Source organism: Dermacentor variabilis, chromosome 2 (assembly GCF_050947875.1).
Source record: "Dermacentor variabilis isolate Ectoservices chromosome 2, ASM5094787v1, whole genome shotgun sequence".
Classification (NCBI taxonomy): domain Eukaryota; kingdom Metazoa; phylum Arthropoda; class Arachnida; order Ixodida; family Ixodidae; genus Dermacentor; species Dermacentor variabilis.
This window is the reverse complement of record NC_134569.1, coordinates 100,676,678-100,820,856: the sequence shown is the minus strand read 5'-3', so window position 1 is coordinate 100,820,856 and position 144,179 is coordinate 100,676,678. Positions and strand designations below refer to the sequence as shown.

The window sequence follows — 144,179 nt, the reverse complement described above, 5'->3', positions numbered from 1 at the left end:
TAGAAATATTGGATAATCACGGTGATTGTTATGATCAAGTCGTCAGTGCATGCAGAGACTCAGTGGTCACTCGTATTCCGGCCTATTCGATGAAAGCTGCCAGATAACTCTTTGGCGGTGAATGTGGCCTGAGTCAGCGATGCAGCAGAGGGGGTAGGCTGAGTTCTGCTTTGGGTGGAGGTCGGGCTAGACATTACTAAAGAATGTTTGTTACATGAAATTTACTTTGTCAACGCAGCCCTGTTCGTAACACTGGAACATCTTAGATGTCCTTTTTTCATTATAGAAACCTTTCAGCGTGAATAAGCAACATAACGACGAACATTTAGTCAAGTTCTAGCAACATAGTGCAGGATTGCTGTAGACCTAAGGCCATCAAGACAGGCAGTGTAATACCCCTGTCAAGCGGGCAAGTTAAGTTTACTTACGGAGAGTGTCACTCCGTTTAAGTGCACTTCGCTAAATCTAAACATCGCAAGTGGAGTGTACTTGGCCACTCCGGTCGAAGTGAGTTCACGGAATGCACTTTGCTGGCAGAGTGGGTAGCCTCGCCGCCAGCGGTTTGAATGGTACAAAATGTAGTGAATAAAAAAAGACACATAAGTTCATTTTAGTTCATGAACAGCTTCTGAGAAAATAATCAGAACAGAACTCGCTCATATTCTGTTTTAGCCCAATCAAATGCAATGTCGTCGCACGCCACCATGTTGTTCTGGATTGGCTAGGCATTCGTCTTGGCCGGCATTGACTTGCAACACTTATAATAATAATATTTCGGTTTTTTTAGAAAGTTTTCATTATTGTTGTTTTTATCTATAATACAACGTAAAACAATACCGTTTTAAATGTTCTTTTTAATATGCATTTTCAAAAAATGTGCTCTTAGGCTTTTTTTTACGGTGAGTGCGCACTGTTTTCACGAATACCACCGCGTAGCCGAAAGTGTCACTAAAGGTCCCAGAGTGCACTCCCCTTAAGTGTGCTTAACTTGCCCGCTTGACTGGGTTATAAATGACACTTTTCCTAAATCCACACCATAACTCACTCGCCACCAAAGTGCTAATATTTCAACGGGTTTGATAAATAGAAATTATGGTTTTCAACTACTCTTTTTGATGATCATAGGACTATCGCAGTGCACATGACGTTACTGGCTCCCGACAACGTTTTGTCGCTATTTTGTCGTATCACGCTTACATCCTTTCATTCTGAAAAAATGGCCAATGCGAAGAGCCAGCGTATGGCTTAGCTTTGTATTCACAAGACGGATTTCATTACAGGCATTTATTTTTTGTGGGTGCGCAGAGCACATTACCTGCAACGGTAATACAAGTGATACTTACACGACGACTTCCACGGTTACAAATCGGTGACAGAGTGTTTACCAAATGGCTTCACTAATAAGGCCCAGTGTAGGATGAGCTTCGAAGTATCCGCTAACGGGTATGCCGTACAGCTGTAAAGCGTCTTTTGTGTGCATGTGTGTCGTGCAACGCTAGATGTCACGTAGGCAATGGTTTGTGTCATGCGACCCTAGATGAGTTTGTTTAGAGCCCTATTTACCCACCTCACGTTTTTGCCTTCGACCTTAGAGAGCTCTTCCACTGAATCAAATGTCATAAAGGTGACTTTATGTTTCAGAGCGAATTCAATATCCCTCGGGTCCTTTACTGTGCTGGCAAGGACTATGCGATCTGGAGAAACGCCCATGTTCAGAACAGCAGTCAGTTCAAGCTGAAATAGATTCAAATGGAGATAGACAAAGATAAAGTTACTTCGGCCAACTGCCTCAGGGCAAGCAATGAAGCTTCCTAGACAACATGAAGAGACATATATCGATTGCACCAGTACATAAAAATGATATTGCCCCACCCAATAAACATCAGGAGATTTTCACGTTTAATGATATTCACATAAAATTTTGACAGGAAGCACACCGTTTCTGAACTCATAAACGTCATGACCACTTGAGAATTTAAAGGCACTATTCACCGAGTCATTCCGGGTTGTATCCAAGTTGTTAAGATTTTCAATGAAATTAATAATTCTAGGTGAAACATCACTGTCTCAAAGCTTTCTCGATAGCCTAAAACTTCTACACTAATGGAACAATTACCGTTATCTGCCCAGATACTGTGGTAGTGTCGTGTAAAACTAGATAGAGTACATATTGTTTATGCGAAGCTTCCTTTACCTGCCCTACCGGGTTGAAGGTGGCTGCTTCTGTTGCCTACTACTTAGCCACTTTGTATATCTATGGATGTATTAGTAGATGTGTATACGAAAGCTATTTTGTGCTCTGAATGCGCTGAAATCAAAGTCAGTTATATATTAGTGCTAAAGCACTAATTTATAACTACTGTGTACTGACCGACGATGTAGTGACAGTAAGCGCACATCTATTGTGCATATTAAAAAATTTCTGCCTAAAGGCTGAACATATGTTGTCAACTCAAGGTGTCTCTAAAGCACACCGGTCTAATAGGAAATTATATTCAATGTATTCTATTATTCAGTTGATTTTTATATTTAGCCATTCTTGAGCAATCTTCCGGTGTGGGCCATTGTGAGATAAGAGAGACAGAATACTTAAATGTGGCTAGATATGTGTTCTACATATCTGCACATATACCTGTCATCGTAATTCTGCCCTTGACAAGCATCATACATTCCCTTCGTTTAGGTGGCACACTGTGATGCGTCACACTGTGAATTTACCTGATTTGCTGTTCATGCATTTCGGCTCAGATCAAGAGCAAAGTAGTGCCTAAACATAAAAAATGCATGAGGTTAAAGTTCAGATCTTTGTGGTGTATAATCTTTATCATTGTAGGAGGTTGCGTGCTTCATAGAATGAAAGCAAACAATTTTATGGATCACGGTTAGTTAATGTACACTGCAGGAGTAAAACTTCACATCGCATAGGTTCAAACAGGCCCTTCTGACCTGGTGAATTTTTGTTCTGTAGAGCTTGTATGGTAAAAATGAAAGTAAAGCAGATAACAAATGCAATAATGGTGAACAAAGCAAAAAAAATATTATTATCAGTCTATCTTATGTCCACTGCAGGACGAAGGCGACATCCAATTACCCTGTCCTGCGCCAACCAATTCCAACAAGCGCCGGCGAATTACTTAAATTCCTCACCCCACCTAGTCTTCAGTTCTCCTCGACTGCACTTCCCTTCTCTTGGCACCCATTGCCTAATACCAATAGTCCACCGGTTATCTAACCTACGCTATACATGACCTGTTCAACTCCATTTGTCTCTCATAATGTCAATTAGAATATCGGCTATCCCCGTTTGCTCTCTGATCCACACTGCTCACTTCTTGTCTCTTAGCGTCACGCCTAACATTCTTCGTTCCAGTGCTCTTGTTCTCGAGCTTCTTTGCCAGTCCCTGTTGTACATGTTGCCATCTAGTGAAAGCGGGGAGACATAGTTCCCCGTGACTGCGCGTGGTCGGTTATCTGGCAGCGCGTGCTCTTCTTCTTCTTGATATAGAACATGTCTGAGAGACCATTAACCGTATGCGTATGTGACTCCTCGTCTGGCCGTCTCGCTCTTTCTTCCTGGCTACAACATGGCGTCAGAAGAACAGGTTCTACCAGCGGACATCGGCTCCTAGTCCTCCTCCGTGTGAAGGACGATGCCAGCAACGAAACGCTGGTGAGCTGCTCCCTATACGCACATCTCGGTACTCAAGCAACGCGACCCCTTAACGTTCGAGGCATTGGCGTCATTTGTGATTCAACCGCCGGACGCCTTCAACTTTTCGTCGCCGAACGAGTGGCCTAAGTGGAAACAAAGATTCGAACGTTTCCGAACCTCTTTAGGGTTGTGCGTTAAGCCCGAGAAGCATCAAGTAAACGCGCTACTCTACATCATGGGCGAGCGAGCCGAGGAAATCTACTACACTTTTGCTCTCTGGGAAGAGAACTGCAAGAAATTCGACGCAGTCGTGAAGCAGTTCGACAAATCCTTTATCCGCGACACAACGTAATCATTAAACGAGCCAGATTCAACACCAGAGTGCAACTAGATGGTGAGTCGGCCGAAGATTTCGTTACTGTGCCTCACACACTTTCAAAAGACTGCGAGTTCGGCGCTCTTCGAGAAGAGTTCGTGCGCGACCGCCCGTAGTTGAGATAAAATATAAGCAACTATCCGCCAGGAATACAGCTCGACGCAGACCTCCCTCTTCAGAAGGATCTCGAGTCCGTCCGCCAGATCGAGAGCGTCTGTCAGCAACAAGTCGAGCTCCGCCAGGAAGTGCCATGTGTGAAGAAAGTTGCATCCGCTCCTCAATCCACTTGGGGTAGTTCGAAATAGGTCAAAAAGGCAGCTATTCACGTGGGGCAAACAAGCTATCTTCATCCTCCGGTAAGAACAGCGTGCAGAAACCATGCCACTGGTGCGGTAAAGAGCGTCACCCTCACACTCTGTGCCCAGCATGCTCGGAAGTCTGCAGGAATTGCCGGAAAAAGGGTCATTACGCCTCTGTATGCACGTTGCGGCGTCACGATTGTGTCGAAACGCAACAAGTCAATTTAGAAGCAGGATTCCTCTGAGTAATCAAGACGTCGGATGCTGGAACCTAGGAGGCAACAGTCTTGGTTCAAGGTCAGCCAGTAGATTTCAAAATTGACACTGGCGCTGATGAAACAGTCCTCCCGAAGCAAATGTTCCAGACGCTCAAGGGCAGGCCTTTTCTCTGAGGTCCTCCTCACCAGTTACATGGCCCAGACGGAAAGCTTCTTCCAGCCGCAGAAGGGGCACATCTGAAGCTCATCTACCGCGACCGTATGACTACTCACGATGTCTTCATCTTAGATGAGGCCCGCACTCCGTTCCTTGGCAAGCCAGCGATCAAATAAATATGTATTTTGGCAAATTCCACTTTGCGAAGGTTCTAAAAAGCTCACCACATTCATTTCACCTTTTGGGCGCTTCTATTTCAAGTGGTTACCGTTTGGAATTGCGTCTGCTCCTCAACCCTTCCAGAAACAGAAGTCATGCATTTTAGAAGGCGTCAGTAGGCTTGTCTGTCACATGGACGACATCCTTATCTGGGGTTCGAATGAGCGTGAGCGAAATGAGACACGCATAAATGTGCTGCAGCTACTCGTCAAGGCTGAATTGACATTGACTGAAACCCAATGCTTGTTTAATGTCCAGTGCATCACTGTCCTTGGTCACTGGCTAGACCAAGACGAAATACGACCCGACGAAAAGAAAGTTGAAGCCATTATGAAACTTAAGATCCCAGAAACATGAACGAGCTGCAGAGAATTCTCCGAATGGCAACATACCTCGCCAGATTCGTTCCCAATCTTTCTAAAGTCCTGCAACCACTTAATCTTTTTGCTTGGCATGCTCCACAACAGCAGGCGTTCAACAGATGGAAGTCGGTGCTCTCGTATTGCTCTGTCCTTGAAGTTTATCATCCATGAAAAGAAATCATCGTCAGTGCAGATGCATCGTCCTTAGGACTTGGTGCATTAATCCGGCATAAGCAAACGAATGACAAGTTTTCTGTCACCCTTTATGCTTGAAGATTACTCTCAGAGACCGAGAAGCGTTACGCTTAAGTCGAGAAAGGGGCTCTTGCGTTAGTCTGGGCATGTGACAAGTTCGGCGGTTATCTTGTCGGCAAGCTGTTCAAGCTGGAGACAGACCATAAGCAGTAGGTTCCCATATTCACTTCGAAGAGCCTTGATGACCTGACACCCATATTACAGAGGCTAAAGATGAGAATGATACGATACCAGTACGAGATTGCATACATTCTAGGCAAAGACCTTCTAGCCTCAGACACTCTTTCCAGAGCGCCTCTAAAAAAATAGTAGACACAGAGCTTGAAGGAGACATCGAAGCTTTCGTATGCTTTTTGAAAATTTCTTTTCCCATAAACGGGCACTGCCTTCAATGGTTAAAGGCATCCCAAGAAACAAACCCTGTTTCTGCACAACTTCACCGGTGGAGCAAGAAAAAAAGTGGCCCTCCAGGCGAGCTTTACCTGTGGACCTAAAACCCTTCTACGAGTATCCACAACAGCTCACTCTGGAGAAGGATTTACTACTCTACGCTACTCGAGTTGCCGTCCCTGCCTCTTGTCAAAATGAAGTCCTAGAACTGTTACATGAAGGACACTTCAGCGTAACAAAGACACTTGCTCGAGCCAGAGATTGTATCTGGTGGCCTACTATAGGAGCTGATGTCAAGTCCCTGATGAAGCAAGGTCAGCAATGCGTCGAAACAACAAGTAACAGGAAAGTGCCACTAAAGACTTCCGAATTTCCAGAAAGACCCTGACAACGCATTGCAAAGGACTTGTTTCACTATAAAAGCCAGTGGTGGTTGATAGCAACAGATTATTATTCAAGATACCCTGAACCGGCTCCGCTCGAGAAGCTTACGTCCGCAGCTGTAGTCAACCACTGCAAGTAATTTTTTTGCACGCCACAAGATTCCTCCGGAAGTGGTTTCCGACAACGGCCCGCAGTTATCGCCGACTGAGTTTTCACTCTTCGCTCAGGACTACGCCTTCAAGCACATTACCTCTAGCCATCACTATGCTCAGAGCAATGAACTTCCTGAGGCTGAGGCAAAAATCATCAACACTTCCATGACAAAGATGAAATACAATTACTTGACGCTTCTAGCTTACAGGTCGACTTCTTTGAACAATGGGTATAGCCCTGCGGAATCACTGATGGGTTGTCGGCTAAGAGCCAAGCTTCCTCTTAGTTCCACCAAGCTGACGCCCCAACTGCCGGATCAAGAGAGCCTTCGGAAGTCCGAGGAACAATACCATAAACATCAAAGGAAAGACTTCGACAGGCGTCTAGGAGTCCGCGACCAGCGGGAGCTCTTCTAAGGAGACGAGGTCTGGTTAACAAACCTCAAGTACAAGGCGCCAGTACAAGCCCCAGCCGATGAGCCTTGGTCTTACTGGGTTAAAACCGACACTGGGGCTATACGCAGGAATAAGACCCAGCTAGTTCGCTATTCCCCTGCTAAAACCAACGCAGCAAGTGTTTCTATCAGTGACGGTGTAGCAGACGTACGTACATGTTGCCAACACACTTCCCACATGCCTATTAGAAGTGGGAGGTGCGTTAAGCCGCCTGCTGCAGCGAACTTCGCTTGCTCTGTTGTGGAGATGATGTACGTGCTGCCATCTACTGAAAGCGCAGAAACATAGTTCCCCATGACTGCGCGTGGTCGGTGACCTGGCAGCGCGTGCCGTTCTTCTTGAGATAGAACACGTTTGAAAGACTATTAAATGTGTGCGTATGGGGCTCCTCGTCTGGCCGTCTCGCTTTTCCTTCCTGGCTACAACAGCCTCCAAGTTAGCGCATGTTAGCATCGGTATAATGCACTGATTATGGTATGGTATGATGAACTTTATTTAATGTCCTGAAGATCAACCCTTAGGTTGACGCAGGCGGCTCCCACGTCGGGACAGTAAGGTTTAACTTTACCGCCGTATCATGGGCCTTCTGGACGGCCTGTACTTGATCGAAAAGACCTCCACTGTGTAGGACTCGCTGCCACCAGTCTCTCTCCTTGTCACAGTCTGTGAAAGTCACAGGACACTGCCAAAGCATGTGATCCAGAGTAATGATGCCATTACACTTCTCGCAATTGATTGGTATCTCTCTTTCAGGATATATCTTGTTAATAAAGTTTGGACTTGGATAAGTTCCTGTTTGCAACAATCTCAGAGTCACCGCTTGAGCTCTATTGAGCTTAGCGTGTGGCACTGGGAATTCCCTTCTGTTGATGTAATAATGCCTCGTGATTTCATTATATGTTAGTAATTGGTCCCTGTTCTCCTCCTGTATATTATTAAGGTTCTGGTCGCGTAGTGCACGGATAGTAAGTCCTCGTGCAGCTGCGTTAGCCATCTCGTTTAAATTCTTCCGAGATGGATCGACAGACCCCATGTGCGCAGGAAACCAGCGGATTTCGATCTCTTGGCTGTCCAACTCACCGATCAGCTGGGCAGCCCTTTTGGTTACAAAGCCATTGGTAAAGTGTCTAATAGCCATCTTAGAGTCACTGTAAATCTTCGTCCACTTATTATTCCTTAAAGCCAATGCTATCGCTACTTGTTCCGCGACTGTCGTGTCTTTAGTCATGATTGTAATAGCATCCCGAGTGAGACCATCTGCATCTACTACTACTGCCGTAAAGGCTTTCTTTCCTCTGACCCACGCAGCATCTACAAATGCCGCATGTTCTCTGTCGTGTTCTATCTCTTGCAGGAGAGCTTTGGCCCTTGCCTTTCGTCTTTCCAGGTTGTGCACCGGGTGCATATTTCTGGGGAAAGGAGTCGTCTTGATTACCTTTCTTATGCTATCTTTTAGTTCTACTGTGCCTTCACCTGAAATTTTGGATTCGGTTGGGCACCATCCTACCTCTTCTAGTATTGCTCTACCTGGCCTTGTTCCAGAGAGCCTCTCTCTGTGGGCAATTTGCTGAGCTTCAATTATCTCGGCTATTGTGTTGTGGAGCCCGAGTTTCATTAATTTGTTATCCGGAGTGTTAATCGGTAACCCCACTGTTGTTTTGACTAGCCTTTTAATTAATCTGTTCAACTTGTATATCTCTGTCTGTGTCCAAGTGAGCATCCCAGCTACATATGAGAAGTGACACAAGGCGAAAGCGTGGACCAGTCTCATGGCGCTCTCCTCTCCCAGCCCTCTGTGTCTGTTAGTGATTCTCCTTAGCAGTCTTATTACCTCCACAGTCTTGCTTGTGATGTGTCGTATTGTTCTTCCATTTGCCCCGTTTGCCTCCAGGAATAACCCTAAGACTCTAATAGATTCTACTTGCTTAATAGATTCGCCTGCCTTCGTGGTCAGTACTAACCTGGGTTCCAGTCAGGATCTTTCAATGTGGGCTGTATGCACGCCAACCCATTTTTATTCATCTGTAAATTTCCTTCTCATGATCAGGGTCCCCTGCGAGTACTAGACCTACGTATATTATATTGACCACAAATAAAGACGGGGACAGCGGAAGAGAACACATAAACAATACGGGCAGTAGCTTTCCGCTGGTTTATTCACTGCAGCCTGTGGGCATATATAGACAAATAGAACACGCGCAGAACGCAACAAACAAGAACACTCACCAGCCTAGCGCGGCAACTAATTATCAAAAAAATCTATTTCCGATTAAAACAACCTAATAGAAGTGTCACTAACAGTCTTGGCCTTTCTTTATTATGTGATAGGCCTCTATCAGTTCGCGTGTAGTCTGGTCCTGGATTCTTCCAAGAATCTTTATCTCCTTTAAAAGAGGGGCACAGTGACAACCATTGCAAGGCGCATGCAAATGCGCCAATTCATCGCTCGTTAACTTTTGTTCGTCTTCCCTGGCTCGATCATTCAGGCACCGTCCTGCCTGCCCTATGTAGGACTTGCCACACGCCAGGGGGTTTTCGTACACAACTCCTATATAGCATTTTGCATATGGCTTGGTGTGGTTCTTGCCACAGCCTTGCCTTCCTTTAGGATCACGGGAGGTGCGGAGGCAGAGCCGCGCCAGCTTAAAAGGGGCTGAAAAGACAAGGGGGACTCCAAACGTAACGTGCCTGCCACCTTCCTTAGGTTGTGAGTGACACTGTGAATATACGGTACCACTTTAGGTCTTATGGCCATAGCAGTCGTACTTAGCCTACCTTTGCTCCTAGATCCTTTTACATTCTGCAAGACGGTTTCCACCACTGGCGTTACCATCGAGTCAGAGAATCCTGCCGTCTTAAGACGGGAAATCTGATTGTCAAAGGCAAGCTGCATCTTGTGCACATACGACTTGCTGAGAGCCGATTCTAAGCAGGGCTCTTGAAGTCGTGAGACATTTCGTATAAAAGTCCGCAAGCTTTTCAAGCATGGTGTCTCCTCCATCTTTGATTAAATCGACTGTTATTCCCCCTCCTGCCACTTTTTCTTGTTTGACGTCCTGCAAGGCACCACTACCTTTATCGCCAGTTACAGAAGGATACTCTGTAAGCTGGTAATTGCTTCTTCGAATACAGGTATCGTGGCTACTTAGAGAATTCTTCCGCTACTTTTACTATATCTTCGTAATTGCTGATGATATTACTCTGCTTATCTTTGCATGTATTCATCTTTGGCTTGTCCTATGCCGAGTTTTCTTCTCAGTGATTTCATGCTGCTTCCACTTTTTACTGCTTCCTCAGTCTTTCTTACGTTATAATTTCATATATCCCTTTCTTCCTCCTTGTTGAACAGTTTTTACAATTCCGCGAATTCTGTCTGATTTCATGAGCTAGACACTTTCATTCTTTGTCGTTCCGTTATTAGCCCCTTCGTTGCTTGCGAGTGCTTAACTATTGGTTGCTTTGGGGCGTTACGTCCCACTTCAGTTGCTGCTTCGGATGCCAGCCTAATTAAGGTTTCGTTCATTACATCTATGTCATCTTCATCTCGCTGTTCTAAGGTTGCATATTTCTTAGCAAGTACTAGCTTGAATTGGTCTGCTTTTACCCTTACTGCGTCTAGGTTGGCCTGTTTCTTCTTCACCAATTTTAGTGCTTATCTCTTCAAATTGACGTGAATGCTAGAAATCACTAACCTATGATTATTTTACTTTACCCTACCTAACACTTCAACATCCTTCCCTGTGCTGGGATCGGTGGAAAGTATGAAATCTTTTTTCATTTCATGTGTCACCATTAGGGCTTTTCAAGGTGCAATTTCTGTTGCTGCGCTTCCTGAAGAAGGTGTTGTTTATTCGCAGCTTATTCTTTTCCGCAAATTCTACCAGCATCTCTCCTCTAGCCTTCCTAGAATCAACGCCATACGTGCCAATTGCTTGTTCACCAGCCTACTTTCTCCCTACTTTTGCATTGGATTCTCCATTACTACAGTACACTGAGTTGGCACTTTTGTCATCCCTACTTCAACATATCCATTGAACTGATCTACTTCGTCATCGTCATCACTGGATGTTGAAGCGTAGACTTGTACTACCTTTAGACTATACCTCTTATTAGGTTGTTTATGACTACTGCTACCCTCTCATTGAGGCTGTAGAATTAGTCAATGTTGCCCGCCATGCGCCGATTGATTAGCAATATGGCGTGGCCAATATAGGGAATAGACGAACATTTAAATTGTAAAACTGTCATCGTGTTTGATTGGCAAGCAAAGCTTGACGTTGTACACACACACATACATATATATATATATATATATCTACAATTTATCATGTTGCTGTCTTTTCTTCTTCTGGGGTGGTGTTTTGCTTTAAGACAAGGCACCATGACACACCTATTGTTACCGGTTTGGTTTCTGGAACCATTTGTTCCAGCTTGTGCCTCATAGTATACAACAGGTGTGCCTTTTAGATATTTCTATGTGCTCCTTGAGGAAGATGATATCGACCCTTGGATTTAGTGGAACGTGCCCATAAGTGGTGACTGCCTGAACTGATGACGACGATGTGCTTTGCTTGATGGTGGCTGACTTCCAGGTTGACCAGTTTTTGCTACCCTCGTAAATGTACCCTGTAAATAGTTTTCCTACTGTGCTTTCAGGTAACAATTATAATTAAAATTAAGTTGTACTTCTTCAGCCATATACGAAAAAAAAGGTCATAGCACATGCAGTGCCGCTTGTTATGCCCCGACTGTTTCGTCCCAACGCTCATGAATTTCATTGTTTAGCAGTCCACAGTAAAGCAGAAGCGAAAGAACTAAAACCAACGGCACCTAAGCTGCTCTTTCCAATCACATTTTACCATTCCAATGCAGTATGCAGTATCTTTCGCATTTCAAAATCTATATACTTATTCTAATACACGAATAGAAGTTTTACCCGGTAAGAACCTCGAAAAGTTAGTGAGTAGAGTGTAGCACCTATTCAAATATAATATTTTTGAGGGCATCTCTTCTCTGTCCTAGTGAGGTAACTAATAGTTTAAGAGTTAATAATCGATGCATTGAAAAAGCAAATATCAGTAAAAAAAGATAATACAATATAAATATAAGACACTCTTAGCAATATAATACAACACAAATATAAAAGACACCCTTAGCATACTGTCACTCTAAATTTAAACGAAGTTTGTCAACAATTAAATGCAATAATTATTTCCGGCACTAGTGCTTTCTGCCATTTCAAACAGTTATACTTGCTTTTATAAACGAATGCGAGAGACGCCATTGTTAATTTCGCATACCTTGTTGCTGCAGTCGAAGCTGACGCCTAGATTGTTGAGGATGTTTAATACCACTGGGTCTCGACAGGACTTGATAGCTGCAAATGAGTTTGAATGAGAAAACATAGGTACACTGCGTTTTTAGACAAAAAATAACTCTACCCCTTACTCCTCCAGCCTTCTTCCACATTGGATCAAAGAACTATGTCACACCTACACCAGACGCCACGCTCCCACTTTCGGTTTTCTGCCTCGATAAAAAATTCGCCCCAGCTTTCCCATGCTGCCTGCATAGTCTTCTTTTCACTGAAATGCTGTCGTTCGTTTGGTTGCTTCTGGACTTTTATGCCCTGAAAGGGACTTGTGGAACGGTATGAGAGAACTACGACGTCGTATTTGCTGGCCTGGAGACTGGCAGCTTTGAGGATGAGAGAGAACGGACTTTTACTTGAAATTTCGGCCTTACGCTTTTCTCAGAAAATGTGGAATCCCGCTGATAATTGCATGTTTCTAAATTTCAAGCGATAAACAAGTAGGGCTTGACGTAACGGCACAATTCTGAGAAAGCTGCAAGTAAGGAGAGCTGGAAGGCTCTGTTTCTAGGCAGATCGCCGAAAGTATAAAGGTCACAGATAGCGCCATACTTGGTGCTTTCACTCGGTGGTTAGCCCTCCACAGTTAGCAAAAAAAAAGATAATTTACTATCTTTGAACAGTTCATGGGGCCGCATGTTAGCGTATCAAATACTTCCAGAGTGAAAAGAAATGTCGTAGATTTGCGCGAAAGGTGCTGCATTCATATTTTTAGCAATCACTACACGAAATGACCAACTAACTAAATACTACACAAAATAAACTACAATAAACAAACACGAGATAAACAACTACGCTAAATAAGGCGGATATTTCTCCTACACTCTAAGAACAGTTTACACCCTCTGGCTTGCCCCTTCTGCCACACAAAAATAATCGTCATCTGCCTTGATGCGTTTCCTTTCTTTATCGCTGCGAGCCCAGAACTTTCCAGTAACGAATGGCACGCGCGTTATCAGCATAGAACAGTTTACACCCTTTGGAGTGCCCCTTCTGAAAACGCGCGTGCCATTCGTTACTGGAAAGTTCTGGGCTCGCAGCGAAAAAGAAAGGAAACGCATCAAGGCAGATGACGATTATTTTTGTGTGGCAGAAGGGGCAGGCCAAAGGGTGTAAACTGTTCTTAGAGTGCAGGCCATATCAATTTCATTGAACGTCCTTTTCTTTTCCTTTTCTTACCTGTGCTACCCTCGGACAACATGAGGTTCCTCAACAGGCAAGTTGCATCGGTTGAACTCGAGAGAGTGTTGCCAAATGGCATTCAGGACGTATGAGTCAACCGTCGGAAGAGTGTTGTCGCGGTAGACGTCGCCCAAGCGTCGGCGTTAGATTCTCTGCGAGCTGTCACTGTTCTCGGTGGTATGAACATCCGTGCCATCATCCCGATGGGAAAAGAGGCTACTAGAGGCGTCATATATGACATTGATGCGGCCATCTCAGGCGAGCATTTACCACTTTTCATAAAGCCTGCCAATCATGGGACCAACATACCGCAGGTGGCCCGTCTCGGAACTTCCAGATGCTTGAAAATTGTCTTTAAAGGTGACTGCCTTCCATCGCATTTGCAGGTAGGCAATTTCCTACATGCTGTCCCACCCTTTGTTCCCAAGCCGCTTCAGTGCAGAAACTTCCAGAAATTCGGTCACGTGAGCGCCGCCTGTGGAAAGTCTGCTATATGTTCCCGCTGTGCAGTACAACACTCTGCCGGCAACTGCCAGGCAAAAACTTATAAGTGTCCGAACAGTCAAGGGCCTCACGATGCCTCATCAAAAGAATGTCCTAGAGTTAAGCGAGAACTCTACATCTTGAAGAAAATGGGGAGGGACCGGTCGACTCATTGTGAAGCAGCTGCTGACGTCAGGCGACGTCGTTCTCGTCGCAGACGCTCATCAAGGAATTCTTCTCTCCGCACAAAGAATACGCGTGCCGCAAAGCCTCTTGCAGTTGAATCTGCTCCAACCCCAGTGCAGAATGTGTCCAATCCGCGTATAGCTGACAGAGCAGCTGAAAAGAATGCCGTGGATGAAGAATGGCCACCACTGCCAAGGATAAGCACTGTGGAAAAACCCCTACAAGGAGAGGCACCGCAATGCTCCCCCCTCAACCAGATGATCTGACAGAGCATGACCGCCAATTGTAACAATGCTCAAGTCTTTGATAAATGCGATTCGCACGTTTGTGGGCAACTCGAATACGCCAACAGCACGAAGCGCAGTGCAAGTGTTGGATGCCCTGAGCCCAGTGCTTGCAAATCTCGCGTAAGCACAATGGCTCTTCCACTGCCTTCACTCCGTGATGAAATGCGGAGCGCGACGATTTTCCAGTGGAATGCCAGAGGACTTAAATCACCGATTTCATGTTTCCGCCAATACGTTTTTACGAACCGATTTCCTGCAGTGGTATATGCGAACCGAACGTGTCAAAAGCGCTAAGAGTCTCTGGATACGAATGCTTTATGGCGTCGACGTGCGGGCAATCCAGCAAAGTAATTGCTTACATCCATACAGAACTGACTTACATTCCCCACTCGGTGCAGCCTCATGATGGAAACCAATATGTGTGTCTCCGCATTACAAAGAATAAAATGGCCTTTACCCTTATCGGCGCCTACATCTCGCCATATAGTCGGTTCGACGGCGACCGACTGCGAGACATCCTGACGGCGACTTCTGGACCTTGGATTATCACGGGAGACTTTAATACTCATCACTTGGCTTGGGGAAGCACCAGAATATATTCCAGGGGCCGGAAACTTACAAAATTTGCTTCCGACCATGAACTCAGCATTATGAACGATGGCAGTCCGACGTACTTGCGTGGTTCGAGCTATAGCAGTTGCTTAGATTTGACCTTGGTGTCACGGCAACTTGGTCAATATGTTCGATGGTTCGCTGACATCGAGACTCATGGCAGTGACCATATTCCCACCTATCTAAGTATCACTGGATTTGGAAGCTTCTCCTTTTCTACTTCCCGACGAGTATATATGATGAGGTGGTCAACGTATAAGACATAGGTGGAAGAGGCATGCAAAGAAGGATTTACCGGCACCATTGAGAACCTTATTACAAGTGTACTGGAACCGTCTAAGTACACATTTACATCAGCTACAAAACGTGCGGATTTTGACATGAGACTTGAGCGACTTCGAACGATTCGCAGAAGGGTCGAAAGGCGATACAGGAGCACGAAGTCAATTCATAACCTTAGAGTCGCTCGACGTATACAGAAGAAAATTCGACGTCGTATGGACAGGCTGGAGGAACAACGTTGGAAGATGTTCTGCGAATCACTTGACACCCGCAAGCCACTGTCTATCATATGGAGGACGGTGCGCGGCCTTGGCTCGTCTCCACAGCAACGACACCCATTCTCAGCCCTAGCCCTCCATCAAGGCCGCTCACAGGTCGATATAGCCGAAGATTTCTGTGTGAAGATTGCAGGCAGTGTAGTCACCATCAATATCGAAATTCTGGGTGAGGTTCCTGCGACACACTCCCCAGATTTGAATGTGTCCTTCACACTTGAGGAATTGGACGCTACTTTGGCCACGTGCAGGCGCTCATCGTCGCCAGGACCAGACGGCGTCACCTACGCTGCTTTATGCCACCTAGGTGAAGATGGCCGAAGCAGACTTCTGGAATGTTATAACCAGTCATGGAATGATGGCGTCGTTCCTGAGCGGTGGAAGTCCAGCCGCTTGATACCACTCCTGAAGCCTGGAAAGTCGCCACTTGACCTAGCGTCTTACCGACCCATTGCGCTGCCCAGCTGTGTTGGGAAGTTCATGGAAAGAATGATCCTCACCCGCCTAGAGTGGTATCTTGAGCGCTACAACATATACCCCGAAGCCATGGCTGGTTTTAGAAGAGGCCGTTCCTCTATTGACAACGTCATCGACCTCGTCACGTCGGTACAACAATAAAAACACCACAAGCGTATATCGGTTGCACTATACCTCGACGTGAAAAGCGCCTTTGATAAAGTAACGCATGAAGCTATCCTTGATGCCCTGGAAAATAATGGAATTGGTGCACGCATGTTTCGGTGGATTCGGAGCTATCTATTCAAAAGATCCTTCTTTGTGCACAGTGGAGATGGCCGAACCACTGACCATTACACTTGCCGTGGCGTCCCTTAGGGTGGGGTTCTTAGCCCCACTTTGTTCAACCTTGCAATCCTTCGACTTGCCGACGTTCTACCACATACAGTAAACCTTTCCATTTATGCTGACGACATATGCATATGGGCCTCGGCAGTTACACGTCTCTAGGTGCGTGCACGGCTCCAAAAAGCAGTTACCCTAACATCATCGTCCCTGCGTGCTCAAGGCGTCAGCATTTCGACCGAAAAGTGCGCCTTAGTTGTTTTTGCCCACAAGCCTATGACCTGGTACCGCATTTCTATTGACAACCAACCAATTTCCTACACAAAAACTCACCGATTCCTAGGCGTTATTATAGACAGAAACCTTTCATGGAGCCCCCACATCTCATACTTGAAGAATAGGCTTACTTTTATCTCCCATATACTAAGGTTTCTTGCCGGTAAAAAGTGGGGCATATCCGTGGCATGTATGCTTCAACTATACAGGACGCTGATCCTAGGATACTTGCGATACAGCACACCAGTGCTGTCCAATGTCCTACAATGTCCTACAGAGCATTCAAGGTCAAGCCCTTCGAACATGTCTGGGGCTGGGGCTACCTCGAAATGCTTCACCCGTGGCAACAATTGCCACCGCGAGGGACCACCCAATAATGACCTATATAGCTATTGACGCACTCCTGGCGCATGTTCGCCATATATCCAGTCCCTGACCACCATCTCGCTCGCTTGCCTGAGAAAAGACCCAAGGCAGCGTTCTCCAGATCAATTGCGGCTGACCGGCACTCTTTGTCTTTGAGGCACTCACCCACAACAAGAACGCCGTCCCCTATGTGGTCCTTGAAAAAGCCTCCTGTGTACCTTGCTGTTCCAGGAATAGTGAAGAAAGCTAGCCTGACCACCGCGGCTCTTAAGCAGATCACATAGGAACTTTTGCATTGTTCACACGCTAACGAAATCCATGTTTACACGGTTGGTTCCGTCTCGGAAAATTCTACGGGCGCCGTTGTTCCACCATCTCAATCGGTCATCATCAAGTTTAAGACTTCACACGTAACGACATCTACAGGTTCCGAACTGGCCGCTGTTCGCGCTGCTGTAGAATACATTGAAAAAGAACCACCCAACAAGTGGACAATATTTTGTGACTCGAAAGCAGCCCTCCAGAGCTTGCAAAGTTTACGACGTGGCAATTATGAACAGGTGGTGTCACAAATCAACGAAACCTGCCATTGCGCTTCTGAACGAGGACATGATATCATATTTCAGTGGCTGCCGGGGCATTGTGGCATCGTTGGTAATCACCTCGCCGATGACCCTGCCCGACGAGCCCAGGCTGGCTCACTGGCACTCCTTTTACCTTTATCGAGAGTCCACGCTGCAAGAGAGCTTCGCAGTCTCGCTCGTACCATCACGTTAGGTTACTGGCATACACCACAGAACTCCAACTGTCGTTTTTACAGCCTCGACCCATCACTGAAACTTAAATTACCAGCGAACCTTCCACGACCTGACGCAACACTGCTGTGTCACTGTGGGTAGGAGTAGCATTCAGACCATCAGTCACCTTCTGTGCCACTGTTCTCGCTTCAATAATCAACGTGAGACTCTCCAGTGTGCCTTAAATAGACTGGATGACGGGCCATTTACGGAAGCGAAGATCTTGGGAGCCTGGCCTCGCAGTTCATTAGCCCAGAAAGCAGTTCGAGCGCTTTTTCGCTACTTAAGGGCAACAGACTTGAGTGCACGACTCCTGCACCTACGTTCTCTCTCTCTTTCACTCCCCATTCCCCTCCCCATGTGTAGGGTAGCAAACTGGATTCAGCCTGGTTAACCTCCCTGCGTTTCCTTCTTCCCTTCCCTTCTCTCTCTCTCTCCACTTACTAACTGAACCGGCATGGTGGCACTCGCACACCGAGAAACATAAGGACGTCTCAGTCGATGACGTGAGCACTTACTATCACAATGCTAGTATCATGAGTAGCACAGACTGTGAGCTGGCAGCGTATGTGCTTGTCCCAAACCAAAAATTTCCTGCTACTGCGTGCTTCACAATCTAAATTGTGCATCGTCTTCGCAAATTTGATAATCACCTTCAGCTAACCATCTATAGGCGTAGAAAGGGAGTGGGCATGAACCCACCAAACATTTTTCCTTGCACTAAGCCCTTGCACTCGTGGTGGATAATCTCCCATGAACGGCGCGGACCGCGTATGCGCTTGACCACGCGGCTGCCACGGGAAGCCACGGCCGGGCAGGTGGGATGCGAGAGGAGACGCCCCCCGCGACGGGGCAACACAGGAGGCGGAGCCGTCGATAAGTCCGACTCCATGGGAAGGATCTGACAACCGATTCGACGATTGTGATTGGCCGAGGTACAGTCATAAGATTCCCTATTCTAGTCTCCTCGGAAAACGATGGATTTAAAAGCGGAGCCCTTTGGTGCAGCGGGAGTGTGCTGACGTATCCTGACGTGAGATCAGACGTATAATATGCTCCAACATGGAATGGGCTTCCGTTTCTGGAGCCTGTGAAGTAATGTAAAATGAGCCACTTTTCCTTCATTCCTACTACCGGCCGTACTCATCCGTGTGCCACGTCGATTCGGGGCCTAAATGCTACCCCTAGCGGCAATATCGCACCTGGGGCACAACAGCTAGTTAGGCTCATTGCCCTCGCAATTGGACTTTATATGGGAACACAGGGCGATGGCGACCGCAATGGCGAAAATGTACTTCGAACTGTCTCTATCAACACTATGGCAATATCAAAGATATCACGGTCTCAAAGATCGAAAAAGGAAACAGTAGCTCACCGTAATAGGGCACAACCCTTGGCAGACATTCTCTCCAGAGGTCGACCTTGTTGGCTATGTCCCGCAGGTCGCAGAGAAAGAAGGCATCGGGCTCTGTATGCTTGGGAACACGAATATCATGAAGTAGGTCACTGAAAAAACCTTAATTTTTTTGCTGGTTATCAATGGTAGAAAAATGCAAAATATTTTTTTCGAAGAAATTGGGGAATGATATTTTTTCAAGATTGTAAGTGGACTCCCAGTCACCATTGTCTGCAAAATAACACCGTCCTGTATGATGAACCATGCTATATAGTGCAGAATTTAACCAGTCAATCATACTAGCAAACGCGTTAGGCATTAAAATTCCGAACAAAAAGTGAAGCTTAACAACACGTTTGATAGAAATGCCGTGAAGTTCTCAACAAGCACAAAAATATCAGGTTTGAGTCAATATTGACAATTATACGGATCAGTAAATATGAGTGCATTTAGCAAACAATTGTGATCAAGTAACAGAGTCCTAATACCGAAGGAATCTGGTAATCTTTTAACATTTCTATAGATATAGCGTACTTGTCCATTAGACGATAGCTTAAATGCTCTACTTTAATACCTGATCGGGATTCACTGCTCTTTTGAAGGGTTATGACATAAAGCAATAAAAACTGAACTTGTACTTGTTGCCAGTTCGATTGGTCCAACACTTGCAACATAACTGCCGCCGGAAAAAGAAGGACCAATATGTAGAGAAACTTACAACCTAAAGAGTTTGTAATGCGTGACCATACATGGCGTTGTTTCTCAATCATCTGGAAACGGTTGGACGGAGACAAAATATTTTAGCCGTTCTCTTCGGAATTCCTCTTGTTGCACTGACGGGCAGTGACAAATACATAATTGCCGTAATCACTAGGGTAAAAGAGCGAGATACATGGTGTAACATTTAAAAATCACATATGAAATGTTTGCCCGAAGTGAAAACACTCAGGGCTTCCCGAGCACGTTCCTAATATGCTTTTACAGCTTCAAGATTATGATGCTACTAGGTTGTTCCACACGATGAATCTGGGACATTTAACAGACCTATAAGAAAGACCGAAAAATGATGGATTTGACAGCTGCAGATAATCTGCATACAGCTAAAAGCAATGCAAACTGTCTCTGTAAATGACAGAGGCTATATTTTGCGCGTGTGAGGATAGCTAACATACCTTCGCAATTTCCGAGCCAAGGTCACGCCTGAAGAGAAAAGTGCAACACGTTCACGCCGACAATGGACACAAAAGGGCGGAACCTGTTCTCTGGGAATGCACGTAGTATGCGTTATCTGCGAGCTCGATTTTGGTATCGACTCTTCCAATCATTCATAGTTAAGTGAAATGGGAGTTTTCATCATCAGCCTGCAGCGTTTTGAAAACTTTGTATACACTCCTGAGGAGCAGACTAGAGGTCGGAAATTTCAAGTTAAGTTGCACTTCGTAAATGCAACCTGCTGAATCTGTAATGGTAAGAAATGTCTTTAATTATTATTTTGTAAAATTCAATGCCTGCGGATGTGGTAAAGGGGCCCTATTAAGGATGCCGATGTATTCGAATGCATCAATTAGAGGGAGTAAGAGATACGTGTGCTGTACCACCCTCTAAGTTTCCAATGAGCACGCACATATTTCCAGTAAACATCTACGGCCTTTCTTTAATGCGAACTAAAATATTTGTCGCGCACATTTACTATTCGACGTCATGGGCTTACCCGCTTCGAAATAATGTTCCGAGACACATCATGCATGGAACCTTGAGTGTACATGCAGGTTCCATCATCTGTTTGGCATGGGGAGGAAGACTGGAAACACATAAAAATATCATCGGTTTGTCATGTCTTATTAATTATTTAGGTGCTTGGACATGCGATAGTCTACGTAAGATATCAGTCTTTCTCGCGCAGCTTATGAAGGGAGTTTCTAAGTGCCAATAAGCTGACAGTCTCATTCTTAGCAAACAACTCAGAGTCCTTCCACTTTGTGAAGAAGGATGACCAGCGAAGCTGTGTATGTGGGCCCCTCAATGGCGAACTGCACCACCGCCGCGGGTCGGCCCGGCATAGCACTCTCTTCGGTATAGGCCCACATATGGTGAGTGCTTAACGCCTGCTTCACTTCCGCCGCGCATCGGCCCGGCATTGTACTATCTTCGGGATCGGCCCACGTATGGGGAGTGCTTAACGCCTGCTTCACCTCCGCCGCGGTTCTACCCGGCATTGCATTATCTTCGGGATCGGCCCACGTACGGGGAGTGCTTAACGCCTGCTTCACCTTCGCCGCGGGTCGGCTCGGCATTGCACTGTCTTCGGGATTGGCCCACGTATGGGGTGTGCTCAACGGCTTCCTCATCTCCGCTGCGGCTCGGCCCGGCATTGCACTATCTTCGGGATCGGCCCACGTATGAGGAGTTCTTAACGCTTGCTTCACCTCCGCCGTGGGTCGCCCCGGCATTGCCCTATCTTCGGGATCGGTCCACGTACGGGGAGTGCTTGACGCCTGCTTCACTACCGCCGCGGGTCGGCCCGGGATTGCCCAATCTTCGGGATCGGCCCACGCATAAGGAGTGCTTAACGCCTGCTTCAGCTCCGCCGCGGTTTGGTCTGGCATTGCACTATCCTCAGGATTGACCCACGTATGGGGAGTTTTTTGCTTATACAATGACACGAAAACTTCCTCGGACGCTGTAGAAAGGTCGCGTCTGTTACTAACCAAAAGCTAATAGTGGTATTTGCTACCTAGTCAATTAGGAGGGCTTTTTTTGTTTACAATAGTCACTTCCGTTGCCAAGAAATAATTAGCTCGCTATTGCATCTAACTGTGCTTTATGTACACAAATGCGAAAAAAGAAGAAAGGGAAAGGAACGCGGGAACAAGTTTATCAAGTAGTTTAGTGATATCTATAACTGCATCAAACAATAACAAGTAAGAGCCATGACAGGAAATTAGGTTGCGTTTAATGAATGACACTGCACAGGAAGTAAAGGAAAACAAAGGGGCACAACTCACCGCACTATACAATGATCGGGATAATATACGCAACATGTGTCTATGAACAACCATATGAGTACATATGTATCCAAAACATTTAGGCTAGGCAGTTGTAGCGGTGTGTTCCTATATAGTTGACTAAATAAGGAACCTTGTAAATATCTATTTTAGAACATTCAATCCACGTACAAGTCTATCACAATGTAACACATAACTATTAATCAAACATAACGACAGAAATGATATTACAGCCAAGCTGCAAATGGCTAGCCCCTTCGTCCGTCAGTCCGTCTGTCCACTGTATGCTGAAAACTCCTCCGGCGCAAAGCCATGTGCATGCGCAAAAAGAACAAGAGATAAAGAGAGGCGTGCGATTGGCTGCACCAATAGTGACGTCGTTTCTCTCTCTTCCTGTTGAACGCGCGCGCTGCAGTTTCCCTCCGGCTGTTAAATGGGTAGGTCACGCGACATACGTACTGCTGAGGAGCAGGTAGCTTTCGATCAATGTGCACATCGCAACTAGATAAATCACTGCAATTGCCATTACATACCGCTTATTCCCAGCAATGTCTGCAAGATGACTTACCTCTGCGCACGAGAGTAAGCAATTGCTGTGGAACATTACTGATGTGGCCCTCTTCGTAAGTGTCAATGAGCAGAATTTGAATTCTCTTCACCACCAGAGGCGAGCACAATTCTGTTCGAAAAAACACATTATTGGCTGTGGCAAGAGAGTAACTCATCATCAGCCTATTTTATGTCCATTTCAGGTCGAAGGCAATATGCGATCTCCAATGACCCCTTTCCTGCGCCAACCTATTCTAACTAGCGCCAGCAAATTCACTAATTACATCACCCCACCTAATATTGTGCCGTCCTCGACTGTGCTTCCCTTCTCTTGGTACCCATTCTGTAAACGTAATGGTCCGTAATGCTATGCATTACATGACCTGCCCAGCTCCATTTTTTTCTCTTGATGTCAATTAGAATATAAGCTGTACCCGTTCGCTCTCTGATCCAAGGCAATCTCTTCCTGTCTCTTTACATTATGCTTAACATTCCTCGTTTCATCGCTCTTTGCGAGATCCTTGTTCTCCAGCTTCTTTGTCAGTCTCCATGTCTCTGCCCCATATGTCAGTACCGGTAAAATGCACTCATTGTTCACTTCAATGATAATGGTACGCTTCCAATCTGGAGCTGACAGTGTCGATTGTATACGCTCTAACCCATTTTTATTCTTCCGTGAATTCCCTTTTCATCATCAGGGTTTCCTGTGAATTATTCACCTAGGCAAACGTACTTCTTCATAGACTCTAGAGGCTGACAGGAGATCCTGAATTCTTGTATCCTTGCCCGGCTATTCATCATTACCTTTGTCTTCGGTATATTAATCTTCAATACCATCTGACACTCTGTCTGTTAAGGTCCTCACTCATTTGTTGTAACTCATTTCCAGTGTTGCTGAACAGGGCAACGTCATCTGCAAAGCGAAGGTTGCTGAGATATTCGCCGTTGACCCTCACTCTTAAGCCTTCGCAGTTTAATAGCTTGAATAGTTCTTCCAAGCACACGGTGAATAACACAGGGGAGATTGTGTCTCCTTGTCTTACCCCTGGTATTTGACTACTTTTCTTTTGTGGAATTAAGGTAGTTGTGGAATCTCTGTAGATCTCTTCCAAGATATTTGCATAAGCGGGTTGTACTTCTTGATAACGTAATGTTTCTATGTCTGCTGGTATCTCTTGAATGAAATGCCTTTTCGTAATCTATGAAAGCCATATAGAGAGTCAGATTGTATTCAGCGGATTTCTCGATTACCTGATTAATTACATGAATGTAATTCATTGTAGATTATCCCTTCCCGAAGCCAGCCTGTTCCCGTGGTTGACTAAAGTCCAGTGTTGCCCTTATTCTATGGAAAATTATCGTGGCGAATAATTTGTATGTTACTGGAAGTAAGCTAAAGGGCCTATAATTTTAATTCTTTATCGTCTCCTTTTTTTGTGGATTGGTATAATGTTGGCATTCTTCCAGTTCTCTGGGACTCCTGAAGTCGACAGACAGTTCGTATAAAGGGCCGCTAGATTTTCAAGCATTAGCTCTCCACCATCTTTAACTAAATCGACTGTTATTTTATCTTCTCCTGCCGATTCCCCCCGTTTCATGCCTTGCAAGATTTTTCTAACCTCATGGACAGTTACACAAGGAATCTCTGCAACCTGTTCATAACTGCTTCGAATGGAGATATCGTGGCTCCTCTGGGTACTGTACAGGTCAGTACAGAATTCTTCAACTTCTTTTACTACAACTTCGAGATTGATATTACCCAGCTTATCTTTAAATGCATACGTCTTGGTTTGTTCTATGAAAAGTTTCCTTCTCACTAATTTGAAGCTATCTCCATTTCTTACGGCTTTCTCATTTCTCACGTTCTAATTTCAAATAACCTATATTTTCACCTCGTTGATCAGTTTTGACAGTTCCGCAAGTTCTCTCTTATCTCTTCAGTTGGACACTGCCATTCTTTGTCGTTTCTTTAATAGGTCCTTTGTTACTTGGAACAGCTTGCCTACAGGTTGTTTTGGTGCCTTACCTCCCACTTCAATTAGTGCCTTTGAAGCCAGCCTAGATACTGTTTCATCCATTACCTGTCATATTCATCCCTCTGTTCTAAGGCTTGCATATTTGTTTGGAAGTAGCAGCATGAATTGGTCTGCTTTTACGCTTAATGCGTCTAGGTTGGCCTGTTTCTTCCTGACAAATTTTACTCTTTCTCTTTCAAATTGAAGTGAATCCTAGATCTCACCAACCTAGGATCACTGCACTTTACCTAACACTTCGACATCCTTCACTGTGCTGGGTTGAGCACAATCAATGAAACCTTTTTCATTTCATGTGTCACCATTAGGGATTTTCAAGGTCTACTTTCTGTTGCTGCGCTTCCTGAAGAAGGCGTTGATTAATCACAGCTCATTCTTTTACACAAATTCTACCAGCATCTCTCCTCTGGCTTTCCTTGAATCAACGCGGCACTTGCGAATTGCTTTTTCACCAGCCTGCTTTTTCCCTACTTTTGCATTGCATTCGCCAATTACTACAGTGCACCGAGTTTGCACTTTTGACATTGCTAATTAAATATCTTCATAAAACTCATCTAATTCGTCATCATGATAACTGGATGTTGGAGCGTAGACTTGTGCTACATTTAATATATGCCTATTCTTAGGTTTGTTTATGACTACCGCTGCACAGCCCCCGTAGTCCTCCATAATGAAAGCAACAAAATCCCAATAAAGAAAGGCGTCAGGCAGGGAGGTACGTTCTCTCCAATGCTATTCACAGCTTGTTTACAGGAGGTATTCAGAGACCTGGATTGGGAAGAATTGGGGATAAGTGTTGATGGAGAATATCTTAGTAACTTGCGATTCGCTGATGATATTGCCTTGCTTAGTAACTCAGGGGACCAACTGCAATGCATGCTCACTTACCTGGAGAGGCAAAGCAGAAGATTGGGTCTAAAAATTAATCCGCAGAAAACTAAAGTAATGTTTAACAGTCTCGGAAGAGAACAGCAATTTACAATAGGTAGCGAGGCACTGGAAGTCGTAAGGGAATACATCTACTTAGGGCAGGTAGTGACCACGGATCCGGATCATGAGACGGAAATAATCAGAAGAATAAGAATGGGCTGGAGTGCATTTGGCAGGCATTCTCAGATCATGAACAGCAGGTTGCCATTATCCCTCAAGAGGAAAGTGTATAATAGCTCTGTCTTACCAGTACTCACCTACGGGGAAGAAACCTGCAGGCTTACGAGAAGAGTTTTAATTAAATTGAGGACGACGCGACGAGCTATGGAAAGAAGAATGATAGGTGTAACGTTAAGGAATAAGAAAAGAGAAGAGTGGGTGAGGGAACAAACGCGAGTTAATGACATCTTAGTTGAAATCAAGAAAAATAAATGGGCATGGGCAGGACATGTAATGAGGAGGGAAGTTAACCGATAGTCATTAGGTGTTACGAACTAGATTCCAAGGGAAGGGAAGTCAAGCAGGGGGCGGCAGAAAGTTAGGTGGGTGGATGAGATTGAGAAGTTTGCAGGGACGACATGGCCACAATTAGTACATGACCGGGATAGTTGGAGAAGTATGGGAGAGGCCTTTGCCCTGCAGTGGGCGTAACCAGGCTGCTGCTGATGATGATGATGACTACAGCTAACCTCTCATTGATGCTGCAGAATTCGTCAAGGTTACCCGCTATGTAGTCATGGATTAAAATCCTACACCATATTGCTTCTTACATGGGGGACATCTATAGCAGAGGACATGGCCGTTAGTCAGCACTGTGTAAGCCTCACTAATTCTTCTAACCTCGCTAAGGCCAATGATATCCCGAAGAATGCCTGATAGTCGCTTAAAAAGTCCTGCCTCACTCACTCGACCTCACTCCGGCCTCACTCGACAGAGTTGGGACGGTAAAGGTTGTAAGGGTCAGTTTTCACTTTCGGCCTGTCCGGATCGAAAGATTCGAAGCACCCTCTGACTTCTAACAACGAACTGGTTGGAAAAGTAAGACGAGTACTCCATGAAAGCGTTATTTTAATGGGTCTTCTAGCGACAGATAAGGAGGGGCACTTCTACCGAGTACTCTTGTATACTCATGGGCGCGAAACGTAGCAGTTATGTTGTCAGACAGCTGGCTGCACCGGTTTAAAAGAAACTTCCTTTATTTCAACGAAGAAGTAAAACTTGACCTTATTTGGGAAGATACTTTAATTCACGCTATCCGAATCTTGCACGAATTTTCCAGTGACGGCAGTTGTTCAAAATAGTGAGTAAGAAGTTTTACAACTCCGTAGCATTGTAGTAGAAACAGATATCACAGTTCTTTAAAGTGCAAGTCGAAGAATATTAACCAGGAGAAAATCAAAAGTTTTTCCCGGCTACAACGTATGCCAACTATTAAGCAAAAATATTTAACAAATGCTGCATATAACAATGCAATGTTTAATAAATTATACCTTGAGTTTTGTCAGTTAACGTAGCTCATGGAATCTTGATACATCTTTTTATTTCTTCATTACGGTGTCGTATTTGCTTTATTTTTCTTTTAGGGTACACAATTTATAAAAACTGCAGTGAAATATGTCAAAATCTTTTTCGTTGTTTCTTGTATTTCTCCAGTTCATACTTATACACGTCGGTGTAACAGGCAACCAGGATGATAGCAGCATTGCGCGTCCCACGTGGAATTCAGGCCAACGAAGGAGGCTTTTCAGGGCACAAAAATAGTGATACAGGTTGTTTTAGGCAACTTCCTCCATACCGGTCTTGCCTAAGTCACTACACAGAACCAAAGTCACCCTCCTCTATCGCATATGCATTGGGTTAGCGCTAACTCAAACCTGGCTGTGCTTTCAAAATTGGCGAGCGGAGCATGGAAAAAGAAACGTAGCCGATGCTTCCACGTGTGCACTGCTCGGTGCTTCTTCTTCTTCTTCGTGACGTTAATTGTTAATTTGATCAAGAAAAGCCACTTACAAATATTCTTTTTTTAGTTCTGCGTTAATTTTATGTTCCAGTTCGCATAAGTTGTTATCAGTGACTCCGATAGCTGCACCCGCTGTGGTTGCTTGGTGGCTATGATGTTGGGCTGCTAAGCACAGGGTCCCAGCATGGAATAGCGGCCATGGCGGTCGCACTACGATAGGGCCGAAAACACCCGTGGGCCGAAAGCACCCGTATGTTAATGAACGCCAGGTGGTCGAAATTCTCCGGAGTCCCCCTTCCCCCCCCCCCCTACGGCGGGCCTCATGACCACTGCGGGATTTTGGCACGTAAAACCCATAATTTATTGTTTAATAATCGCTGTATCATCAGCATATATTAGCATCTGCGCGGAATTTATTAAGTTTGGCAAACTTTCACGTACAGCTAAAACATTAGGGTCTGAGAACGGATCCCTATGGTCCCCCTGTTTTTATGTTTAGTCGAGAATATGAAAGATTGTTCAATATGGCCATTTGTTGGCGTTCGCTTACGCATCTAGGAAATAAATCCAAAATTTTGCCACGAAAACTGCGGTGCTTTAATTTGATTTGCAAAATACCATGGTCTACTGTATCTAAAGCTTTTTTTACGCCAAGAAAAACTACAGCTGCAAGGAGATATTAGGCAATGCCGTGTCAATCTTGTGGTAGAGTTATCACAGCTGTCGAAGTGATGTGATGTGACCTGAATCAACGTTCTTCAAGGCAAATTGCATAGTATATTTCTAGAAAAATGCGTACATGCATTGCAGGGATTTGTTCAAAAACAGTATCGATAATACTCAAAATAGATAAAGGTCTGTAACTTGAGGGATCAGAGCGATCGCCGGCTTTATATATCGGTACGACCTTGGCTTTTTTTTTCAATAAAGAGGGATGCTTTGATGTACGCAACGAATGGTTAAACGCATGACATAAGGGTGGGGCTAAGGATATCAGCATTGCCTTTCACTAACCACGCCGTAATCCTATCGAACCCTCTACCTTTACTGGTGCTTGTATTAGCAACAGCATAGTGAATTTCCTCTAAAAGTTGTAAACAGCAAACGAACTCCATAAAGATTGTGAAAAGTCTTGGCCTCTGTCAGAAGAGAACTGCAATGCTTATGCGTGAACGTTGCCCGCGAAATGTTGACTGTAGTGATCTACGTTGTACGCATTGATAGCGTCAGGTAACACGCGTTGTGAAGGGGTATTTTCAAAAGCTTCCTTTACGATCTCCAAAGTTCTTTTACAATTACCTTGAGCTTGTTCATTAGGATACGAATAATATTACCTCTTTCGCTCTATCATGTGAGACATGGCCTTTCTTAAAATTTTAAACTGACTTTAATCATAATCATTCACATGAGTTACTCCAAATAAATGCGGCACCTTTTACAAGTATTTCACACAAGGTAACAAATAACTCTGTGGTGCCACTCACCGGGCTGGAAACATCGGTGTTCCCTAGTTTGAAGTCTGCAGCTAGAAAAGCACAACACGTGCAGTCCTATATCTATGGCACGCGGCTGGCAGCTCGAAATTAGATGCTTTGTTTCGACGTGCGAGAAATAGCTCTACGGTTTACGTATGAAATGCTTGCTAGGGTCATGCCACTAGAAAGTTAATAGGGATACAAAAATGTACAAGCGCCACTAATAAAGGTCAGCGGCTTGGTTTTGAACAGCACCTGCCCATGTAAGTTCACCGTGATTTGCACGAGGTCCTTCAACTTCTCGTTGACGTCCTCGGCTCTGCTCTCAATTGTTTCAAGCGCGAGTCGTGTACCCGTACGTAATAAAATCACAAAGAATCAAGGCTGCCACATGACCTGCAAATCCTTCTCTGCTTAACAGCAACTTTACCGGTTGAACATATGGTCGTAGCGTGATAACACCAGAGACAGGATGACGATGCCGCAAAAAAAACAACGCCAAAATAAATGAGCTGACGCATCAACCTCGTATTCCCTTGAGGGCAATGGACGCTGCCCAATGCTTCTCGCTTTGTTGAGCTCAATATTCCTACTTTAGGATGAGGCTAATAAAAAATTTAATTATGGGGCTTTACGTGTCAAAACCACTTTCTGATGATAAGGCACGCCATAGTAGGGCATTAAATTTCGACCTCCTGGGGTTCTTTAACGTCCACCTAAATCTAGACGTGACTGTTCTTCTCACATCAACTGATGTATAATATATTCTAGAATGCTTCGCATATAATCATTAGGCCAGGTGCAGTTTATCATGAGCGACTTGAGTATAGAACCTGAGTATAGGCTGCTGTCATGGGCAGTTTCTGTTCTTTTGTCAACAGCAGCGTGTTTCTCAGTGACAGGCCTAATAAAGTGCACAGAAAACAGCCCAATGTACAAGGTAATATAAACGTCTCGTCTATCTCTCCTTGCAATCATACTTACTCAGCTTGCGAGTTCGAAAAGGACGTGGGCCAAAGACGGTTAGTCAGAGAATAGAATCACGGACGGCTCATGCAGGGCGGGCGTGCTGTGAAAGGAAAGTGCCAACAACGAGGCTATGTTAATATGTTCATTAAATTATTGAATGATTAGCCGCGTATCATCGAAAAATTCACTCTCGTCAGCACCTTTGCGAAGGAGTTTTAATAGGTGACAATAGCTGATACTGAACACGAAAAAAAAATTCACTGGAACAATGAACAATTGGTGAGACTGAACTTGAATATTCCCTATGGAAGTTCACTATTATACAAATCCGTGGTCACAGATATGCCATTTCCACAATATATTTTCACATATGTACACAACGCTCACGCGTACGTCACGCTCAGCCTCAAAATTAATTCGACGAAAACCTTTCGTCAGTTTCACTTTGCCAAATGCAGTGCCGATGTCATTATTTTCTACCGCATGTAATCAGCATGATGTGCTTACTTGATGCCCTCAATATGGGCAAAAGCGCCTCTTTTTTTGAGGTCCTTATAGTGTTCATTCGCTTGTATCCGCAGAGACTTACTTTTTTGCAGTATGAGCCCTTTTGTGCAGTTCCATGAATGTGCGTACGAATTCGAAAAGCGGCTCGTACACAACCAGTTGATAAAAATAATTTCCTGCCAACCACTATTGGGACAAGTTCCGGTCAATCACAACGAAATCTGAAAAGTTTGGGATATCAACCTCTGAATACTATCTTACGAACACGCGAGAAGACCCGTGACAGATGTAGGTCCTCGAGCAATCAATTTAGGTCACGTCACGGTCCCACACATATCATGTGTGTCTAATTCTGGCAAGCATATGTGCTCAAGCATGTACCACAGTCTCTGAAAATAAAAGGAAATAGAAACAGATCACATCAATGTCTGACAGATGAGCGGAATGCAATCAGCAACAATATCGAATAATTTAATACGAATCACACAACGCTGTAAATGTGACAAATGTCTATCACCCAACCACATTCTACAATATTCCAGTCATCTGCAGGCTCACAAGTAGGGAACTCGGGAGTCGGCTCTTACGAGCAGTATGACGAGAAAAAGCTTGGTTTGAAGTCGCCGCTATGTCGCTGCCATTATTGTGCTTTACTGTTAAAGCATATGGACAGAACCACGGACGCCTCATGCCGAGCGGGTGGGCAGCAGGGGCGTAGCCAGGGGGTGGGGAGCTTATTGGGCTTCAGCCGTCCCATGAAATTTTTTCGTGCTATCATGCACCACCGACCAAAACAACCCCCGGCGCCGGAAATCATTCTGGATTTTCTCTAGAATGTCTTTTTCACGCTCGAAAAGATATTTCAGCGGGAACATTGCGAACTCGGGCTGGACTTCGCGGCAACGCCTATGCACAGGGATTCACAAACGCAAGGAGCCCCAACCGAGCACGAAGTTTCAAGGGCATTTTGATGGCAAGTGGGCTCGTCGCGGAATCGCGCGGAGGTCGCGGAATCTACGCAGCGCATGGATTTCAATTTCGAAACTTTATGGGTATAAAGTTCTCATAAACGTTTGATGCGACGATGCCTTGCCATTTCCAAAGTCGTGCTTTAGGTTTTCTATACCGCAACCTTGTGGGTTTAATGTTGTTATAAACATTTCACGCCAAAGGTGCATCAACATTTCTAAAGTCGTACATCGGATCATAGAACGAGACAAGCCGATTCAATACGTTATCAGACAACTTGACAAAGCGCGCAGCGAGGTCAGAAGAGAAGAAGCGTTGTGGTGGCTCATTTGTGCCGTCATGTCACAGAAAATAATATCAACATTCCACCTGCGCCAAATCATCCATGTCAAGGCACTAAAGCCAGCAAAGGCAACTACGTTCTTATTTATTTTGCTACTTTCACTTTTGTTCGCGAGGACACATTGAGGCTCTTCAATTTTCTTGCTCTCGCTACCCGCGGGCTGCAGAGCCAGCCAGAGCGCATGCCTTTTTCTCGTGTTGCCCCGACCACCGCGCGGCGCCTTTCATTGCGCGTTCGGTTTTCTCTGGTCGAGTGGATTTTCGCCTGACAGAGTTTTGGACGCTTTCTGGATAGCAGACGAGTAAAAGAAACAATGGTGGCGGGCCGCTATCACTATGGCGACTCGACGCATTGCAACGCGTTCGCTTGAGCGCAACCTCTCCGAAAAGCCTTTTTTCGCCTCTGTAGGATACTGAGCAGTATGCGTATGCTTTTCTGCGGCGCAAGCGCCTCAGGTTTCTTTGAGATTCCTTTGGCAGCCACATTAGGTGCCAAAAGTAGGCATTTGATTGCAGCCAACATGCTTTCCTTCACGTTTTTTTTTAATTTCGGTGCTCCGGCCCTACAAAAGAAAAAAAGATTGTTGCTGCGCAGCGAATTGCCGCATGGTGAAAGTTCGATTTCATTATTACGTCTTCATTTGCGGAAAGTAATGGGCTACGGGACGCTTCAGTTGACGGATATGCTTATTATAATGTCTGCGATAACAGTTATATGGGCACTCCAGGCGCATTCCTGCCGTCCCCGTCGTTCTCATGTTCTGTATAATGTCCAAGGACCATAACATCGTGTCCGCACACCGCATGCTGCATCTGCGAGTGAAAGCTAGGAAGGTAGCATGGGTAAACCGACGATGGCGGCTCATACCCCTGTCACACGGGAAGATTTAATATAATTCGAGTCTAATGGTATTCAATGCATCGAATGCCCTTCGGTCTCTTGCAGTGCTAGACAGTAAAATATAATGACATTCGCAAATGATAGCAATGACGATCTGGAACAAAATTTGTGAAATGCAAAGAAATTTTGTGTCTATTGAACGCGTTTAAGAACTTTTGCGAGTACTTTTAAACGGACGTAAACATTTTGACGCCAATTATTCACAACTAAAAGCACTTCGATCATCACAAGCCAAGCCACAACTAAAGACGAGCGCAAATTCGGTAAGTGTAAGCAAGCAATATGCCCGACCGCCGCCGCAGACTCCTGATGCAAGGAGTACTAGTGCTTGAGCACAGCCCGTGGTGAAAATATCATCGGGGCAAAAATAATTTTTCCTGTTTATAAGTCTAAAAAATACCTTCGGATTTTGCTGATGCACGCATTATTTTTTCGCGTTGCGTGCCGCTTTTGTCTATCTGGTTAACGTCATTCCATTCGAATGACATTAAGTTTTCCTGTGTAAATCCTGATCAGTGGGATTACATGCGAATGTCATTCGATTCGAATGACATTAAATCTTCCCGTGTGACAGGGGTATTATATTAGTCTTGTGTGAGCAAGGGAGAAAAGTGAGGAGGAAGCGCGCCGCCTTCAGTCACGCGCGATGCATCGAGGGGAGTGCTATGGGGGGGGGGGCAGTCTTTAGGATTCTGTGATCTGTGAATCTGTGATTGCCCACCATGTTTATTCACCTTGTATGACGTATTATATGCAGTGATTTATCTTAGATATGTAGATTTATTGGAGCGTGAGACGTGTATATTAAAATATCTTGTTGCGAGGTTTTTTGTATACGTGCATAGAACTTTGTTTCCATTGACACGTTTTTGCCCTTTATCAAGCTGCATCTTCGCAATTGGTATATTGCATTGTATCTTCACATTTCTACTGTAAGAGGGTGAATCAAATGAATGTGAGCCAACCCACCCTTCACAATGATTGTTCGGTTAATTATCTGCGAGACATGCGCGTATCACGCAGGCATCTCTCATGTACAGAAGTGACACGCAGGTGTGAGGATAATTGGTCTTTATTGCTGTTATATGCTGCATGGGTTGTACATGGTTGTGTGACATAATGGATGCTCCAAAAGTTGAACAGTGTTGTTTCGTGAGGTTTTTGACTGCTGAAGGGGTTTCCGAAAAATAAATTCGTCGCCCTATGGCTGCCGTGTACGTTGAGCATTGCATGTCATTGGCCACGGTGAAGCGTTGGAGCAAACGGTTCAAAGAGAGACGTGAAAGTTCTAACGACGATCCAAAACCGGGCCAAAGTCACTGTGCAACCAGCCCCAGACAATTGCAAAGGTTGATGAGCTCATTAGGCAAGAACGGAGGATAGGCATTGACGAACTGGCAGAGCGTGTGAACATCTGAAACGGTTCGGTTCACACCACAACTTATGAAAATCTCGGTTATCGGCCCTTGTGTGCGCAATGGATGCCCAAGATATTGAAGCACTGCCAGGAGACGGAGATATTTGGCGCTACCTTGACTCATCTGATCCGATATCATAATAAATGTGACGACTTCTTGTCTGCAGTTGTCACCGTGGACGAATCACGGTGCCACTATTACGAGCCTGAAACACGACGACAATGCTTACAGTGGAAACATTCGAATTCACCACCCCCAAAGAAAGCAATGGCCATCATTTCCACGGGGAAGCTGTTGTTACATTTTTTTCTATCGTCATAGGTCATTACTGATCGAATTTGCTAAGCCTGGAGAGACTATCAATCGTTTCCGGTATTGTGAAACGCTGGATCAGCTGCGCGGCGCAATTAAGAACATACGACGTGGACAGTTGACAAATGGGGTCACCTTGCTCAACGACAATGCCTGTCCCCACGTCGTTGATATGGTTAACACAAAACTGGCAAAGATAAAGTGGGAAACGCTGCAACATCTGCCATACAGCCCAGACCTGTTACCCTGTGACTTTCACATTTCGGGGCAATTGAAGAAACAGCTCAAGGGAACCACACTCGTGTCGGACGATGACGGTAAGAATCAGTTACAAACTTTTTGAAGCAGCAATGCAAATATCTTCATAAGACGGGAATCACGCGACTCGTTACTCAGCGGGACAAATGTCTAAATCCTCATGGAGACTACTTTTAAATAAAGTACCCCGTTTGTCATATATTCGCATCGACTGAGTTTCATTTGGCTCACCCTCGTATATTTTGCAGAATTCGTCTTTTTATATATGCTCTCTGCTGCGACTATAATTTCGGTACAATTACTCACAATACCCGACAGGTGACAGCTGCTCCTGCGCAAAACATTGGAACAAAGGACAGCGTAATTGAGATTTTTCCCCGGCCGTTGCATATATACAGAAATGTAAATGAGCTTCTTGAACGAAAAAATTTTATTAAAATATTTATCCTCAACTTGCTGATTTGACGGCCTTTCCATTTTTCATATCAACGGTATGCACTGCTTTGCTGGTTTCGAATTGATATGGTTCTGAAGTTCATGTGATATTTTCTTTATTAATAAATAGACGAAAACATGGAAGCATTGATGTCGGTTATTTCGGGCACAATATTTGGGACATACGTGTGTATTGGTTTATGAAAAGATACATATTTTACTTGTCTTGACAGTGCGTAGCGTTCAAACATTTGTTTGCAGCATCTTTGGCTATGGCAATGCAGTTATTCACGTATTTGATCCCTCGACAAATTTGATGAGGAGGAGACGAGCTGCAACGTAAGACCTCTCCTCCATCCATGCCTGCATATTCCCTGATATGGCGAAAAACGCGAGGCGGACTCATCTACCCTTCAAATGATGTTCTGAACTTCTGCAGACTATGTGAGAAAGAGCTACGTAGGGTTCTGGTGTGCTCGCCACTGCAATCCCAACGGCTTGCAGCAAAAGTTGCAGTGGCTACTTTGAGAACCTTTGTCGGAAATGACTTTTTTAAAGTGTTAGATCAGCACTTGCTAGAAAATCACGCACTTGAATGATCACGCACTAGGGCAATGATAGGCAAGTACCTAGATCTGAGACTGCGCTATGTTGCCAAGATGACCACGGCATGTCTCCATTAGGAAAGAATTAGGCAAAAGCACACAACGCTGACACCCGCCCCCCCCCCCCTCCCCCCCAGTTCAAGGGCCAATAAATCTAGAAAATGTTGCAAAGTTTCTACTTTCATTTGCTTGTTATTCACAGCTCAAATTTTATGTCTAAGAACATGATATACATGTGGGTTTAAGGGCAGGTAATATTTGATTAGAGAAGAGCTGAATTATAAAATATGTTTTACAGGCAAACACCGTGCATCGGGTTATCAACCATGTTGTATTCAAGGCTCTAACTTAAAATAGAACGCCTTGGCTTTTTCAATTGGCAGCCATAGAATAGGCTGTCCTTTTTCAATTTTGCCACAACAATGTGTAGCTCTAACAGATGGGCTCTAAGATGCCATAGTGGTGGGCTGTGGATTATTTTGACTGCCTGGAGGTTCCTCAACATCTAAACTCAAGTACACAACCGCATTTACATTCTGCCCTCGCAGGATTGCAACATCTGAAATCAGACCCACAACTGTGCGCTCGCAAAGCCCTACTGCCACTGAGCGACCATGACTTGTCATCTTATTTAGCTGCTGCGACTGGCAGTACAGGAAAAACTGCGATACAAGTTTCCTCCCGGGTAAATCACGTTCGTGATGGCTCACACATTTAGTCTCTTTATCTATCAGCTTCAGCTTTCCCACAAGATTCGTTGTTAAAGCTTTTGTTTGTTTAATGACTTTGTATGTTAAGGCATTCGTTTTTTAATGAATTTGTAAAGTGCATATATTGTTCCAGAGCCTTGTATGCATACATCAAACTTTTTAGCGAAGAAATGTGATGGCTTATTGTAAATTGTGCAATCACACGTTTTTTGTCTCCCTCAATGCTGTAGCTTGAATCACCTGCATGCAAATTCTGCTAAAACAAATGACCTGTTCAGCACCAAGCAATACAGTTGTGACCATGAAGGTAGTTTAGCTGGCCTACCTTTCAGTAGAGGAAATTGTGCGATGATATGGATATGCTGCGAATTCTCTCAATGCATTTATGTGTGAGCTAAGTATGCTCTTGAGGATGGCAATGTACTTTTCAACGTTTGGTACTGTAAGTCTTACATCACCTTTGTGAAATTTGCCTCTGTCACCTGGATTACTGTTCGTTTTACTACTTCGAAAATAATTTATTGTGCTCGCTTTGTTTACTTGCTTTACAATAGCCTTTTATGATGCCACACTCATAGTAACCATGAGCATTTGGCGTATACAACTTGTTGAGTGTTTAAAATACCGTGAAATATTCATTTATTGGATGTACCCAGCATAATACATTCGTCACCTCTCAATTTTGTTGTGTGTTGGCTGAGCTTGCACAGTGTTAATTTTTTTCGATGCCAGTGATACAACATAAGCTTTCTTGTACATTGTGCTTGCTGCAAAATGCATTGTATGTTAAAAATTGACGCACTTAGTTTGTTGGTCTGCCCTCACATCATTTTTTTTTCAACTTTAACTATTAGCACAGTACCCATGAGCCTTTATATGTTTTCCCTATTTTTCTGACACACACCATCATTGAAGCCGCCGGTTAATTGTGAGTACCGTGCACATACACATATATACAGTTATAGCCCTGCAGCAGAAACGTTGCATAGAACGCATTTGTAAGCAAAACTGCAGCTATATTCAAGGATAGCTGATGCCACTGACCAGTTTTATTAAGGTTGTTAATAGTATGTGTGGTAGATTTTACTTTGTATAACATTATTATAAAAACGTCGTGACCCGCCGCGGTTGCTCAGTGGCTATGGTGTTAGGCTGCTGAGCACGAGGTCGCGAGATCGAATCCCGGCCACGGCGGCCGTATTTCGATGGGGGCGAAATGCGAAAACACCCGTGTACTTAGATTTAGGTGCACGTTAAAGAACCCCAGGTGGTCGAAATTTCCGCAGTCCTCCACTACGGCGTGCCTCATAATCAGAAAGTGGTTTTGGCACGTAAAACCCCATAATTTAACTTTTAAAAACGTCGTGTGGCATACACGTATGGTGATTAATATACTGATACACTGGAGCATTGGCACAATTAAGTTTTCCTACTTGCTGCTTATCATTTTCTTTTATGCTGTACTTTCTGCCACATACTTCATTTATATTATAAATATGGCTTCCTTCTGCATATGTGCGAAATGTACTAGCTTTTATAGGTGCAATGAGCATTGAATAAAGGGCGAAACAATTACTGTTGTCATAAGACTGTGCATTCCATCATACAAGTACACCAGCAACACAGTAGATCCAAAAGCGCAAATCAATGTTGCCATTTTTTTCCTTTGCCGCTATGCACTCAATTTTCATGCCAACGGTTCTTGTAGATCGTACAACTGGCTGCTGCAATGTTGCTAGTTTCACCCTATAGGTGGAAAAAGGATCCTGCGGCAGTGTTTGACCCTAAGACATAATTCTGCTGAGGGGCTATGCTCGCATTCGAATACAGCTGAATAAACTTTACATATTGCATGCTGTCTATTTTACTTACTCTATAACGAAAATGAATGCCCGAAGCACGTCTCGGCAGCGTAATGATACGTCACCACGCAATCTTACAAAATAGTGCACGTAAATCTGAATAAGCTACGAAAACTTCGGTGTTTACAGTGCAAGCTAATGCTATTTATTTCTCTCAAAATAAAAGACGCACAGCAGAGCCTTTCACTAAGCGAAAACGCGACAAAAAAACGCCCCTCAAGACATCTCGTTTCTTCCTAGGTAGAAGACAGCGGCACAAAAAAATAGCAAGAAAATACGCACCGCAGTTTAAGGTACGCAACAGCTGATTTGACAAAACTTAAGGAGTAGGTGAGAAAAGTACACCAGGTTCGAGCATTCTGCACGGGTTTCGAGGCGAGAGCGCTGGCAACTACACTAACCGCGGTGGTAAGCGCAAGCGACGCCTTGAAAATTTCCTGCCGTCATGGGTCAATCGCTCCAGTCTTTGTCCGCGTTTCAAGACATTGCTTTTCAAGCGACCAACAACGCGCCGCGCACAGTAGCAGAAAACCACCCACACGTGCCCCGAGGCTGTGACGGCATGCGCCACAAAAAGTTACCACATACCAAATAACCTCGAATGGTCCGGCAACAATGTGGGCCTATTCCTACCCAAAGGCACCGCGCACAAGTCCCTGGAAAGTGGGAGGGGCGGCTTTAGAGGAGGTTGGCTTACCGAGGCCAGCGGAATCAAGTGACGCTCCCGCTTAGCATTTTTTCTTTCCTCCATAGATAAGGACATAGAGGCAGTGATAGACATTAAGATAGCGAAACTGGAGGGAAAATTTGAGACCAAGTCTGGTCAGGACGATGAATGGCGCAAGGCCTTCGAGGAACGCATGTTGGGGATGTTCCAAAATCTGACACAGCAGTTGCATCAGCGAGATAACAATCTCACAGAGCGACTGCATCAGAGGGATAATAAACTCACTGAAGAACTTAAGGCAGAATTTGCGAAGAGAGACCGGGCATATGAGCAGCTCACCCAGCAAGTATTAGGAACTCAGCTAGTTGGCAGTCATGGCTCACAGATCCAGTAAAAACACCGTTTGGCAATGGAACTGTAGAGGCTTCACGCGCAAGCGTGCGGTCCTACACGAATTCCTGAGGAACGGGGATCGACCGGAGCTAATAGCACTACAGGAATGCGGCAGAAAGGCAAAATTGTCGGGGTACAAATCCTATCTAGGCGAAGGCGAAAGCACGCAGGTGGCCGCCCTAATCAGGCGCAACGTCACAGCGGTGCAGCATGACACCGGGAATGCACAAATCGACCACGTCCTCGTAGAACTGATACCGCGAAGAAAGAAAGACTGTAGCTTGTTTGTATTAAATGTGTACAGCTCTCCCAGACAAAGGAAATGCAACTTCGGGGATCTCTTCGCGACGACGCTACGTAAAATTAAGAACAACCCGCTGTTGATCGTGGGGGACTTTAACGCTCACCACACGGCATGGGGATATAAGCAGACTTCGATCAAAGGTAGGAAATTGTGGGACGACATACAAACTCATAATCTGGATTTAATAACCGACCCGATGCAGCCTACGAGGAAGGGAAATAGTGTCGCGTGTGATACGACACCCGATCTCACCTTGACGGGGAACGGCACTAAAGCCACGTGGTGCAATACAAACGAAGACTTAGGCAGCGATCACAAAATCATAGAAGTGGTGGTAGAAGGAGGCCCGACAACCTCCCGGAAAAGGAGGGTGGAGGCTGTAAATTGGGACTCTTTCAGGGCACTCAGGGGAGACCCGGCTCCCATCTCTAATATTGCAGAGTGGAGCGATGGCGTTGTGCGCACTGTTAAAGAGGCCACCGAAGTGGTGGAAACTGAGGGGGACAACGAAGCAGTAGACAGGAGATTAGTTAATCTCTGGAGGAAAAAGAAAAGGCTGGAGGACCGACTTCGACAGAAGAGATGGAATCGAAATATCAGGAAACAGATAGCGGCTTTAAACAAGGAAATTGAAGAGCACGCAATCACGCTCACGAAGCAAAATTGGGGGAACGTCTGCGATCAGATGGAGAGGAATATGAGTACCGCGGGGACGTGGCGACTTCTTCGCCACCTCTTAGATCCGGATAGCACAAAGTCAGCGTCCAAACAACAGCTGGAAAGAATGGCACATCAGTTTGATGGCACTAAGAAGGAACTCTTAGAAGTAGTTAGGAATAGGTACATCAATCCCGCCGGACCTGAACCCCTCCCGGACTACGGAGGGGGAGAGAATTCGGAATTAGACGCCCCCATCACCCTGGCTGAGGTCAGAGCGGAGATTAATCGGCTACGGACTAAGTCAGCGGCAGGGCCGGACAGAGTGAGCAACAAAATGCTCCGTAATTTAGACGACAGCTCAATCGCCAACCTCGCAACGTACATGCAGGAGTGCTGGGAGAAGGGGACGATACCGCAGGAGTGGAAACTCGCCAACCTCATTTTCATTCCCAAGCCGGGTAAAAAACTAGGCTTCGAGAACCTCAGGCCTATATCGCTCACCTCCTGCGTGGGTAAGCTTATGGAGCACGTTGTTCTGACGCGGCTCAATAGGTACATGGAGGAAAATGGATTGTATCCGGACACCATGATCGGTTTTCGACCAAAGCTGTCGGCATGCGACGTGATGCTGCAGCTCAAAGACCAAATTATAGATAAGCAAACGCGAGACACGAAAGTGATTGTGGGGTTAGATGTGGCAAAGGCATTCGACAACGTGAGGCACGTGTCCATCTTGGAGAATTTGAACTCACTCAATGTCGGGAAGAAAGTGTACGATTACATCAAGGACTTTCTTACCAACAGGAAAGCCACTCTCAAGATAGGGGAAGAATCTATAAAGAGCATTGACCTGGGTAACGTGGGGACGCCGCAGGGCTCGGTTTTATCACCTACCCTCTTCAACATTGCTATGTTGAAACTCCCTGAACGGTTGGGGGAAATTGAGAATCTAAACCACACCATATACGCGGATGACTTAACACTATGGATAAACAAGGGCAGTGATGGGCAAATTGAAAGCTCCCTGCAAAATGCAATTGACATTATCGAGGAGTACCTGAAACCCAAAGGACTTAAATGTTCGGCCGAAAAGTCGGAAGTGCTGTTCCTGATGCCCCCCGGAAAACGGCGGCTTCACCAAAAGCGTGAGGCGGGCATCCACCTGTACGTCAACGGCGCCGAGATCCCTGCGGTCGACAGTATCCGCGTCCTCGGGCTGAGGATTCAGGCCAACCGGAAAAATTATGAAACGCTTGCTAGGTTAGAAGCCAGTTCAAATCAAACGTGTCGTCTTATCAGACGAATAGCGAACAGGCACGCTGGGATGAAGGAGGCGAATCTCCTGAGGCTAGCACAAGCCTTCGTAATCAGTAGGATAGTGTACGTGGCACCCTACCTCAAGCTCAGTTCTGTAGAACGGAACAAGCTCGAAATCATTATTAGGAAAAGTGTCAAGGTCGCGCTCGGACTCCCCCCGAACACGCCCACCGGCAAACTTATGAAGCTGGGTGTATCGAACACTCTCGAGGAACTGATTCAGGCTGCCGTTACCGCGCAGCACCAAAGGCTACATGGATCTAAAACAGGCAGGAAAATTCTAGAGAAATTAGGCTACGAGCCCAAACATGAGCAAGTGCACTCAGGCGACATACCCAGACATATCAGGGACAAGATAAAAATACCTCCGCTACCCAGAAACATGAACCCTGCCTTTCACGACGGCAGGCGTAAAGACAGGGCAGAGGCATTACAAGCTAGATACACTTGTCGACAGGACGTCCTATATACGGACGCTGCGGAATATGAAAGCAGAGCGGCACACGCGGCCGTGGCGGTTAGAGAAGACGGAACACCGGTGGCGTGCTGCACAGTCAGTGGCGTCGAGACGGTTGAAGCTGAGGAAGTAGCCATAGCCTTGGCCCTCAGCCAAAGGGGGGTAAATGTGGTCATCAGCGACTCCAAAAACGCTGTGAGAAATTACGAATCGGGGAGGGTGACGGAAACTGCCATCCGTATATTAAACAGGGAAGGAGGACCCAGGCAGCTTGTTCTGCTCGTTTGGGCACCAGCTCACCAGGGACTTAGAGGGAACGAGGAGGCTCATTCGGTCGCCCGAGGTCTCACTTACCGGTCGACCCCCGGAAGCTCCCAAACCACCGAAACTATAAACAGAAGAGAGGATATGCGCGCATACCAGGAAATCATAGCATACTACAGACTAAATCGCCAAATTTACCCGGGAGCGGACAGAACGCTCAGCAAGAAAGATGAGGTTATTTGGAGGAAATTACAGATGGGGGTTTTTCCAAACCCCGTACTCTACAGCAAGTGGCAACCAGGAGTATTCAGGTCAAAGTGCAAATTCTGTGATGAGGCAGCAAATCTGGTTCACATGGTGTGGACATGTCCGGCTAAGAATGATAGCTCGCGCACTCTAGAATCCTGGGAGGCTTTGCTCCGCAGCCCAGACCCCAACGTCCAGCGGGACCTCATCGGTCAAGCCCTTGCTGCTGCTGTGTCTCAGGGTATTCCGGCCGACGGCTAGGGGCGAAGGGGGAGAAGCATTTCTCTCCTGACGTTCATTGACTGGTGTTTTTAATAAAGTTCTTCCTCCTCCTCCTCCGTGCCGGCAAAGCGTTCCTACGGCGTCCTCCAAAGGCGTCTACTACGGCGTCCACCATTCGCGTATCAAACACCGTAGGCGATGCTGCGGTTTTCTCCACTCTGCGCGGAGCGGCGGGTCAGGAGGACATCGAGGCACTCTAGCAGCCGCCTGAGAACAACGCCGCTTCTCCCTCGCCTAACCGCCGTGCCTCGCGCGCGACAGGAGTGGGCACGCTTCCGTCCCGCGTTCCTCGCTCGCGCACGCGAAACTGTACCGCGTTCACCGGCACAGAATTCCACGCTTTCACTTGCACATACAGCATACGACACGCGGCAACAATATTATCACCCTTGTATTTTGTACGGAACATCATGGCGACGGCGACGGCAGAAATGCGCCTCAATTGTCTGAGTGTTCCAAAATGGGTCTCGAGTGTTCGAAATATCTGTGGCAATGAAACATTTCCTTAGTGTTTGTTTTCGAAACCCAGTGCAGGGCCGTGATCTGAGATCATTGTTCAAAAGGCGCGTTCAGTTTCCGTTCCATTTCGCCTAATGCGCCTACCGCGCATCCGCGGCAGCGGCGGCGGCGGTCGTGCGGGAGAAAGAATAAAAAATAACCAGAAAAATATCAGTGCCCTTCCGCTCTGTGAAGAAGGATGACCAGCGAAGCTGTGTATGTGGCCCCCTTAATGGCGAACTGCACTTCCGCTGCGGGTCGGCCCGGCATTGCACTATCTTCGGTATCGCCCCACGTATGGGGAGTGCTTAACGCCTGCTTCACCTCCGCGACTGGTCGGCCCGACATTGCACTATCTCCAGGATCGGCCCATGTAAGGGAAGTTATTTGCTTACCATAACGGCATGAAAATTTCCTTGGACGGTAGAGGTATACAACTTCGCTGAAGAAGGTGGCGTGTGTTACTAACCAAAAGCTATTAACTGCTTGTCATTGGGTTAAATAAGAGTCAAATAAGGACTGTTAGTATCATCGCGAGGTATGGCGTAATGCTAGATAAGGTAGCTATAGTTGACGAACTACAGATGGTAATCGCATCGTTATAGTGGTATTTGACGCGCAGTTAAGTAAGAATGGCTTTTTGTTTACAATAGGCACTTCCATTGCCAAGAAATAATTAGCTTGCCATTGCATCTAAGTGTGCTTAATGAAAACGCATGCGAAAAAAAGAAAAGGAAACAAATACGGGAATCACATTATCGCGCAGTTTAGTGGTATTTATAATTCCATCAAACAATAACACGTAAGAGTCATGACAGGAACTTCAGGTTGCGTGTAATGAATGGCACTGCACGAGAAGTAGCAGAACACCAAGGGGAACGCCTCATCGTACTATACAATGATCGGGATAATATACGCAGCATGTATCTAAGAACAACCATACGAGTATATATATCCATAACCTCTAGGATGGGCGGTTGTACCGCTGTGCTCCTATATAGTCGGCTAAATAAAGAACCTTGTCAATATCTACTTGTACAACATACAATGCACGCATATGCGTGCCGCAATGTAATACATAACTATTAATCAAACATAACGATAGAAACTATATTACAGCCAAACGGCAAATGGCTAACCCATTCGTCCGTCCGCCCGTCTGTCCGTCCGTCCACTGTACGCCGAAAACTCCTCCGGCGTAAAGCCATGTGCATGCGCGAAAAAACAAAGATAAAGAGAGGCGCGCGATTGACTGCGCCAAAAGTGATGTCGTTGCTCTCTGTCCCTGTTGAACGCGCGCGTTGCAGTTTCACTCCGGCTGTTAAATGGGTAGGTCACGCGTCATACGTACTGCTGAGGAGCAGGCAGCCTTCGAACAGCGACGCCGTGAGCATAAGCCGGGAACGAGCTTGTTAACACGGTGCCGATGCTGCAGCCCGGGCACAAGAACAGGCTCGTGCAGCCGAGCGCAAGCAGCAAATGCACACCGAGGATCCTGCAGCCTACCAAGCCGTCGTTTAATAAACCGTCGGGATTAACTCAGTGATAAACAACAGAGCCGCACGTTTTGTCTTCGCTGGCTAAGCATCTATACGAAGTACTTGGGCGGTGAATTTTTATCTAAACATCCTCATAAGAAGGCCAATTCACAGCCATAGGCCTTAAACTACGAGAAATCTACTGAGTGCTTTGTAAAGGCAACACCTACTATTAATCTGAAACAAAAACCTAGTAAATCTCTGTTTCTCATCAACTACGCAATATTAACTTTCGCCTTATGCAGTCAACACAAGCGAAGAAAGATAGCAGAAGAAACAGCTGATTTATCGCAGCTTGACCGAACTCCTACCACCAGTACAGCAGCATCCATGCGAAAATTTTTATGCTTGCATTTAGAAACGAAATATTTCTGTCAACTCACCCAACGTAGTAACCGAGTGGTAATGATGCGTAGTAAACTCAGAAGCTGCACCCGGTAATTACGTTTTTAGCAACCTTTTTTCTAAGAGTGCTGTGCACTGCGCAGCACGTACAGGTAGCATATATCAGAAAAACATCCATTTTAATGGACATGACTTCCGCTCATCGAGGTTTCATTTATTCAGATTTTAACATATGCGTTGGTTTCATTAGTTGCCCCGCACCAACAATGATTAGAAGTGCTTAGACGGTGCATCATAAGAATAAACTTTGTTCTTTTCTAATGTATTAGAATATAGTTTTTGTTGTGGTTATATATTTTTGTATATTTATGTCTACCCTGCCTGGACTGTGATTCTGCAATATGTACTAAATAAAATTATTATCTAAATTGAATTGAGGAATTCTGTGGATTTACTGAATGTCTATGCAATATGCAATTATTTCGCCAACCGGCGTTCGCCAGGGAGTAATCCAGTTGTAGCACGAGAAATACACTATCTGTGGCAGTTTTATTTTTCGTGCTAACAAAAAAAAATAAAGTGGTAATATTATTATCACCAGGTTGTAAGGGAAGTACTCAATATTGTCGACTTCGTATATGAGCACACATGCACATTGCAGCCAGATAAATCACTGCAAATGCTATATCTGTACCGTTTCTTCCTAACATTATCTGCATGATGACTTACCTCAGCACACGAGAGAATGTGCACGAGCCCAATTTTATTCTTCTGTGAATTTCCTTCTCATCATCAGGGTTCCCTGTGAGTAATTTACCTAGGCAAACGACCTCCTTCACAGACTCTAGAGGCTGACTGGAAATCCTGAAATCTCATTCCGTTGCCCGGCTATTCATGATTATGCTTGTCTTCTGTATATTAATCTTCAAGGGCACTCTGACACTCTGTCTTTTAAGGTTCTCATTCATTTGTTGTAACTCGTTTCCAGTGTTGCTGAACAGAACAACGTCATCTGCAAACCGAAGGTTGCTGAGATATTCGCTGTTGATCCTTACTCTTAAAGCTTCCCAGTTTAATAGCTTGAATACTTCTTCCAAGCACGCGGTAAATAACACTGGGGAGATTGTGTCTCCTTGTCTTACCCATGGTATCGTCCTACTTTTCTTCTGTAGAATTAAGGTAGCTGTGGAATCTGCATATATTTTCCGAGATATTTAAATAAGCGGGGCTTCTACTCCTTGATATTGTAATGCCCCTATATCTGCTGGTAGCTCTATTAAATCAAATGCCATTTCGTAATCTATGAAAGCGATATAGAGAGGCTGTTTGTACTCTGCGGAGTTCTTGATTACCTTAATGATGACATGGATGTGATTAATTGTAGAGTATCCCTTCCCGAAGCCAGCCTGTTCCCTTGGTTGAGTCAAGTGTTCCCGTTAATCTATTGGAAATTATCTTGGCGAATATGTTATATGTTACTGGGAGTAAGCTAGAGGGCCCATGATTTTTCAATTCCTTATCGTCTCCTTTTTTGTGGATTGGTATAATGTTGGCATCTTTCAAGTTCTCTGGGACTCTTGAAGTCAATAGACAGTTCGCATAACGGGCAACTGGTTTTTCAAGGATTACGTCTCCTCCATCTTTGATTAAATTGAGTGTTATTTGATTCTATGCTGCCTCTTTCCCCCGTTTCATGACTTCCAAGGCCCTTCCAACTTCATCGCTAGTTAGAGAAGGACCCACTGTAACCTGTTCCTAACTAGTTTGAAGGGAGGTATTGTGGCATCCACGACGATAATGGAAGAGAAAATAGTCTAGAGGAATTCGAAATCCCGAAGGTAACGCCGGAAGAAGTAAAGAAAGCCTTAGGAGATATGCAAAGGGGGAAGGCAGCTGGGGAGGATCAGGTAACAGCAGATTTGTTGAAGGATGGTGGACAGATTGTTCTAGAGAAACTGGCCACCCTGTATACGCAATGCCTCATGACCTCGAGCGTACCGGAATCTTGGAAGAACGCTAACATAATCCTAATCCATAAGAAAGGGGACGCCAAAGGCTTGAAAAATTATAGACCGATCAGCTTACTGTCCGTTGCCTACAAAGTATTTACTAAGGTAATTGCAAATAGAATCAGGAACACCTTAGACTTCTGTCAACTAAAGGACCAGGCAGGATTCCGTAACGGCTACTCAACAATAGACCATATTCACACTATCAATCAAGTGATAGAGAAATGTGCAGAATATAACCAACCCTTATATATAGCTTTCATTGATTACGAGAAAGCGTTTGATTCAGTCGAAACCTCAGCAGTCATGGAGGTATTACGGAATCAGGGTGTAGACGAGCCATATGTAAAAATACTGGAAGATATCTATAGCGGCTCCACAGCCACCGTAGTCCTCCATAAAGCAAGCAACAAAATCCCAATAAAGAAAGGCGTCAGGCAGGGAGATACGATATCTCCAATGCTATTCACAGCGTGTTTACAGGAGGTATTCAGAGACCTGGATTGGGAAGAATTGGGGATAAAAGTTAATGGAGAATACCTTAGTAACTTGCGATTCGCTGATGATATTGCCTTGCTTAGTAACTCAGGGGACCAATTGCAATGCATGCTCACTGACCTGGAGAGGCAAAGCAGAAGAGTGGGTCTAAAAATTAATCTGCAGAAAACTAAAGTAATGCTTAACAGTCTCGGGAGAGAACAGCAATTTACAATAGGCAGCGAGGCACTGGAAGTCGTAAGGGAATACATCTACTTAGGGAAGGTAGTGACGGCGGATCCGGATCATGAGACGGAAATAATCAGAAGAATAAGAATGGGCTGGGGTGCGTTTGGCAGGCATTCCCAAATCATGAACAGCAGGTTGCCATTATCCCTCAAGAGAAAAGTATATAATAGCTGTGTCTTACCAGTACTCACCTACGGGGCAGAAACCTGGAGGCTTACTAAAAGGGTTCTACTCAAATTGAGGACGACACAACGAGCTATGGAAAGAAGAATGATAGGTGTAACGTTAAGGGATAAGAAAAGAGCAGATTGGGTGAGGGAACAAACGCGAGTTAATGACATCTTAGTTGAAATCAAGAAAAAGAAATGGGCATGGGCAGGACATGTAATGAGGAGGGAAGATAACCGATGGACATTAAGGGTTACGGACTGGATCCCAAGGGAAGGGAAGCGTAGCAGGGGGCGGCAGAAAGTTAGGTGGGTGGATGAGATTAAGAAGTTTGCAGGGACGGCATGGCCACAATTAGTACATGACCGGGGTTGTTGGAGAAGTGTGGGAGAGGCCTTTGCCCTGCAGTGGGCGTAACCAGGCTGATGATGATGATGATGATGATGATGATGATTGTGGCTGCTTTGGGCACTGTACAGGTCAGTATAGAATTATTCGACTGCTCTTACTACAGCTTCGAGATTGTTGATGATATTACCCTGGTTATCTTTAAGTGAATGCATCTTGGTTAGTCCTATGCCAAGTTTTCTTCCCACTGATTTCATGCTGCGTCCACATTTTACAGCTTCCTCAGTATATCTCACGTTATAGTTTCAAATATTCCTTATTTTCATCTTATTGATCAGTTTCGAGAGTCCCGCGAATTCTGTCTTATCTCTTGAGTTGGACACTTTCATTTTTTGTCGTTTTTTTATTAGGTCCTTTGTTACTTGGAAGAGTTTGCCTATAGGTTGCTTTGGTGCCTTACCTCCCACTTCAATTGGTGCCTTTGAAGCCAGCCTAGATACTGTTTTATTTATTACCAAGGTGTCATCTCTCTGTTTTAAGGTTGCATATTTTTTTGCGAGTAGCAGCCTGAATTGGTCTGCTTTTACCCTTACTGTGTCTAGGTTGGCCTGTTTCTTCCTGAGAAATTTTACTCTTTCTCTTTTCAAATTGAGGTGAATCCTAGACCTCACCAACCTGTGACCACTGCACTTTACCTTACACTTTGCTGGGTTTGGCAAAAAGTATGAAAGCTATTTCATTTCATGTCTCACTAATAGGGCTTTTCAAGGTCCACTTTCTGTTGCTTCCCATCCTGAAGAAGATGTTGATTATTCGCAGATTATTCCTTTCCGCAAATTCTACCAACATCTCTCCTCGAGTGTTCCTAGAATCGACGCCGTAGCTGCCAATAGCTTGTTCACCAGCCTGCTTTTTCCGCACTTTTGCACTGAAGTCGCCCATTACTACAGTATATCGATTTTGCACTTTTGTCATCCCTAATTCAATATATCCATATATCCAACATACCCATTGAACATTTTGTAGCACTTCGGAAACACAAGTGACTATTTGTCGCCGTGAGGACACTGTCAATTTACGAGGGAGGTGTCTCGCCTTCTGCTCAAACTCCTCTGCCATTCATAGCTGAAGCGTGAAGGTTGAGCTGTGTGAATGGGCTCGCAAGGCGAGGTTGAATGGATGACGCACAGGGTACAGTGCGCTCCAATTTAATTTCCTCGCGACCGTTAGTCTTCCTCGTATGCGTTCTGACGGGCTCTGTAGCGCTTGTCCTGTCTCGACTGACGGGCTGTAGGCTCGGCCTCACTTGATTAGTGGCGCTCGGACGCAGCAAGTGACGGCATCATTTGCAAGGCTATCAAACTTTCAGGGTTGAAGGTTTGTTTTTAATGTACGTTCCCATGAATCGATGCAATAGGACAGGTGACAATGAAAAAAAAAGCGAAATTGGGAAATTGGAGGATATTACTTTTAAATAATTTCTAACAATTAGCAGTATATTGCACCGAGAACCTAATTTTACGCATACTCAGTTAATATGACTTCGCCAGTTTGGGTGGGTGCCGGAAATTACATCCAAATATTGAAATCTGACGGCTGCTCAAACAGGCAGTTCTGTATTGTTAGGCGAAATGATTCATCATATAAAGGTTTGTAATGGCAGTGAAAACTTCTGCGTTAATTTTATGTTCCAGTTCGGATAAGTTGTTAGCAGTAACTCCGATTTCTGCACCCGCTGTGGTTGCTTAGTGGCTATGGTGTTGGCCTGCTAAGTACGAGGTCCCGCTATCAAATGGTGGCCATGTGGGGCCGAAAACACCGGTGGACTTGGATTGAGGTGTACGTAAATGAACGCGAGGTGTTGGAAATTTTCCGGAGTCTCACATTGCGGCATGCCTCATAATCACATCTTGATATTGGCACGTAAAATCCACAATTTATTGCATAATGATCACTGTATCATCAGCTTATATTAGCATCTCCACGGAATTTATTAAGTTTGACAGACTTTCACGTGCAGCCAAAACATTAAGAGTCTGAGAACGGCCCCCAGCGGTACCCCTGTTTTCATGTTTAGTAGAGAATATGAAAAATTGCGCAATATGGTCATTTGTTCGCGTTTGGCTTACGTAACTAGAAAAGAAGTCCAACATTTTGCCACGGGAACTGCAGTGCTTTAATTTTATTTGCAAAATCTCATGGTCTACTGTATCGAAAGCTTTCTTTACGTCAATAAAAACTACAGCGGCAAGGAGGTATTACGCAACGCCGTGTTAAATTTTTGTGGTAAATTATCAGAGCTGTTGAAGTGGAGAGATGTGACCTGAATCGATGTTGCTCAAGGCAAATTACATGTTATCTTTCTAGAAAAATGCGTACATGCTTTGCAAGGATTTGTTCAAAAATATTATCGATAATACTCAAAACAGCTACAGGTCTGTAACTTGAGGGACCAGTGCGATAGCAGGCTTTATATGTCGGTACAACCTTGGCTTTTTTTTTCAATCAAGAGGGATACTTTGATGCACGCAACAAATGGTTCAATGCATGACATAGGATTGGGCTAAGGATATCAGTATTAACTTTTACTAACCACGCTGTAACCCAATCTAACCCGCTATCTTCACTGGTGCTCATATTATCAACAGTATAGCGAATTTCCTCTAAAGTAAAGTTGTGAACAGCAAACGTACTCCATAAAGAGTGTGAAAAGTATTGGCTTGTGTCAGAAGAGAATTACGCTGCTTATACGCTTGACCGTGTTCCGCGAAAACTTGACTATAGTTATCCATGTTGTATGCACCGATAGTGTCAGGTAACACGTGTTGTGAAGATAGACTTCCAACAGCTTCCTTTACGATCTCCCAAGTTTTTGCAATTACCTTGAGCTTGTCCATTAGGATGGGAATAATATTGCGTATTTCGCGCTCTCATGAGAGATGCGGCCTTATTTCCTAAACTTTGAAACTGGCTTTAATCGTAATCATTATTATTAGGTACTCCTAATTAGCACGGCACCTTTTCCAGGTATTTCACACAAGGTAACAAATAACTCTGTCGTGCAGCTCACCGCGCTGTAAACATTTGTGTTCATTAGTTTGAAGTGTGCAGCTACAAAAGCGCGACACGTGTTATATGTATGGCATGCGGCTGGCGGTTTAGAAACTGGCTGGTTTGTTTCGACGTGCGAAAAGTAGGTGTGCCGTTCACGTACAAAACGCTTACTAAGGTCATGCCACTAGAAAGTTATTAGGCTTGAAAATAATATGAAAGGGCCTTTATTAAAGTCAGTGGCTTGGTTTTGAACATCACCTACCCATGTAAGTTCATCGTGATCTGGACGAGGACCTTCAACTTGTTGTTGACGTCCTGTGCTCTACTCTCAAAAGTTTCTGGCGCGAAACATGTCCCCGTACGTATATAATCACAAGGAATCAAAACTATGAGCTGGCACATGAGGTGAAAATCCTCGTCTGCTTAACAGTAACTTTACAGGTTGAACATATGGTCACAGCCCCATAACACCGGAGACAAGATCACGATGCGACAAAAAAAAACACAATGTCAAAATAAATGAGCTGACCCATCAACCTCGTGTTCCCAAGAGAGCAATGGACGCAGCCCAAGGTTTCTCGCTTCGTTGACCTCAACAATCCTGCTTTAGAACGTGGCCATTCTCCTCACATTAATTTATGTATAATAGATTCAAGAATTCCTTGTAGGCAATCATTAGGGTGGTGCAGTTATCATGTGATTTGAGCATAGACTGCTGTTAGGGACGGTTTCTGTTCTTTTGTCGGTTGCAGCGTGTTTCTCAGTAACAGGCCTAATATAGCGCACAGAAAGCAGCATAATGTGCATGGTAACATGAAAGTCTCGCCTGTTTCTCCTTGCAATCATAATTACTCAGCTTGAGAGTTCGAAAAAGACGTGATCCAAAAACGGTCAGTCAGAAAATAGAATCACGGACGCCTCATATTGGGTGGGCTTGCTGTGAAAGTACCCACAACGAGGCTATGGTAACATGTTCATTAGATTCTTCAATCATTAGCTACTTATCGTCGAAGAATTCACTATTATCAGCGCCTTTTCGAAGAGGTTTTGATAGGTAACAACAGCTGACACTCAACACGAAAAAACAAATGTTTCACCGGAACAATGAATAATTGGTGAGACTGAACCTGAACATTCCCCTATTGGAAGTTCACTAAAATAAAGGTCTATGGCCACAAATAAGCCATTCACACAATATATTCTGTCATATGTACACAGCGCCCACGCCTACGTCGCCCTCACTCTAAAAATTAATTCGTCAAAAATCTCTCGTGAGCACATGACCGGGGTAGTTGGAGAAGTATGGGAGAGGCCTTTGCCCTGCAGTGGGCGTAGCCAGGCTGATGATGATGATATTCTGTGATCATGTTCACTGAATTCACATTCAACAGTCCCGTTGCAATCCTAATCAACAGCAGCTTTTTTAAGATTTCACAGGTGACAATAGATCGTACTAAAACGAAAAATATATGTTTCACTTGAACTATCATTGGCATAATGCACCAGAATATTCCCCTATGTAAGTTCACCTGTACAGGGTGTTTCAGCGAAGTTTTTCAGATTTCTTGTAGATTGTCTCCGGCAGGTAGCACAATTATCGTCCGTGAGCTATACTACTCGAAGGAGCGAACATTACTTGTACAAAAAATTGAACGCATAATCAATCAAATTCAAAAAAAGACTATCTAATTAAGTTTTTAACTAATTACCTAATGGCCCATATTGTAATTTTCAAAATTTAGCTGGTGAAACTGCATGGACATACTTTTGAAAAGAATTGTGCCGATGACCCCATTTACAAGTTATGCGCCGTCAAACTTGCGTTAACATGCATTGTGGTTCCACTTACTTTCTTAACAAAACGTAATTTTGTGCATTGAAGCACAAAAGTAACCGGAATAAGAATGCATTTTGAGGCAACGTTCAGAAATTAACTTCTCGAAACTGATGCCATCCTGCGAATTCGTTCCAAGTGGATCCGCATTGCGAACTGGATTGTGAACGTGGCTGGATGTTTAGGAATTCCTGAAGCATGATGCTGGAGTCCTTACAAAAGAAACACTCACTGCATTGAGGCTGTCTGCGTGCTCTCTTTCGGAGTTGGCAAAATACTGCTTGCAGGAGCTTGGCCACAGGTATGTCTTGCTTGGAAAAATTCAGACAGACTGCCTGGAGAGCCGCTTTGGGCAATATAGGAAGCTAGCAGGCTGCCAATACCATATATCTGTGCGGCAGCTATACAAAAGTCAGGGACGAATCCGTCTGCAGAACACTCTGCCTGTAATCGTTGCTGAGAACTTGCAGAACATTGAAATCAGCACCTCGAGCAGCACGCAGAGCACTTTCTACATTTCTGCTACCGGGATTGACCTGAATGGTTTAAGCTCCCGCATGGCTGTCACTGCCTATGTTGGTGGATACTGTGCGCATGCAGCATTGAAAAAACTCAAATGTGACAGTTGCAGGGAAAATTTGCTCACTGCTAGAGAGCAGACTGAAACGAAGGATGATGATGATGATGGCGTGCGTTCATTAATGAGGCACTTGGATCGAGGTGGTTTGAAATTTCCTTCACCATTTGTTTTCACTACTGTAATGCATGCAGATGTGATTGTGAAGAAGCTTGCTGATAAAAAAATTTGTACAGAGTTCCTCAGCGGTTCCGACCAAAGGAAGCTTGTCAGGACACTCACCGTTGAATCTTAGCCAGAGTATCATGACATCATACCATGCATCAAACGGCATACTTATGAGCAGTTAGCCAGTTTGCTAGCAAACTGTGCGGCTAACATACTTTTGAACAACCTTTGCAAGCAGAGGAATGAGCTAGCCCGTGTTGCAAAAGAGAGCGCAAAAAAGGAAAGTTCGTATCTTCACTGAAAAATAAATATTGGTATTTCACTCTCTTGCAAAGCTAAATTGCATATTTGATACATTTTTGGGTGGTAAAAGAATCATTGTGACTTTTGTCAACTTATTGCTTTTTTCTGACTTATTTGCCTGCGTGATCTGTATTCTGTGCCACTGACGGCAACTAAAAGCAATGCTTACTGTGTACATTCGAGACCTGTCATATTTAACTGTATCTCGACTTTTTTTTCTGCTATAGGAATTTAGGCATACTATGTGAACCCTACTATGCTGGGGTATAGTGTTTAAGGATTGAACGCATTTGAATGCGCTTTGACGAATTGATAACTGCACATCATGCATTAAAGAATCGCTTTGTATCTAATTTATGACACGTAAATGTTTTTAATATGTGCAGATCCTTGCTCCCTATCTGGGCGGCCTTGTATGTATGACTTCATGCAGCAATTTCAATTGCGTCTGATATAGAGCAGCATTACATTTTGGGGCACTCATTCTTTGGTGCTTAATTTGCAAACTGTACAATTTTAAATGCACATGTTCTATTGTGTTGATCTTATTATGACTACAGCATTGTGAATACTCAGAATAAACGCTGCGCAATCGGGTTGTCATATGAGTGTATTTTAAGGAATGGGCTGATTATTCTGTTATTTAACATGGGCATTGTTGAAAAACCTTGGCGAACGGCCGCGCAAGTAGCGCACGTCGTCTTAATGCTGCGAATAGGTTCGATAGCTTTCACAACTGAATATCCCGGCCCCACTCAGGCTCCCCCTGTGCGATTGTTAATTGCTATTTATCTCATGCTAGCGGGGAACACAACAGGGAGTCCGAACTGCTTTTCAAACGAAAGAAAAGCCAAGAAACCGAGCGTTATCACGCACTCAACGCATGAGTGGCAACGCCCCGCGCTCGAGAAGGACAGGAGGGAGCCAGCCAGCGTGGCGTGATGTAGCTGACATCACGTCACGTGAGGTGCAGACCTTGAGAAGTATAGGAGGTGTTGTCCAAACCCAGGCAAGCAGGAACACCGAGATCCAGAGCGAGATTGCGTACCAGACGGCGGAGTCGTCAGAGATCCAGGTCAACATCCTGGGCACGCAATGTCAAGCCTCTAGCCCCCAAACAAGAGAGGGCTCCGCAGGCTAAACATCAGACGGCGGCCATCGCCACACAGCAGGTAAGCTGGGCACGAATAGTGTATCCCGCTGCCGATCCAGTGACTCAAGAGTCCAGCCTATCAAAAGATCTTAGAGGACAACAGAATTTTAAAGGACAGTCTTGCAGAAATTCTAAGGGAGCTGCCTGATTTCAAACAAAGGAATGAGCCCTACACTAACAAAGCCAAGCCAGGACAAACCAAGAACGCGAACACACAGGTGACAGGAAATGACGATAAACTGGATACCATAGCCCGACAAATCCAACTTCTTTTCGAAGAGCTGTACAAGCTCAAACGACAGATAGAGGACTCCTCTTCCCATGCCACGAAAGAGGGACCGAACAAACGAAAATGTGCCAGCCCAGGAACTCCGTCACGCAGGCCTAAAGAGAGAGCTGACCGACAGCGAAAGTACTATAGATGGAAAATCGCCACACGAGAGTAGCCGAAAACCTCGAGGTCTGGCAGTGGAACTGCAGGACTCTTAGAACTAAACACGCAGCGCTTTTGAATATTATAGATGCGACGCCTGTTCCCCCGGATATAATATGCATACAAGAAGCAGGCAAGAAGATACCGAAACTCAGAGGATACAAGATGCACACGCACCCTGACCATCCTCAGATAGCAGCACTGATACAGGCGGACATAGCGGTGAGCGTGGACTTCGTCCCTAACAGCGGTGCCCAACTTCAGGTTCTCACGGTCTGGCCATGTAGACGCTGCAAACCGAAAACAGTTATTGCCAACGTCTACAGCCCACCTAGAGACAGGAAGGCAAAGTTCGACGTGCTAGTGACGGCCACATTGCGCAAAGTGAAAAGCAACGACCGGGCAATTATCCCAGGGGACTTAACGCTCCGCACTCTGATTGGGGCTATGATCGAGGCACTCCTAAGGGCCAAAGGCTAGCCGACCTCGCGGAGGAGCATGAGCTGGTCCTGCTGACGCGACCGGGTGAACCAACCAGAACTGGAAACAGTGTAGTCAAAGATACCACGCCGGACCTAACTTTCAGCAACAACGACAGAGGTGTTACCTGGACCAACCTAGGCGAAGACCTTGGCAGTTCACTGACAGGATCACTGCATTATTAGTGTCTCAGTTAACACGACGCGGGTTCGCCATAGATTAGGAAAAGCCACCATAACCGACTGGACAGCTTATAGACATGGAGCGAAGGCAGACCACACCGTGAGATAGTGCTACAGAATGGACGGAATTCATCGGGAGAATATACAGAAGCACTACACGGGAAATATCGACAACAGCCGAAACACCGGCAGTATACAGGCACCTACTACACCTGTGGGAAGCGCGGAGAAGTCTGACCAAACGTTGAAAGAGACAGAGACAATACAGGAAACTCAGGATCGGTATAGCCAGGCTTGCGCAGGGAGCCGGTGAGTACGTGCAGCAGCTGCAAGACGCCAATTTCCTTCAGTTTTGTGATGCTCTCAAAGGAACGCTTAGCACAAAGCGAACATGGGCTATTCTGCGCAGTATGATAGATCCGACAGGAACACGGACCACCACAAACAGAACACTGAAATTAATTGAAAATGAATGCGATGGCACGACCGATGCTCTCATTGAGGACCTTAAAGGGCCCCTGAAACGGTTCGGACAAATTTTGTAGACGCGTAGGGTACAGCTTCAGTAGAACATTCGAACCACAATTTAAGTGAAGCGTTACGTATTAATGGAGCTACAAGCGATTACAAGTTACCCTCCTTCCTAGGCATGCTTTTCCTCCTCAACTCGTTCGGCGAGCGATCGGGGCTAAGCTATGCCTTCACTGATTCTGCGTCACGATGCGACGTCACATCGTCCACTTCAGGTTGTCTTGGAGCCCGCCCCCACCCGCGCGAAATCTCTCCGCTAGCCGCTTGGCCGTCGACCCCAAGCAAGAGCTAACGAAGCAGCGTGCGTTGCGAGCATTCTGTCGTACGTAGCGCCGAACGTGTCTGGTATTCCGGTAATCACACAGTAGCTGAACATTTCGACGGAACGGTGGAGGCATAAACTCAAGCTGATGAAGGAACTTCAGCGTAGACGTTGCGTGAGCTGCCTGATCGTCTCCACGGTCCAGCCACTCCTTGGCGCAAAGCTTAACCAGCCAAAGGAAGAGCTAATATTGCTCTAACCAAGTGTAAAACATGTTCATGGTTATATTGCGCTCAGTTTTACAAACATATAACCATGAACGTTCACCAACTAGCCCCCTTCATTGCTTTAGTAAAACATGTTAAACATTTAAAAACAACGTGTAAAAGATTGCACTCCTGCGAAAAGTTTACACCAGCAGCAAAGAAGAGTACATTTTGTTACTGCTACTGTGTGTGGTTGAGCTTTATGCCACCAGATGACTGCACCGCGCAGACCATTCATTTTTGCGCTTCTGTTCATCGCCTGAAACGACACGCAAAGGGACACGGCCAGGCCCTGTCCCCTTGCGCTTGCGTTTGCCCGGTGTAAAGTGACGGCAGCAATCGCACAAATCCATCGCATCGGATAGCGGCAGTCCGATGCGCTGTTGCCAGTCCTCTCGTCTGCTGGCTTGCAGAGGGACACGATGTCGCAGCTTGACATATTGCCAGTCACTACGTTTGCCGTCCACAACGCAACAAAGTCGAATCATAGTGCTCGAGAAAAGACAAACCGGCACCTACGGCGGAGCTCTCGTGAAAGACGGAGCACGTCGTAACACAAGCAGATGACACCTGCTGTGTGCCGGAAGTGCTTAAGTGTACTGAAAGATTGTTCTTGTGCATTCTCTTTATGGTACTTTCTTTTTATAAAAACAAATTAATCAACATTCCAACCATTACGAACATCGTCGGTTTACCATAAAGTTGGAAGAATTATCGATCACGCGCCCTGGTCAGCCAATCGGATAGCTCGCCCCACTGACGTCATATGGGTGATTTCCGGCATATGGGTAGGGGCGGCTTAAAATTCCGCCGAGCAGGTGCTGCGACCGGCAGCGATGTGCATTTTTACAACCTTATAATAAATTACACACTTTACGCGGAGCACTTAGATGTATCAATTAATGATCAGAAGGACCTACTCTAACGGCTCAGTACGTTTGTAGAAAATCGTCAAAATCGTTTCAGGATCCCTTTAAGAGCGTCTACATAGGAGTACCGGACACAACATCAGCGCAATACAACTGTGAGGGACCAGACAACCAGGAGCTGGACACACCCACAACAACGGCAGAGCTCTCTGCAGCCGCACAATCTTTCCGGAAGAGCACCGCACCGGGTGCGGACCACATTACAGATGCGATGCTGCGCAAACTGAGTCAGGAATCACTGAGGCAGCTTACGACCTATTTCAACGATAATATATGGTCCGATGACGGGGCACTAACAGAAGAATGGAAAGAGGCTACTATAATACTCCTACCGAAACCGGCTAAACCCAGAAATCTGCAAACTTGAGCCCAATATCGCTCACGTCGTGTGCAGGGAAGCTTTTTGAGAAAGTGGTCGAAACACGACTGAGCAACTACATCGAGAGGAATGAACTTTCTCCCGACTCTATAATCGGCTTCAGGCCCCACGTCTCGGCAAAGGACGCCTTTCTTATGCTTCGCGACGAAGGTTTGCACTCACCACGAAGCAGAGAAGCCAGGATAGTTGTGGCGCTCAATGTCAAAAAAGCGTTTGACACGATCTCTCACGAAGCAAACCTCGAAGGTCTTGAAGGTATAGGTTGCGGAAGAAAAGTGTTTCGGTACGTCCTTACCTTCCTTCGCAACAGGAAGGCAACGATTGGGTTGGGCAGTACGCGCTCTGACGTCTTTGCGCTGCCAAACCAAGGAACTCCATCGGGCTCAATCTTGTCACCCCTTTTCAACGTCGGGATGAGGCGACTGGCCCTAGAACTCGAGCAATCACGGGACCTCGGATGTACGACCTACGCCGATGACATAACGTTGTGGGCACACCGGGGTTCCTACGGAGAAAAACAAGAGCTATTACAGGAGGACATAGACAAGGTAGTAAACTTCCCCCAGCACGCCGGTATCATGTGCGCACCCGAAAAATCAGAGTTCATGCGCGTACGCAGCAAGCGTGATAAGAAAGCTGCCATACCAAGGATAAACTTACATCTCGACGGCCAGGCCATTCGTGAAGTCGCCCAAATGAGAGTGCTTTGCCTACTTATCCAAAAGAATGGCAACGTCGACGCCAATTCGGAGCTTAAAACCAACCGTTAAGAGAGTGGCACGTATGATATGGCGAGTTGGACGCAGCCGCAACGGACTCGCGGAAGAAGAAACTATTAGTCTGGTGCAAGCATTTGCGATTAGCCGCATCGCTTATGGCCTGCCTTCCAAAAACTTAACCAATCTGAAATGAAGAGTGGTGGTTACCCCCGTCAGAACGGCGTACAACTCTGCTCTGGGACTCCCGAACACAGCACGGAGCACCTGGAGCGGTTGGGTATTTACAACAAATAGTAAGAATATGCGGCTGCACTTCTGATATCGCAAAGAGAAAGGCTGAGCTCTACGTCCCAGGGCCGCTCTATTCTCCAAAGATTGGGATACAACGCTGAACCCCTGTTCTGCGGAGACGAAACAGACTTGTCACAAAATTTGAGGGAGCACATCCATGTCTCACATATACCAAGAAATATGAGTGCCAGGTACCACGCAGGCAGCAAACAGGCCAGGACGAGGACTCTGCAGAAGCGATTCGGCAAGGATCCGGCCCCCTACTACACTGACGCGAGTGTAACATGCACTCGCAGGGACTTCTACGCGATCGCCGCAAACAACGAAGTTACCATAATAACCGCTATGGTTAAGACTACCTCGGTATGCACAGCAGAGGCAGCGCCAATAGCGCTAGCGATACCAGACGCCGACTTCGAGGGCAAGTCGACTCATGTACTTACAGACTCCGCAGGCAGCGTGTCGACTCTTCATGCTGGGAATGCTACCGCGCAGCGCCCAAAGAATACTCGGCTCACGACTGGACCTGGACCACGGCATTACGTGGTGCCCCTCGCACAACGGACGGGATGGGAACGAAAGGGCAGACCGCATAGCTCGAGGAAGCAACGACCGAGCAGCGACCAGAACCCTAGACGGACCACTGTCCGCAGTGTGCGACAAATTAGAGAATCAGAGGAGGGAGAGATGGACCTACGGCCCTCCGCACTCCAAACTAAATAGAAGACAAGACCAATTCCTACCCACACCTAAGCCTCTTACACAACAAGCACCCGACATATTACACCGACACCTGCCCGTGGTGCTGCGCAAAACCCACGCTGGCCCACATAACGTGGGAATGTACAGCTCGGCCAAGCAACGCCAATTCACCTTTTCTAAGCGTCACGGACTTCGTGCGGCAGTAGGAGGCACTACTCCGAAGCGAGGATCAGGGGAACCAAATGGCCCTCCTGGACCAAGCTCAGCGAGCCGCAAGAGCCAGTGGAGCCCTGGACTGAGGGCCCCACCCAGACCTGCCATAACTCCGATTAACTGAGCAATAAAGCTTTTTCTCTCTCTTGGCACACAAAAACATTCGTCATCGGTCTTGCCCGCATTTGTTTTCTTTAACGCTGCGAGCCCGGTACTTCCCAGTAACGAACGGCATGCGCGTGATCAGCACGACTTAGCATTCCCGACAGGAAAGTAGCGGGCGCGGCTTTTTCACGAAAGGAAACGCAAGCAAGGCAGTGACGATTATTGTTGTGTGGCAGAAATACAACCCAAAGGGTGTACCTTTGTCTAAGGATGTAGTTGAGTAATTTCCTTGCGCCACATCGAGGGCCTGCATGGTTGGGTACGCGTGGTTCGAAATATTGTTCGCCGAAGCGATGCCCAACGCCGGACGCAGGACGCCGGCGGCTGACGCCGGATCTTCTGCGACACGTTACAAACGCGGGCGTTCTAACATCAAGCGCTACTCGCGGCATGACCAAGTCGTCTGCTGCTGAATCGCACATGTGCTCGTTTTCTGTACATACATTTGGAGTTTAATTAACGCATGTTTCTTCAGTTTTGGTTGTAGTATTGAGATAGAGCTGTGCATAGTGCTTTTAACCGCACGTCTACATGGTTTCTCATGGTACTGCGCCGTTCTTGAAGCCGCAGTATCTGTAAGCACTGAAGCTGCTCAAAACTTGCTATCACCTGAAGTACAAAGGCAGTGCGAGAATTAAGCAGTGCAAGAAAAGGTTAGTTAGAGAAAACCTATCGTGCGGTAACGTCATACTTGCAGCGGTGAGCGGCGGAAAGCAGCGCACGGAACAAATTACCTCCTGAACTTGCAGATCACGTTTGTCATTAGCTTTCACGGGGCATGTATCCGCAGCATGACTCGCACGGCTTGTGTTCACGTGCACGATCGCAGCGAGAATCCAACGCGAACGGAGCAACCATACTGCTCATCAGTTGCATGCATAGGACTAGCTTTACCCGCTTCGACAAACCGCACGTAGTACCGGAACTTTCATTTTGCACACGAGGCACGGTTTTCGACGGACGCAATGGATCTGGGCGTTTGTAATGCAACGCAAGGTTATTTCAGAGGCTTCAGTCGAACCTTCGAGACCATAAGAGCGATTGTTTGTGGTGTACTTAAGTGATGTTTGATAAACACGTCGCCAAGAAAAAAGGCTCAGTAAGGTTTCGGTTTCAAAGCAATGTATCTCTGAGAATGCCGTTCGGACGGATATTCAAGCACGCAAAAACTAGCGGTCATGGCTTCCATTATTCGTGGGGCACAATGAAGCTCATCCTCCAATCTTAATGGAGGATGACGGAAGCTGGTGCAATTATGAGTTCTGAAAAGACACTTGCTATGAGACCATTGCTGTGGGACACTATAGGCCACCCAACATACAGGCGCTTGTGACTGCGACTCGGGGAAGACGGCGGACGCGTGTAGCGTTGCAAGATTACTGTGCATTTTGAATAACCGGCATTGGAGTATAACTTACCAGAGAAAACTGTGGCTAATGTAAGGCAGGTGCGCGGTACATTTAGCGTATATTGCCCCCGTCAATCTTCATTCCAACTAAGCTCCGTTCAGTACTAACGAAATATAACGAAGACATCCATTTATTACGGCTGTTAAACTTCCACTTCAGTTAACGAGTGGCACTGTTGTAAATATTACCGCATTCATAGAGTAGATCGCACACTGACGTGCAGGCAAATGAAGTTTTCTAGTAAATTCAAAGTAGTCATTTGTCTTTTCATCATTGTATTACTTGAATATTCCTCGAACCACAATTTTTTATCCAGAAAAATGCTCACAAGAACGCATTATCAACAGCAGAAACACAAGATAATTGTTTTGCATGACGCCAGGGTTTAAATATACAATAACAGTACCAGTTGGAGATCACTTGGTGGTTTGCTGGCAAGGATCGTTATGTTTTATTTCGTGTATGCTAGTGGTTACTATCCAGCAGTCATTCATTTTACAGTGTACGCGCAACGTATGGCATTCAAAGGTTATTATTTATTGTATATGCTTACATACATAACAACAGCACTGACAAATGGTTCTCTGTTTCACTCACAAGACCAGTTTTCTTCGCACACTCAGACAAAGAACTTACAAATAATTTTAGCGCTGAAGGAGCTATACCTTCTCAGGAAATACTAACTATAACGCAACCTATTTTAGATGCAAACACACAGCCGGAGCAACAACAAATGCATGTGTGCTTTTCTAAAGAATCTATGAACACAAAGCCGCATTTCTCCTATTTTAGAAAGGCTGGCAAGACTGCATATAATAGACACACATTTTCATACATCTTATGGCTTCTTTAAGAAATCAGTCCCCACTTCACCGTGTCCCAGTCGTGGTACCTTGAGTACGAACACTGCAAGAAGTTACTTTATTTGGTACCACCACATAAACAAGTGTAAAAGAGTGCGTTCATAATTTGAGCAAACATTGCTGATGGAGTAATAATTTCAAGTAGCTCTGGCTGCACTGGGCGGCGCCGTAATGCGCGAGTTCCGTTTCGCAGTTTCTGCATTCCAAAGATCCAGGAGGACTTTCTTAAGCGCGTTTTCGGGCTGGCTGTAGCCACTGAGCAAAGGCGAGGCGTCGAGTATGCAGCGCACAAAGCCAACGCTGTCTTGCGGCACAATATAATGCACCGCCGGGAACGGCAAGCCGTTGCACCCTGTTGCGTTGCTCAGCGAGTACGCACCAATGTTATCCATAAGCAACCATTCGCCAACGCCGACATCGAATAGCGGCTTCGACTTCTCTATGCAGTCCACTGGGTCGCAGGTGCCTCCCCAAATAGTAGTCATCTGGTCGTGCGGTCTCTCCAGTGGTTCCTGCATAGCCAATAGCAGCGAGAAGATAACGATATGGCACGTCATTCATTTTCATGATGTAACTAAGCTCGCTGTACAGCGGTCTGAAACACATTGTCACCTTGTAGTGACTACGAAGAGCTCAATAGCAAAAACGGTTGTATGGCGAAATTAACTACTTTTTGGGCGAACCTGTGCCCAGAAAAACAGGCTACACTCAACTACCAACGATAGTGGTAAGCACCGTCGGCGATCGTCAGTGTCTTATCTGCGGGTCATGCGCATCGGTTGTTATACATGACTTGTCGAAGGTTCCAGTGTAATACGTGGTGCCCGCATGCCTTGCAGAAAGTACTACGCAATTCGCGTCACGTATACAATCAGACTACACAAGTATCTCAATTGGACAGTACTTCTGATAACATTCCTATAACTTCCGATACGTGCAGGCATATGCTGCGCCGAGCGAATGCGTTAGCCGGTGAAAAGCAGTCACTGGCCCAATATAAACAAGCACACTGAAGGAATGGCGACTCACAGACCTCTCCGGTGATATGACATGATCTGCAGATAACGTGATTGACTTGTACATCAGGTCAATGATTGCTCCGTGTTGGCTCAGGAAATTCATGCCGAGTTTAACGTCCCGTGAGCATTGCTGAAGAATAACAAATATCGCAGAGTAGGTATGGTTATGAACTGTAACCGTTGCGGTGCAGATTCCTGTCGGGGTTATCATGTGTCCGCCAGTTGTCCGGATTTGAGGGCCGTCCCATGCAGTCTTGGCTTTCTTCAAATGGGCGGCGAATGATCCATTTATCATGGAATAGTCACCTGCTGTGCCATCTAGAGCGGTGACTTCGTGGCCATCCTCGAGGTCGGCGTTTCTTCGCCTTGCGTTGTTTAGGCCGTGACGTCGCATCACGCCTTCGTCGTGCTGTCCCGGCTACGTGACTTTGCGTCATCAGACTTTCTTGAGGCGTCGAGGCAGTTTTAACGCGAGATTGTTAAGGGCCCAGTGTCGCTGAAAATCAGGCGTCCAGCGTCGACTGCCCTCCGACGAAAAATTATACTGAACAAGGCACACCCAACAACTCCGCCCCTCCGTGGAGCGCAGAGACGTCACTGAATTGAATTTCTGAAAGTAAAATGCGCCACAAAATCGTAAAGCACGACTTAAACAGAAGCTACATACATGAGAGCGTTTTACTGTAAATTAAATATATGAGAAAACGCAATTTTGTTAAGCGGAAACTCAAACATAAGCCCATTTTCCAACGTTTCTACTATAGAGCGGTGCGCCAAGCTCGGTTCCTTGCAACACCGTCCAGATAACGCTCACTTCCTCCCATTCGCGGTCCACGCAAGACGCCGTGTTTTTAGGTACAATGCTCGACTTCGTGCATAAGATTCACCGCCAGCGCTTCCAGGTAAACATTACGGTTACATAAGCTGCATTTGCAGGAAGCATGAGAAGCAGCTTGGGATCCTTGAATGCTATCACCGTGCACTCTTAAAGCCGAAGCCTGCGTGTCCTCCAAATTTTAGAAACTGGCAGTTGCGATTTTAAGTTCCAGCATGCATGTGAGACCTTTCTTATCGAGAAGAGATACAAGCACAAAGGTAGATGATTTCCAGTCATACAAGCCGCAGAAACGTGCCCGGTTATTTTTACGACGTCGTTGTCGGCGTCGGCAGACCTTCAGCCTTTTGACGAACAGCAACCGCACTTCCATCGGTTCGTATTTTTTGTTTTCCAGATATGGTCTTACGGACCGGTCATAGCTGGTACTGTGCACTGTCGGCGCTGCCGCGACGAGTAGCGCCCTGGCGAAGGCGAACGGGAAGGGAATCGAGATCTCTACTGCGTTGCAACGATGTAGTCGGCGATGTCACGTGGTCACTCGCCAAGCTGTGGAGGTGGCGCTGGATGGCGAAGTCCCGTAGTCCCATTTCCCGGCATGGGCAAGGCTTGTAGACTTGGCGCCCTTCTCCGCAGTGTTAGCAAAGCAGGCGGTGGTCGGGGGCGCGCCACACGTCTGTCTTCCTCTACTTGTTTATTTATTTATTTATTACATGCCTGCACCGTCCATGCGGGCATTACAGCAGGGGGATTACATTTTAAAGGAAGAAGCAAGTGACCAATACATCAAGCGCGATAAAACGCATCATTGTTTTCAATAGTAACAATGTCAGGTGAAGGAGCTTCCATTCTCTTATAGATCAAACAAAAAGAGAGTTCGTAAAGACGTCACCCCTCAAAAGAAACTCGCGGATTTTCAGTGCATGTTCGCGTCTCAACGACGTATAAGTAGGCGACGTAATATATCTTCCCCAGTCCTTGTTTTTGAATAAAAAACAGCGTGAAAAAATTTTAGCCTGACAATTTCTCGCCGGTCTTTTAATGCTTGCCACGATAATTTAATTTTTCTTTCTGTCATACTTAATTTTCTACTATAGCTATTAAGAACGAACCTAGCTGTTCTATTCTGCACTCTTTCAAGCTGTTCCCTGCGATCAGCCGTGTACGCATCCCAACAAATACAACCGTAATCAAATAAACTATGAACATAAGTGAGATACAATTGCTCTTTTAATTTATTCGGTAACTGACTGAAGTTACGGCGCACGAATCCCAATGAACGTATTGCCTTATTATTCATATGCATAATGTGCCTGTTTCATCTTAAGTCAGACGTACGTCACTAAAATTACTTAATATTTGTATTCCTCAAGCTTCTTTATTGCCATATTACTCAAGTTATAAGTGCATGACTGAAATGCGGGCTTCCTTGAAAAGGTGACGTGAACACATTTTTGAACATTTAGTGACATTTCCCACGTATTGCATCATGTTCCTAGAAGGTCTAAATCAGTCTGTAATTACGAAATGTCACTTGCATTATCTCTGAATTTATAAATGACACAGTCACCCGCAAACATTCTAAATGAAGACGTAAGGTCACATTCAATATCACTGACAGAGAGTACGAATGAAAGGGGACCCAAAACTGATCCCTTAGGAATACGTGAGGTAACTGGAACATATACAGAAGAAAAACCATTGAGCACCACAGACTGCTGTCTTGCACGAAGTTGTTCGGCAATCCAAGCTATCACACTGTTGTCCAATATGTAGGCCCTAAGTTTTGAGATTAGATCATGTGCAAAGACATCTAAGGCTTTTTTTGAAATCTAGAAATATGCAGTCTGTTCTTTTGGTTTTGTCTATTGCCGAGGCCAGATCATGAAAGAGTTCTACTAACTGTGCAGAGCATGAAAAACCTTGTCGAAAACCATATTGACTAGGGCTTAGAATATTGTGCTTATATAAATGCAACATGATTGAAGTATAAATTATGTGTTCCATTAACTTGCATGTGATACTTGTTAAGGAGACCGGTCTGTAGTTCTCAACGGCACTTCTCGATCCGCCTTTGTGAATGCGTAGAACCCGTGCCAGTTGCTTTCAATCACGCAGTAAACAAGAATCAATTAAACGCTTTTAAATAACCGAGAAAAATAAAACACTATTCTAGAACAGTTTTTAAGAATAGCTGCAGAATATCATGAGGGCCACAAGCGATCGTAGGCTTCATCTCCTGCCGTAATTTACGTAAACCGTCTATCGTATGGTATGGTACGGCAAAACATTAATGGAGTCCTGAAGATCGTGAGTCTTCACGAAGCGGGCCGCTCCCACGTGGGAATCGGAAGGCCGAGCCTCTCGGCCACATTTCATGCGTGCAGGACAGCCCAGAGTTGGTCAGCCAGAAGAGGGCTGCGGAGAACCACCTCCCATCTCGCCGAGCTGTTATCGATGATAGAGCGTGACCAGGAACACCGCCAGAGCATGTGGTCTAACGTGGCTATTTCTCCACAATCGCGGCAGGTAGCATTGGTGTAAGTTTCCGGATAGATCTTATGTAAGAGCGACGGATTGGGATAGGTAATCGTTTGTAGTAAACGAAGCGTTAATGCTTGAGCTCTATTGAACCGCGGATGAGGAACTAAAGGAACTAACTAGAAAAGGATGCGGAAGTAGGTACTACGGCTGAGATAGTAGTGTTTAGTAATCTCGTTGTAGGTGCAAGGCGTGTGTTCTCTGGGGAGTCGGCTTCCGATTGGTCGAAGGTAGCGTGGTGGGCAAGTTCACGCGCAGCCCCGTGAGTCGACTCATTGAGGTTGTGAGGAGCACCCTTTGTCTGACCCTGGTGTGCGGGAACCCAATAAATGAAGTGTTGCGTGATTGCCTTGCCCCCAAGAAGTCTGAGGGCCTGTTTGGAAACGGTGCCTTTTTCAAATGCTCTGTCTGGAGATCTTGAATCAATATAGATGACATCCCGTGAGCTATCCAGCAGGGCTAGTGCAATAGCCATTTGTTCAGCTATTTCGGAGTCCCTCGTCCGAACCGAGGCAGCATTGGTGATTCCTTGCCGATCATCGACAGTGACGATTGTGAAAGCCTGACGTCTTTTACAAGAAGCGGCATCCACAAACCTGACCTGTCGCTGATCACTGTGTAATTGCCTAAGGAAGTTGGTCGCCCTTGCCCTCCTTCTACCGCGATTATGATCGGGGTGCATTTTCCTAGGTATGGGCGGGACCATAATGTTCTCATGAATCGACAGAGGAACGTCAGCGAGCTCGTCCGCTACTCTATCGGGGTGATATCCGAGTTCCTGCAAGATGGATCTCCCTGCCTTTGATGTAGTGAGGTGAGTTAGCTGTGCGCGCTCCTGGGCCTCTGTAATCTCTTCGAGAGTATTATGAATGCCAAGCTGCATTAAGCGGTCTGTACAAGTGTATACGGGTAACCCGAGAACCCGCTTAGTAATCTTCCTAAGCTGTGCATTCAATTTATTCTGCTCTGCCCGTTTCCATCGATGCATGGCTGCCACGTATGTAAAGTGGCACAGAACGCAGGCATGTATTAGTCGAACGAGGTTATCCTCCTTGAGTCCATGATGCCGATTTGGTACCCTCCGAACTAAACGAACAGCTCCAGCAGTTTTAGCAATTAGCTTGCGTATAGTCTTGCCATTTGCACCCCCTGACTCAACGATCATGCGCAAGACCTTGATTCAATCGACTCTGGGTATGCGGCAACCATTTCTTGTATATAGGTTAATGTCTCTGTCTTCTAACGACGCCCACTCCGTGGGCGTCGTTAGAACTATACAGTTCTATACAGTTCGTTAGGACTATACAGTAACAGTTCTGACTTCAAGGGAGAGAATCTGAGACCAGTGGGTTCGAGATAGGTTTCGATAATGCCTATGGCCTCCTGTAAGCCTCCCTCAACCTTAGCGTCATTGCCTCCTGTGCACCATATAGTTGTCGTCAGCATACACAGTGTGTTGCATGCCTTCAATCTCGAGAAGCTTTCGGCTTAAGTCGACCATGGCTGTATTGAATAAACAGCGGGAAATGACAGACCCTTGCTGGGTGCCCCTCTCGCCAGGTTCCAGCAATTGTGATTCGAGATCGGCCAACCGGAGGGTAGTTTTCCTATGCGAGAGGAACGATCTAACATAGTTGTAAAATCTCTCACCCAGATTCAACCACGATATCGAGGCTAGGATATGCGAATGTAGGAAGTTCTCGAAGGCCTTCTCAAGATCAAGTCCCAAAATGGCCCGAGTGTCGCTGGAGTCGTTGTCTATGATTTGATGCTTAATCAGTTTCATGGTATCCTGTGTGGATAGGCCTGGTCTGAATTCTATCATACTATGGGGGTAAATGTCGTTATTCTCCAGAAACCGGTAGAGTCGATTCAGGACCGCGTGCTCCGCTACTTTACCCACACAGGATGTAAGCCAGATGGGCCTCAAGTTGTCAACGCTAGGTGTTTTGCCAGGTTTAGGGATGAGTACTGTGAGAGAATTTATTGAGATAATTGTGAGAGCATTTATTGTCGACGTAAAAGGTATCAAACTTTAGTACTGCTTTTATAGCTTCCTGCTGATTCTGTCTCACAAAATTTCAGAAATGGCTTCTTTTATCCCCCTTCATGCGGGAGAAATCTTCCGAAATGCTATAGCTCGTGCCCTATAACTTGCGTGCAGACACTTGTTAGCGTTCTTCCAAAGAGGAAAACTTCACTAAAATTGGGCGTGCTTTATCTGCACGATAGCTTCCTATACTGTGAGCGCCCTTAATTCCAACAGCATTAAGTTCCTGTTTCGTGAGGCACAGGTTTGAGACAAGTTCTCTTGATTTAGTTGCGTTTTCGCCAGTATCACTATCTTCAAAACCATAAAAAGTAGATTATCCCACCTTTGACGAATCTCAATAACGTCAATTTTTGAACCAAAAGCCGATAATTTTGCCTGATTCTCACGCTGCTGTGCCTCAACGTTAGCCAGTGAAGAACGAATATCATACACTCCTGTGATTGTTTCTTCTAATGACACAATATGATCATTCAGTTCTATTTCAGCAGAGAACGTGTTCTCCGTTGCTGACAGCTTTCTCAATATTGTGTTTTCGCCTTCAAGCATTCATTGAAACAGTGCAGTATCGGGCTCAGTGCTCAGCTCTATATCGCTTCCGCACAGCAGCAAAATCAATAAATAGAAAGCGGAACACCTCCAAACAACAAACTGACGTCTTACGAGTACCCTGCGCGACTTCGAAGAAATACACTGCTTTGAACAAAAGAAAAGCAGAGTTTGGGGTGGAACCGGCAAAGCAATGCAAACATTCATCGAAGAATGGTGCTTGTGACTAACCTGCGAAAGCAGTAAACAATATATAGGGTTGACGCCATGTCGCCGGTTCCATACCCCGTCGTCGTAGTACCGCTTCGAGGCTTTTCCAGCTGAAAGATACCGCCAGCGTTCCTCAGGGCGCACAGTTGCAATTCGTGAAGTGAGAAGTCAGATTCACCGATCGCCGGGCACGTATGTTGGTCCTAGAGCCACGTAAAAGGCAATCCATCGCAGGTCACTTCCAGTCGGGCTTCCCCGCCTACATACGCTGATGGCGAAGTGCTGCGTGACACAAAAACGTCCATGAGGCCAATCTGCGAAAGCATTAAACAATATATAAGGGTTGATGCCGTGTCGCTGGTTCCACGCCGCTTGGGGCGTTGCGCGGTTGCTGGCGACGGAATTGCGCCTTTACCGGGCTCTGGCGCGGGCGCGCAAAACGAAGCTGACGACAGGCGACGGCAGCGTAAGTCATTGCTTCAGGCTGGGGCTGTAGCGATTCCGGCTGCGTTTCGGGAACTCCCAATGAGCACTGGATTGCTTCTCGCATAGCGTCAGCGATCGAGGTAAGCTGAGGCTGCTACCTTGTAAACATCATCTATAGCTCCATGCGCAAAATTGCTCGGGTGGTCTCGCGCAACACGTCGGTGCCAGGTGTTTGGGCCTCGTACTTCGGCGTAACATTTCGCGATCGTATTTTCTGGTGCGCATTTCCAGTGTCTCCTCGAATGGAGTGGCTTAATTTCGATGAAAATTCCGTGATGGTATTCGGTGGGCTGCGAATTAGTCTGGCATAGAGATCTCACTTCACTCCCCGCATGAGGAAACGAACTTGCTTCTCCTCAGACATATATTTTTTATTGTCACTTCAATCAGCAGATTACAGAAAACTTCGCAAAACTTGTTTGATCCCATAGCCTGCTGGCTAGTAACGGGACCAATTGTTCAACGCACCTGCATAATTTGGCAAGCGATTACCACAGTGACAAAAGGACAACAAAACTAAATATAAATATTAGAAAACACATTCAAATATACAGAGGATAACAGCAAAGAACTCGGGGTCGGCATAGCGGACCAGACGGGTCATCTCTTCCGTGAAAATGGCAATGTTGTCATTCGCGAGCTGCACTCGGGCATCTAGCAGAGCTTCTGCCCTTTCGTTACACACGACGGTCTTATAGGTCTGCGGGAAGCCCTTGCAAAACAGGTCCCATGTCATTAATGTCCACTTTAGGTTTTCAAGCCAGGTCCTCGCGCCATCTTTGAAGGAAAAGTACACATGGCGCAACTTGTGCTGACAGTTATAGTTGTTGAACGTTGCGACCCTTCGGTATGTGTCCAGCCAGCTTTCGGGATGTTTTTTCGATGATCCGCGAAAGGTCGATGGCTCCCTGGTTTGTTTCAGGATTATCGGAGACACGTGTGCTTTTATTTTGGCGGTTAGCTAGGCCTTGATCTTCTTGGAAGTATCTGCAAGATCCTTGCTCCTGCTGTAATTTATGCACCCTGCGGCTTGCTCTATGGCCCCTAGTGACGTTGACGATGTCTTCACACCTTCTGCTTGCACGAGGATTCCGTTAGTAAAAGAAGTACCTCCACAAGGTATCACGTTGTAGTGGCTGTGAAGAACACAAAAGCAAAAAATGGACTCGCCATCCTCACCCTGCGAAAATGTATGCCTAGCGAAACTGATGGAAACCATTTATATAACTGCTGAGAGGGGTACGACATGCTTCTGATGGCTGCACACACACATAAAAGTACGCACGCACACGGAAATGCACGCCTACACAAACATGCGCAGGCTGGCACACGCATAGGCGCGCTCCTGCACACGCAGCTTCAAATATGGAGACACAAACACGCACGCACTCGCAAATACAAATACACACGCATGCACGCTGAAGCCATACACAGGCATATGCACTATCTCTCCTCCCACCTTTTCTCTCAAAAACCTGCGCGTGCAAATAGTGTGAATGACATTCGCTCTGTCATTGCCTTTCCAATGCCAGCTGCAATAAATCGCTTTACGGTTTAAATGTGGTGCTTCTTGATGATGATGATTATTTGGTATCCCCTTTGAAATGAGGCATTGACAAATCGCCCAATAGCCAGCTTGATTTATTCCGGTATGCTATACATGTTTTTCATTTTAACACTTTTGTATACATCTCCTTAATCTTTTTTCTCACTACCTTTTCTATTTCGCATAGCTGCCTAGCCCTGTAACGAATCGAGTCGTATCAATCCATTCCCTGCTTTTTTTTCTACCAATACTCAAGCGTCTCTTGCTCACCTGAATGGCTGACCGGTGATGCATCCGTCCATTTTAAATCCAAGCGCTTTTTGAAAGTGGACGTTACCTACAGGTCTCACTGGGTGAATCCCTTCGCATTCCATTAGGATGCGTTGAGTGGTCTTCGGATTTTGGCTGCACCATGCAAACGCCTCATTTTGTTGCGGATATGTGCTCCAGTATGATTTTGTCCTTAGGTAACCAGCTCGAGCCTCGAATAGCAAGGCACTGCCCCATTGTGTTATCGTACACATTTTGCTTCTAATTTCTTTCCTTCCAATCTTGTAATTCTCCATAGCCTCTTTTGTTCCAATTCTTTGCATCCAATTCGCTGTCTCTGTTTCTCTAACATTCTTTCTGATGAATCCTGGTTGTCTATTTAAACTTTCAGTTACCTTGTACTCGGTTTCCAACTTGCTTGATCTCTTCCTTCATTCTGTGTCCACGCTTTTCAGATACAGATCCTTGCGCATTTTAGCCCCCCATTTAGTTTGATCCATGTTCCTGTCTTTTTCTTCAAAAGAAATTTTGCTCTGCTCTTCTTTGAATTCAAAAGAGCCACAACCCATTTCACCCTGCACTACCTCGTTTGTGGTTTTACCGTGAACCCCCAAAGCCAACTGGCCTAGCGATCTTTGTTTAACTTCCAACTTCGACAAGATATCTGTTTTTAAGCACAGAATGGCATTTGCGAACGTTAGCGCTGGCACCGATACTCCTTTCCAGATTCCACACACCGCCTAATAACTGTTGTGGCCCCAGAGTGCTCTATGTTTGATTATTGCTGGATCCCCCTTCCCCGTTATATTCAGCCTATTGCTGGGTGCTACAGTAAGTATTTCTTTCGTTTGCGTGTATACGTAAAGCTATTTACATTGATGTAAACTGACGTGAGTTTAGCGGAAACCCGCAAGGCGGAGAGAAGTAATTAATAAAGGGAAATGACACATCCTCCCTAACGTAGCTAAATGCTACAGACGAAACTCATGCGGGTTCCTCAAATGAAAAGTCTCGCGGTTGAAGAAAAATTCGTTCTGGTCCGGGGCTCGATGCCGCGATCACCGCCTTTCTGGGAAAGCCGCTCTACCATCGGTGCTAACCAGGCGGCTAGCAGATGGCAGGGCGAAGTATTTACATCGTTACAAAGGTATTTACATTGTTTGACAATGGGTATGACTTGCTACTGAATGGACACCACATAATTAGTCGTCTTTTAATTAAAGATCACAATTCCTGATTTTTCTGTCCCAAATCTAAAGCCTATATTTGACGCTGCGTTGCCACAAATAATCGCAAGCGCCTGTAATTCACTTGCATTGTCCGCTTGTAGTAGAACGTCGTCATCATACATCAGTATGGAAACTTTCTATTGCACAATTCGTCTATTACTCATGCAGGATAAATGAAACCATAATTAACTGTTTTCCAGTCACCCAACGCCCCCGATGACAGTACCAATGCGAAGTGATGGTGCATCCTGACAAGCTTGCGGAGGCTGGTTTTGACACCTCCCAGTTCTAGCCAACCTTACTTAGTGATTTTGGCATTGCGCTGCTATAAGCCCGAGTGCGCGGGCTGAAATGCCGGCCGAGGGGGCCGCATTTCGTTGAGGCCATAATGCAAGAACGCTCATGTAGCATACATTGTGTGAAATTATAAAGAAGCCAAATGTGATAAAACTTAATCGGGAGTCCCTCTGTACGAAGTGCCTCATAATTATATAGTGGTTTTTGCTCATAAAACCAAGGAATTTATTATATTTAAGATAAGAATATCAATCTATTTCCCGCAAAGCACTCCATCATAAGATTTCTATATTTTTCATCCCAACTCAAATATAATCGAGTCCGCACTGCCCTGTCTGTTACGAATTACTGAAAAAATTATCCAATTCTTTACCCCAGGCAGCTGTTATTAAGGCGAATAGCATTATTTGCCTACACTTTGGCCATTTCGAGCCTATCTATCTATCTATCTATCTATCTATCTATCTATCTATCTATCTATCTATCTATCTATCTATCTATCTATCTATCTATCTATCTATCTATCTATCTATCTATCTATCTATCTATCTATCTATCTATCTATCTATCTATCTATCTATCTATCTATCTATCTATCTATCTATCTATCTATAATCTTACGCCAACCCAGTGGCTGAAGTAATCTACCTGCTTCGGCCACTAGGTATGGGCTTCTTGCTAATGACGCCAGCAAACCATGCATAATGCCACGACGCTCAGAAACCTAACAGGGAGCGCCGACAATGTTCTCGCACGCCTTTTGTGATGTACAGTGGCCCGGAGGTGTTTCTTGTCAATTTGTAGTAGAGTATACATTGTAAAGGTATAGCTGCACGGTTGGACAGTTGCGTTCTAAGTTCATCAGCTTTAATTGCGTCAAGGAAACCTGTCTAAGCATTCGCACCAGCTTTGTCAGAAGCCTACTGCACCACAAATATACAGGCGGTATCTTTCACTGCACCAAATTTTAAGAAATAGACCAATGTGGAGCTTCCTGCAATTATTGTTACCATTCACATGTTAACCTTCGGACGCGGACCAAGTTCGGCAGTTGTGTGCGTAATTCACGCAGCTGCGTTAATCACCTTTTAAATAATTGATCTTGGGTGGCTAAAGCAAATGAATAGTTTGGAGGCAGTCTTCGAGAATGTATATATAACTGAGCGAACATGTATTTATTAAACATGCTCCTCTAAGAGCTAAAAACAAATATTCTGCAATTAAGTGTTCTCTGAAAGCATAACTGACGCGCAAAAAGGTACGGCTCAGTGAGCATTTTCCTTGCGGCAAGACGGCTCTCTATATTATTATATTGTTTCTTTAAGGGAAGCCGTTCAAAGTTGGAATGTAAATGTAGCAGCAAACGTGCGCTGCTAAAAGCTTGCTTGGTCACATAAACGATACACGCTTCAATGATGGGGCAGATTCAGCGCGTCATTGCCCTCAAGAAATGGCGCTGCAGCCGACGAAAGCAAGGTAACGAAGCCGAACCACTTAACAGCTTCTCACGGGGCCGTCACGATCAAGGAAGGCAATAGTGACGCCACGGGTGCTTCCTTATTAAAGCGAAAGCTTTACGGGCCGCCAACTTGTGATGTCGCCGGGGCGGTGCTCCGAGGAGGCACATGACGTCCTACCGCGTTCCTCGTCGTTTCGCTCGCCTCCGCTCGCTTCGCCAGTTGCGCCGCATGCCTGATAACATGTCGGAGGATTGAAAAGGAGAGCTCGCGTGCGCCGCAAGCACAGATGAGGTGGCAGTATGGACGGCGACAATTCTGGTAAACAGGAGGAGGCCTGGAATCGGCATCGGAACGAGATGAAGAGGAAACGAATCGCCCAGGAAACAGACGAACAGCGCGCCGAACGACTGGCTAAACGCCGCAACATAGCTAGACAACCAGACTAACCTGCACTAATCAAGATTAACCAAGGCTAACCATGCTATGCCTTAAATTTCGCTACGTATATCCTGGCATAGCCGAGCTAAGCCACTGCCAATTGTTTTCGGTTTCGCTTTCAGAAAGAGATAATACTATAAATGTACTGACACTCGTTCTCATCTCGTAGGTTTATGTATCGGTTGAAATGGGTCTCCATACTGCGTTTGTTTCCAACACTAAGTGTACGCAGGAAAATGTTTGCTCATACCCACAAACACACAAACACCCTCGCACAAACACACTGCCCATCCTTCGCACAAACACACTCTTTCCCTCTCGCGCACACACAGTAACACTATCTCTCTTTCGCGTGCAGACACACACACAAACGAACGCTCTCTCTTCCTCACACGCACACAGACACGCAATACACATGAACAGAGAGCCATGCGCCCACAAGCAAGCACACATTTGTCTGCACACATGCATGCTCAAACACGAACACGCACGGTCGCATACGTACACCGTCAGCACGCGAGCGCACACGCACACGCAAATGCGGGTTTGCACAGACGCCGCGAATGCTCACACAAGCATGCCCGCACTCGCGCGCATGCAAATGCAAATACGGAGGCACTCGCACACGCACACTCTCTCTTCCCTGCTATGCACACAAACACTCGCTCCCCCCTCACGCACACCCACACACTCTCTGTCGCCTTCGCATGCAGACACACTCTCTCCCTCACACGTACGCACACACAATACGCACGGGCAGATATCCATATGCACACAAACACGCACCCATTTTTTAGCAAGCGCGCATGCTGAAACACGAACACACACTTTGACAGACGTACATGTTCACATGCGCCCACGCATACATCGCAAGCGCACGCATACATGCACGAACACGCGTGTACACATGCACGCACACGCAGGCATGTACACACACCGCGAACTCCCACATACGCATACACGCCCTCGCGCACACGCAAACGCAAATATGGAGGCACACTCACGCACACACATACACAGAGCGCACATGCGCATACATCCATACACAGGCGCGCTCAAGACGTGCACACGCATACTGACTTTCCGCCGTCTCGGCTGCCTCTCAAAAATTTGCGCATGGACGCAGACTGCGTAACACTCCCCCTACCATTACCGTTTCAACGCCAGCTGTAATAAATCACTTTAGGGCATAAATTTGTTTCTTCTTCAAGTCAATGTGCCCTCTGTCGAGAGTGTGCAAAATGAATTCCTTCTGTCGTGTTACTTCACTGCCCACCCTCTCATTGTAGTCAGTTGAAAGGTTTTCTTCCTCGGCCTATCCCCCCCCCCAACACAGGAGATCCTCCTTCTGATCAAGGAGAGGGTAATAGATAAACACGAATAAAAAGACAGCTATCGTAATGTTAGACGTGAAGAGTGCTTTAGACAACGTGTCGCATGAAGCGACACTTGTCCACGTCAGCCGCATGAATTGCGGGGAGAGAGTTTACAATTACATCAAAGACTTCATATCCAACTGTATGGTAACAGTGGATGTGGAAAATCTGAGATATGAAAAAAATCAACGTCCCGGCCAAAGACACGCCTCAGGGATCCGTAATTTCCCCTCTGCTCTTCAACCTTGCAATAAGCACCCTACCAAACACTCTCTGTGAAGTGTAGGGAACTCTACATGCCCTGTATGCGGATGACTTAAACACACGGACGCTTGGAAAACAACGGGAAGACAGAAAGAAGTGTTACAGGAGGCTGTAGCGTGAACTTAAAGGTACCTTAGTGCTTGCGGACTAACATGTGTCCCTGAGAAATCAGAACTTCTGATTCTGAAAAAGAGAACAAAGCGCCCCCCCCCCCTATAGCCACCAGATTCCGAAGTAACACTGCTGAAACTGGGAGTACATAATACCTGGGAAGAATTGGCGGAGGCTCACAAGACGAACCAAATCGAAAGGCGAAAACTTACCATGGCCGCTAGAGTTCTGCTCGCAGCACTTGGATAATCTATCGAAGAAGAACACAACAGTCCACAACGTGTACGCCCGACTCTGAGAGCAAATATATAGGTAGCACTCATACAAAGAAACATGCACCCAGAATACAAAAAAGAGAGAAAACAAGGGAGAGCCGCCACGCTACAAAATAATGCTAAACAAAGAAAAAAAAACGTAACAACAATGATGCCGCCATATATAAGTTAAGGAGTATGTTGCCTGCGTAACTAGCAAGCAGAACGACGAGATACCAGCTGCATCAATAGTTGCTAGGGTATTTGAGGTAGCCGAAAACGTCGCCATAGCAATGGCCATATAGAACTGCCGATGTGACGTGCCGGTCAGCGTCGTCAAAGACTCGCTGGCAGCCTGTCGCGATTTTCGGGCAGGAATAAGATTTAGCGTGAACGCACTCAACGTCATCAAGAACCAAGACATCCCTGAATCGTATATTGCCAGCCCCCCGGGGACACGAGTCCCTGTTGGGAAACCACGCGACTGACGCTGCCGCCCGAGAACATGTGCGTCGGATACCGCCAGCAGGACACTGTCTACCGTCCGACGAAAGAAGAACAGGAGAGAATGTCCGCCACCGCACACAAAGCTTAAGAGAGAAGAAGCCGTCGTACTACGCCAAGTCCAGTTGAGTAATTACCCCCGCGGCACTCTGCTACACGCAATATACCACTCAACATTTATAATAGATTGCCAATTCTGCAATACACGAAACACCCTTTGCCACATGGTCTGGGAATGCGAAAATAAGCCACAGACAACGCCTATTAAGCAGCGACACAAGGCCAGTAGGAGGAACAGCTGACAAGCCCAAAACCTGATGATTAACTACGGCTGGGGAACGGGTGCAGGCTATTAGCACGGGGCCACGGCCATCTGTGATGGGGTGGCCGCCCGCCTTCGGGAATCAACAGCTAAGCCTCCGAAATGATGTTTATTCAGTCACATCCTGAGTCGATAATCAGAAATATGCCTTTTTTTTAAAGCCAAAGCTTTACTGTCCGTGAACTTCCGATTTCGCCGTGGTGGTGCTCCGAGGAGGCACATGACGTCACAGCACGCGCCTCACCGCGGATATTTCTCTCTCTCTCGCTCCCTAGTCACTACTACGCATGCGCCACTAGTAGCACCGAGCCACAGGTGTTCCGCCGCGGCGCAGAGCCGTGCGTTTGGTATGACCGCCGCCGCCGTTTGGTATGACGTCACACTGCGTTCCTCGTCGTCGCGTTCGCCTCCGCTCGCATCACCAGTTGCGTCGCATGCCTGATAACATGTCGGAGGATTGAAAAGGAGAGCTTGCGTGCGCCGCAACCACACTTGAGGTGACAGTATGGACGGCGACAATTCTGATAAGCAGGAGGAGGCTGTAATCGACATCGGAACGAGATGAACAGGAAACAAATAGCCCAGGAAACAGACGACCAGCGCGCCGAACGACTGGCTAAACGCCGCGCATAGCTAGACAGCCAGACTAACCTGGACTTGCAATCAAGTTTAACCAAGGCTAACCATGCTATGGCTTAGCTTACGCTACCTATATCCTGGCATAGCCGAGCTAAGCCACTGCCAATTTTTTTTTATTTTCTCTTTCAGTTACACTTGTGCATTGCCGTGAAGTTCCGAAGCAGAATGTGCAGAATTCCTAGACATGAGTAATTTCGTGGTTCTTATCGTATTTATTTTTGCTCATTCATTACAACCGTGACCATAGTTTTGTGATCTCTGTGGTATACCACGATCGGTTGTACTGCAATACCAGACACGTTCTTGCGAAAGGCTAAATCTATACACGACCAATGATGCGTGGTCTGCACATTGACGTCCGTGTAGCACACAATTCCAAACCGTTCTAAGACGAACGATACAATCCACTTGCCGTCAGAACGCGCTAGGTCGACGTTAATGTCTTCCACAGTGACGATCGACTTGTCTTCGGTGGGTGCGATCCAACCGATAGCGTCTATTAGAAAGGTCTCAATGTCTTCTTTGGACGTAGCCGGCGGGACGTCGACCGTCGCGACGACGGTCCCATCTTCCATCTGCACAGCACATACTCGATGGTCCCGACCCACCGACCGCTGCGCGTTCGTCGGCAGCGGCTTCTCATCGCTTTCGCGCCTATTCGCGCTTTTTCTCACGTTTTTGCTCTTTGTGGAAACGTTCTTCTTACTCAGAGCGAACTACGCCCGTCCTGCCCATAGCAAGTCCAAAGTGCCACTGATGATAACGTCACTAGGGCGATTCTCGCTTGCCAAGGAGAGCCTCCGGCGCGTAGGTGGTGTGAGGAACGGCGGCCGCCCCGCGAACGTACGGGGAGAAATTTTCGATCTATACGATATGTCTGCGCACGCAAAAAATGTTTAAGAGCCCAGTGATGTACAGGTTCGCTGTGACAGGCTGCACTCAAAGCACAACGACAGCGGTGAGAACAGTCGGCTATTATCGCAATCTGATCTGCAAATCAAGCGCGTCGGCTTTTGTACGTGGCTCGCGGAGGTTCCAGCGTAATCGCTGGTGAAGGCACTAGTTCTATCCACAACGATGGATAGAACTATTGATAGAACACGTGAAACCTCCCATGCATGCAAGCGTGGCCTGCGACGAGCGATTAAGTTTGGCGTTTCTTAGCAGGCGAAGAGCGGTCACTGGACCAAGATAAACAACTACACGTGTCAATGTACTCTTCACACAATGACTGCGATACTTCACATAAAATTAAAGCTGGTGTCACAAACTGGAGAGGTTGCTCTTTTGAATGCCCGAACACTGCGCATGCGCAATTCACCAGGTGAAAGTGTCGTCAGATCTTTCAATATCACAATGTCAAGTGCCACAACCTTGCAAGAACGCGTTCAGTTGTACTCCCAGACGCTGAAATCAGATATGCACGTGAGGCGACGTACTCGTATACATGCGCAAAACATGAACAAATAGAGAGCAAGAAATCGGAAGACGCGACGCTAGAGGATCTGTTCATTTACTTCCCAACTTTGTTCACACAGATGCCATGCATCGATATGCTTATGGATAGTTTGCGGCCCATTTTATTGCGATAACATTTATATGAACACCACAGACCCACTTCTTTTGTCGTCGGCGGCGTCGCCGTGATATGAACGTGTCAGGTACAATGGCGATAACATCCTCGCTGTCCCCCGGATGTTGTATATGTGAGTGAAAGCGTGGGAAACTGAGCCGTCGATGGCGGTTCAACCTCGCGCACACAAGAAAGGAAAGCGCGGGAAAAGCGAGTCGTATTCCGTTGCACGCAAGCAACCAGGGTGTGGTAATGCAAGGAGGGGGCGTTCTACTTGGTGGCTGCTACGTATGGCATGGCCGCGCGGGCTCTTCCTTGAAAGCGATCTGCGATGTGCACTTTGTTTTCACCCCTTAGTTCGCGTTGATGCCAGAGGCAGCACGGAGGTCAATTCACGTGCTGCTGCTGCTGCCGCGCTTGCTCACTAGAACTTTCTCGCACTCAGTTTCCGCAGTCATCTAGCGAGATGTGTTCATGTTTACTTGTGTCAGCTGGCACCATGCTTGGTAATTTATTCGGTAAGCCAATGTTCACTAGTCTATATGGTCGATAAACCTATCATCCATGCTCCGTATAGATGTATACTAATTTGTTATCACAGTCGATGCTTCGCCTTTCAGGCGAAACTGCGACTTTCTTCATTTGTAAACAACACCGCTTTTATTCTCATTCTCCCTGGCTCATTCAGTTGTTCTCCTTGCCCTATTAACCACCTTTGGTGGCTCCAAGGTTCAACAGCGTAGTGAAATAGTGACTGAATTATGTATTTATTATACAGCTTATCTACCAGAACCGCCGAAACCTGATTTGGGAGTTATCTTTATATAGACGTTATTTTTTTCTTTATTCAAGTTACCCTTCAACTAACTGCATATAAAAATACAGGAAGTGCCAAATCGCTCACACAAGCCCATAAGTTGAACGAATCATTACTCTTTATACTTTTTTTGCTACTAGTCACCTACATGGCTGCTTGGTAAAGCCAAATTCAGTTCACGACATCCTCAAGTGCTTTACCATTCAGTACTCTCCTCACCCTATTTCCCCAGCTTGTAGTGCCAAAAATTAATATTGTTTACTAACCCCGTATTCAAGATTAATAATAAATTTCCCCGATATAAGTGCTTAATTTTAATAAAACGAACACAACCGAGATATTGTGACAAGTGCTGTGACATGAACAGAGTCCTGATTCGTTTGCATAAAACGGGTTGCGGACAGTCTATTCAAGTGTCTGCAGATTATTTCCATATGCCAGGCACTCCTACTATCATAGTGTGCTCACATATTAGTATAAATAATTGGCGTCGCATGCTCACCTGCAGTGGCCAGTATCCCACGTCCAAGAAGTCGTAAAGATGGCGCGATACGCAGTTGTTTCTGGATTCATTGATGAAGACGTCTTGATGAGGTTGACTGATTCCTACGAATAATTTGTTGCGTCAACGTAAGGGCAGTTCAGTTTTAAGGATTATACAGGAATCGCACTTTGACAATATGAGATCTGTCCATAAATGGTGAGGAGGACCGTGCGTTTTGGCATACCTATAATTTAGGGACCATCAATTCACATACCATTTGGCCGACGAACAAAAACACGGTCTTTCAAGTTATTTCAGTACATCTAAGACACCGTTTCCAGAGAATACTGGCACTGTAAGTAACACATTCAGCTCAGGTGCATAATAGCCCTTGCTTAACATATTTCTTCGTTGAGACTAGTTTCCCTACCATCCACTGCTGACTGACACAACAGAAACCTTCAAAGCCTTGTAGTAACTTATTTAGGTACTCGTGAGATGGTTGGCTAGTTAGTGAGTTGGAAAAGAAAGAGGAGGAAGAAACAGGAATAGAAGAGAGGAAATGAACGGAGGTTAACCAGACGCATGCACTAATGCTTCCCATGCAGACGCTTCCAGACGCTTCCCTTGCACTGGGGGAAGGGGTATAAGGACGAAAAGAAAAAGATAGAGGAGATATCGAAAGCAAATTTTCGCGCACGTTTGAATATTTGCACCGAATCTACACATGGTTGTCAAGTCATGTTCACTTAAGGTACTTCAAAACGCTTTCGTGGCTTTCTGGGCCATCGACGCGTATGGCCATAGTCCAAGGATCTTCATTTCCGAAAATGGTCAAGAGTCCAGCTGGTTCAAAACTGTCCAGAGAGCTTCACGCTAGACGTCGTACTTGGGACCGAGACATAGGATGTGTTCAATCGTTTTATAGTTGCACAAGAGTCGCACGTGGGCGTATCCCCTCTTCCGATGCGGAACGAGTAGGCCTTCATAAATGCCATGCCACCCCGAGCCAGAGACGGCATAATACTGTCGCCTCAGAGGGGGAAACTTTTGATGGCACTTGTATCGTTAAAGATAGATCAAGCTTATGAAGATGACACTACGGGAGGTTGGGAGAAGGCCAGTATTTGTGTCTAATAGCTTTAGCCACGATATGAAGCTTTCTTGCTGCGTCGGCTCTGGATAAGGGGATTGGAACTGGTCGGGCTTCCAGATGGGCAGACTGGGCGGCTTCATCGGCGAGGTCCTTACCAGCAATGCCAGTATGTGCAGGTAGTCACTGGAATATATTTTATTGCCCTTTAGCGATAGCTTGACGGTGGCCTCTTATTTCATATGTCAGCCGCTCATGAGTTCTACGATACAGGGCAAAATCCTACTGTGAATTGCTGCCTTAGACTTGCAAAAGATTACCCATTTCTGAGGTGTCTCTTGCAGGATGTAGTTCACAGCAGCACGCAGCGCAGCAAGCTCTGCCGCCGTTGATGCCATGTTTGACAGTTTGAATTTCATTGGGGTTTTCGTAGCCGGAATGACAACGGCACTTGAAGAGCTAGTAGATGAGACCGAACCATCGGTATCGATGTGAATTCGGGCCCCGGTTGTCTCATTGATAATTAGCGGCGTCATCTGTTTCAGAGCTATTTTTGGGTGAGTGGCCTTTTTTTACACCCGGAATACTTGGCGCACCTGAGGCTGTTAGAGGCACCACAAGGGCAATGAAGGCCTTGCTGCTAGTGCGTATCTAAATCAAAGGCAATCTGTATGGGCGATGATAATATCAGGAAACGTTTCATGAGGTCTCGGCAGTAGCAAGAATGCCAACTGATGATCGGGGACGGCGGAAGGATGACGGATATGCGTCCTGAGACAATACACAGCAACATATGTTTGGATGGGATGATCTTTAGCGAGCACGAGTGTTGTAGCTGTTCACGTACAGCGAGAAAATCCTAAACACGTGGGCGCAATGCTTGGTCCTGTAAGTTCTCTAATGAGCGAACATTTGACTTGCACGTTCTGGACGACACTGGAAGGCTGTAGCGTAGCTATCCTCAAAATATAGCTCTGTAGAACTGAAGCATAGAGCGTACAGATGTTGCCCATGTTTTGTCGCACATAAATCTCAGTACCTGGGCAATCGACAACAGTTCTTTTCGGCAGGTACATGCAATGAGGGCCACATGAAAGATTTCGATCGATTATTACACCCAGGAATCGGTCGGTGTTTTTAAATAGGTGATAATGTGTCCAATAATGGAGACTGCACATGGCGTCTTAGGTTTACGTGTGAATGCAATCAATGCACATTTCTCAGTTGATGCAGTCAAGCCTTGTATCTGAAGGTATGCTGATGTCAGAGTTGCTGCCCGCTGCAATCGCGCGCGAACCTGAAGGCGAGTGACCGCAGAAGTCCAAAGGCAAATGTCATCTGCGCATATCAAAAGGTAGTGTTTTAGGTAGAACTTCAGCTAGTCCAATGAATGTCACATTGAACAATGTCTGACTCAATACTCCTCCATGAGGCACGCCGCAGTAGGGGTAATATTCAGCTGTGGGGCTACCTTCTGTTTGTACAAAAAAGGACCAGCGAGTTATGTGGTCGGATAAAGAGCTAAACAAGCGGCCGCCCAATCCAATCGTCTCCAGGGCGTTGATGTTGCCGTCATGCGCAACGTCGTCATATGCGCCTTTGACGTCGCTAAACAGCGCTACTTATATGCGCTTACGGCTTTTATCCTGTTGCACAAACGTTGTCAGGTCAATAACGCTATCAGTTGAGTAACGACCTCAACGGAAGCCTGCCATGGAAGTGGGGTAGATATTGTAACCCTCGAAATACCACTCTAGACGTGCAAGGATGGTCCTTTCAATCACCTTTCCGATGCAGCTTGCCAGAGCGATAGGACGATATGCCACCAAGTACAATTGAGGTTCTCCCGGCTTAAGCAAAGGTACCTCCCGACTTAATTTCCATTGCCGGGGAAGTGCACCTCTATGCCATGATTTCTTGAAACTGCTCAGAAGCGTTCTTCTTGCGTCTTGTCCACAGTGTCCCAGGGCAGCATAGGTGAGCCGTCAGAGCCTGGAAAGAATGATCATTTAGAAATGGCCAGAGCAGCTTCGAGTTCTTCCGTGGTACATCACGTAAAATTCTGGTACACGTCAAATTCTGGTGCCCTAGCCGCAGGGAGGTCACCTACATCAACGTTGGTGTTGACAGGTTCGCCAGTGACTATCGCACAGGATACCTCCGCCACACCAAGCTCAGTTTGGCCAAGAGGGAGGGTCAGAGCTGCGAATGGGTGTCGTTGTTGCGGGGATGAACGAAGACCATGGACTGTCCTCCAGATATGTGAAAGCAGCTTGCGAGGATCCAGTGATTCAGATAATGTCTTCCATCGCTCACTCTGTAGTTTGTCTGTGCGACGCTAAACTTTCTTCTGAATGCGTCGTGCGTCTCTGAGATAAAATTGATTTAGTGCGTCTGTATCACTGATCAGCACACCGCCGAATCGCACGAAGTCTCTCAAGTTCAACGTCAAAACTAGTACGGTTTGACAACAGCGATAATAAACACTTGGCAGCTTTCATTGCTTCTGCGATGGTGTCGTCAACGTTGTTGGCAAGGTCTCCCAAAACGCTTCTTCCATAAGCGACTTAAACATAGTCCAGTCAGTGCTCTTCAAAACACCATGAGAGCACGACCGATTGAGTCCATTATTCTTTAGGTAGGTGGGAATGTGACCACTCCCGTGAGTTTCGATACCGCAAAACATTTAAGATGTGACGTGAAGCTCCGTGGTAGCTCGACGTTCTGGTAACCCAACGATCTGCGAGGCCCTGCGTATAGCAGCACCCCACAGATACGTCGGGCTACCATCGTTCATGCTGTACAGGTCATAACCAAAGGCAAGCGGCGCAACATTCCTTCCCCTGGAGTTAATCTTGGTCAAAGCAAGTGGTGCGCATTGATGTCCCCAGGGATGACCCAGAGGCTATCAGTTTCCTTTAATATGTACTTCAGCGTTTGACAGTCAAACTACCTTGATGGGGAGATGTAACAACCGATGAGAGAGAAAGACATTTCGTTCTTTCTGATGCAGATGCCTACGCATTTGTTGTAGTCATCAGGCTGAACAGCATGCGAAACGTAGATGAAATCCATGCGGATGTAAATGAGAACGCTGCTTCGTTCCTTGCATGTGGAAGAAGCAAAAACTTTGTAACCAGGTAATTTGTAAGGAGTTGATATGTTCAATTTGCAAATAAGAAGTATAGGAACCCTATTCTTCAAGACAAATTGGCGCAAATCCGAGATGTAGGATTTCCAGCCTCTGGCATTTCATTGAAAAATCGTCACACTTATAACTTCAGTGCAAAAAGAAGGTATTGGGTGAGCCATGGTGCTTATACGAGGCTTGCAAGTACTGGATTCAGTGCATCCGGTATTTGCAATGCACTTTGAGCTGTCGGTGTCTGCAGCTTGTTCATTAACAAGCAAATCGCATTCATTAGTGATCATCATAACCACTTACGATCGTGTTCAGACAATTCAACGGCAGGAAATGCTCGGGGTGAATTACTTCCGTCGGCGTGCAGTGATTCTGCCCGTGGTTGCCGTTTTGGTAATGCAGGCCAGGCTTCGGTGTCGATATGCTTTTCAGTGCCTTTGCGCTTGTCCTTCATAGACAATTATGATGTGCGTGGCCTAGGTGGCAGTAGAGGAGGTGACAGTGGGCGTGGCACACGCGTAACTAAGGCCGAAGCGTTCCTTGAAGAACCCTGGTGATGGGAGCGTCGCTTCCTGATTTTAGCGGCTGCTTCTCGATGAGTGGAATCATCTCTCGCCATTTCTTTCAAGATAGCAATTTATTTTTTAAATTTTTGGGCAGTGCTCTGATGTAGCCTCATGAGATCCGTGGCAGTTTGGACATTTCGTGACAGTGGCTTCACATTTAACCGCAGCTTGTGGCTCAGCGCAGCGAACGCACAGTGTTTCGTTCTTACAGACGCTGCTCACGTGTTCTAGTTTCATGCAGTTGCCGCACTGCAAAGACTCCAGAATGAAAGACCGGACAGGATGACCAAATTGGCTTACCTTAACGTGCGACTACAGACAGTTGCTCAGTTGCTCTTGAACATAATCTTCACGCAACTATAGTTGCCCAAGCGCAAACCTCGACAATCACGTAATAATCACTCGCTGCTTTAGCAGAATCTGGAAGTCATTGCTGAGGATGGCCAAGCTTATGTCGTATATTACACCGGTGATGAGATCAAAGCCCAGCGGGATGTGATAGCGCAGCTGCATTTCTTCAAGGTCTGCTATCTTCCGTAGGGCGCTAAGAGGAACTGTATGCAGAACATCAACTGCAATGCATTTTTGAGAATGTCCGCTCTAATGTCCGTGATTTCGTTGGACACCATGGTCTCCAGCTGACTCGAGACAGATTGCCTTTGAAGCCGCTTCATGTTAGCGCTGGGTATGGCAGGCATAAAAAAGACGGCGTTGGCGTCGGAGCTCCACGTGGGCCCAAGAGTTTGTGTAATAGAGGACGAAGATGTCCTGGTGCTCCTTCTCTTGGGCTTGCGGCTCCGCATAAGTTCGAAGTCCTCCTCATCAGAAGGGTCCTCGCTGATGAGCAAGTAGACATGGATGCTCTCGCTATCGCTGTCCGTCTGTAGCCCAATCGGTTTCCTGGAGGCGGCCGTGGCTGACGCCACCAGTTTCGGCAGACGCCCTGGATGGTCCACCATCATCGCCACCGAACTAGGGGCGAGGACTCATAGATACACAGGATATTTCCCAGAAATAGCCGGAGGAATAGAAACAACACTCTGCCAACAGATACTTCGTCGTCGTCCTTTTACAAAAGAAATAATGGAAGATAAGGCCTCGACCTAACCAAAGGAATGAGGTGAATGAGATTCTACGGGCCTGTTAATCCTCATAGGGAAAAATGTCGTATGGCTTGTATGAATAAAGGAGGGCAATCGCAATAACATCGTCTCTTTATGCAATTTAGAGATATAAACTTTTCGCGCAGCCAATGCCCCCCCCCCCCCCCCATTGACATAAACTTTCAAGTTCTAAATGCAGGGGTCTTGCGATGCACGTCCTGCCGTCTTTTTTAAAAGCTGGGCAGTGGTGGCCACACCTGAAATGTGAATTTCAGGCCTTCGTTGTGTTCATAACTCGAACCATTCTATTCGACGAACATCTTTTAGAGGCACAAATAACTTCAGAGCTTCAACGAATATCTTTTTGCACGTACATGCAACTGCTGTAAGCTGCTAGTGACTTGATGAGGACATTGGTAGTCTGAGTCTGGCTTAGAGCTTCATTTTTTACTGCATCTCTTTAGGTCCAGAGGCATAGCGACAATAAGTACACCATCGGATATTCTCTATTCTGGAGCTGTTTTGCGACGGGAACGCTTATGCAATCACATCTTGCAGTTAAGGGAAATCAGCTGTGAGCAACGTACATACCATCCACTACGATATCTCTGCGCCTTTTGCCAATCACCTGAACGACCAGCGCATAGCATGATGTGATGAAAAACTGTCCAGGCTCTGCGATGAGCTTTATGCCACTAGACGCCGGGAAGTGAAGATCAGTCGCCGAACGAATATTCTCGCACACCTGAATGTAAATAGAAATAATCATCAGGCTGATCCTTCACGACCAGCAAAGTTTCACCATATCGAAAAATCGTCGGAACTGCAGAAAACTTCCTCCATCAACTTCGAACGCAGGTTGAAGTCGCGCATGGCTTGCCGAGAAACACAGTAGGGTGTCAAACGTAATAAACATGTTATTCGACACAACCTTCTTCCACTGAAAAACATTATTCGCGTATTTTGTATAAGGATAAGTAGGGCTAAGGCAAAAATTCTGTGCAAAAGCCAGGCCGTATAGTAGCATGAAAGTTGGTGATGAATTGCAGTTTTTCGCGATTACCACACAATAAAGAAACTGAACAGGACAAACTTGAATGTTTGTCACATATAAACGGCTTGTAGGTTTATGTACATGTAAATGCGAGCAGCTGTTGGATGGTTCTGCCAAAGCACTGGTCCGTTATTTTCGTGCCAAATCACTAGTTGCGTCCGCCGATTCGTCAAACAGCACTGAAGTTCCCCACTTTCTATCGTAAGACAATTTCCAAAGTCAGTAGTTTTACTTGCGATGACGAATGCGGAGAGCGGCGCGCTAGTGAGGCAGCTAGCCTCACTCAAATCTATTGAAGTTCCACGTCTGAATTAAATGAAGGAAAAGCTACAAAAAAAAACAATTGATGACGGCATCGGACAGCAGCTGGTCACAGTGCCACAAGTACAACAAATGAGGCGTGCAATGAAAAAATCATACCTTAAAGAACTTGTCAAGCTTTCTCAATCCTCCGGGAAAGCCTCCACCGATGTCTAGTACTGTCATGCAAATCCCCATGCTCTCTGCCAAATCAAATACAGCTTTTGCCTTTTCGATTGTTTTATTGAAGATCTCGGGGGACTCGTAGGCGCATCCCACGTGAAACCTGCGTAGAAATGTTGAGCCGGCACGTCATCGTCTTGTCTCAATCAGGTTGGGTTGACAGCATGATGAAACGGGATATAATGATCCTAGAATTCTGCGCCATGGTTTTGAAAATATTTCGCTTGAATTTTTCAGGTCGGTCTCTTTTGACAGACATTTTACTTTGTGCGATTAGCTGCTTGGTTATTGCGTAAGAACTCTATTTTACAGTTTGCGTATGCGCATGTATCGCAATATTCGTGTGATTCTCTTTTCACCACTATCATTTTCCTAAAGTTAGACATTCTGTTTCCTCATAAAATGAGTGCGAAAGAATAAATATGTGATCCATTGCTCACTTGGAAATAATCGAAACACAGGGAGAACCGGCAGTGAGGTATGAGTGTGAACCTGTTTTATTTAAGAAGATGCTTGTAGTTTTCTGACGGTGCCGGCTACTTCTGCTAACGGACCGATGCGTACGAATTGTTGAATTATTTCTAGCCAATCATAATTAAATATAACGCAGTGATAAGGATTGTAAAGTTCACATATTCACACACAACATAAATACAAACAAATGTTCCAGAGTTTTCTGACCAGGAAACGGCCCGCACCGCTCGAAACCATCTCTAATATACCTGTAATTACTCCCGCAATAAAAAATTCAGAAACTAGGGCATTCACCGTATTACAGTGGTGGTAGTGGTGTATGCAGGTGCTTTGGGTAGCGTACCGGGCTCAGCTTGGTTAGCCTCCCTGCCTTTCCCTTATGGCTGTTCCCTCTCTCTGCCTCTCTCAAGCGCGAAAAACAAACTGTCACAAACTCCACCTTATCTGCAAACCATAACGATAGTTTGTCACCAAGCAGCTTTGAAGTCAATGATCAGGTGTTTCTGAGCGCTCGTATTTCGTAAGCGACAAACATATACGTGTCTCTAACACCCAGAGAAGCTTCCTCGATCTCAATACCTTCGCTGAATGATGGTGGGACCGCTTCTATGGGCCATGTGGGCTCAATGTTAAAGGCCCAAAACAAATGCGAAAACTTTGGATGAGCTGTAGGGCCTACTGCTTGTTCTTTAAGTGCCAATATCTGTAGAGCAATGACTGCGGATATGTCAGAAAATCTGTAAAAAAACACTGTGGGACACACCTTCACGTCCCCACCTGTTCATCTATATGCCTTATAATCTGAAAAGAACTGCTGTTCATTTGGCTCTCAAATATTTCAGGTGATACTCCACATAACCGGCTAAACAAGGACAAATAACAATAGGATTTAAGCAGTGAAAGCGATGTAAAATTAACGCCAAAGAATTGAAAGCGATTCATCCGATAAGCAGGATATATATATATATATATATATATATATATATATATATATATACACCCTTTAATGCGAGAAAGGTAGAAAGGTCGGCCTGAGCCATGTGACTCAATCCTGCTACTCAATGCTGAAGAACGAATCCGGAGGAAGGACTGAAATAAGGTAGGAAAATGAAGCTGTTGTGGCGAAGATAATGATTATAGCCACTGCACAGTCTACTGTTCGTGTACAATCTGCAAGTGTAAGGCTCACGGCACATTACACATGGCAAAGAGCGTCATGTTGCATGGTTACAGTTTTGCCATAAGGGCGAAACAATGAATGCGTTAGCAACATTTTAGAATAATACAGGAAGTGTAAGCATTGCAGCTTTAGTGATAGTATGGACTGCAGCAAACGTAAGCTGACTGAGTAAACACATGCGTTGTGGCGGCTGTAGGTGCATGAAGAGAGAGAACTTGATGGTCGCGAGCAGCATCGATTAGAACTACAGGGTTTTGCCGGTATTGTGGCCTTGTGTTCTTGTGTCAAGCGTTCTTGACAGAACGCTTGTTTCTGTGCTCTCTGCATTTTTGGTGAACTCTTTGCCTTTCGGGGTGCCTCACCTCCCCGTCTTGCGACCATGGACGCGGAGCATGCCACAGGCCCGCCTGGCCAGAAGTCATCACGGCTGTCAACCGCAAGGAAGCGAGTTGGCTCCCCCAGCGACACCGAGGACACCGAGCTGTACTCTATGTCGGAAGACGACTCATCCGACGACGGCTTCATACCCGTCCGGAGTAAGAGGGCGAAGAGAAAGATCGCCACCACAGCGCCGTCACCTCCTGCGAGCACTACGACTATGAAGTCAAGGCCTGCGCGCTGGCCACACGTCATCATCTTTATGCCGGAAGAACCGTCAAGCAACCTACGGTTGCTGAACAGGCAAGCCCTATCCATTTTTCTGGAACGTGCGGTGCCGGATCAAATTAAAGACATCAGAATAAACCCACGCAAGAATATACTCGCCATAGACGTGTACAACGCGAGTGCGCTTGGAACACTTCAAGAAATCACGGAGCTTGGCGGAATCACAATGCGCCCCTTCATCCCGATCGACGACACATCGATAGCCGGTGTAATTTACGACATTGACATTGCCATTCCCAATGAAGATTTACCTAGCCTCATCAAGCCGGCAAACGAGGGCACGATCATTACGCAAGTGCGCCGTCTTGGGAACACGCGCTGTGTAAAAGTAATCTTCAAGGGGGATTGCATACCCTCCCACGTTAAAGTCGGACATTTTCGACATCCAGTTCGACCATTCATCCAGAAGCCGCTTCAATGCCATCGGTGCTTCAGGCTAGGACACGTAAAGGGCGTGTGTGCCAACTCGCTTCTGTGTCCCCGTTGCGCTGAACCTCATGCAGAAGTGACCTGCGGTGCCACAGTTCTGAAGTGCGCCAACTGTAGCGGCCCTCACGCAGCCTCGTCGAAAGACTGCCCCCGCATCAAGAGGGGGCGCGCGGTTCTTAAGCAAATGGCCAGAGACAATTCGGCCCACAGGGAGGCAGCCGAAGTAGTCCGGCGTCGGCGTCTACGTCGGCACCGTCGTACGTCTTCAAAGGAGGCGCATGAGCGAAGCGATAGTACCCGCTCCACTACGGAACCATCTAGTCGCGACGCGAAAGGGCCCACCACTTCCACGAGGGCATCAGATAAGACTCTTTCTTTAGAGGAATGGCCTACGCTACCGAGCCGCTCCCTTGCTAAGGAACCTCAGAAGGTCACGGCGCCACCGGAGCCTTCTCCGGCAATTGATGATTCACCTAAAACAGATCAAGTCATCTCGGTGCTACGTTCCCTCATGAAGGCCATCCGAACGATTTTAGTTGAGATGGGGACACCGTCTGCTCGAAGCGCACTTAAAGTGCTGGACGCCTTAAGCCCAGTGCTTGAATCCCTCAACTAGAAAGATGGCTACCCATACCCCATCCTTCCGAAAAGAAGTCAAGGCAGCGTCTGTCATGCAGTGGAACGCCAGAGGGCTAAAATCACGAATTTCAGATTTCCGTCAGTATGTGTGCACCAATGTGTTTCCACTCATCGTCATTTGTGAGCCCAACTTGTCGAAACCAATCAGACTGTCAGGGTACAAATGTTTCATGTCATCAACAAATAGTGCATGCAGCAAGATCATCGTTTTTGTTCGACATGAACTCACCTATGTTTTGCAACCAATTGCGCCCCACGACGACAATCAGTATATTTGCATCACAGTTAAAAAGAACAAACTCTTGTTTACTCTCATAGGCGTGTATATATCGCCTTCCAGCAATTTCGACACTAAAAGATTAGCGGATATTTTGAGTGTTTGCCCCGCCCCATGGGTCATCATAGGAGATTTCAATGCACACCATCCAGCATGGGGAAGTACAAAGACAAATGCAAGAGGACGAAGATTATCAAGCATCGCCTACAACTATGGCCTTACTCTCTTGAACGATGGTAGCCCCACCTTTCTTCGAGGCGTGACATACGGCAGCTGCCTCGACCTTGCTTTTGTCTCCAACTCTCTCGCCAGATATGTGAAGTGGTTACCAGACATTGAGACACATGGGAGTGATCACATTCCCACCTATCTGACCATCAAGGGCTTGTCGTCTAGATCTGGCCCACGAAATACCATTCGGACGATTCAATGGGCCAACTTCAAATCTGATATGGAAGATGCCTGCAGCAAGGGCCTACCCTCTGGGTTAGAACAAACAATTAAAGATACGATGCGGAACGCCACTCGCATACTGACGGTCTATCACACGCGAAACGACTTCGACATAGAATTAGAGCGACTTCGCGCACTTCGTCGCCGGGCGGAACGTCGATATCGGCGTACAAGATCAATCCATGACCTTCGGGCAGCCAGGAGGATACAAAAGAAGATTCAGCGTCGAATGAATAGATTAGCGTCGGAACGTTGGGCAACGTTTTGCCAAACACTCGACCCCCGAAAGCCGCTGTCTCACATTTGGAAAACGGTGCAAGGTCTGCGTTGCCTTCCGGAACAGCGTTTTCCATTCAAGGCACTCGCGCTTTTCCAAGGGCGGCAAGACATCGATGTCGCAGAAGACTTTTGTGCGCGAATGGCAGACCAAGCGACACGTCCAGATCCTCCAGCCCGAGATGATGTCCTCCATTCCCGAGATTGCCGCATGGACCTTCCTTTTACAATGGAGGAGCTCGAGGCGGCACTAGCTCTCTGCAGGCGCTCATCATCTCCGGGTCCAGATGGTATATCATACCGAGCCTTGTGCTATCTCGGAGCATCCGCACGGATAGCACTATTGAGCCTCTACAACACCTCATGGCAGGAGGGAAATGTTCCTGACGAATGGAAAGTGAGCCGCCTGGTGCCAATCTTGAAGCAGGGCAAATCCCCGCTAGAGCTCACCTCTTACCGCCCGATAGCGTAGGCCAGCTGTGTAGGAAAGATAATGGAACGGATGATCCTTGGCCGCCTGGAATGGTACCTTGAACACTACAAGATTTATCCGAGTTCCATGGCTGGCTTCCGACGTGACCGCTCTTCCATCGACAATGTAGTTGATCTCGTTTCATATGTCCAGCACGAAAGGTCCCGTAAACGTTTATCTGCAGCTTTATTCTTAGATGTGAAAGGGGCATACGATAACGTATTACATGAGGCTATTCTCGACGCTCTTGTGACGGTTGGCTTAGGTGGTCGAGTATTTTTATGGATTGCAAGTTACCTATCTACAAGATCATTCTATGTGTTAACTGACGATGGGCCAACTACGCGACGCTATACCAGCAAGGGCGTTCCTCAAGGCGGTGCTCTCAGCCCGACGCTATTCAACCTCGCTCTTATTGGGCTTGCTGAACACTTGCCAACTACCACCAAAATTTCAGTATATGCAGACGACATCTGTCTCTGGACTTCGGCAGTCACACGTCCTCAGATACGTGCACGGCTTCAGAGAGCGGCTACTTTGACAGCGAGCTACTTGTGTGAACAAGGTCTCAGCATATCGCCAGAAAAATGCGCCCTAGTGGCGTTTACTCGCAAACCAATGACGCCTTATGTCATCTCAATCAATGGGCGGACCATTTCCTATGTCAGAACCTACAGATTTCTTGGCGTAATTATCGACCGAGACCTCTGTTGGAGCCCGCACGTAGCTTACATGAAACGACGCCTAACAGCAACCTCCCAGTTGTTTAAATACCTGTCAGGAAAGACGTGGGGGATGTCAGTAGACGCAATGCTGAGACTCTACAGAGCTCTCTTTCTCGGTTTTTTAAGATACAGTCTACCTGTACTGAACAACACCTGCAAGACAAATATTCGTGTTCTGCAAGCAGCGCAAGCTCAAGCACTCAGAGTTTGTCTTGGTTTGCCGAGATGCACGTCAACTGAGGCAACTATTGCGATTGCTCGGGACCATCCAATGCAGACTCACATCACGGTGGAAACCCTGAGAACGCATATCAGACATTTGGCACGGGCCCCCTATCACCACCTTGCAACACTACCTTCAGACAGGCACCAAGCATCATTCTCAAAAACTATTGTCAAGTACAACGACAAACTTCCCTCGGGCTTCACCGCTGCATCTAAACCATCGATGCCCCCTTGGTGCCTTGTCAGCCCCACAGTCCATCTCAACGTGCCAGGAATCGGGAAAAAGTCTGAGCTGTCGTCGCCTGTGCTGAAACAACTGTCTCTGCTTCTTCTGCACGAGCGGTACGCAGACCGTGCACATATTTATACTGACGGTTCCACAAACATCCAGTGTTCGTCCGGTGCTGTAGTCGTCCCAGAAAGAGGTATTACCATCAGCTTTAGGACTGACCACCCAACGACTTCTACATCTGCGGAACTAGCTGCTCTTCGAGCTGTACTTTGTTTTGTCAATCGGGAACCACCTCGACAATGGTCAATTTTCAGCGACTCAAAGGCAGCCCTACAATCTGTACTATCAGCTCTGCGTCGCGGGCCATTCGAACAGCTCGTATTCGATATCAGATGCCTACTCCATACATCACATGAGAAAGGACATCACGTGACGTTTCAGTGGCTGCCAAGTCACTGCGGCGTCATCGGAAATGAAGACGCCGATAAAGCCGCTCGGACAGCTCTTGAAGACACACAGGAAGAGGCCATACCACTTTCACGGTCCGACGCAGCCAGCAGACTTCAAGTGCTTGCACGGGAGCTCACGCTCTCTCTATGGTGCACACCCAGCAGCCAGACCAACCGCAGCAATCATCAACACGACCTGCCCTCCTTGATGCATCTATGTATGCCAACCGGACTCCGCCGAAGTGAGGCCACCCTGCTTTATCGCTTATGGCTAGGGGTGGCCTTCACGAAATCTTACTCGTTTCGCATTGGCATGGCCGACAACGCTCTCTGCAATGCCTGTCTTTGCGAGGAGACGCTGGAACACATTCTGTGCGACTGTCCTGAATATAATGTTCAGAGACAGTCCATGGCGTCCGTTCTAGCGCACCTTGACAATAGACCATTGTCAGTTGCAACCATTTTCACATATCGCCGACTGAAGTCATCGCAGCTGAAGGCGACGAAGGGACTACTTCGGTTTATGAAGGATACGGGCTTGGACAAGCGGCTGTGACAGTGATGTCACGTACCGCACAAGAGTGACAGACTGTGGCCAACGATGTGTGTGCCATGTTATGTGCCCTCTATCTCTTCTCCCCATCTTTCATCCCCCCCCCGTCCCGCTCCCATGTGTAGGGTAGCAAACCGGTTAGGCAAAACTGGTTAACCTCCCTGCCTTCCTTCTCCACTTTTTCCTTCCTTCCTTCCTTAATTGCAGAGCTTTGCCGACGTTGTCGCTGAGCCTTGGCCTCCTGTTGACGAAGCGCTAAATCTTGGCGTCTCCGGAGTTGAGCTGCAGCGTGCGCCGCACACACATGTCTCCGTATCGGGACCAGCCGAGTGGTCTTGGCGCGAATGGCGGTCCACTTTACTTCAGTACGAATAGCATATCACTGGAGCCAGTTCCGTGCCAGCATTCTGACAACACGCAAGGGCTTCTTTGCGCAATGTGAGGGCGCGCTATTTCACTACAGGAACCGCGCATAAGCAGGTAGTTAATAGCCACCCTGCCATGGCTACTAGATGTAAGAACACGTGGGCACAAGCCGGCTGGGTCTCGATGGCATTCATGGTTTGCATAAGCAATGTTAGAATTCCTTCCAGCAAGCAAAGCGGTCTAACTAAAATACAGCTTCTGTGCGCCAGTCTTTGCGAATGAAACATGAACACGCTTAGACATATTTAGACACCAGGCGTTCAGAATCAGACTCCAGAGGGAAATCGTACAATTAATGTCAGTAATGTTCTTCAGACGACGAATTAAAACTATAGAAATTTGTATTTTTACATGTTATAATTGACGACGGCGGGAACCGCGTGAAGTGTTCAAACACTTGATATTGCAATAAGGGGCGCCAGGCATCTCAATGCGCTGGCTTGCACGCTGAAAATGCTTAAGGATGTTAACCGCCCGTGGCTTTGTTGCTGCACTGCTAAGCACGAGGTCACGGGATCAAATCCCGGCCAAGGCGGCCGCATTTCGATGTGGGCGAAACGCAAAAACACCCGCGTGCTTAGATGTAGGTGTACGTTAAATAACCCCAGGTGGTCAAAATTATTCCTGAGTGCTGCACTACGGCGTGCCTCATAATCAGATTGTGGTACTGACCCGTAAAACTACATAATTTGAATAAATTAAGGATGTTGTATTCCACCTTCGGAGGCATGCGCCCATGCCTTAATGTGTAGCTCATCGGGCTGCTAGCTCCACAGCACCCCTATGTGCGCTAGGGGTGCTCTGCAAAGAGACGTGTGTGCAAATTACGCCATCAGAGAATTTTAATCATGTTTATGCACTATATATAAAAAAGTCGCAGTTACGCACGAAATGCAAAGCATCGATGGCGATAGGAAATCAGTGCACAGCTATACGAAGTAAGGATAGTAGTTTTATCAGCTGTATAAACTTGTAAACACAGGCATATCAACTAAATCAACAACCATGTTGTCACACTCGTACAGGCAAACATAAGCACATCTCACTCGATGGCCGCGTAAACTCCCTGTCAAAACGCTGTAATCAGGAAGCGCGGCAGCAGCAGCGAGCGAATTGATCTTCTCGCTCCCTCAAGCATCAACGCGAACTAATCCGCGAAAATAGCCCACGGCGTTCTCTGCGCCCGTTGCAGAAGGCTTTCAAGATACAGCGACCCGGGTGGTGGCGGGCGGCTGCCCGTGCCCGCCCGAGCAGAAGACACCCCCCTCCCTAGCCTCTCCGCTTAGCCTTGTGCGCGACGGAAGACAGTTTGCTTTCTCCTCGCTTTCTTCCTTTGCCTGCACGAGATTGAGCCTCGAACGCCGGCTCACACTCGCATGTGTTCACTCGCACATGTAGCATAGGCCGCACGACGACAATTTTAGTTATTTCCCTTGGACTTTGCACGAAACCTCGCGGCGACGGTCACGCCGACGGCGCCAACGTCTCTGCCGCGCTTCCGCCTCTTATCCGCTCCCGACGTGGTGTGTTAGGCAACAACACCAAGCAGCAACAGCAACCAGCAGGAAGAAGCAACAGCATCAGCCAGCACAGGAACAGACGAAGGAAGAGACAAAGCAAGTTCTGCTTTAGAATTAATTCTTTAAGTCAACATTTCGCTCCCAGCAGTTACTAAAACATAATTTTCTCTCTTAAATAGCACAAATCTAATTAAAATCGGCCGACGGTTATATAAAGAAAGCGTTCCTGCGTTTTATACGCATTTGCATAGGCGGCAGTGGAGTTGTGCAAGAGCTAAAGTTTCGATCGTCTTAGCAACTTCCTGCTGGAATGGGGTCATCATCATCATCATCAGCAGCAGCAGCAGCAGCCTTGTTACGCCCACTCCAGGGTAAAGGCCTCTCCCATACTTCTCCAACTACCCCGGTCATGTACTAATTGTGGCCATGTTGTCCCTGCTACCTGCTTAATTTCATCCGCCCACCTAACTTTCTGCCGCCCCCTGCTACGCTTCCCTTCCCTTAGAATCCAGTGCGTAACCTTTAATGACCATCGGTTATCTTCCCTCCTCATTACACGTCCTGCCCATGTCCCCCATTTCTTTTTCTTGATTTCAACTAAGATATCATTAACTCGTGTTTGTTCCCTCACCCAATCTGCTCTTTTCTTATCCCTTAACGTGACACCGATCATTCTTCTTTCCATAGCTCGTTGCGTCGTCCTCAATTTAAGTAGAACCCTTTTCGTAAGCCTCCAGGTTGCTGCCCCGTACGTGAGTACTGGTAAGACACAGCTGTTATATACTTTTGTCTTGAGGGATAATGGCGCCCTGCTGTTCATGATCTGAGAATGCCTGCCAAACGCACCCCAGCCTACTCATATTCTTCTGATTATTTCAGTCTCATGATCCAGATCCGTAGTCAGTACCTGTCCTAAGTAGATGTATTGCCTTACCACTTCCAGTGCCTCGCTACCTATCGTAAACTGCTGTTCTATTCCGCGACTGCTAAACATTACTTTAGTTTTCTGCAGATTAATTTTTAGACCCACCCTTCGGCTTTGCCTCTCCAGGTCAGGGAGCATGCGTTGCAGTTGGTCCCCTGAGTTACTAAGCAAGGTAATATCAGCAGCGAATCGCAAGTTACTAAGGTATTCTCCATTAACTCCTATCCCCAATTCTTCCCAATCCAGGTCTCTGAATACCTCCTGTAAACACGCTGTGAATAGCATTGGAGAGATCGCATCTCCCTGCCTGACGCTTTTCTTTATTGGAATTTTGTTGCTTTCTTTATGGAAGGCTACGGCGGCTGTGGAGCCGCCACAGATATCTTTCAGCATTTTTACATATGGCTCGTCTACACCCTGATTCCGCAATGCCTCCATGACTGCTGAGGTTTCGACTGAATCAAACGCTTTCTCGTAATCAATGAAAGCCATATATAAGGATTGGTTACATTCCGCACATTTCTCTATCACCTGATTGATAGTGTGAATATGGTATATTGTTGAGTAGCTTTATGGAATCCTGCCTGGTCCTTTGGTAGACGGAAGTCTAAGGTGTTCCTGATTCTATTTGCAATTACCTTAGTAAATACTTTGTAGGCAACGGACAGTAAGCTCATCGGTCTATAATTTTTTTACTCTTTGGCGTCCGCTTTCTTATGGATTAGAATTATCCAAGATTCCGGTACGCTCGAAGTCATGAGGCATTGCGTATACAGGGAGGCCAGTTTTCCTAGAACAATCTGCCCACCATCCTTCAACAAATCTGCTGTTACCTGATCGTCCCCAACGGCCTTCCCCCTTTGCATAGCTCCCAAGGCGTTCTTTACTTCTTCCGGCGTCACTTGTGGGATTTCGAATTCCTCTAGACTATTCTCTATCACATTATCCTCGTGCGTGCTACCCGTACTGTATAAATCTCTATAAAACTCCTCAGCCACTTGAACTATCTCATCCATATTAGTAATGATATTGCCGGCTTTGTCTCTTAACGCATACATCTGATTCTTTGGCTATTCCGAATTTCTTCACTGCTTTTAGGCTTCCTCCGTTCCTGAGAGCATGTTCAATTCTATCCATATTATACTTCCTTATGTCAGCTGTCTTACGCTTGTTCATTAACTTCGTAAGTTCTGCCAGTTCTACTCTAGCTGTAGGGTTAGAGGCTTTCATACATTGGCGTTTCTTGATCAGATCTTTCGTCTCCTGTGATAGCTTACTGGTATCCTGTCTAACGGAGTTGCCACCGACTTCTATTGCAGACTCCTTAATGATGCCCATAAGACTGTCGTTTATTATTTCAACACTACGGTCCTCTTCCTGTGTTAAAGCCGAATACCTGTTCTGTAGCTTGATCCGGAATTCCTCTATTTCCCTCTTACCGCTAACTTATTGATCGGCTTCTTTGTACCAGTTTCTTCCGTTCTCTCCTCAAGTCTAGGCTAATTTGAGTTCTTACCATCCTATGGTCACTCCAACGCACCTTGCCGGGCACGTCCACATCTTGTATGATGTCAAGGTTAGCGCAGAGTATTAAGTCTATGTCATTTCTAGTCTCGTCATTCGGGCTCCTCCACGTGCACTTTCGGCTATGCCGCTTGCGGAAGAAGGTATTCATTATCCGCATCTTATTCTGTTCTGCAAAGTCTACTAATAACTCTCCCCTGCTATTCCTAGTGCCTATGCCATATTCCCCCACTGCCTTGTCTCCAGCCTGCTTCTTGCCTACCTTGGCATTTAAGTCGCCCATCAGTACAGTGTATTTTGTTTTGACCTTACCCATTGCCGATTCCATGTCTTCATAGAAGCTTTCGACTTCCTGGTCATCATGTCTTGATGTAGGGGCCTACACCTGTACGACCTTCAATTTGTACCTCTTATTAAGGTTCACAACAGGACCTGCCACCCCCTCGTTAATATTATAGAATTCCTGTACGTTACCAGCTATATTCTTATTAATCAGGAATCCGACTCCTAGTCCTCGCCTCTACGCTAAGCGCCGGTAGCACAGGACGTGCCCGCTTTTTAGCACTGTGTATACTTCATTTGTCCTCCTAACTTCACTGAGCCCTATTATATCCGATTTACTGCCCTGTGATTCCTATATATATATATATATATATATATATATATATATATATATATATATATATATATATATATATATATATATATATATATATATATATATATATATATATATATATACAGCATAAGATGCCAGCAAGCACCAACACCAAGAACAACATAGGGGAAATTACTTGTAATTTCCCCTGTGTTGTCCTTGGTGTCAGTGTTTGGTGGCTTCTCATGACACGACTAATAAAAATCGGGCCCTTCGGTTTACACCCTTCTTCCAGTTTAAATATATATATATATATATATATATATATATATATATATATATATATATATATATATATATATATATATATATATATATATATATATATATATATATATATATATGAAGCGGCAATGGCCCCAGGGTATACTTCTCTAAAAGAAGATTGTTGAGTGGCCAAACCATTGGAAATCAATTATCTTGATTGAGCAAGGCAACAGCTCCTGCAACTCTTTGGCGTCTGTGACTCACATTGTGCTAATGACGAAATCAGAGATGAGTGCTGCCATATTCCTATTATCATTCATAATGAACAAGCGGACTTGTAGATGCCCGAGAATGCACACGCGGATTTGCGGGCTCATTGATGGAATGAGTGGGCACCGTGCGCCATTCCGCACAGCTGCTCCTGCCCTCGAACTGTAAACATGCCTCGATCTAAGAAGGTAAGCATTGCTCCTGTGTCATGCACCAGATCAGCCAAGAATAGGCAGCGCTACCCTCGTCTAACGCTCGCAAATCTAATCTAAAGCTTACAAACGCTCAAATAGGGAGCCATTATAGCAACGATAATTCCCATTAGGAGATTTTAGCCCCCATTTTTTCTAGGTTGGCTTGCATCGTTACCTCAATTGTTATGACGTTCATCCGGTATAGGCAGCGCTACCCTAATCTAATTGAAGCAGATATTCGAGAACGTTTAGATCGTAAACGCTCAAACACGGAGCGACTATAGCAACCATAATTCCCATTAGAGATTTTAGCCCCCATTTTTTCTAGGTTGGCTTGCATCGTTACCTCAATTGTTATGACGTTCATCCGGTATAGGCAGCGCTACCCTAATCTAATTGAAGAAGATATTCGAGAACGTTTAGATCGTAAACGCTCAAAGAGGGAGTGACTATAGCAACCATAATTCCCATTAACAGATTTTAGGCCATATTTTTTCTAGCTTGGTTTGCGTCGTTACCTTAATTGTTATGACGTTCATCCTGGCAGACTACCCTAATCTAAGCAAAGGAGACATTTGAGAACGTGTAACTCGCAAACGCTTAAAAAGGGAGCGACTATAGCAATTATAATTCGCATTAAAAGATTTTAGGCCGTATTTTTTCTAGGTTGGCTTGCGTCGTTACCTGAATTGTTTTGACGTTCATCCTGGTATAGGCAGCGCTACCCTAATTTAAGGAAAGAAGAGATTCGCGAACGTTTAGCTCGTAAACGCTCAAATAGGTAGCCACTATAAGAATGATAAATACCATTAAGAGATTTTAGGCCACCATATTTTTTCTAGGGTGGCTTGCGTCGTTACCTCAGCTGTTACGTTGTTCTTCCTGGTATTGTACCAGACTTCATTTCATCAGGTGGCATTTTGTTAACGTAGGCATTCAGGATCTATCTGCCTGTGTATACAATCGCAATACTTCGAGGTGTCGAGAGGCACATTGCCAATCGTCTTAGTCGGAGGATGCTGTCCAGCAAGGACTTGCCGACTCACATCTTTTGTCAACCTGTGGTGTTTCTTCATCAATCCTCTGCCTTCCACGACGGTGAAGTCACCGTCAGAGTCCATGAACACGCTATGGTAGAAGCAAAAGCACACGTACTTCTAGCATACATAGCCCAGCACTACAGTATAGGAGACGAAGTGCGAAGAGACGAGCTTGAAGCTCGAAGCGATGTTCCGCCCTTCATCACCTAGGACGGCTCCCTTTGCTGAAAGTTTAATTAGGCCACTGTTGCGGCAAAAACTATCAAAACAAGGCTACAGGCGACGTTCGAAGGGGTCGCAATCCGTGGCATGTGCCAGCGCTCTCCTTATTCAGAGAAAATGTGTATGCCAAAATTTTTCGATGAACGATGGAAATTATCGTTATACAGTATACAAGTAAAAATAAAGAAACTCGCACATTCCTGTTGTCGAAGTATGGCGAATACTAAGTGCTACCCAAAAAAGACGATACTTACGACAAACCGACAACATTGCATCCTCTCGTCCGGGCTTCTTGAAGAACTCCTTTCGCATCACAGAATGAGCACCCAAATTTGTTGTTGAACGAATAGTACGATCCTGTCTCGTCAGCATGGATTCTGAGCAGCAGCCTGTAGGGCATGAAAAACGTGATTTGTGTCGCATTAAAGCTGCTGTACCGAGTATGTGCGAAAATTCAGCTGCTAAATTGCCCTAATGTTGTGAATTACAAAACAAGAATTGAACTCATAGAAAAAAGACAGTTGACAGGTACCCCGCAGTTAGGGAAACCAATGGGGAAGCGAGTGTTAAATTACGAGGCTGGTAAGGTGTTACACGCATGTGCGATCCTGCGTACAAAAGTAGAGCAGTCGCTCCTAAAGTTCATTTAGTAAATATAACTGTGCTATTAAGTCAACTAACTCGGTTGTACTGCTTGTACCACTTCCCCTCGCTAAGCGCTGTCATCGACATCATTGGCCTTATTTGTTTATATGTCGCCGCCTGATCTTTTCATCACGCAGTCCCTTACCCGCGAGTGTGCCCGTCACCGGTTTGCGAAAATATAATTTGTTTCCTTAAACTCGAATATGTCATACAAGATCCTTCCAATGCTAACGAACTTCAGTTATTCCAGTGACAAGGGCTATATGTACATCGAGAGGGATCAGAAATTATTGGATAATGAGGGTGATCATTATGATCGAGTTGCCAGTTCGTGCAGAGACTCGTTTGTCCCTAGTATGCCTGCCAATTCGACGTAAGGGGCCAGATAACGCTTAGGTGGTGGATGTGGCCTGAGGAAGCCGCACGGCACAGGGAGGTTCGTCGAGCGGTGCTTTGGGTGTAGGTCGGGCTAGACATTGCTAAAAATGTGTGTCAAATGAACTAAACTTTGTCAACGCAGCCCTGGTCTTCCCTCCGAAACTTCTCATCGGTCTTTTTTTTTCAGTATAGAAACATTTCAGCACAAATAAGCAACATAGCGAAGAACATTAAGTCAGGTGTTAGAAACGTCACATAGCGCTGTAGTGGACTTAGGCCCTGCAAAACATTTAGCTGTAAGCGACAATTTTCCTAAATCAACACCATAACTCATTATAAACACCGAAGTGCTCGTATGTCAATGAGTTGGTTAAATAGAACTTCTTGTTTTCAACTACTTTGTTTGATGGTCACAGGACTAATGCAGCAGTATTTGACGTTCGTAGCTCCCGACAACTTTTGCGTTTGAATGCTCTCATTCTGAAAAAAAAATTGCATTCGAAAAGCCACCGTTAGGCCTAGTTTTGCATTCACAAAATATATTTCATATAGAGGCATTTCAACTTTTGCGGGGTATAGAGCGCATTACTAGGGACGGGAATACATGTGAAAATTTGACGACCATTTCCACTGCAACCAATCACAGATAGAATGCATACAAAATTGCTTCACTCATGGAACGCAGTGCCGGCTGAGGTCCAAAGTATCAGCTAACGGCAATGCCGTACAGCTGCATTGCGTGTTTTTCTTGTGTGTGTCGGCCGAAGCTAGATGTCATGTAGACAACGGTTTGTGTCGTGCGACACTATAGTCGGGTACAACTTTAGAAAAAACGGGAGGCCCTACGAGACGACCACAGCGCTGCAGCTGATTGCCTGCGCGACTAAGGTAGTCCCGCTCAAAAAACCGTGTTTCTAAAACGCCTAATTCTTGGTATAAATGAAGACTTTTGTATTTTCATTACCAGTTTGATAGAGCTCTCTTGACGGGATTGCCACAGCACGCGCCGGATCACAAGAGAAAAATAACCTCGTGCATTCTGCAACGGTGCGCGTCGTCTGCTTTTTAGCATCATTGCAAGGGACAAAAGCAGAACGAGCAGTTCTGCATGGCTTTTGCGCTCGTTTACATGTACATATCACATTTACTACTCTTTTTCCGAGCTTAAAATGAATCACTTGCTATTTAACAAGTACTTCAAAATGCATTTATTGAAACCATTGCACACTTGGAGCGAGAAGACGACCGAGGCAGGAAAGATGCACGAATGCTTGAGTCATCGTTTTAAAGAAATACTCTTGGTGTTAATAGCATAAGATTTATATATATATTTTTTTTGCTTTCGTGTTTTCACAAACGTATATTCAAGAATGTGACACGTATTCTTTTTCGTTCCTTCTCACATAATTTTTTTTTTGCAGACCTGCATTTTCGCCAGTTAGCGTAGCGTAGCGTCAGCGATGCTCGCTGCAATCTTTCCTCACCGGATTACGGCTCAGTATCAACGCACGCAGCACAAATGTTACACCGTAAGCTTGCAATAATATTTCCGGCAGGTTAGACCACCACAAACAGTTTGGGAATGAACTCCGACGAGGCGAAGACGCAAACGACTGATGGTACACCGCCCAGTTCGAAGCGCGGGTGGCCGTCTTCTACATCGGCGGGGTCAACGGCCGTCCGGCTCATGACGTCAGTCTAGACTGCGCGCCCATTGGTTGAGGCTTTGTGCATCCGCCTTGGAGGTGTAAACGCCTATTTTTTTAAGTTGTACCCGACTACAGATGGGTTTGTTAGGCGCGCTTGTTCACTCACCTCGCGTTTTTGCCTTCGACCTTAGAGAGCTCTTCCACTGAATCAAATGTCATGAGGGTGACCTTATGTTTGAGAGCGAATTCAATGTCCTGAGTACACTTGACCACGCTGGCGACCAATATACGATCTGGAGAAACGCCCATGTTCAGAACAGCGCTCACTTCAGGCTGAAACAGATTCAAATGGGGATAGAGCAAGGATAACGTTACTTCGGCCAACTACCTCAAGACAAGCAAAGTTTCCTACACAACATGAAGAACCTATATGGACTGCACCAATACGTAAAAGTTAAATTGTCCAATCGATTAAACATAGGGAGGTTTTCACGTTCAATTATATGCACCTAAAATTTTGACACGGAGCACACGGTTTTTGAACTCGTAAAAGTCATGACCACTTCAGAATTTAAAGCCACTATCCCCCGAGTCATTCTGTGTTGTATCCAAGGTGACAAGGTTTTCAACAAAGTGAATAATACTAGCCGAAACATCACTGCCTCAAAACTTTTCTCTATAGCTTAAAATTTCCACACTCACGGAAAATTTACCGTCACCTGCCTGGGCATTGTAGCAGTGTCGTGTAAAACAAGGTAGAATATATATTTTTTTATGCGAAGCGTTCTTTGCCTGCCCTACCGGGTTCAGGGTGGCTGCTTCTGTTGTCTACGGCTGGGTCGGTTTTTATATCTACGGATATATTAGTAGATATGCATACGAAGGTTATTTATGTGCTGAATGCAGGTACTACTAGCTAAAGCAATAATATATAACAACTGTGTATGGACCGACGATGTAGTGAGAGCAAGCGCACCTCTGTTGGTCGTAATAAAGTATTTCCTGCCTGAAAGCCGATATATATTGTCGACTAAAGATGTCTCTAAAGCATGCCGGTCTCACAAATGAACAACGCATTATGTTCAATGGATTGTTTTATTTAGTTCTTGTTTATTTAGCCATTCATGGCTAATCCTCAGATGTGGTCATCGTGACAGCAGAATACTTAAATTTAGCTAGATATGTACTGTACTTCTCTGTACATATCCCTGTCATCGCAATTCTTCCTTCGACAAGCATCATAGCTTGCCTTCGTCCAGGTGACATCACTGCTTAGATGCATCACACTCTACATTTACCAGATTTTATGTTCACATTTCGGCTTAGCTTAAGAACGGTGCAGTGCACAAACATAAAAATAGCACGAAGTTAAAGTTGGGAGCGTGAAGGTGTATAAACATAAACCTAAACATTATAGGAGGTTGCGTGCGTCATAGGATGAAATCTAGCAATATAATGTATAGTGGTTAGTTAATCCACATTGGTGGACTAAAACTTCGCATCGCATAGATTCCAACGCGTCCGTTGGACCTGCAGAATTTTCATTCTGTAGCAACTGTACGTTAAAAGTGAAAGTGAAGCAGATATCAAATACAATAATGGTTGATAAAGCGAAAGTGCTATTCATAGGATGACCCATCGAAAAGGTGAAAAAGCGAGATCGTTGTTGACTGGGAAGCAAAATTTGGCGTTATATATATATATATATATATATATATATATATATATATATATATATATATATATATGGTAAGGGGATTTATACGCCTCGTAGAGCAGCAGCGACAAACTCAGCACCAGCACATAGGGCCCGGCCAGAGAGCGAACTGGGTAAGAGCCACGCGATGGCACCGGGGCTTTTAAAGGGAAGCTAAAGAGTTTTCCAGAAAAGATAAGTGAAGGGCTGTACGTGATGGTTTTCAACCCTCCGAATTCGGATATCGCATCTAAATTAAGAGAAAAAGCGCAAACATATTTTATTTCGACGAAAAGTACAGCAGCAGACTCGGGGCAGCTCGCGCACCTCGTTTCCGCCTGTGATTGGCTGGACGCCTCGTGACGACAACACTGGTCTTCGTCCAGACCGACCGCTGCCGCCGCACATGAAGCACGGTACAAGGTGGTTTAGCGCTGTGGTTTGGTGAGACGGTAATGGTAAATTTCGAGAGCTTGCGTTTTTCTGAGGACTTCAGCGTTGCTCCCTACATGTACGCAGCCGGCCTCTCCAAGACGCAAACAATGCTGGTAGCAAGCAGTGCTTTCCATGCGAACGAAAGCGAAGTGTTAGCATGGCCTCGTGTTAGAAATTTTCTTTGGTGAGTATCTTTTTTGCAAAGCTGTATTCAGCGATCCAATGAGTTCATTTCTGGGCAAACAACTGTACTATTATGTTCCTGCATGCCTCCTCGTGGAACGTAAGCAGGGATGCGATCGTCGGCATTTATGCGCTGTCCCAAAGCTGTCGGCAATCTACGCAGACGGTTTAGATGTGGGTTTTCTTAATCCAATCCGGCTCTTGTAGCACGTGTAGTGACCTTCATCAGAGCGCCATCCGCACGCTACTCGTAACCGGAGCCGTAAAGGTGGCGTATTCCGTCGGCTACGGGTGATGGCCGGTTTCTCTCTGTGAGCGAGGGGGAGCGCAGCGTCATGGCGTGCGCCGGCTTTCAAACACATGCAAACATTAAACTTGCACTGCGTTATGGTGGCTGCATGTTGGCTATTTCACAACACGCGTGCGAATAGAAAATTAACGGTGGTTTGCGACGAAACCTGCGTCAAGGGCGGGAGATAAACATGCACCTTCCGTTCAGCGTGCTAACACGAAGGAGCTAGCAGTAAATCAAAATCTAGGTTTGGACGAGTTCGTGTATTCATAAGGACTTCCAAGACCAGTTACTATCCGTCCGCCCGCAGCCGTCCCGCCTTTGTGCGTTCGTTGCCCCACCCTTTTCGCGCTGTGAAAGCCTGCTAGCAGCAAGTCGTACTCTCACTCATTCACGCATTATGGATAAACTCTGCTACCAGTCGTCGCCACGGAAGTGGTTAGAGCACAGTACTGTTGTTCTTGAGCGCTTAAAATTCTTTCGATTCACAGCAGCTTTCCACTTAGCTGAAAGCTTCTTGTCTTCCAGGAAGTAATGGAACACCGGAACATCGTCGCGGCCGCTGGTGTTCGTGCAACCATAGGCTGCACAGACGCCGGCATGATCGGCCCAACACTTCATTTGATGCTGCGCAAGTCAACTACCCCTCTACACACACACAAAGGAGTGCGCGGTCGAGTGAAGCAGATTATGACGGCACGCACGCAGAAACAAGCGCCGTCCAGCACGGTCGTGGAGACCGAAAAGGTACGGAACACCAGTGCTGACGTCACTACGCCGCGGTTTCCGGCCTGCGCTCGCATCGTTAGCAGCATCGTGAGCTGCAGCGCGCGGCGCTCGACCGCGGGCGGAGCTACAGCGCAATTTTAACCGGCGATTACGTCGCTCCTAAGTGAAAAATCCCGTCCAAAATTTCACCTGCATGGTTTACAACGTTCCCGCATCCTTATATGAGCGCCTTATTGAATTCTACAAACTCCTCAGCTTCCCTTTAAGAGGAAGCTTTAGCTCGGACCCAACTCCGACGCGGCCTATTCAAATACATGTAAAATGCAAAAACGTTTTTCTGAGATAACCCCTGGACCGATATTAATAAAATTTGTGGCATTTGAGAGAGAAACTTAAATTATAGTGACTGTTGGAAGTGTAATTTCGATTTAGGGCATGAATTTTGTTTAAAAATATTTTCAAGTATTCATCAGTTTGAAAAACATATAAGCACGAAGTTTGCAAAATTATAGCTTTGCACCAAGAATAGATATCGCGGTTGTGTAAATGGCATCCATTAGAGCGTTCAAAGCGGACAAATTCGATTGGTCATTTTTTATCTTACGTGAACTTGTTACGTTGTTTACGGGGGTTCTGCAAAAGCTGCATTTCCATAATATTCAGTTCTTCTAGATTCAAGTATAACATATCAATTTTGTCCGCTTTAGATGTACTATTAGATTCAATTCACAGAATTGTATTAACATTTTTGGTTGTTGAGTTACAGAGTTGTAAACTTGATAGTTTTGTTCTTTGAAAATTTCCGATCTTTGCCAATTTTTAAGAGAAGATTTACAAAATAAATAAAAAATTCAAGACAAACAGTCACTATATTTTAAGTTTTTCTTTTAAATGCAATAAACCTCGTCAAATTTGGTTTAGTGGTTGCCGAGAAAAACGAATTCTCCTTTTACATGTATTTAGAGAGGAGCACGCGAGCTAAAGCTTTTTAAGCCTGCCGATCTTCGTCACGATAACCCCCGGAATTTAAGAGTAGCCATCCCGGCGACCTAGGAAAAGGTGAGCGGATCGTAATACTGCTTGAGCCGGTCAATGTGCACAGTCTCTCGCCCCCGACGACGCAGATCGGGAGATGGCGATAGGAGCTTGACCATGTAATTAACTGGTGATGTTTACGCAACCACGCAGTAGGGTCCGTGGTACTTCGGGAAGAGCTTGGACGAAAGGCCAGGAGCAGCAACAGGCAGGACCCAAAGCCACACGAGTGAGTTGATAGGGAAGGCGTGAGAGGTAGGGCTGCGGTCATGACGCTCTTTTTGGCGGCACTGTTGAGCAAGTGTGAAAGAACGGGCCAGTTGTCGGCATTTCTCGGCGTGCTGAGCGACCGCAGAAGCAGGTGAGCATTCAGCAGGGTCCGGCCGGTACGGGAGAATCGTGTCAATGGTGCTGGATAGATGGCGGCCCTAACGCAGAATGAATGGTGAGAATCCGGTAGTGGCTTGACAGGCAGTGACGAATAATGATGATACGTAAGCGACGAATGGAGGTACAAGATCCCAGTTGGAGTGGCCAGACGCAGCATACATTGATAGCATGTCAACAAGAGTTCTGTTGAATCGTTCTGTTAAGCAATTGCTCTGTGGATGATAAGCAGTAGTAGTGCGGTGAATAATTTGGCATTCAGATAGGAGTGACTGCAGGACGTCCGAGAGGAATACGCGGCCCCGATCGCTCAACAGTTCACGAGGTGCGCCATGGCGGAGAACCAAGTTGTTTAGAACAAACGAGGCAGTCTTTTGCTGATGCGGCAGGCAAGGGGGCGGTTTCAGCATACCGTGTCAAATGATCTACGGCGACAACAATCCATCGGTTGCCAGCGCGAGTAGCTGGAAGAGGCCCGTATAAATCGATGCCGACACGGTCCAATGGCTGAGCTGGGCAGGGAAGTGGTTGGAGAGATGCGATGGAGAGATGCGGGACACATCTGCGTCGCTAGCAGGCAATGCAGGAGCGTATGTATTTGTGGACGAAGGCGTAGATCGCTCGCCAATCATATCGTAGGCAAAGCCGTGTGTAGGTTTTTTGAAACTCCGCCGTGATCACACTGCGGGTCAGAATGAAAAGCGGAGCATAAATCTTGTCGTAGGTGGCGAGGCACTACTAAGAGCCATTTGCGGCCGTCATTGTGGTAGTTACGGCGGTATAAAAGTCCGTCGCGGATTGTGAAATGCTGCGCCTGTCGGCGTAACGCTCGTGGTGCCGAAGTTGCCGAAGAATTTGACAAAAAGTCGAATATCATGACGATCCATTGGTCTTTTCGTTGCTCCGATGCCATGCCCAGCATGTCAAGTGGTGAGATGTCATGTCTGGGAAGCGCGACAGGGTATCGGCGTCAGAGTGCTTGCGTCCAGAGCGATAAATGACACGGATATCATATTCCTGGATTCGGAGGGCCCACCGAGCCAGGCGGCCCGACGGGTCTTTTAGGTTAGACAACCAGCAAAGAGCGTGATAATCCGTCACCACGTCAAAGCGTCGACCTTAGAGATATGGGCGAAAATTTTGAAGAGCCCATACGATAGCCAGGCACTCTTCTTCTATTACTGAGTAATTGGTCTCAGGTGTCGTGACGGCACGGCTGGCATAAGCGACCACGTATTCGGCATTAGTGTCCTTACGCTGTGTGAGCACGGCACCAAGGCCGACATCCCTGGCGTCAGTGTGAAGTTCTGTAGATGCGCTTGGAACAAAATGGCGCAACATTGGCGCAGACGTGAGTAGGCGACGAAGAGTCGTAAAGGCATAATCAGAGGCTTCCGACCAAGCAGAAAGTTCATTGTCGCCTTGGAGAAGTTGGTTTTGAGGTGCCATCACAATAGCGAAATTGCAAACGAAACGTCGAAAATAGGAGCATATGCCAATGAAGCTGCGTAGTGCTTTCAAGTTAGTGGGCTTCCGAAATTCGGATACGGCGCGAAGTTTAGCAGGATATGTAAGAAAGCCTTCTTTGGAGACAATTATACGTGGCCTAATGTAGTCATTATTACAGTTGCAAATCGGCACTTCTTTAGGTTAAGCTGGAGACCAGCCTTCCGGAGGCAGGTCAAAACTTCATGTAAATGGCGAAGATGGGTCAGAAAATCAGGGGAAAGAAGCGACAATGTCGTCGAGGAAGCAGAGACAAGTACGCCACTTCAGGCCGCGTAGGATGCCATCCATCATGCGTTCAAAGGTGGCAGGCGCGTTGCACAGACCGAACGGCATTACAGTGCATTCACCCGCCGTGGTTGCTCAGTGCCTATGGTGTTGGACTGCTGCGCACGAGGTCGCGGGATCGAATCCCGGCCACGGCGGCCGCGTTTCGATGGAGGCGAAATGCGAAAACACCCGTGTACTTAGATTTAGGTGCACGTTAAAGAACCCCAGGTGGTCGAAATTTCCGGAGTCCTCCACTACGGCGTGTCTCATAATCAGAAAGTGGTTTTGGCACGTTAAACCCCATAATTTAATTTTTTTTTTATTTACAGTGCATTCATACAAGCCGTTTGATGTTACAAACGCGGTTTTAGAACAGTCAGCGTCAGCCATGGGCCCTTGGCAGTAGCCAGAGTGGAGATCTAAGGAGGAAAAGAACTCCACTCCTTGCAAACAGTCAAGTCCATCGTCAATACGTTACTAAGCCTTCGATAATGGACGCAAAATCGTATGGCGCCGTCTCTTTTTTAAACTAGGATGACTGGTGATGCCCACGCGCGCAGAGGCTCGCCGGCCTCGGGCAGCAGTTCACAATTGGGTAGAGTGGCGACGCACAGGAAGGGGTTAGCAGGAGGCTCCGGTCGGGTGCAGTCCTGGTGGCTCGGTTCTGGAACCCGATCGTCTGTCTTCAACTCCCGGTCCGATGGCCGACCTTTTCCTAGTGTCGCTTCCTGGAACTCTCCTCCTGCGTCTCCTCTGCTTCTGCCAGCGCGCCTCGCTTTTAAAGCGAAAGCTTTACTAGCCGCGAACTTGTGATTTCGCCGTGGCGGTGCTCCGAGGAGGCACATGACGTCACAACGCGTGCCTCGCCGCGGATATTTCCCTCTCTCTCGCTCCCTAGTCACTACTGCGCATGCCTCACTAGTAGCACCAAGCAACAGGTGTTCCGCCTCTGCGCAGCGCCGCGCCTTTCCGCTACCGCCGTTTGGTATGACGTCACACTGCGTGCCTCGTCGTTGCGCTTGCCTTCACTCGCTTCGCCAGCTGCGTCGCATGCCCGATAACATGTCGGAGGATTGAAAAGGAGAGCTCGCGTGCGTCGCAACCACAGTTGAGGCGGCAGTATGGACGGCGACAATTCTGATAAGCAGGAGGAGGCCTGAAATCGACATCGGAACGAGATGAAGAGGAAACGAATCGCCCAGGAAACAGACGAACAGCGCGCCGAACGACAGCTGCGGTCGACATCACCAAGATGATGATGTCGACCGGTAGATTTAGAGGGACACACCCATAAGCGTCCGCTGCCTGATCTAATGACAAAGACGTGCCTTGCTTGATGTTGGCTGGCTTCCACTTCAGCATGTATTTGCTACCCTTGAGTATAAACCCTGTAAATAGCTTTCCTACTGTGCTTTAACGTAACAATATAAATTAAAACAGCTGTAGGAAACCATCGCCACGGGTGCCTTACACTCTCTTCGCTTTCGCTTTGTTAGATGGTTTTATTTGTCAGAAGCTGGAAGCTAGAGTTTATCTTTGTCAAGTTGTCTTCACATGGCAACTGTAGCAAGAAGAAACCAAATTAGAGAAGCTGCACTTATTTGACGCGAGCCAATATGAAAGCGCTCGCTGCCACAAGTGAAGCGTTTGCATGTAAGTCCTCAAAGTTGTGGTTCTTCGTTATTGGCTAGCTCAGCCGTATATGAAAAAAAAGGTCATAGCACATGCAGTGGCGCTTGTTATGCACTGTCTGTTTCGTCACAACGCTCATGAATTTCGTTATTTAGCAATGCGCAGTGAAGCAGAAGTGAAAGAAGTAAGTAAAGCCACATTTTCCATGCACATTTTACCATTCTAATGCTGTCTGCGTTATTTGTGGCATTTCACAAACTTTCTCAACTTATTCGCTTGTATAAATTACAGTTTTAGAAGGTAAGAACCTCAAAAATTATTAAGTAGATTTCAGCAAGCATCAACTAAAATATTTTTCCGGACACCTCTACGCAGCGTTATTGTGATAATTCACAGTTTCAAAGAGATAAATATTCCGCGGACTAACCAAATAAATTTGAGTAATTACCGTTTTTTTAATTCGAGACACGCTTAGCATATTATCACACTCCATTTGATTGCATTTCGCTAAAACTCAATGGAATAATTTTTCCGCTGCTAGCGCTTCCTGCCATTTTAAAGAAGTATACTTGTTTGCTAATAAACGAATGCGAGAGGCGTCGTTCTCATTATTGCATACCTTGTTGGTACAGTCGAAGCAGACGCCCAGATTGTTGAGGGTATTCAATACCACGGGGTCTCGGCAGCACTTGACGGCTGCAGATGAATTTGAATGAGAAAACATAGACACACTGCGTTTTTTGAAACAACATATCCCTGCCCCCCTACCCCTCCAACCTTCTTCCACATTGGAGCAGAGAACTATGTCACACCTACAACAGAATCCCCACTCTCAATTTTGTTTCTCTGCCTCTATAAAAAATCCGCCCCGACTTTCCTACGGGGCCTTTCAACTGTCTGCTTTTCATTGAAATTCTCGCGTTCATTTGGCTGCTTCTGGCCTTTTATGCGCTGTACGGGACTCGTAAGACGGTAAGGGAGAAATACGACGACGTTTTTGCTTGCCAGGGGACTGGCGGCTTTAAGAATGAGAGAGAACGGATTTTTTCTTGAAATTTCGGCCTTACGCCTTTGTATGAGATTGTGGAATCGCGTTCATTTATTATAGGTTTCTAAATCGGAAGCGAAAAGTAAGAATGCCTTGACGACATGGCACAATTCTAAGCAAGCCTGGAGAGTTGAAATTTCGAGTTTAGAGGCTCAGTTTCTATAGAGCACCGAAAGTATAAAGGTTACAGACTGCGCCAAACTTGGTATTTCCACTGAGCGGTCAGCCCACCCAGATAGTGCAAAAAAGATCATTTACTATCTTTAAAGAGTACATGGGGCCTCTCGTTTGCATACCTTAGACTTCCAGAGTGAGAAAAAGAAATGTCGCAGTTTCTCGCGAAAGACGAGGCATCGATAGTGATAGCGAAGTATTAGACAACTACGCGAAATAAGGTGAGTATATCTGTTGGCCGTATCAATTTCATTAAACCTTCGCTTGCTCACTTTACCGGCATGGTGGCACTCGCATACAGAGAAACATGAAGACATCTCAGTCGATGACGCGAGCACTCGTTCTCACAACGCTAGTACACAAGGAGCGCATATAGTTAGCTGGCAGCGCATGTGCTTGTCCCAAACCGAACATATCGTGGTACAGCACGCTTCAAAATTTCAGTCGGGCCCAGTCTCCGAAAATTAGATTACGACCTTCCGTTCATCGTCCGTGCATGTAGAAAGACGACGCGCAAGAACCTGCGAAACATGCTTTCATGGCAAACCGCTCTCATTACATTCTTGAGGACGGCATGCTATCCCTATACGCTGTTGCTTTCAGGGTGATACACCAAGCTATGCAACATTCTAATGCCAAATTTCTCTAGAAACATTGTCGTGAGTGCACTCGTGAAAGTTGTTCCCAGGTCCCAGGTCCCAGGGTACGTCATTGCACTACGTCCTGGCAGTCGCAGCGGATAATCTCTTAAGTAGGTCGCACATGCGATTCGGCCATGCGCTTGACCGCGTGCCTGCCACAGGGAGCCAAGGCTGGCATGTGGGCTTCGAGAGGAGAAGCGCACCCTCTTCCTATAGCCATGTAATGGGGCACTCCGAGTGCGTTCACGAGACTTCTAACATGGTGCGCACGCAAAGACGGCGTTAGTCAAGCCATCATTCCATCATCCTTCTCTGGCCGCTCGCGCAAGCTTGCCTCCTATTGCATCTAAATACGGTGATAAGAGTTCCTTGAACCTTTCCCACGAGGCCTTCCTTCACCAGCCCGCGCCCAGACAGTGGTGGCGCCCGCCATAGTCTGTGACACGCAAACAAAAAAGCTCACTTCGAGGCGACAACAGCCACCGCCCTCCGGGGAAGCTGTAACTATCGGGAAGACCACTTTACTTGAACCTGACCCTAACAAGCTTAACTAATTGATGAAATGGGCGAACGTAAAGTTCTACCGGAGGAACAGCGTCGACCTCGGTTTTCAAGACTGCACGCAGTTGCGATGTATGGAGGGAGGGAGAGGGCGATTGGCTAACATAGGTGGCGGAGCTGGCGGTAAGGTGCAACTTCATTGGAGCGATTTTCCGACCGATTCCACGGTTCTTATTGGCCGAGATACACTCATCAGATTCCCTTGTCTAGTGTCCTAGGGAAGACGATGGTTTTAAGAGCGGAGACCTTTGGTGCTGTAAGAGTGTGCTGACGTGTCCTGAGTTGAACTCAGTCCTTTAATATGCTTCACATGGAGTGAGCTTCCATATCTGGAGCCAGTGAAAATAATGTTAAATAGAGCCTCTTTTCCTTTCATGCCTACTACCGGACGTACTCATCCCTTTGCCGGGTGGATTCTTTGCCTAAACGCTACTGCGAAGCGCAGTATCGTTTAGTATCAAGAAGGCAGTCTTCACGATCTGGGATCGACGGACTTGGGAAAGTGACTCTGGAATGCAAACTGCGGACGGAAGGGCGACTTCTGTCGTTGGAAGATCAGCACAGCTCCTCTTCGCGGCTCAGGGAGGTACAACCATCGCAGTAACGGCGTGAAAGCTTGGATGAGTCGCGGAAACCTTAAGGAAGAGCAGTAGATAGTAGTGCTCACGATCTGGGATCGGTGGACCTGTGAACGTGGGCCCGAGAGACGGGACCTTTGTAAGGTCGATGTTGGGTGAGTTCTGGAGCGACTACGCTTTGCGGGACGGTATGAAACAGATACTATCGGGCAATTAGCTCTGATTCATCGCCACTGGGTGTGTGGAATAGAGGAATTTGTAGTCGGCTTTCGGAAAAGCATGGATATCAGAGTGTTTAAAAAGAACAGCTGCTGCTGCTACTAGCAGAGCTCGGTATGGATATCAACTGCAAGTTGAGGAAGCCCGAAATTCGTACTGTGATTGACAAAGTTGGTTTCGAGGAAGACGAGCTCATGGATATCTTGGAGAAGATACGTCGCGATATTAAAGAAGGACTAAAGAGAAGTAAGGGGAGACACGGTAGACATGACTTGAGCTAAATAAAACTTCAGCAACACGAGATTGCCACGTAGTCCGGATGCAGCGCCGCCACAAATGGAAACCACTGAAAATGACGAATTTGCTTCAGCCTTACAAAACAGCCGCTGACATCGGTCTCTACCTGATTAATTTTTAACGGATTTGTGAGAAGTAATCATTTTACCAAGACACATCCCCAGAACAGTTGCTTGTGTTGCTGCCGTTGGAAGCCTAGCTCTCAAGTCGTGGCCCGACTTAGCACAGCCGAAGCAGGCATGTACAGATCAGTGATGTCGAGTGTGCTCGCAAAATAGAAACTTTTCACAGAGGAATTACTGAGCACATTTTCACAGGAAATAAAGAAGCCTAATGGACGCTTCACGGAGTTTGCGTGTAGCCTGAAGGATAATTTTCAGAGTGGGTGAAAACTGCAGGGGCGGACAACGTCAGTAAAACGACAGATTTAATCTGCTTATAGCTGCTTTACGAGACCGTAAAGAATACCGTGTGCCTGTAGGTTAATAACGCAAGGAAGGGTCTGTAAAGAGCGCAGTATAGCTAGCCGATGATAATGTGGCAACCCGTGCACTCAGGCAGAAGAGCAGCAAGGTATAGTACTTTCGAAAGCCCTCCCCATGGCGACTATGTTACCCTCGAGGGCAACAAGGCACAAAAAAAGAACGGGGCGACACTAGTCGCAGTTCGGCGTGCATTGAAGGCATACCGAAAGCACCTCAAAGGGGTAGAAAGGAACTCAGACATCATTCGGAAGAGCTCGAATCAAGAGTTTAGTTGGCACGTTGTCACTGCAAGCAAACAGATCACTTCGCCCAAAACTAACCAAAGATAAGGCCAGTATTCGCGAGCATAAACAATCATTCGAGTAACCTCGTTCTTCTAAAGCCATACAGGCGGATCTATTGGTAAATGACAATGAGTGTAGGGCACACGGGAACTCTGCGTTCACAATGGACATCGTCCATCCGAAGTATGTGCAAAGTGAAGAGTACGTGTCCGAATTCGCGTAGATAAGGCAGGCCGTCAGCGAAAAGTCAGTATGCCTACCGATGGATTGAGTACAGACTGAGGGACACTTCGGAGATATAGAAGAAGCGGCAGCAGTCTCCAATGGGCTACCGGAAGGTAGTCCATTGGACCCTTACCTTATCGCGTGCTCCTACCCCTCCCCCCCCCCGTGGATAGCCTGGTAGCAAGCGTGTGTAGAGTATAAACAGACATATGCAGACGTGATGCATTAGAGCGCGTGAGGCACTTCTGAGGTGGTCACACATACTGGTGGAAAGGGAGTGTTCTCGAACAGCTCTGGGTCACCAATTAATAAACAGGGGTGCACATTTGCAAAAGCCGAGGTCAGGGCATTGACGAGGTCCAAAGCATTGCGAACTTGGTCAGCAGCTGTGTTATGGCGAGGGCCAACAGCAAGAAAAGCGGATGAAACAGCGAACTCCGGAGACGTAGTTAAGCCGGAAGGCGAAATCTTTTCGATTTTACGGAAAGAAAATAAGGAGGGGCGCTTAGCTGAGGAGCCGCCAACCAAAGCAAAGTCACTCCAAAGGAAAAGGAAAGAAATTCCAGAGATCCGTGTTTAGTAGCGACCGTGCATAGCTATGAGCGCATGCTATACATTGACTGGGAAGTGAAAGGGGTGGCACAGCAAAATGACTCCACGGTAGCCGCTCTGAACAGCGGAACAAGTGAACGTGTATCATCGAAAAGCATTTCTTTTGAAGTGGGAAACTGTGTCCTCTACCGTCAGTAACGAGATAAGCGAGGACAATCTTATGATCAACTGCTGGTACCGACATCGTATCGTAGGGACTTTCTGAGTCTGTCATGACCACTCGTGAGCAGAAACCGAGGTGTAAATCTGACAAAGACTTCTGCAGGAACTTTAATGGCCGGGTTGTTACAGAGAGGCGCCGGATCTCCTCCGCACTTGCGAGACTTGTCAGAGATCAAGCAAGTCTAACGACAAATGGAAAGCCCCACTGGTAATGCTGCCCATTATTTCCGAACCCTTAAGCAGAGTTGTGGATTTCGTGGGAATGCTGCCGAAAACAAACGCAGGACGCATATACATTTTTACCTTATTTTGTCCTGGAACATGGTTTCCTGAGGCAATTCCCTTAAAAGAGGCAGCATATGTCGAGGAATTGATTGCTCTGTTCTCCATATTTTCGCGCCTTGGTTTCCCGGCTGAAATACAAATCGGACCTGGGAACAGGTTTCACGAGCGCACTCACGACAACATTTCTTGTGAAATTTGGCATTAGAATTTTGCATAGCTCGGTGTATCACCCTCAGAGCAACAACGATGAGGGATGGCATGTCATCCTCAAGAATGTATTGAGAGCAGTTTGCCATGAAAGGAAGGGAAGTGAAGTGAAGTGAAAGGAAGTGAAACTCTTGCATACCGAGCACAGTCTTTGTGTTGTGCACGGTGCCAAAGGAGGGAACATGGTTGGCCCCGGCAGAGCTGCTATATGGCCGAAGTGATCGAGGTCTCCTGACGTTAGTTATCGAGTTATGGGAGGACGATCAGTTGCCCGAAAGTCGGTTCGAGTATGTGTTGGACCTGATGCAAAATTTACATGAATCTCGTGAGACCGTCAGTCTAAGCTAGAGGCAGCGCAAGGCGGTTGAAAGCGATATTACGACAGAAATCCGAGGTAGCGATCCTTCGACAGTGGCGACAATGTGATGCGGTTACGGCCAAACCGTGAAAATAAGTTGAAAGTGCACAGTGATGGGCCCACAGAGGTTATTCGTCGCATTTCAGAGGCGAATCACACAGTGAGGTTACCTGCACGTAGACGTGAGGAACAAGTTTATCCTATAAACTTAATGAAACCCTTCCGTGGGCTAACAGCAATTTTTAGCATAACTATGAATGTTTCGGAGGACATTACTCTGAGTTACCTTGCTGTCGTGTGAAAACAGAACCTAGTGTGGAAGAAGCAGTAACACACAAGGAGGAACTAGGAACTGAGAAAATGGAAAATTTAAGGAGCGTTATTCAAAAATTTGTCGATTGTTTTGGGGGGCAGCTACGAAGCACTCATTTGATACATTACATCGAGCTAATCACGGAGGTTCCTTTAGGGTCAAAAGCGCACCACCTATCACCGCGGCAATCAGACATGTTGAAGAAAGAAGTAAAAAGTAAGGTTTATCTTGCAGTGATCAAAGAAGCACATAGTTTATATTGCTCCCCTATAATTCGTGGCCATGCGTGAATTATCGAAACTGAAATATCATCACAAAAGAACAAATCTGTAAAAATGTGAAGCGTGCAGACAGAACACAAAAGAAGAGAAGTGGACAATTCGAACGCCGACTATCAACTCCATAATGCATATTGAATCCTTACCAACTAGCTCAGCTTTCTGTTGTTCTAACAAATCTGTCCCATGCCGAATGTAGAGGAGTGGGTAGAACTCGTACGCAGGGATACATTCATTTCAACCCTAGACATAGTGACGAGATATTGGCAGGTGCCCCTAACAAAACGAGTCAGTCGCTACGCTGGCTTTGTGACCTTTTTCGGGGCTCACCAGCAAGTTACCATGAGGATTGGCTTCAAGATCGCATCATTCTGTTTTTCAAAACTGATGGATGAGGCGTTTGAAAGGCTATAAGAATTCGCGCTGCCCTATCTAAATGATGTGGCCCTGTTTCCTCATGATTCGGAGCCAAATTTGCAACATATCCGAACGGTGCTTCAATCAGAGGGGTCGCCTTGACTATCAATGGTGAGAAGTGTCAGTTCCGCCTGGCACGGGTCACGTATTTCGGGCACGAAACAGGACACGGGAATGTGAACCTATCAAAGACAAAGTACCGGCAATAGCTAACTTTCCGTGCCGTGCAACAGACAAAGATGTGCGGTCATTTCTGAGAAATGCCAGGTATTACTGGCATTATTTTTCTAATTATTCGGAAATGGCCAGTTCATTGACAGCCTAAGGAAGGATGAAGCAGAAGTGGTCACTTGGAGCCCCGATAGGGAAGAGGCTTTCCATAATCTGAAGAAAGTTTTGTCTTCACCGCCGGTGCTTGTCTCACCAGAATTTCACCGAGAATTTATTCACCGGTGTGACGCCAGCACCCGTGGTCAAGATGTCGTCCTTCCCGAATTTAACTAAAGCGTGTAAGCGCATCCGGTACTCTAAGTCGAAAACTGACACCTCCAGAAGAAACATTCATCACCTCTGGAAAAGAGTGTTTGTGCATAGTATACATAGTATGGGACATTCAAAAGCTAGGCTGCTATATTCAATGCACTAAATTCAAGGTCGAGAGCGACCATTGCGCTCTCGCCTCGCTGAAGCAAAAGGATGAATGGAAAAACTTTATTGAGGCCCATTGGAAGGTGCGCTAGCACGGAGCGGGCCGCTCCCAGGTCGGGACAGAAAGGCATAGCCTCTCCGCCATGTGGCAAGCCCGTTAGACTTCCCATAGTTGGGCTTCATAATCGGAACTGCGTAGGGAGTCCTCCCACTTGGACGACGTAATGCCTTCGTCGCCCCGTAACGCGGGGCACCACCAGAGCGTGTGTTCTAAGTTGGCAAAGTCTGAGCAAATCGTGCAAGTATTTGACGTTTAAATTTCGGGATAGATCCGGTGTAAGAGTGCGCGGCAAGGGTACGCCTCGACTTGCAAGAGCCTGAGTGTCAGTGCTTGAGGCCTGTTCAATTTACGGTGCGGCGGCGGGTACTTCTGCCTCCCCAGATAAAAGTACTTTGTGAGTTCGTTGTACGAGGCATGGGGATCCCTATTGTCCTGAACCTCAGCGCGACGACACGCGGTAGCTACGCGGTCAATGACTCCTCGCGGAGCTTTGCGACTCGTCGACGTTGGATGGGGCGCCCTTGATCTGTCCCATGAGAGCGGGGAACCGGAAGGTCGTATGTTGCTTGATTTCCTTGTCCTGTAGGATCCGCAAGGCTGGTTTCGAGACGGTGCCCTTGGCGAAGGCTCGGACCGCCGATCTTGAGTCGCTGTTTGTCGTCGTTCTCCCGTCGTCCAGCAGGGTCGACGCTATTGCGGCTGTTCCGAAACCTCCGCCGCCGTAGTCCGGACAGTCGAGGAGTTTGTAATTTTCCATTATTGATCGACGCTGACTGTAGACAGTAGATTTCCGTCGGGGTACGTACCGTGTTCCATCGACGAAACAGAAGCTCTGGGCGCGTGCGCCAGCCTCTTTCAGGAGGGCCTTAGCCCTAGCCCATCGTATGTCGATGTTGTACCCGGGGTGGACATTTCTAGGAATGGGGGTGACGGCCAATACGTTCTCTCTGTTCTGGAGGTATGCTGCAGAAACCGGTCTCCAAGTTCTCTCAGGATGTTTCTCCGACAGGGGTGTTAGACAGTCTGGTAAACTGCGCTCTCTCGTGTGATTCCAATATCTCTTCGAGCGTTCATTATGCAAAAAGTAGTGAGGCGTGCAGACAGGACACAAGAGTAGAGAAGTAGACAACACGAACACTTCTCCACTCTTGTGTCCTGTCTGCACGCCTCACTTCTTTTTTGCAGAATGAATCCTTACCAACTAGCTCAGCTTTCTGTCGTTCTACTCTTCTAGCGCGTTGTGCATGCCGACGAGGTAAAGCAGTCGCTCCGAGCTCGTGGGCATGGGTAGCCTGAGGGCTCTCTTAACCGCCTTCTGATCAACGCGTTCAGCTTGTCCTGTTCCGACATCTGCCATTTGTGCATTGCCGTGACGTAAGGGAAGTGACACATCACGAAAGCGCGAACCAACTGGACGAGGTTGTCCTCGGTCAGTCCTTGCTGCCGGTTTGTAACCCTTCTTATCAACCTGATGGCATTGTCTGTCTTCTTGGTGAGCTTCAGCACCGTCTGGTTACTCGAGCCGTTCGATTTGATCGTCATACCCAGAACCGGGAGAGAGTCAACCCTGGGGATGAGACAGCCCTCGCTTGTTCTTAGAGGGATGCCAATGTGCTCTACAGGCCTCCAACCTTTCCGTTTGGGACCCCTGCTCTTCGGCCTGTACAGTAGTAGCTCTGATTTCCGCGTCGAGCATCGTAGACCGGTCAGTCTCAGGTATTCTTCTGTGACCTCGATGGCTTTTGAAGCGTAGCCTCAAGTTTCTGTCGCTGCCACCGGTGCATCATATGGTGACGTCGTCGGCATATATCGTGTGGTTAATTCAGTCGACCTCGGAGAGTTTCCTCGATAGACTGATCATAGCGACGTTAATGAGGTTCGAGGATATGACTGATCCCTGTGGCGTCCGTCTCGAACCAAGCCTCAGTCTAACACGAGGTCTCCCAGTTGGAGGATGGCTTCTCTGTCTACCACGAAAGATCTCGTGAAGTCGTGAGAGTGCTTGCCCAAACTAAGGCTCGAGATCGTTCCCAAGACAAAGGAATGGAGGATGTTGTCGAAGGCCTTCTCCAAGTCCAGCTTAAGTATGGCTCTCGTGTCTCTCGTGCTGCAATCGATGACCTGATCCTTTATCAGCCTCATGGCGTCTTGAGTCCAAAAGCCCGCTTTGAAGCCTATCACGTTGTATGGATAGACGTCCTTGTCTTCCAAGTACTGGGCGACCCGGTTATGGATTCCATGGTCAGCCACCTTGCCCACACACGAAGTAAGCGAGGAGTGCCTCTGATAGTCGAGACTGGGCGGTTTGCTGGGCTTGGGAATGAGAATGGTGGCGACCCTCCTCCACATTCCCGGTTTTTGCCGATGCTCCACGCCTGGTTAATGAAATCGGTCAGGTACTGTATCGATTTGTCGTCCAGGTTCCTCGAGGTCTTGTTCATTATCTTGTCCGGAGTGGGGGTTGATATGCCGTTTGAAGTCGTTTAGGGCCCGTCTGACCTCTTCAACCCCAAACTCCGCGTCTAGCTTCGGATTGTCGCAGAGCCAGTAATCCTTGACAGGGGTAGTCGCTTAGCCGGAAGCCACTGGTAGGTACTTGTCCACCAGCTTTCCCTAGGACTTCGTTTTCCGAGGATTCCTGCGTGGCTGCGTGAAAAATGCGTGCTAGCGTGCTTCGTTGGTTCGACTTGGTATTCGTCTCGTCCAGCAAGCGCTTGAGGAGGTTCCAAGACCCCTCCCCCCCCCCCTTTGCGCATGTGACCGTCTTTCGAATTGCAGACATCGTCCCACTGCTGTCTGGAGAGGACCTTGCAATGCGCCTCTATTTTCTGGTTGACTTCGACAATCATATTTCGGAGCCTTCTGTTGAGACGCTGCCCCTTCCATCTGCACAGGACGCACTCCTTAGCCTCGAGAGATGGGCAAGCCTGCTATCCTCCTATCATTTAATTAGGAGCACATGAGCTAAAGCTTCCTTTTAAAGAGGATGCCGAGCTGCAACTTGAGCACCCCCCTCCCCCCCCCCGAACGAAGTTTCTGGCTACGGCACTGATCATGATGTATTCGACCTTACTCGATGCCATATGGAGGTCATGGAGGACGTTCATCAGCTTCTTGTTTATCGGGACGGCGACGCCTCTTCCTACTTCTTCCTTCCCGACGTACAGGTAGCTGGACAGCGCGACGCTTTCGGTTAGTGTTTCTTGCGAGAGGACCACGTGTAATTTCTCCGCGTGTGAGCGAATAAATTGCAGCAAGGGGGCCCTCTTACAGAGAAACCCCCTGCAGTTCCATTGCCATATTCTGTACGAAATAGTTTGTGTGGCCATCTTGCGCTAACCTTCTGAGAAGGCCTCAGTTTCTCACTGGTCGAGGCCGTTGCCGGAAGCGACAGCGCCCGCTGGTAAATTATTGGAGCTACCACATTCTCTAGGAACGATCCTATATTGTAGAACCTCTTATTGTACCTCTTCCATGGCTAGCATGCTGCCCTGGAGGTGTGAGACCATCTACCTCAGCTGCTTTATGCGCTCGCTCAGGGAAGAGAGCATCCTGCGAATCTCCAATTTTGCTCTGCATGGCGGTTTCTCCTGCTCACCAGTAATGGCCCTCATTTTTGCATTCCTATCCGCGTCACAGTCGCCCGCCATGGCCATCTCCGTCGATATCGACTCGGCCATCTGCTCGTCTGCCGAGCCGGAATGTACTCCCCTGCCTCTTTTAAACTCGGTCATTTCTGCCATGAGCTTCGCTGTTGTGTTCTTCATCATCTCGTTTTCGCGTTCTAGCTGCGCGAGCGCAGCGTTCTCGTGCTCTGGCGGCAAACCCCGCGTTACCTCTTTTCCGGTGGCGTCTCCACGGACTCGACAGCCCCATTTGCAGGAATCCCACTTCAAGGTCAGGTATAGAAAAGGAATCCAGAATTAGAATGCAGACGGTCTGAGCCGGGGATCTTAAGCAAAGGAGTCCGGGTAATTGAAAGAACAACGCGTTCTAGTCGTATCGCTATCAATGTTATTGAGACAGTGAACGCAATTTCTGTTTCACCGAGGTTTGACCACGAAGAAAAGAAAACAGAGAGATAGAGAGGGGTAGAACATTGTAAATCGTTACGGGAATCATAAAATCCGGGGGGGAGGGGGCCTGTTGCTCAAGTGCACCGAACAGTGTGTGTGTGTTTGTGTATTCATAGGGAGACGACTACAACGAAGTGAAGGCTGGGAACTCAAGCAGCAGGGTGTCATCGGCCATAACTTGTAGAACAATCCCTGAGGTCACGACTGACGCCGACGCTACGGGCAACCTGACCTTCAAGTTGAATTTCTCGGCGGTGGAGGAGTCTGTTACATCTCAATATGGCGATGAGTATTACTTGGACGTTCCACACGAGGCCGTCCTTTCGTCAGCGCCCATCCCGACGACGATCGTCGCCCTACGTGGAAGCGGTAACTACTGCGGAGACCAAACTACGTGAACTTGACGCAGATAGGCTGAACTAATTGTTCAAAGGGGCCAACAAAAAGTACTACCGTAGGAACCGTGTCGATCTCGGCTTCCCAGATTGCATGCAGTTGCAAACGTATGCAGGGGCGATGGGGCGACATAGGAGGCGGAGCCCGAAGCCGGTCCGACGTTATGGGAAGGATTTGACGACCGATTTGACGATTGCGATTGATCGAGATACAGTCATAAGATTACCTAGTCTAGACTCCTAGGGAAAATGATGGTTTTAAAAGCGGAGACCTTTGGTGCAGTGAGCGTGCTGACATGTGCGGACGTGGAGATCAGACGTTTAATATGCTCCAACATGGAGTGGGCTATAGTTTCTGGAGCCAGTGTAAGTAACGTACAATAAGCCCTTTCTCCTTTATTTCTACTACCGGACGTACTCAGCGCTGTGCCGCGTGGATTCTTAGCCTAAACGCTACCCCGAGCCGCAACACTTCGCACCTGAGGCACGCCAGCGCGGTAAGCTTATTGTCCTCGCACTTGAACTTTATACCGGAACCCACTGCGACAGGCAATGGCAAAAACGCGTTCGAAGTGTCTGCATTATTACTATGGCAATAGCAAAGATATAACGATCTTAAAGAGCAAAAAAGGAAACAGTAGCTCACGGTAATGAGGCACAACCCTCGGTAGACATTCTCTCCAGAGGTCGACCTTGTTGGCTATGTCCCGTAGGTCGCAGAGGAAGAACGCATCGGGCTCTGTATGCTTTGAAAGACGAATATCTTGAAGTCAGTCATTGAAAAAAAATGTTAATTCCTTTTGTTGGTTATCAGTCATAGAAATATGCAAAATATGTTTTCGAACAAACGGGGGAATGATATTCTTTGAGGGTTGTTAGTGGGTTTGCAGCCAACGTGGTCTGTAAAATAAAACCGGCCTGTGTGATAAACCATACGATATCGTGCGTAAAAGAAAGAGTCAATAATGCTTAACTTGTTAGGAATTAAAATTCTGAACAAAAAGCGCAGCTCACCAACACATGTGGCAAAGATGGAGTGATGTTCTCAACAAGGGCAAAAATATCAGATTTGGGCCAATATTCACGATTGTTCCGATGAGTAAATATGAGTGCGTTTAGAAAAACAATTGTGGTCAAGTAATAGAGTCCTAAGCAATATCGAAGGAGTCTGGCAATGTTTTAACACTTGAATAGATATAGTGTATTTATCTATTAGACGACGACTTAAATGCTCTACTTTAACATCTGATCGGGATTCGTTGTTCATTTGAAGTACCATGACCTGACGCAATGCAAAATTAATTGCTACTTGCTACCAGTTTGATGGGCCTTACATCTTCAGCATAACTGTTGCCGAAGAAAGGGCCAATCTACAGAGAAACAAATAAAGAAAAGAGCTGGTAATGTGCAAGCATACAGGGCATTGTTGCTCACGCATCCGGAAATCCTTGAACGCACGCAGGAAATTTGAGCCATGCTATATGGCGCTGCCCTGCTTCCACTGAGGGGCATCAGAAATGCATCATTGCCGTAATCACTGCGGTAATAGAGCAAATACATGTAGTAACGTTTAACAATTGCATATAAAATGTTTGTCCGACGGAAAACCCTCAACAGTTTCCGAGGACGTTCCTGATGTGCTTTGAAAGTTGCAAGATTATGATTGCACTAGTTTTTACCGTGCGATGGATTTGGGTCATCTCAGAGGCCTAATTGAAAGAACTGAAGAAAGAACGACTTGGCACATGCAGATCAGCCGCACACTGCTAAAGACTCCAGGGTGCCCTTAAGGCATTCGTGCATTGTCGCTAATGCAAAGTGTGTCTGGAAATGGAGACTATTTCGCGCCTACGGGTACAGCTAGCTTGCCTCTGCAGGTCACGCTGGCAGAGTAGGAGGCAACCGGATTACGTTGGCAGCGGACACAAGAGCGAGGAACCTCTTCGCTGGGAATGCATGCAGTCTGCGCTATCTGCAAACGCCACTTTGCTATCCACACCTCCATCAGCCATAGTTAAGTCAACTGTGAGCTTCCAGCATCAGCCTGGCGGGTTTCAGAAATTTGGTACACACACCTAAATACCAGACTACAGGTTGTAAATTTCAAATTACACTTCGTAAATGCAGCCTGCTGTAAATTTAATAACAAGGCTATGATTTAATTATTGTTTTCAATTATTTAGTGCCTGCCGGTGTGGTAACAGGGGCCCCATTAAGCATGCCGATGTATCCGAAAGCATCATTTGGAGCAAGGAAGAGATGCGTCTGCTGTGGCACCTTCTCTTTTTCCAATGAGCGCCCACATATTTCCTCCAAACACCCACGGCTCTTTTTGATGCGAGCCAAAATATTTAACGCGGACGCTTACGTGCTTACCCGCTTAGAAATAATGTCCCGAGCTACGTCATGCATGAAACCTTGAGTGTAGATGCAGCTTCCATCTTCCATTTGGTACGGTGAGGAAGGCTAGAAAGACAAAAATAAGATCAGTGTGTCCTGTCTTATTAACTATATAGGCACTCAGACTTGCGATAGACTACGCTAGATATCCGTCTTTTGCCGCGCAGCTTATGAGCGAAATTTGTAAGGGAAATAAGCGGAACGCCTCAGCTTTAGAAACACGGTCGCCTCAGTTACTAACAAAATACTAATAACTGCTTGTCACTAGAATAACCAAGATTCTCATACAGGCAGTTAGTATCGTCTCCGTATGTTGTATTTATCAACCCAAAGAGGTAGGGCGCATTATTAGCACAGGTGGTTAGCTTACAAACCACAGATATTAATTGCAACACTGTAGTGGCATTTTCTGCCCATTTAAATTAGTGATTCTTTTTTGTTTACAAACGGCACCTTCATTGCCAAGAAACGATTAGATTGATTTGCGTCTAATTGTGCTTCATGAACACGTATGCGAAAAAAACAAAAGGAAAATGGAAAGCACATTCTCACACAGTGTAGTGATATTTATAACTCCATCAAATAATGACACGTAAGAGTCCTGACAAGAACACCAGGTTGTTCCTAATAAATGGCGCTGTACAGGAGGTAACAGGAAACAAAGGGAAACAACGCATTGTAGAATACAATGATCGGGATGCTACGCGCAACATGCTTATAAGAGAAAAGCATAGGATTACATGTATCTATAATCTTTTGGAGGACCTGTTGTAACGGTGTGTGCCTTTATAATAGGCTGAGTAGACAAGCTTGTCAATATCTATTTATACCCAGTAAAATCTACTCATATGTGCGTTGCAACTTAAAACAGAACTATTAATCACACATAATGATAGAAACGATAGTTTATCTAAACGTCTATATAAGACCGCCACTACACAGCATAATAATCACAGGTTACCGTGGTATTACCTTTCACTAAAGGAAACCTACCAACTGCTTTATTAATGCAACTATAACTATTAGTCTAATATATCTAGTAAATCTTTTTTTCATGAATTACAAGATCTTCATTTTCGCCTTATGTAATCAACATAAGCCAGAAACGTGGACGAAGAAACAGCTGCTTTATCGCAGCTTGACCGAAATCCTGCCACCCGCACAGCAGCATTCATGCGGAAATTACGGCGCTTGCATTTAGAAACGCAAGACCAGAATAAAACCAACCCAACGTGGTAACCCAGTGGTAGTAATGAGTGGTAAATTTAGTAATTACACCAGTACATAACTTCCTTTTTATTACCTTCCTTTCCAAGAGTGCTGTGCGCTGCGCCCCACGCGTAGGTAACATATATGAACAAAGTATTCGTCGGTTTACTGGACATGACTTCAGCCCAGCTAGGCTTCATTGCAAACATTTTAACATATGTTTTCGTTTAATTAGTTCCCAAGCACCATTCATGATCTAAAATGTTCAGACTGCCCGTTATAACATATCGATTTGTTCCTTCTTAACGTGCTAGTAAATATTTACTGTTGTAGTTTTTTTTTGTATATTTATGTATACACTGCTTGGACCGTCATTCTGCAGTATGTACTGAATAACAAAATTATGTAAATAAGTTGAATCGAGGCATTCTGGGGATTTAGTGAATGTATTTTTGCAATTATTTGCGCGAACGGCGTTCGCCTCAAGTAATCCAGCTGTACCACAAGATATACACTGTCAGCAATATTTTTATTTTTCGTCCTAACAATAAAAATAAAGGTGTAGTATTGTTATCACCAGGGTGCAAGAGAAGTATTCTATATTGTGGACTTCGTATATGAGTACACACGCGCACCGCAACATGATAAACCATTGCAAATGCTCCATCTATGCCATTTCGTGCCGATATTGTCTACAGGATGACTTACCTCAGTACACGATGTTAAGCGATTGCTTTTGAACATTGCTGACATGGCCCTGTTCATCAGCGTCAAGGAGTAGAATTTCGATTTCCTTGCACCAGCGGACTAGACCAGGATTCTGTTCAAAAGTACATTTATTAGTGGCTGTGGCAAGAGAGGAACGAACTGGTAAGAAAAGTAAAACGAGTACTCCATGAAAGTGTTATTTTATCAGGCGTTCTAGCAACGGGTAAGAAAAGGCAGTTGTGCCGGGAGAATTTTCCACACATACACGCAACAGGCAGCGGTTGTCTCTGCAGACAGCCGAGTGGACCGGTTTCAAAGAAACTTGTTTTATTTCAACCAAGAAGTAGAACTTGACCTACTTTGGCGACGGGCTTTTAATTCACACTATAAAAACTCAACACAAATTTTCCAGTGACGGCAAATGTTCACAACAATGAGAAGGAAGTATTATCACTTATTAGCTTTGCACTGGAAGCAGATATCACAATTCTTTAAAATGCAATTGTAAGACGACTAAGCAGAAGAAAATGAAAACGTATTTCCCGGCTACAACGTACCCAACTATTTACGAAAAAGTAATTTGCGAAGTTCGCGTATAAAAATATAATTTTGATTAAATTATACGTTCAGTTTTGTCAGCTAACGTAGCTCATTGAATCACGAGATATATCTTTTTATTACAACGTTGCTGTATCGTCACTGCTTGAGTATTTCTTTTCGGATATACAATTTATACAAAATGTAGTAAATATGCAGAAAACCCTTTCAATGTTTCTAGTAGTTCTACAGTTCATACTTACACACATCGGTGTAACAGGCAACGAGGATAATAACAGCATTGCGCGCCCAGCGTGGAATTCAGGCCAACAAAGGCGGCTTCTCAGGACACAAAAATAGTGAGACAGGCTGTCTTAGTAACTTCCCTTTACGATGGCCTCCATCACACCGGTCTTGCATGACTAAGTGACTACACAGAACCGAAGTCACCCTCTTCTACCACATACGCAAATGATTATCGCCAGCTCCTAGCTGGCTCTGCAAGACAGAATTTAGCACATCATCGTCGTGGGTTCACTGTAAAGTAATTAGTGACATTTACTATTATTTTAGTGTGCTTTGTTTTTGATGAAAGCCCTAGGTACTACATGTCATGGTTGTGGATTTTTGTTTCTGGTGGATTTGCCTTTGAATGCTCAGCCTGTGCGCTCTTCCACACAAACTGCGGTACTTACAACTCGTCTACCATATTATGGTCCGTTAGAAATGTGCGAACTGTGTGACAAGCTTTCTTACGGGGGCAGTATCTCAGGGCTGCCAACCTGCGAGGCAAGTTTTTCACTATTTTATATTTTGAAATATCACAGACTTTCCTTGCTTTTTCTCGACAGTTTACAAACCAATTTCTAGCCTACGCACACAGGCAGTGCACCTCCAAAGTACATGTGCCTTAGGGCATTCTACGCTACACAAGGTGAAGAGGCGAGAACTGAAAAAAAACCCGAAAAGCCGAAGCTTAGTCAAGTCAAGCTTTGTCAAGTTTAGTGCAGGTTCTCAAGCCGGTCGTACTACGGTAGTTTGGGCACGACCACTGAAAGTGTTCAATGCCTCCTTACAGGCTATGATAAGTACAGAGCATATAATCGGTATGCATCGTCTTGAATAAGAATCTCAAACACAATATAAGCCCGCACACGATCACAAGGGACTATTTGTGGCTGTGAGGACACTGGCTATTTACGAGTGAGGTGTGTCGCATTCTACTCAACAAACTCCTCAGTGATTCATATTTTAAAGGGGAAGGCTGAGTTGTGTGAATCGGCTGGAGAGGCGAGGTTGGATGGATGGCGCACATGGTGCAGCGTGCCCCGATTCAATCTTGTCGCCGCCGTTATTCTTCCTTGTATGCCTTCTCATGGGCTCTATAGCGCTTGTCCTCTCTCGACTTGTCCCTTGTCCTTACTCGCTATATTATTTGAATTGCGATGAATAACTAACATGTCCAAACCTGTTCCCTTCTATAGCTCTATCTCACTTTAATGGTGGCGTCCTTGCGGAGCAACTGACGGCATCATTTACAATGCTATAGTCAGCCTTGATAGGATCTCGACCGGGTGAGGTGGGTCTTTACCGCAAGAATCAGGAAACGACAACGAAGCCGGGCAACGTAATGATGAAAAAAAGAAGACAAGATTGTATTGCCTTCATTGGTCCATGATTGTGACTCTCGTCCGAGTCTCGAGCGGTTCTGATTAACACGGGGGCCAGCACGGCCTTAAACGGCCTGAAAACTGAAACTGAAATAACTCCTGGCGGTCTTGTGGCCGTCGACGTCTTCTTCGGGAGCCTGTGGAAATATTAGTGCTTTCGTCAGGTTCTGCCGTTGAGCTCCTGACCTTCGGGTTTTCTTTTTCGTCCTTCCCTTTGTGTCAGCTCGGAGAATGAAAAGGAAATGGGGACGCCTGCTTGAACGCTTCCTACACATGACAAGTAAATCATACGCCTAAAACAGCCGTAAATACCCCTTGGGGTCTTGTCGTTTTCGACGTCTACCCGAGGAGCCTGAAGTAGCATTAGCGCATTCGTCATACTCTGTCGTTGACGGCCTCCCACCCTTCGGTTTGTCGTCTCTTCGTCCATCCCTTTGTGTCAGCGCGGGGAATAAAACGGCGACGTCGTTTCGGAAAAGAGGGCACCTTTGTAGACATAGGGACGCCCGCCTGAACGCTCCTCACACTTGACAGGTCGGGGTCCAGGCTCACCACAACAGCCTTTTCCGGGACAAGGAAAATCATCGTGTCATGGGAACGTACGCCTGAATGTCACTCACAAGCGACCAGGTTGATCATAACAGTCTATACCTAGCGAGCCTCCTTCTCTTTCATTACACGAATAGAAACAAAATTCATTCTTTAAGCTGAGCAGACATTATCCTGAAAATTGCCTTTCCATCTCGGTGGCTGTTAAACAATTACTTCTTATCGGCAAGGGAACCGCATAAACATAAGAACAAAATACGAGTTTATTTTTGGTATTCGGTCAAATTGAAACCGCGCGCATACTAAAGGGACTGCGCGTGGGTCTGAAACCATGTGTACGAGCTCGGTTTTCATATGAAAGAGTGCATTTGAATCTTCAATGCATAAGGCCGGCAAAGTTTGTACGGCGGCTTCTAAACACTGTTTCTCCAAACGCAATGGATAAAGCCAGTCAGATGGAGGTTAGGGAGTTGCTCTTGGTGTTGTTGTATGGCCCAGTTTATGCGAGTACAGCGAAGCGCAGGACAATTTCACACGCTGCTGTATCGGCCAATAACCGGAAGCGAAGGACGCGAGTGGGTTCTGCGAATAGGATACGAGGGAGACACCCACGCGTGGAAATAACTCGGATTAGTGGTTGTGCCGTGAAAGAGGCGCCAAATCTACAACCTCGCTCGGAACAAAAGGGAAGAAGGTCCGAGGTGAAGGGCAGCGTTTGGGGAGGCGGGCGTGAAGATGAAAGGCCGGGCGTGCTTGAGATCACCACCAACGCTAATGGCCACGTGCTTCCCGCATGTCCCCTCGACTGTCTTGGTCACGACTGCGCTGCAGAAAAACTACAGCTGCAAGGAGGTATAATGTAATGCGATGTTAATTTTTGTACTAAAGTTAACACAGCTGTTAAGTGGAGTCATGTTACCTGAATCCATGTTGCTCAAGGCAGATTGCATGGTATTTTTTCTAGAAAGATGCGTACATATCTTGCAGAAATTTTTTGAAAAATAATATTGATAACATTCAAAACATTTATGGGCCTCTAACTTGAGGAATCAGAGCGATCATCGGCTTTATGTATCCGTACGACCTTCGCTTCTTTTTTAAAAGAGAGATACTCTGATCTACGCAACGAATGGTTAAGTGCATGATATAAGATGGGGCGTTGGATATCAATATTACCTTTCGCTGACCACGCCGTAACCCAATCTAACCCGATATATTTACTGGTACTCTTATTAGCAACAGTATATTGGATGTCCTCTAAAGTAACGTAGTGAAAAGCAAACGTATTCGTTAAAGAGTGCGAAAAGTATTGGTTTCTGTCAGAAGAGAATTACGCTGCTTATTCTTGCCCAATTTCAGCGAGATATTGCTTATAGATATATATGGTGTATGCACCGATACTGCCGGTAGCATGCGTTGTGTATGTGGAGTGCCAAAAACTTCCTTTACGATCTCCAAAGCTCCTTTACAAATACCTTGAGCTTCTTCATTAGGATGGGAATAATATTACCTCTTTCGCGCTCTCATGAGCTATAGGACCTTATTTCTTAAAATTTTATACTGGCCTAAATGGCAATCATTATTATAAGTTACTCCTAATAACTGCGGCACCTTTCCAGGTATTTCACATACAAGGTAACAAAGAACGCCGTCGTGCAACTCACCGTGCTCGAAATGCCTGTGTTCCCTAGTTTGAAATCTGCATCAACAAAAGCGCAACATGTGCAGGGTCATATCTGTGGCACGCGGCTGGCGGCTTTAAGTTAGGTCATTTATTTCGACGTGCGGAAAATAGCTATGCACTTCACTTAGAAAACGTTTAGTAGGATCATGCGATAAGGAAGTTAATTGCCAAGGGAAAAATGCGGACAGCCCTCTCACAAATGTCACTGGGTAGAGTGGCGAGAGACGTGTCCACGTACGTAAAAGAATAAAAAAGAATTAAGGTTACGAGCTGGCACATGATCGGCCAATCCCCATCTGCTTAACAATAACTTTATCAAACATATAGTCGCAACAGGATAACACCAGAGAAGGGATAACGATGCGGCAAAAAACAACGTTAGAATAATAAATCGCGTGCTCCCAAGAGGAAAATACATGCTGTCCAATGCCTCTTGCTTCTTTGGCCTCAACAGTTGCTTTAGGAAGCGGCCACTCTCCTCACATTAATTGGTGTATAATATATTCAAGAATTCTTCGTAGGTACTCATTAGGCTAGCTGCAGTTTATCATGAGTGTATTGAGCATAGGTTGCTGTTATGGGCGGTTTCTGTTCTTTTGTCAACCGTAGCGTGTTTCTCATTGAAACGCATATTATAGTTCACACAAAGCAGCACAATGTTTATGATAATATAAGGGCATTGTCTGTTTCTCCTTGCAATCATAATTACTCAGCTTGAGTGTTCGAGAAGGACGTGATCTAAGGACGGTCAGTCAAAGAATAGAATCACGGAAGCCTCATGCAAAGCGGGTGCGCAGTGAAAGCAAAGTGCCAACGACGAGGCTCTCTTGGCATGTTCACTGACTTCTTTAATCATTAGCCGCATATTATAGAAGCATTCACTATGATCAACCCCTTTTCGAAGAAGTTTTCATAGGTGATAATAGCTGATACTCAATGCAGGAAAAAACAATATGTTTTACTGGAACTACGAATAATTCGTGAGAACGCGTTTGAATATTCCTCTATGTAAGTTCACTTATGTACAAGTACAAGGTCACAAGCCATTTACACAATACATTTTCACATATGTCCACAGCGCCCACGCCTATACGCCGCCTTCACCCTCTAAATTATTTCGTCAAAAACCTTTCGTCAGCTTCAGTTTGCCAAACGCCGTGCAGATGTCATTCTTTTCTGACGCATATAATCTGCATAACGTGCTTTGCTGATGTCTTTCATATCTGCCTATGCGCATCTCTTTTGGGGTGCTAAAGGTGTCTGTTAGGTAGAATCCGTAGGGACTTACACCCTTGCAGTATGGGCACTTTGCACAAGTGTGAGAATGTGCAGGCGAATTCGAAAACTGGCTCGTACACTAGCAAGTGGCAACAACAAATGCTGGCCAACTGCAATAGTGACGTGTGCTGGCCAATGACAACGAGACCTTATGACAAGAAAACTTTCTGAATTCGGCCTCTGATTACAATGTTACGAACATGCGATAATCATTGTTTCCATGTGTGCCTTCGTCCAAAGAATGAGAACTACGTTGAAGCTGAAATGAGTCAATATGATAAATAGCAGAGCAACACTTCCACCCCTGCTGTCGGTGAATTAACGATATTGGAATGCCGACTCTATGTAGACGACACTGACAAAGTGTCACTGTGACACGCTTGCAGTACTTTACTCTGAAGGTTTGTCTCAACGACAAGTAAATTGCAGCATTCAATGGCTGAAAAATTATCTTGTAGAGAATACCGTTGACTAAGCAAAACGATGGCCATCTTCTTGTATAGACTATTAAGAAGAAGACGACGAAGTGTCTTCTTGACAGAACACTTGTTTCTGTGCTCTGTGAATTTTTGGTGAAATCTTCGGCTTCCGGGGTGCATCACCTCCCCGTCTTGCGGCCATGGACGCGGAGCATGCCAGAGGCCCGCCTGGCCAGAAGTCATCACGGCTGTGAACCGCAAGGAAGCGAGTTGGCTCCCCCAGCGACACCGAGGACACCGAGCTGTACTCTATGTCGGAAGACGACTCATCCGATGACGGCTTCATACCCGTCCGGAGCAAGATGGCGAAGAGAAAGATCGCCAACACAGCGCCGTCAACTCCTGCGAGCACTACAACTATGAAGTCAAGGCCTGCGCGCTGGCCACACGTCATCATCTTTATGCCGGAAGAACCGTCAAGCAACCTACGGTTGCTGAACAGGCAAGCCCTATCCATTCTGCTGGAACGTGCGGTGCCGGATCAAATTAAAGACATCAGAATAAACCCACGAAAGAATGTACTTGCCATAGACGTGTACAACGCGAGTGCCCTTGGAAAACTTGAAGAAATCACGGAGCTAGGCGGAATCAAAATGCGCCCCTTCATCCCGATCGACGACACATCGATAGCCGGTGTAATTTACGACATTGACTTTGCCATTCCCAATGATGATTTACCTAGCCTCATCAAGCCGGCAAACCAGGGCTCGATCATTACGCAAGTGCGCCGTCTTGGGGATACGCGCTGCGTAAAAGTAATTTTCAAGGGGATTGTATACCACCCCACGTTAAAGTCGGACATTTTCGACATCCGGTTCGACCATTCATCCAAAAGCCGCTTCAATGCCATCAGTGCTTCAGGCTAGGACACGTCAAGGGCGTGTGTCCCAACTCGCTACTGTGTCTACGTTGCGCTGAACCTCATGCAGAAGAGACCTGTGGTGCCACAGTTCTGAAGTGCGCCAACTGTAGCGGCCCTCACGCAGCCTCGTCGAAAGACTGTCCCCGCATCAAGAGGGAGCGCGCGGTTCTGAAGCAAATGGCCAGAGACAATTCGGCCCACAGGGAGGCAGCCGAAGTAGTCCGGCGTCGGCGTCGGCGTCGGCACCATCGTACGTCTTCAAAGAAGGCGCATGCGCGAAGCGATAGTACCCGCTCCACTACGGTACCACTCAGTCGCGCCGCGAAAGGGCCCACCACTTCCACGACGGAATCAGATAAGACTCTTTCTTTAGAGGAATGGCCTATGCTACCGAGCCGCTGCCTTGCTAAGGAACCTCAGAAGGTCACGGCCCCACCGGAGCCTTCTCCGGCCATTGATGATTCACCTAAAACAGATCGTCAAATCATCTCGGTGCTACGTTCCCTCATGGAAGCCATCCGAACGATCTTAATTGACATGGGGGCACCGTCTGCTCGAAGCGCACTTAAAGTGCTGGACGCCTTAAGCCCAGTGCTTGAATCGCTCAACTAGAAAGATGGCTTCCCATACCCCATCCTTCCGAAAAGAAGTCAAGGCAGCGTCCGTCATACAGTGGAACGCCAGAGGGCTAAAATCACAAATTTCAGATTTCCGTCAGTATGTGTACACCAATGTGTTTCCACTCATCGTCATTTGCGAGCCCAACTTGTCGAAACCGATGAGACTGTCAGGGTACGAATGTATCATGTCATCAACAAATAGTGCATGCAGCAAAATCATCGTTTTTGTTCGTCGTGAACTCACCTATGTTTTGCAACCAATTGCGCCCCACGACGACAATCAGTATATATGCGTCACAGTTAAAAAGAACAAACTCTTGTTTACTTTCTTGTATAGATCTAGGCGCGTTCGGAGGTCGTCAGTCCAAGAAATTATTTAGAGCAAGCAGTCCAGGATCATAGGTAGTTGTGCAAGGCCAACCGTAACGCGAACACCTACAACTGCTGTTTCCGCTTCATTGGACGAAGCAGCTGACTGTATTGGTGATGGGACATTAATGTAATATTGCCTGAATTAACGCATATATTCCAATTTTAGCGTTTGATAAAATTTATTTGAAATCCTAAGCCGTCTGCGTCCTGCTGGCAACAAAAACGAAGTTCTAAATACCCGCCACCTATTTAGTATAATTGTATTCCTCACCGAGAAACTTGCCAGACAGTTAAAATCGTAATTGCAGACCCATCGATGGAAAGCGATGATCAACAATCATCAGCCTCACTGGAGAGAAACCGTAGAGCACCGTACTTGTCACAGCTTTTACTTCATGGTATTGCGTGGTTTTCTCGCTTCAACGGTGAATTGGCGTTTGCTGCAAACACCGAGTTGACCAGCAGCTTGGTTAAGCCGGATGAATAGGTGGGGACGTTTTGTGTTTTTTTTTTGTGTTCCTGGCCTCTGCCAGCTCTATGAGTGAATGTCTGTCGCTTCAATCTTGTCCTCCCAAAGCAGGACTTTCTCTCGAAACCACCATTTCGCCTTGTCAATCTGGGGCCCATTGTCTTGCAACCTCCGAAAGGCTTTCTAAACGTCCTCCTGTTTGTTAGCTATTGGGATGTCGTTCAGGTATACGCGCATTCTCAGTTTGGCACTGCAGTAGCGAGTCGATGCACTGCTACAATAGTGCGGGATCCGATCGATGCCTAAAGCCAGTCGGTTTTAGGGATACGGCGTTCATGACAGTCATCTTCTTAGTCTCTACGTCAAGAGTCAGCTGGTTGTGAGCGTTTCGCATGCTCAAGCTGGCGAAAATTTCTTCGTACGACACATCTCAAGTTATCCTCTTCGGCAAAGAATACTGCCTAACTGAGGGGCCGGATTCGCGATGAGCGTAAACTACAGCCTTAGGATGGTGGTATGACGGGTGTCTCCCACTAGGATACACTCACCAGCGACATAACAGTTTGCTGGACGAGGCGGATAATTTCAGCAGAGACCGCTTTGAGAAGCTGAAATGGCATAGAGCAGCCCTTCAGACACCGAGGCACTGCTCCTCCTTTCACGTAGAGCTTCACAAGAGGAACTTTTAAACAATAAAGATGGTGTTCGAACAAGTGGTTTCTGTCAATCAACTTTCTTGCGACATCTTCTGACTGCAACACATGAATGTCTGGAAGTTCCCGAGTTTCCAAGGACAATTTGCTGGCTTCCTGAAGAGCTTGAATGCTGTTTCTATACCCAGCCGTCCGTCACAGTCGACAAGACAGAACTGTTCATTTGCTTATTGCCGCGTTCAACATCAATAGAGATTCGGCCGACTCTTCAGAGAGGCCCCAGGAATCAGAACAAGCGATGTGTTGTATTTTCTTGTGCCAACCACTACTGTGCCTTTTAAAGTCGCTTTTTGGAATGACGCTGACAGATGACGCTTCGTCGGTCAGCATCCCCAGCTTCCCTCCGGTCCAGAATAAATTCCGTTCCATTGGCCGCGTATTCATCTGATGAGTATTGCAGTTCGCAAATGAAGCGTATCGCATTCCTTCACAGCTGTCTTCACCCTGACCGCAAGTTATTTGTCGGTCAGTGCGGCTAGTCTTGCGCATTCTGGCCTAGTACCTTATAGCTATGCTGTTGCGGCACACTTTCCTGATCCGCAGGCATTCTTGTGCCGAGTGACAGTCGCATTTTAAGCAGTGCGCGGAAACTTCCTATACCTCCCTTGGGACGCTCGGTCCCATGCCGATACGCGGCGGTCGCGCCGCTTCCACCACTGGCGGTTACCGGATACCCAAATGAAAATAATTCACAAACAAAACAGTGCCACCATGAGGTCAGTGATGAGGTGAGCATAGAGACTCTATGAAGGCGAGAAGGTAGAGAGAGATGGCCGGCTGCCAGGAGGGGAAGGCTTATCGCGAAGTCCTCCTTTCCCACTTCTCATGCAAGTAGGAGGTGCTTGTACTCTCCGGCAGGTCCGCTGGCTGCGCGTCGACATTGTCCAAATCACGGAGCAGAACCGGCTGAAGTGCGCCGTTTTTACGAAGCGCCTTTTTTCAGCCGCATTTACCTTGGAAGCTTCTATTCATCTTTTTAAAGCTAGACAGCGCTCATACGCACCACTGCGAAGCAATTATAACGAAATATATTTATATAGCAAATCGCCCTTAATAACCAATATTCACAGGTAATATATTACATTTAGTCATTTCGTGAAAGTGAAATTTCTAAATTGTGGCTAAGTTTAGGGCTACAGTTCAACTAGTCCACAGATAAAGTGGAGGTAGTGTAAAGAAAGCTTCCTGGCACCATCGATCTTTAATTTTGTTTGTGCATCGTGAAGTGGATCAACTAAAGCTGGTCGATTTCTCAGTGAGCCAAAACTCAACACAAGTGAAGTTGAACGTTCTTTTTTATTCACACATTCCGTACTGTAAAAAGACTGATCGTCACGCTGCGCGACAATGTCAACCCGCAGAAGCAATTTTCATTCACAACTGAAATTTGTACATAAAGAGCGAACATAGCTTCAAAATGATCCAAACCAATACGAAAATTTGACATCACGGGCTGGTCACATGGAACTTCACTATCACGTATGCTATGACGGTGACACATTTTCTGGCTTACTGAAAGAACTTAGAGTACATTACATGTATTCCATTCACAGTATGAGATGTAAGGACCCACACAATTTTAAGCTGGCTACATGCATCTGCATGAACAGGAAGTAGCCTAGAATTGCTCTCATTATTTCAACTACATGCCTGAGGAGAAACCATATTTATATAGTGCTTACAAGCACATATAATCTGCCTGTTGTCACACTCTGCGTCATATTCATATATACAGAAGAGCACTGCGATTATTAGGACACTATTTTGACACAACAGCAACGCAAGGCACCTAGCATTCATAAAAAAAAAACCTAATAGTGCTCTTCAAGACAAATTACCAGTTCGTACTTAGTTAGCATTAAATACTTTATACTTGCATTACTGATATTATTAAAGACATTTTGCCAGCAAAACAAATAACAGTGTACCTTGTTTGTAATACAGGTGCTCAAAAACTTGCACACGCCGATGCTGAACCTAAAGCAAGGTAACTGAGCGTATGGTACCATCTACGCTCCAAAATTCTGATAAAATAGAGAGCTTGTACCTTCTTCAGTACGATATCTTTGTAATGGTGCATCAAAACGCAACAAGAAATTACGTGCGTGCATCACTTAGCCGTAATTGCTCTGGGAAATTTGATATAACATCACTGCTGTCTTTTTTTCTTTACTTGAGCCTTGGGTGCATGTGTCGACTGAGTGTAGAAAACGTATAGCCCAACAAATACGCACTCTAGCCCTTTAGTACAAGTATTTCACCGCCAGCAGATGGCCTGCCGTCGTGATGAATGGATCTAACGACATTGCTCCTTTGTCGATCCACTCAGGCTTTCACCAGAACTGCTTTACTCATGCAAAATAAATACCTCCTCAGAAAACAAAATGAAATATTTCTGCTTACCTGCTGTCATTAGGAACCCTGAAAAACTTCGCTGAACTGGTATTCCCGGTGTTAGAACACCACAGAGCCGCGCAACACATGGGATGCCCTGATTTAGCCATCTTCGTCTATTGCTTGGTCCACCTGCCTTCCTGTGTCTTCCGTTCGTCGCACGCCTGATCAAGCTTCCCTGCCTAATCTTTCCCATCTTCATACTTGGCACGATATCCGAAGGACATGACGAAGCGCAATCCGACTTGCGATATCGCTGAGCAAGTGGCAAGGGTGAGCGGAGGTAAGCTCAACAGACGCACGAAGGCAACCACGTACTGCGCTTCGCCTGATTTAAAATGCACAAAAAGAAAAATAAAATAATTTAGAATGTCCGGCAATCGGTTGGAGCGCGCATTTTCCTTGAAACCGAAACTAGCACCACCTTTCGCGTGTTGGTTTAAGCATGAACAGCCCCATTCTCCCGAATCATACCGGCTGACCGCCTCTCGTGCGCTTGTATGTACACAGCTTTTGAACAAAAAAGAACGTCACAAATAGCTGTTTCAGGGGAAAGCTCAAATTATGCAGCTTCCTTTGTGTCATAAAAGATCGCCTGGCATCGTCGCTTCTGATACCGTTCAACACGAAATCTCGTCGGATTATGTCAAGCAATCTATCGAGGTTGCTGATTCTCGCATAACGTCACAAGTTAGCGGCAATATTCTTGACGGT

At 46.2% G+C, this 144,179-nt stretch overlaps 3 protein-coding genes across 3 annotated transcripts in view; 1 reads left to right on the top strand and 2 right to left on the bottom strand.

The window, feature by feature from the left end:
* LOC142570912 (ornithine decarboxylase-like) overlaps positions 1-22,914 on the bottom strand; it is a 38,333-nt gene extending 15,419 nt beyond the window's left edge. Inside the window, exons 1-5 of the mRNA XM_075679212.1 lie at positions 22,808-22,914; positions 20,946-21,035; positions 19,214-19,313; positions 12,221-12,297; positions 1,568-1,734 (exon numbers count right to left, since the gene is read on the bottom strand). Of these exons, the coding sequence (XP_075535327.1) occupies positions 1,568-1,734; positions 12,221-12,297; positions 19,214-19,313; positions 20,946-21,035; positions 22,808-22,843 (470 nt within the window). The 5' untranslated portion in view covers positions 22,844-22,914. The remainder of the gene's footprint in view (positions 1-1,567; positions 1,735-12,220; positions 12,298-19,213; positions 19,314-20,945; positions 21,036-22,807) is intronic.
* A 17,708-nt stretch (positions 22,915-40,622) lies between these two features.
* Positions 40,623-43,043, top strand: LOC142570380 (uncharacterized). Its single transcript, XM_075678767.1, has one exon. The coding sequence runs from the start codon at positions 40,623-40,625 to the stop codon at positions 43,041-43,043; it is 2,421 nt and encodes an 806-aa protein (XP_075534882.1).
* A 19,999-nt stretch (positions 43,044-63,042) lies between these two features.
* On the bottom strand, positions 63,043-131,946 carry LOC142570911 (ornithine decarboxylase-like). The gene is made up of 10 exons (XM_075679211.1): positions 131,839-131,946; positions 129,898-129,987; positions 128,168-128,267; positions 115,817-115,893; positions 107,199-107,365; positions 104,615-104,749; positions 90,262-90,427; positions 89,379-89,532; positions 82,902-83,005; positions 63,043-64,121 (listed from the first exon to the last, which is right to left on the bottom strand). Exons 1-10 carry the CDS (start codon positions 131,893-131,895, stop codon positions 63,747-63,749), a joined length of 1,425 nt encoding a protein of 474 aa, XP_075535326.1. The 5' UTR covers positions 131,896-131,946; the 3' UTR covers positions 63,043-63,746.
* Positions 131,947-144,179: the final 12,233 nt, after the last annotated feature.

Excerpts from the sequence above, each read along its gene's own strand:
- LOC142570380 (XM_075678767.1), top strand. The coding sequence starts at position 40,623 with ATGGCACATCAGTTTGATGGCACTAAGAAGGAACTCTTAGAAGTAGTT.
- LOC142570911 (XM_075679211.1), bottom strand. The coding sequence starts at position 131,895 with ATGAACAGGGCCATGTCAGCAATGTTCAAAAGCAATCGCTTAACATCG. Across the intron at positions 128,268-129,897 it reads GGGACATTATTTCTAAGCGG|CATACAGAGCCCGATGCGTT; the intron begins GTAAGCACGTAA and ends CGTCTTTCAAAG. Across the intron at positions 107,366-115,816 it reads GCTTCGACTGTACCAACAAG|CCTGAAGTGAGCGCTGTTCT; the intron begins GTATGCAATAAT and ends AATCTGTTTCAG.